This window comes from Lytechinus pictus, chromosome 8, assembly GCF_037042905.1.
Source record: "Lytechinus pictus isolate F3 Inbred chromosome 8, Lp3.0, whole genome shotgun sequence".
NCBI classification, from domain to species: domain Eukaryota; kingdom Metazoa; phylum Echinodermata; class Echinoidea; order Temnopleuroida; family Toxopneustidae; genus Lytechinus; species Lytechinus pictus.
In genome coordinates, this window is record NC_087252.1 from 32,292,458 (window position 1) to 32,436,636 (window position 144,179).

At 35.5% G+C, this 144,179-nt stretch overlaps 5 protein-coding genes across 7 annotated transcripts in view; 2 read left to right on the forward strand and 3 right to left on the reverse strand.

Annotated features, from left to right (window-relative positions):
• Positions 1-1,395, reverse strand: part of LOC135155279 (toll-like receptor 2) — a 1,517-nt gene extending 122 nt beyond the window's left edge. Inside the window, exons 1-3 of the mRNA XM_064104215.1 lie at positions 946-1,395; positions 175-179; positions 1-74 (exon numbers count right to left, since the gene is read on the reverse strand). The exon at positions 1-74 is cut by the window's left edge and continues 122 nt beyond it. Of these exons, the coding sequence (XP_063960285.1) occupies positions 1-74; positions 175-179; positions 946-1,395 (529 nt within the window). The remainder of the gene's footprint in view (positions 75-174; positions 180-945) is intronic.
• Positions 1,396-10,889: 9,494 nt separating this feature from the next.
• On the reverse strand, positions 10,890-17,656 carry LOC129266128 (radial spoke head 1 homolog). The gene is made up of 6 exons (XM_064103941.1): positions 17,496-17,656; positions 15,178-15,291; positions 14,516-14,621; positions 13,695-13,921; positions 12,693-12,987; positions 10,890-11,805 (listed from the first exon to the last, which is right to left on the reverse strand). The coding sequence occupies exons 1-6, from the start codon at positions 17,547-17,549 to the stop codon at positions 11,636-11,638; spliced, it is 966 nt and encodes a 321-aa protein (XP_063960011.1). The 5' UTR covers positions 17,550-17,656; the 3' UTR covers positions 10,890-11,635.
• A 3,715-nt stretch (positions 17,657-21,371) lies between these two features.
• LOC129266127 (uncharacterized) lies at positions 21,372-36,935 on the forward strand. Its single transcript, XM_064103942.1, has 11 exons — positions 21,372-21,840; positions 23,983-24,140; positions 25,529-25,601; positions 26,253-26,435; positions 26,857-27,111; positions 28,119-28,416; positions 29,018-29,113; positions 31,439-31,641; positions 33,075-33,172; positions 34,958-35,193; positions 35,805-36,935. Exons 1-11 carry the CDS (start codon positions 21,445-21,447, stop codon positions 36,071-36,073), a joined length of 2,265 nt encoding a protein of 754 aa, XP_063960012.1. The 5' UTR covers positions 21,372-21,444; the 3' UTR covers positions 36,074-36,935.
• A 1,611-nt stretch (positions 36,936-38,546) lies between these two features.
• On the reverse strand, positions 38,547-57,760 carry LOC129266520 (porphobilinogen deaminase-like). 2 transcript variants are annotated; one of them, XM_064103944.1, is made up of 9 exons: positions 57,284-57,760; positions 53,798-53,870; positions 52,385-52,568; positions 51,260-51,337; positions 49,444-49,519; positions 48,503-48,616; positions 44,635-44,847; positions 43,290-43,382; positions 38,547-42,392 (listed from the first exon to the last, which is right to left on the reverse strand). In XM_064103944.1, the coding sequence occupies exons 1-9, from the start codon at positions 57,329-57,331 to the stop codon at positions 42,204-42,206; spliced, it is 1,068 nt and encodes a 355-aa protein (XP_063960014.1). In that variant the 5' UTR covers positions 57,332-57,760; the 3' UTR covers positions 38,547-42,203. The 2 variants fall into 2 exon arrangements, with proteins under 2 accessions (XP_063960014.1, XP_063960015.1); XM_064103945.1 differs by lacking the exon at positions 53,798-53,870 and having other exon boundaries at positions 57,284-57,480.
• Positions 57,747-86,581, forward strand: LOC129266122 (coatomer subunit delta-like). 2 transcript variants are annotated; one of them, XR_010294495.1, is made up of 11 exons: positions 57,747-57,859; positions 65,041-65,304; positions 71,505-71,684; positions 72,054-72,256; positions 74,063-74,230; positions 75,353-75,518; positions 79,012-79,159; positions 80,344-80,455; positions 81,747-81,951; positions 84,238-85,153; positions 85,448-86,581. XR_010294495.1 is itself a non-coding variant. In XM_054903970.2 (10 exons), the coding sequence occupies exons 1-10, from the start codon at positions 57,857-57,859 to the stop codon at positions 84,325-84,327; spliced, it is 1,539 nt and encodes a 512-aa protein (XP_054759945.2). In that variant the 5' UTR covers positions 57,747-57,856; the 3' UTR covers positions 84,328-86,581. The 2 variants fall into 2 exon arrangements, 1 of the variants encoding a protein (XP_054759945.2); XM_054903970.2 differs by having other exon boundaries at positions 84,238-86,581.
• Positions 86,582-144,179: the final 57,598 nt, after the last annotated feature.

Genomic DNA, 144,179 nt, shown 5'->3' on the forward strand with positions numbered 1-144,179 from the left:
GGAACAACCTGACCAGGTATGGGAGATCGTCATCGTCGATATACTCAAGGAAAAACAGTATGACCTTGTCCAGTCTGCTGTCAATAGGCGGTGCTGCACCATCCCGAGTTTGCTCAATCTCGAGATTTTAGCCCGATCAGCCCTCTTCGCGATTAATCTCGAGATTCGAGAAACCCCGTCTGCACCATCCCACGAGGAGCTATATCTGCTCGAGCGAGGCAACAAGCCCGATATTCCGGGCATGCGCACTTTCGGATCTTGGAGTTTCAACGGCCCGCGCTTTTGAATAACTTCCCGCGATATGCAAGCAATGAACTCCTTTCACTAGTACTTTCGCCGAATTCAACCGGTGTTATGCAACAATCCTTTCAGCTCAGCGAGTGAAGATATGATGGCGGAGTAGGAGGCAACGACAGAGAGAGGGAGAAGGAGGAAAGAAATGCTATTTGCTCACATTTTGCGAAGAATTAAGACAACATGCTGTCAGTGTTGTTATTGAATATGACCATCGTCGATGCGATGAGCGCCTCCCCCTTCGGTCTGGTCTCTCCCGGGGTCTCTCCCAAAATCCATTCACTGGTGGGGACACCATCGTTGCTTATGAACGCTATTCGCATGTATAAAGTTGACTTTCGCACGTGTTTGTTTTGACCAAGGCGGAAGTGGAACGCGAATTGCATTATGGACTGACGTCATGAATAAATTACCCCGAGTCCAATCTCGAGTGTGTCTGCACCGACGAATTAGCGGGATAATTCGCAAAATAGCGCGCTATTTTGCAAATAAACCCGAGTTGACTTGGGATTGCAATCTCGAGATTAATCCTACGAACTAGCGCGATAATAGCGTCTGCACCGCCAACTATCTCGAGATTTTTCAGATCGGGTTAGTTTGCCGGATCAGAAATAGCGCGCTAATTTGAAACTTCGGGATGGTGCAGACGGCCCTATTGAGTTCCTCTAGGGCGATACGTACCTTGGTAATAAACCAGGCTTCACGCACAGAATTCTTGCTTAGCAGAATGACTGTCTTGAAACTGTTCTCAACGGCATAATGGAGAGCATTGATGTAGAACATCCCGAGGTGGAGGTCGTTGTCACCAAATGCCACTCTCTCAAGATGTGGAAACCTTTCCTGTAGAACTGGCTTCATGATGTCATCCACCCATTCCTGGTCTTCCTCTTGGTACATCAGGTTGAGCTGAAACTCATATTCCTGGTCCTCAAAGTCCTGGATCATTTCCTTGTAGCCACAGATGGCAAGTCTAAGAAGGAACACCTTGTAGTTGAACCACCATCGCTTCCAGTATGCTAACAAGGAAAAGGCTGCAACCAAAAGAGCTGCGAAAGACACACTTGTGATAAGAAGGATGTTAATGCCACAGTATTTATCCATATTGAATGACAGGATTTGTGATTTTACCATGTCTTTGAAGGAAGATTGTGAGCAATTTGTATCATTTGGATGGATGACTTCAACGTTGCTAGAGCTTAGCCACTTCAGAAACCAGCGCAAGTCACAAGTGCAAACAAAGGGGTTTCCTGATGCATCTATTGTGAAATTTTTAGGAAACATTGTTCCTCGTTTTATCGTAGTTATTTGGTTTTGTTGAATGTAAAGACTTTGCAAATGTGGATTTGTATTGAATAGTGTTTCGGGTATAAGATTAACATTGTTATTGCTCAGGTTCAATAGACTAAGCTGAGATTGTATCGGAAATATATCACCAATAAATGATGAGATATAATTTTCACTGAGATCCAATGTTTTAAGAGAGATCAGACCTTCAAAAACACCAGAAAGCAACACTTTAATAGATGACTGAGAAAGGAGCAATATTTCAAGTTTTTTAAGGGGGTTGAAAGTTCCTGGCGCTAACATATCCAGGTCATTCTCTCTCAAATCCAGTGTCAACAATGTTTCAAGACTTATAAACTGTGATTGAGAAGTCAAAGTATTAAACAAATGTCTGTTCTGTAAGTTGTTTTTACATAAAAACAATCTCTTAAGAGATGTAAAATTTGTTAACAGCCAGGCGTCAAAAGTCTTGTACTGCATTGCAGATGACAAGTCCAATATGTGAAGATTATGCATGTTTTGGAAAGCAGTGGAAAATACTTTCATATTAAATTGTTCATTGGTGAGGTAGAGCTCTTTTAGGTTGGATAGAATTGAGAAGACCTGAGGACTTATCCAAAACATATCATTGTAAGACATGTCTAGCAATGTGAGATTAGAATAACTTTGTAGAAAAAAGGCGTGCACCTGTTCAAATCTGTTAAAAGAAAGATCTATATATTCCAAAGAGGTAAGTTTTGGGGTAGTGCTCTCAATATCTTGTATCTTGTTATGTGATAGATCTAAGTGATTCAAGGAGCATAGATTAGAAACTGTACTGTCAGACCAGCTTTCTATCAGATTTTGATTAAGTCTCAACTTTTGAAACAGTTTATTACAGAAGAACATGTCTTGAGGTAAGTATCTTATAATATTATGTGATAAATCTAATTCAGTCAACTGGTCTAGACCACAAAATGTACAGTTAGATAGAGTAGAGATCTTATTATGGTCCAGTCTGAGGACACTTGTTTGATTTAATCCCCAAAACGCAAAATCTGGAAAGGAGATCAGGTCATTCCAATAGAGTCCTATCTGATGTATTTTGAGAGAACCATGAGGACTGTGAAAAGATTGGTTAAGTGGAATTATACTCTTTATATTGCAGGATGATAAGCGTAGATCATTTATTTCATTGATTCCTACAAGGGAAGAGATGTGAAATTCCTCCATGTTATAATTGTAGTCAAGATTTAAATATTGAATGCTCTTTAAAGCTGAAAAGGTTTTGGTTGGAAGATTAATTAAGTTACAAAAACTTATGTTAAGTGTTATCAGTGAGCAATTCTGAAGAGGTGCAAAGTCAAGAGATTTTATGGATGATATATTGGGATTGTGAGTCAGATCAAGTGTTTTCATATGGTTAGACAATGGAAGAGCTTCTTTAGGGAATGAACTCAATTGGTTGTACAAAACTTTGAAAACCGAGAGAAGTTTATTTGAATGAAATAAACCTGCTGGTAGAGACTCAATGTGATTACTCTTCAGGTTCAATTCTGTGAGATTACCCAGAGGCTTAAATGTACCATCTTCTATCACAGTGATGTCATTGAAGGACAGGTCAAGTTTGATTATGTCTGGAAGATAGGAGAAAGATTTGTTGTAGAGGGTTTCAATTACGTTCCTAGAAAGATCAAGCACTACTGTGTTGTATGGAAGGCCTTTAGGAACGAAATGAAGACTAAGTTTTTTACAGAGGGCTTTAATACCACGGCTGGTATGAGTAAGTTGGCACCCACCAGTAGAGACCGAGCTCCAGTTTGGCGATCCATTTCTTCCTGATACGTCATAATTCAAAGTGGACAATCCTCCAGAAAGAAAGAATAGTACCCAGGTGATCCCGAAACAGAGAAGGGTATACAAGGGTGTACTGGTCATCTTGAAATTGATTGTTGCGATCAGATAGGTGATCAGGGTAATTTTATTTGAGTCTTACAATTGATGTGAGTGCAATACCTTCTTTGCTTTATTTACAGCAATCAAAATTTCCTGTCAGCTATGACCTTTAGTGGACTAGTTTTCTTTGTGAATAAGTTATTTGCATAAGACCATTAAAAGATCATAACTGTTTGAAAATTCCTGCCTAAAAGATCCTGAACCAAGAGAATTGAAAGATCCCTCCTTCATCACATGGCTCCTTCAGTCTGTCACTTGATAAAAACCTAGGGTATTCCTTGCTAGTGATGTCAAGATTTTAGTCTCGGGGATTTAAAGTCAGATGACGTTTGGAGAAGAACTATTCTTGAAGATTGAGGAAGTCTTTTTCATACTCCAATATGCTTTTTTAAGTGTTCGTGTTTTGGTCTCTCAATCTCATGATTATCACAAAACCTCCATCAATGTACACAAAATTAACTTGATATCTCCGAAGTCTTATAACTGTATAAGCTCTTAAGAAAGAGTGTCCGTGCGAAATATCATCCAATCCCTTCTGAACATTCTGAGGTTAACACTGTCAGGGCAGTAGACTGAAAATCGCCAGCGTGCTGCTCTCGTCTGGGTCAGAGTGCTTATCTGAAACTCTCTACTGTCATATAATTTTTATCAGGATCCAATGAATTCCAAGCTCTGATTGTTACTGGAAAGATGGTTGTTCTTGGAAAGAATGTATTTCTGCAAGATTTAATTCAGACACAATGTACTTCTATGCGTGAACCATGACCATTCCTTGCCTTCCTTGCTGAAATTAAGTTCATGTATTCCTTTTTTTATATCAACAATATTACTCTGGATCTTAAACATCCAGATGGAAAGCAAAAGATTACACACTCCAACATTTTGAAATCATGTGAGACAAATGCCCATGTTCCAGTCTGATAATCGTTTAGTATCTGAAAAGAGACATGCCACAACTAAATGGCTCTTTTTATCTTACTATGAGCTATGCATTCAATCAGATATGCTAGTCTTGGGGTTCATTTCATAAAAACAGGAACTTTGTCATTGTTGGAACACTCATAGAAACCTTGATTGTGATTCGCTGAGGAGCCCTGTTACAATGGCAGTTGCCACAATGTCAATAGTTTTAACTTTTTATGAAACAGACCCGAAGCTAAGATGGAAACCAAATTACCACCAGGAAAAAACATGCTAAAGATCTTATTTCTGTACCTAGCGTATACAGTTTCTTGTTGGATGGAAGTTGAGTTTATTTAAAGGAAGAATAATTTTCTTAAGATAACAATAAAACCAGACCTTCTTTGTTCTTTTTATGTGATTTTTGAAAGATTAAAGGGAGTTGAATTTGACCTTTAATGCAGATGTTGGTTCAAATATTCTTCGACATCAAGGAACACACACAAGAGTTACCAGTTACGGAAATAATAGTTTTCTCTGCAGAGTCGTCTTCGTTGGATGAGTACTTTGATGTATGGTAAGGTCCCCTGGGCCACGTTTTACAATTAAGAGTTACGATTGATCCAATCAATCGTAACTCTATTGAAATCCATCAGTGTCATAGTTTTTTCTCTAGGAAATTTTCAAAATGTCCTTTGTAAACAAAGGAGAACACATAAAATTGTCAGGAAATCAATAAACTTAAGGATATACATTCATATCTAGAATTTTTTTGAACAAACATACATTTTGCATGTTGACTTTGCTGGCTTTCCATAGTTGCGAATGATCGGATCAATCGCAACTCTTTGTAAGACGGGCCTCAGGTCTGCGCACACTCGTATCTGCGCGATTCTAGTAAAATTTCAATTTCAATTTATTTCATTTTCAACAGAACAAAGTAAAGTGGTCGATATAATTACAATGAACTTATACAATATAAATTGAGGCATGTACAATATATGATATTTATCTAAAAGTATACAAGCAACATATCATAAAAGAAGATACGCAACGACCAAAAATCCGACTAAAAATTTGGAAAAAATGACGGCCTCAAAATACAGCCTTTCTAATCAAAATCCCTGAATCGTGTGTAAAGTCAATGCGTGCGCATACATGGGGCACCATCTGTTTGTTCAGTCTCAAAATGACTGGCCGAGGTTGTGTTTTTTTTTTTTGAAAAAAAGAAAATAATATATTTCTTTCAATTTCTATGAGCTTTTTGATAGACTGATTATGAACTGAAAATGTGTGAGAAATAAAAAAGAAATTCATGTTTAATCTTAAGTTAAATAGGTGCGCAGACATGGACCCCCCTTTTAATTATGACTTTGTGTTACAACCATCGAGATTAGCAGCTTTCCCGCAGTGAAAATCCACAGACATATAGGTGACATAACCAGATTAATTCTGGCTTGATGAATAGAACCATCTCATTGACCTCCATGTCAATCATATAATTCAATTCAATTATTTTTATTTGTGTGTTATGTTTATGGAGAAAGTAATTTCTTGTTTTGTGTTATGTTTAAGTTGAAGGTCATTGCTTCATTTTATGTTGATCATAAAGAGGGGAGAATTTTACCAGATCAATTTCCATTTGAAAAAGAGGAAATCATTGCTTTGAGAAATATTTCTCTGATATATTTCTTCTGGTTCAGCATATCTGATCATCCCTGTCAAATTTAAACAGAAGGAACCAACCTCCGAATTCATTTTCTTTTGATACTATATCTGATTCAAGTTTTGATCTTGTAAATAAAACATGTTATCCTAGACAAAGAGGAAAAACGCATTCATTTTTAATAGTCACCTTTCGCAATCCTCACGGACGCTAATATTAGGGTCCCCTAACACAAAAGTTAACGCTTAATCATACACTTGATTTTTAAGATTGATTGTACATTATAGTCAATAGAATCAAACGTAGAAAACTACTCTACAATCAATGCTAAGCTTGTGTTACAGGGGGGTTACAGGCCCTAGAGATCTGCTTTTCGTGTGCAAAATTCTTTCCCGCGACACCCGCACCATACATGCATGTATTACGACTGATGGCTGGAGATATTCGAAATGCAGGACCTACAATAAGATTATGACATGGCCTAAGAAAGTGGTTTTTCAAACAAATCGAGTACATATTGAGTGAGGAAAAGGTTACTGAATTAAGGCTTAGATATAGATCATTATACAGTCCATCGAATCGATATTGCATTTAATGTGGATTATTGGTGGATCTCTGGCAATTGATTCCATGGGTCAAATCACCTCTCCAGCCGAAACCATTTCGCATGCGTGAATTATGTACACAGCATGTATACGTCTGAACACGTTTCTTTTGTTTACTCCTACACAAACGATATGCCTCTAGCACACAATGTAATGGGCATTATGTTTTACTTTCCCCAGAAATGGGGGATTAGATTCGAATTCCCGGGGGACCACTTCCATTGATGAGTGGATACCAGGTTTCGAAAAAGCACCCTAAACAAGGGAAGGAAGGCTTTTCCAGATTATGAAAATGCATCTCTTAACAAGTATTTAGCTTGTGAAACCCTACAAGTATTGAAAACATATCCTCCTTTTCAGTATTTTAAACATCGTTTTTGGCACCCTTGTAACGTTACATAGGCCTATACGTAACGTACTTGCCCACTCTTTCCCTTTTTACGCGTGGTCGCGCCTGGTATCCACTCTTCAATGGAAGTGGGCCCCCCGGGCGGCCTCTCGAGCTCTGGGAGGAACCAAATGTGGCTTTGGAAAGTCGTCCTAAATCGGATATATCGCTGTTACCATAGAAGCAACCAGAATTTTGCACACGAAACGCAAATTGAATGTTTCCGTTCCAGATGCGGAACGAAAAAAATCTCATGTCACACAATTTGCATTGCAGGACAGAGTTTTACGACCATGACGACGGGCCCAAAAGTCTCTTCCAAAATCAACTACCGTCGCAAATAAGCGTTCGCGTTCTCCAACGAAAGGTCGGGAATGTCAATCAAGCACGCGCATTCCCATTAAAAGAATGAATCATTTAACTATGGCTCATTTTTAGTTGAACGACTGGTGAACCTTTCTTACGCACTGAATAATCATCAATGAACATTTAATGGCAAATATCATTTACCACAAGAAAGGATCACCAGTCATACTTAAAGTCACTCTTAACATACAAACAGCTTTATGAAACACCCCCAAATGTAATTTGCAATTATGATTGAACTTAATGAAAATATGACATTCGAATGTATTTAGGTAATTCTCAATCTTTTTAATTTGATTCATTTCAAACAAATATTTTCTTCCAAATAATTTTTTTTTCAAATCTGAACTCATCAAACTTAATCTTTGTGCAGATTAAAATGGATGTCATGGTAGATAACATTTAGTATAATAGATCCAGCAATCTATATATGACAGGATAAAGAATCATTTTACTCAATATTTTAAGATTTTTCATTTTTCAGCTCCATTATAATGATTATTGCTAATGTTTTGGGATGAATTTATTAGGTTTTGATTAATATGTAATATTTTTCTATACTCTATTCATCAAACAAATACCAAAAGGGGATTTATTCCAAGAATTGAAGATATGAGGAAAACTTCAATGTAGTATATACAGTATTATGGTAATTGTACATGTCTGTCGTGTATATGACGGCAAAGTTCACAAATGCATATTAAGCTATAGAGTCAAATAAAATATGAATGAATGCAAAGTTTTTCTATGCTTTGCCTGGTGAAATATGTTACTTCAGATATATTTTTGAATACCATTATTAAATGTTTATTTTCCATTTTCCATTCTTTGTTATTTTCTTTCTAAGCAGAAGGCCTCTATGTGGATTATTGTATTTCTCATGATTTATTACTCTTTTAGATGTAAGATCTGTGAAAATGTTATGCCTCTTCCCACTATGTGGGATTGCAGAAAACTGACATTGGGGTGCAGAGGGAATGGATAGATGACTGTGTGGGTTAGAGGAATGGACTCGTATTCCGGTGACCTGGGTTCGATTCCCACTTGGTGCGCTAGTGCCCTTTGGTAAGGCATTAATCCTCAGTACCAGGTCCTTCGGAGAGGACCTTAAGCCGTCGGTCCTCTGGTTGCTTGCTTACAAGCATTCATGCTTTCTTAGCAATCAGTACCACCAATACCAATACCAAGTATGTGGGATTTAAGAAAAGCAACATGAGGTTGCATATTATTTATGTATAGTGTTTGGGTTAGAGGGTGAACGTGAGATTGAAGGAAGGCAACATGGTGCAAATTGTATTGAGAAATGAGTGTGTGGCGGGTAGAAGGCCCAATTGGGTGTGGGGATGAAGGAAAACAACATTAGGGTACACAAAAATATGGAGAGTTGAGTTTTGTACGAGAGTACGTTTTGGATGATGGGTAAGGGTGAGGGTGCATGCAGGTATACAGTGGGTTGGAAGAAAAAAAAAGTAAGATATTTTTGAATGAGCAGAGAGCTACCTCCTATTTGTCTCCCCTCCCCATCTCTGTACCTCCCCCTTGCTATATCTGTACCTCCCCCTTGCTATCTCTGTATCTCTCCCTTCCTATCTCTGTACCTCCCCCTTCCTATCTCTGTACCGCCCTCTCTCCCCTCCCTATCTCTGTACCTCCCCTCCCCATCTCTGTACCTCCCCTCCCTATATCTGTACCTCCCCATTCCTATCTCTGTACCGCCCTCTCTCCCCTCCCTATGATATGTGTACCTCCCCCTTCCTATCTCTGTACCGCCCTCTCTCCCCTCCCTATCTCTGTACCACCCTCTCTACCATCGCTACCCCTCTCTCTCCCCCTCTCTTTATCTTCTTATCCCCTCCCTATCACTCTGTCGGCCCCCTCCGTATCTTTGTACCTCCCCCCTCTCCCTATCTCTGTACCCCTCTCCCCTCCCCATCTCGGTATCTCCCCCTCTCTCTTTATCTCCCCTATCCATCTTTGCACTTTCCTGGCTCTCTCTCTCCATCTCCCCTCCATATCTTTGTACCTCCCCCTCTTTCTCTCCCCTCCTTATCTCTGTACTGCCCCTCTCCCCTCAAAATCTCTGTATCTCCCCCACCATTCTTTGTACTTTCCTAGCTCTCTCTCCCTCTCCCCTCCATATCTTTGTACCTCCCCCTCCCTATCTCTGTACCGCGCACCCCTCTCCCCTCCCTATCTCTGTATCTTTCTCTCTCTCTTTATCTCCCCTACCCATCTTTGTACTTTTCTAGCTCTCTCTCCCTCTCTATATCTTTGTATCTCTGTATCGCCCCCCTCTCTTAATCTCCCTTACCCATCTTTGTACCTCCCTAGCTCTCTCTCCCTCTTTTTCTTTCCATCTCCCCTCCCTATCTCTGCACCCCCCCCTCTCTCTCTCCCCTCCCAATCTCTGTAGCTCTCCACCCCCCCCCATCTCTCTCTCACTCAATCTACCCAAATTTCAAAGTATTTCTTCTCTTAATTTCAGAGTATTTCTAACTATCATGCACTGCATAGTTCTCTCCATCCTCATCAACAACAAAAATCAAAAGAAATTGGATAAAGTTATTGAATTAAAATGTAACTGTTATTTACAGAATTTACACCAAATAATGTTATAGTGAAATATACAAGGGAATACTATGCCATTTTTTCTGAATTCCAAGGAGTACACATATCTACATACTTATGCAAGTATGAACACAATGGATGTAAGCAGTGGGATTTGAAAATCTTATTGTGGATTACATCTCAATCTGAATGCTCTTTTCAACTTGTTCCGAATGCCTACCACTTCATAAAAACATGGATAACACTATTTTTACATTGTATAAAAGAGATAGACTTCTATCTTAAGCACAATCCAAATATGATGAATACATTGTTCTTGCTTCTTGACATGGTTTAAAGTGAAATCTATGCCCTGGTTTTTTAATAGGAATGTAATTATCCAATCAATCTCAAATATGGATAGCCAACAAGGCCATAATTCTAAATCTACAGTCATACTGTATGCACTTTGTAAACAAGGGATGTGTTGATGGATTAAGTAACGACCGTTCATGTTGGCTGCATCCGGCATGGGGGATTAAATTGGATTACCCCATGCCCCCTGCAGGCTTCACGCTATAATATTTTTGCTCTCTTCCCTAAAATAATGACAATGCATGGGTATTTGTCATATTTAGAGGACATGATTAAAAGAGCATTTTAGATGATGGTGGTACTGGCTTTCCATAGTTGAGGATTGATCATGTTTGTTTGTGAGACAAGGCACAGGGGAGAGTTTCATGAAAGGCACTGTTGAACGTTTTATCTGACAAAGTCTGTTTTATCGGACAGTCATCATAGTAACACTGCTTAATTCTCAGGCAATATCAATATCAACTTGACGGACAAAAATGTTGATGAAACACTCACACGGAGCACTTCATCAACATTAATCGTATGACAAGTTGAAACGTCTTCTTTGCTGGAACAAAATGTTGGAATGACTTACAGTAACATAAAATATATGCCCACTCTATTGTCTTTTACACATAATTATGAATTGTACCATTTTTTCTAGATATCAATACAATGTTCTTATAAATATTGGATTATTTGGGTGTGGGGGGGGGGGGTCTTTTTCTTCTTTGTTTTATATATATATATATATATATATATATTCAAACTTAATCATTTTACTGCAATTATTTCAGGGACAAGCCTGCGATAGGCCTTTGCTAGTTCCCTCATAATCTAATTTTTTATGATCATTCATTGTTGTGTGTAAATATTGAATATTTATATTTCTATACATGCTTAGTAAATTTCCTCTGTATTTGATATTTTCAATCGTGAGTTGAGACTGCAAATAAATAATGAATTGAATTGATGAATTGACAAAAATTATTTTGAAGAAAAGGGAACAAGTTGAAAGGAGGGAGGAGGCACAGTAATGGTAAAACAATTTTTTTGCTGGTAATCATGACATCCTGTAACAAAAATACACAAAGCAGTTGGGCATGGCACATTTCCAAGCAGGTTTGAAATCCATGAAAAAGAACGATGGTCAGCTATAATGACAAGTCACCGTGGCAACCACTTTCACTGAAGGTGAGACGCACTCACTGGTTTAATGCTCCGGAGTCAATGTTCCAGGGTTCAAAAACAGTGTTCATAAAATGTTTTATCGAGATCTCGTGAGCAGGAATGATTCTATTCAGCTTCTTCTGTTTCCTCGGCAACGGGTGATACAGGCGCTTGCTCATCCCCGCCCTCCGCTGGCTCCTCCTGCTGCTCCTGTGTCTCTCCGTCTCCCTCTGCAGCAGGAGCGGCATCTCCTTCTCCTTCTGTCGCTGCTGCTCCATCCCCTTCTGCTGCTTGCTCTGTGCAAACGGAACAAGTCAAGACTTGTTTAATAATTTTCCACATGACAAAGTGATGCTAACCTTGTAAAATTGGTTTAATAGACAGTATTTTCAATTTTCTGTGATACACGCTGGCCCGTACTCTTTTTAAAGGTTTCAATCAATTGTAAATTTTTCAATGCATATTTATGATCGATGAATTAATTTTCACTCCATTAAATTAATTCAAACTTTATTTCAAAAAGCCGACCTGCAGATCGAGTGCAAAATTTTATTTAATTGCATGACTTAAGACTGATTTTGGGACCCCAAATTTACTTGAATCTCATTGCAAGTTTCTTTTAAGATCAAAGCAATAAGTTTTCTGAGGATCTGCTCAAACTGCATGGGATTTAAAGTGGAACTTCACCCTGATATTTGGTATTAATAAAAGCAGAAAAAGAAAAGAGTATGATTCAGGCTTAATGTAAATCCATCAAAGAATATGAGAGGTATGATTTTTTAAAGAATTTTTTTTTAAATTTGTGCCTTCATATGTGAGCTGCTCCCCATATATCATGTCAGATAATGGAATGAAGCAGGTCCCCATATATCAAGTCAGATAAATTTCAAGTTCTTGATGGAATATGATGAATGAAAATATTTTTCTTATAGGCGGGAGTATGGAATGAAGTGTCTGATGATACATCCCCTGCTCAAATAAAGTCACTTCCATTTTTCTAATTAAATTTTGGGGATTTACATATCTCACACAACATACAGATGAGCTGTTTGTCTGTGACAGATTTTTCTCAAACCTATCACCATTATCTTTCTTTATTTTTTTCTGCCACATGACAGCCAACTTCTCGTCAGGGTGAACTTCCCCTTCAATCAACGCAATCAAGGAGACGCCAAGAACCTACCTCCTTCTCCCCCTTCTGCAGCCTGCTCTCCTCCCTCTCCGGCTCCTTCCCCGTCACCCCCTTCTCCTTCCTCTCCCTCTGCCTGTTCCCCTTCTTCCGCCTGCTGGGCAGCGATGGCTTCCTCGGCGGGGTTGTACTGGCTGACCGCCTGGATAGGCCCCGCCCTCCATTTGGGTACGGTGACGGTCTGGGCTTCCTCCTCTTCCTGGTCTCCACCCAGTGGTTGCTCCACGGGGACGTACTGGCCGTGCTGCTCGCAACCAATGTCAAAGACGTACTTGCCCTTGCCTTGTGGCTAAATACAGGTCAAAATGCACAATTAGAATTTATTTAGAAATGTTGCCATATTACATATTATATCAAATCTTGTTTTACTGCTTTTATTTTCAGGGGATATTAATGACAAATAAAACTGGTTGCCCCAAAGCATGCATTTTTGTAGAATATTAGGGGAGATCTGGGCTGTCATGTGGGCGAAACCGCCCATCACCCTCATGTATTTCCTTAGACCAAAAGCTTCGGTCTCTGTTATGTTGGTTGTTCAGCTGAACTCCGTTGGCTTCACTCACCAAATACAGAGACCGAAGTTCTAGCGCGATCTGTACAGGGAGTCAATGGCCATATGTTTATGTGTATTAAGTTCGGATAAAACAGGGCAGTGAAGTTGCGCGACAGCCGAGGTAAGTCACTGTTTTTGTTCCTTTTAACTTGATTTTCCCCTTTTTTGGGCAATTAATGCCAAGAGAGAATATTAATTTGCATTTTGGTCGCGTTAATTTTCAAAAGTCTGATTCATTAAAGAGAAAAATTGAAGAGCCCCGACGGGGGGATTTTGCATTGTAAGTCCCCTAATGGTGGCTGCACGATAGCGAGCCGTCTGTGTATGAGGAGAAATTTAAAAAATAAAAAAATGTTAAAAAACTCCTTGAAACAGACGGCTGCCAGCTGTCTAGTATTTCCTATGCTGTTAATCGACAATATACCACCAAGGAGATGACTTACCTGATCAGCGACCCACATGCCTTGGTATCTGTGGTTAGCATGGATGAGTTCACCAGCCCCTTCCCTCTTCCCGCTGATCCATGATCCTACGTACTTGGATCCAGTGTCTTTGTAGGTGTAAACACCCTGGCCGTGCCTTAGGTGGCTCTGCCATTCACCTTCGTACATGTCACCGTTAGGGTACGTGTACACACCGTACCCATGTCTCTGATCATCCACCCAGCTCCCTGCAAAATAAAAAGGAAATAAAAAATTAATGCCTTGTGATCAATGGGTTAGACTACTATGATTAGGGGGCAGCGTAGGTAGCTACAGGCTATGATTTTCATGGTCACAAGATTTCATCTGTCTGGAAATGTAAACGGCCAATGACAAAGCCACACAGAGGCGGTACTGAGATTCAGTGGCGTAAAAAGCCAAACAAAATTTAGGGGGCCACATATGACTTATTGGGCAAAACTGTTAAAAAGATGGAAAAAAATTCGACATTTTTTATGACAAAACTCCAATTTTGTGATAGATTTTTGACATAATATTCAGAAAAAAGTATCAAATTTCACCCTTCTCTCTTTCCTTTACTCTTTTTTTTCTTGGTTGTGAAATTTTTTTTAGGGGGGATACCTGCACCCCCCCACTACCCCTCCCATCTGTACGCCACTGCAGAGATTGTTCTATCAAAATCAAGATGAAATGAAATGTCATTCGGGAATTTCCACTTTGCATTCACTACTAAAACATTTTCTTTACCTCACTAGTATAGCAACTTATGTAAGTTTAAAGAAATTCTTTGTAAGACAGGGCGTACATCTTGCGTTTCTTACCCTCATATATTGAACCATCTGGATAAATGAACTTCCCCGATCCATGCTTCTTATTTTGTTTGTAGTCTCCTATATACCTTGCTCCGTTCTTGAATTTATACACACCCTATAACAAGAGGTGGAGAAAAGACAAGTTAAATATTAGTTGAATAATAATTCATAGAAGATGACAGCTGTAAAGACTGGTGTATTCTGTATTATTTATTTGCATAATTTGCTTAAGAATGACAGAAGAAATTAAAGAAGTGACAGAAGAAGAAAATACATATTGTATAGAACCCAGTACAAATTTTATACAACAACCTCAGGGAATAATTTTGCTTTACAAATTTGAATAGCATTTTTGGTCATAAGTGACAAGCTCTCAACTAAGTAATGTACAGTCCTATGTAAAATATGCTATACAAAAGACTTAATGTATATCAGTCTTTCAAGAATGTGGAGCAAATTGCGATGCGATACCAGGAAAATTATTCCCTGAACCTAATAATAGCTATGCTGCTTTCTGTAAATGTAATGTTCAATTATACAAGATGAAATGTTATCCAAATTCTGAATATTTACTCATTCTAAACACGGAAGAGGCGTTTCCGTAGTTTTATAAATGTCTAGAAATCTACACCCAGAAAAGTACTGAAATGTCATTAAGGCATGAAGCTTACCCCTCCATGGCGTTTCCCATGCTCATACATGCCCTCGTACATGTCTCCATTGGGCAGTGTTGCTTTTCCTTTACCATGACGCTCTTCCTTGGCATTCCTTTCTCCTTCATATTCCTGCAACATAAATGAAAAAGTTACATTATAGTTCTATTAACACTGAATGATTTCAATTGTCTGGCTGTGGAATCTACTTCTTCTTCCTCTGATGACTGGTGGAGATCAACAGCTGTCAATAAGGAATTGCATATCAGGGTTGAAAAAAGACGAGAGCGAAGAGCGATTCCGCCCTCGTGTGCTTCGGAATCGCTCTCGCAACTGCCTAAAACTGCCTAGTACCGAGCGACTCCCAACATGAAAATCGCTCCCGTCCGCACCGGTCCAGTTTCCCATTTATGACTGCATAGTAGTCAGACAGCCAGGCCAGCTCAGCTGCAGTTTTTACTTCCATGCATCGTCGCGTTCTGACGTGTACCTGAGTTGATTTTTAAGAATCACGGGCACGGCGCTTCAGAGAAAACGCGTATCGAGTTTCAAACTCTCAATATTCCGGGTACTATTTTCAAAACGCGGTGCACAATTCACAAATATTCATGAGTGGGACTATAGATCAAGATCTTTCGCATTTGTATCAGATCTTGATCTATAGTTCCACTCATGAATATTTACGAGTTGAGCTGCGATTTCCGCGCATGCGCAATGTTTTGGAATCGGCAGTGAATAATACATGCGAGGAAACTATTACTGGCTCTAAATCACCATTTTTTTTAGACTAACCGGAGGATGGATATGGAGTGAAATTAGAATGAAAAGTAAGAAGATAAAGTTTTTTTATTCTTTCTAAGGTCATGTTTTTGCATAGGTTTTATATTCCCCCCCCCCATAAAATCCCACCTTTGTCACTCGAAGTACCAGAGCGAGTTCACCACCTTGATGTTTGGGTAGGTGTAGCGGTACTATAGTGAAGTGGAGTGGAGCCTACACGAACATCACTTGAGGTAACAAAATATCTGCACTCTGTGTATGGTCATGTGTTTCAGTAACCCAGAGAGCTCCCGTCCGCGCAGCGGGCGGGAGCCCAGAAGCTCACAGTGTATTCTACCATTGCCACCGGACAAGGGTGATTTATGGTCTAAATATTTCTCCAAATGAATTGTGAAAACAAAAAGTGTACAATTACCACGATTATATGGATGAAGGTCTAGCGAGTGGCAGATTCCTGACATCTGAGCACAGTCTGGAACCTCAAAAAAACGAAAAGTTCTCTGCTTCTACCCCGTCTCGATCGGCCATTTTTGTTAAAAATCGTAACAAAACGGCCGATCGAGACTGGGTAGAAGGAGAGAACTTTTGGTTTTTTTGAGGTTCCAGACTGTGCTCAGATGTCAGGAATCTGCCACTCGCTAGACCTTCATCCATATAATCGTGGTAATTGTACACTTTTTGTTTTCACAATTCATTTGGAGAAATATTTAGACCATAAATCACCCTTGTTCGGTGGCAATGGTAGAATACACTGTGAGCTTCTGGGCTCCCGCCCGCTGCGCGGGCGGGAGCTCTCTGGGTTAGTGTTTCAGCTGTGTGTGTGTTGTGACAAAGTAAAAAATACTACAGAGCCTATTGGGAGTATTTGGCTGAATTTCATTCGAAATTCATTTGATTATTAGAAAGCGTGCGTCGCGTAACGTTGGGGAAGTACAATAGGAAACAAGATGGCGGCGTAAACATCGGGCAAGTCTCTTCCGTCTTTTCACAATATTTTTTTAATGAATTCTGTTTAAAAATAAAACCGAGAGCGTAGCCGTAGCCGTAGAAATGAAGTTTTAACTTTTATCCCATGTAGGGCCTAGGCCTACATGATTTATGGCTAGATGTTTTAGAAGGAAAGTAGAAATCTCGGGGGCGAAAGTTTCAGGTTTTTTGGCAGTACACGCAGATGAATAGGAAGAAATCCCTGGCTTCATTGAGAGTAAGCAAACGTTAGTAAATAATTTTTACTCTCAAGAAGCCGCCTGGCTAGTCGGAGAGGAAAACTTTTCCACCTCTTTTCTTGATTAAAAGTAAAATGAGCTTATGAGGAAATTCATTTCATTTAGTTTTTTTCATCCTCTTGTAAAGCAAGTCTCGAATCGATCTATGGGAGATTGTCTTCCATATTTTGTAGAAATTCTCCCACAATTTATATTGGCTGCGCATCGCATCTGAGATGAGCAAACATGAAAGTCTTAGTGTGGGACTGTACAAAAAAAAACCGATGGACAAGATTACAACAAATGACATCGAAATATCGACAACCAACTAAAATACTGAAAGTCACTTACTCCTAAATATGGCCCTTGCTCTTCTTCATCATAATCTGAGCCTAAATCAGACATTTTGAGAGTTTTTAAGTAGTAGCCTTAACTAGAACTTAGAGATAATCACTGAATCGTTCTTCCCTGCAGCAGAAGTTGTTGCTAGGCAAACCTTATTTTGCTGTTGTGAAGGATTTTTCTATTGAAAATTGGGTTAAAAAAAAAAAAAAAACGATTTCACTGTATTAAAAAACAATACAAAATTATCAACCAGATGTGATTTGTTGTTTTAATATTAATAATTTTTGTACTCATATGTTAACAAAATGTTATAATATTGAACAATTATGAAATTTCAATAAATTATAGGACTTCACACCCCTACATAGTGTGGAATAATCCAACATCAAAACTACGTGTACGTTTTACCGCACCAAGAGGGCGCTATTAGACAATGCAAGATCGAAATCATAGAATGAATAGATCTCTAAATGGAAAAAAAAGAAAGAGAATATTTGCATTGGTATCCATCATCATCATCTGCTGTAATATTCAAAGGGCTCTGTGCAGCCTATCTAGAAGATGAAATTAGACTTGGCAGGGAGGAGTGAGGGGTATTTTCAGGGAGATTTTTCAGGAGCTAGGAGCTATTTGATTTATGCGGTCGCAAATTATGGAATAGTTTACCAATAATCATCTTCGATCATGTACTTCTGTCGGATCAACGAAAGTTTAAGAAAAAATTGAATAAAGAGTTAGAAAGTTATGAGCATTTGGGCGATTCCATCCCGGGGGGGCCACTTCCATTCACGAGTGGATACCATGCGCGACCATGGGGTCTCGAAAAGCACCCTAAACACGTAATTTCCATATTCTGAAAATGCGCCCCTTAACAAGTATTGGCGTGTGAAACCCTACCCTTAACAAGTATTGGTAACAAAACGATACTCTTCGCAAATATTCCCTGAAATGAACCCCTAAACAAGTACAAGAATGATTTATTGTTACGGGTCCTTCGGTCGTCGGCTTTACCTTATTTGGTTTAGTACGACCCCACCTTCTACACCTCGCGCAAATCGGACTCTAAACACGAAGTGTTGGGGCAAAAAGGACATCCTTTATAAAACATTTTAATTTTGTTTTATCATCCCCGCGAATTCGACCCTAAACACGTAATTTTCCTAGCGAAATAGATACCCTTTTTCATTATTTTTTGTGTTTTTGACACCCTTATCACGTTACGTACGTAACGTGCCCTATCGTGAAAAAGACATCCTTTTTACGTGTTTTTTTGGTCGCGCATGGTATCCACTCGTCAATGTAAGTGGCCCCCCCGGGGATTCCATACGTGTCGTACGGGACATTTTGACAACAATTTATTTCTAGTTACCTAGCCGAATGCTTGGGCAATAAAATATTCTTTTTTTGTCAATGATAAAGCTATAGTGGGTATATAGTCATGTGAAAAACTAATAACCAACACAAAAAATTGATTATGGGTAAATAATAGGTGAAAATGTTGTGCGTCGTACGGGACGCACAACTTTCTCATTATAATTGTCCGATTTTCCCCAAACTTTCATTGATCTTATTCTTTGAGTTTCTATTTTTACACAAGCCCACTTGTTCCAAAGGTTTCACTCCCCTTTAAACTAAAAAAAAAATCAAAGTCAAATTATAATTTTTTTCAACAGAAATTAAATTTTATAGAAATTAATTACATACACGTATAATTAATTCATTCACATACATGATAATCAATAATTATATACAAAGAAATTTACAAAATGGAATATTTTTATGACAATGTTAACCCATTTTTATGACAATGTTAACCCATTGAACCTTTGCCATTTTTACCTCTGCCATTACCTCTGCCATTTTTACCCCTGCCATTTTTACCTCTGCCATTTTTACCTCTGCCATTTTTACCTTTGCCATTTTTACCTCTGCCATTTTTACCTCTGCCATTATTACCTCTGCCATTTGTACCTCTGCCATTTTTACCTCTGCCATTTTTACCCGGCACCAATATAAAGCAGGGCGAGTCATGGCCGAAAAGAAGTGTTAATAATAAAGACTTGTTGCTAATGCCAGCGCTCAGAGAAATAATCTTACAGGTATAGGCCCACTATGTATATTACGGTAATTTGATTGAATCTTGGAGAAGGGCTGGAGGAAAAAATCTTAAACAGAAAAATGGGAACGGAAAATTTAATGGAAAAAAAAACAGTCTGGGAAAATCTTAAAAAAAACATTCTTCATCGTCGTTTCAAATTGCTTGCAAAGTTAAGTAAAGAAAAATGAATGTGAAAATTTTGCTAGGGTCAACTTCCCCTTTAAATGTCCGATGTCACATAATTATTTTCAAGCCCCCACTGAAGTTTAATTCCAAAAGTTGAGTTAAAGTTAACTCATAGGGATGTATTGTATTTAGTACATCTCTGTGATTTTTTACTCCTTTTTTATTTGAAATAAATCCAAATCGGCTGTGGATATAGTTACCAGCCGAATGTTGGATTTATTTTAAATTTTTAGGATTAACTTTCAAATCTCAAAATATTCAAAGTCAAATCTTTTAGATTTATATTTAAATCTACAAGGTTTAAAACTAAATCTAATATTCGGCTGGTCACTATTCGCGATCAAAGCCGATCTTGATCTATTTTAAATCCTTCAAATTTAGAGTGTAGTGAGGAAAAATAAAATTGAGGGGGCTAAATGGACTAAACATAGAATATATGGGGAAAATTTCTAAAGAAAAAGTTGGAAAAGAAGCAAGTGCATGAGCAAAAATAATAACATTTGGCCGGGATTTTAAATCTTGTTACATCCTAACTCATCAAGGGCCGATTGCACGAAAGAGTCTTTCCAAGGACCGTCTTTCGTGTCGCCCATCTTTTATGATACGCCATGTGAAACGCATTTCAAATAAATTATCTGCAAATATATTTTATTTGTCCGTTAAAATAAACAAAATATTTGTTTATAAAATGATATGATATCTCATGAAATTGTATAAAATTTGATTTAAAAGCAAGCCTACGAATTTTATTTGTTTATCATAAATTTCAGAAACACCCTGCTTATAGCGCATCATAAAAGATGGGCGACACGAAAGACGGTCCTTGGAAAGACCCTTTCGTGCAATCGGCCCCAAGTTACTTCTCAATTCTCCTCTTTCTGTTATCCCCCCTTTTCTTGATCGTGGAACTTTTTTTGTTTTGTTTTTTGGTGGGGTCTTCGTAGTTTTCTTTTATAGTCAGTTTCAATTTCAGTGATTTTTACAATGTGAGTCCAGCGATCGGATTTTCCAAATTGGGTCCACTTTTGTTCAGAAAAAAAAAACGACAAGCAAGCAAACAATCAACAAAGGGTGGACAGGGGGACGCATCCCCCTACCCAAATAGTGGGGGAGGGGGGGGGGACACAATATCAAATGCCCCCTACTATTTTTGGTCTTTTATGACTGTATGATGGACAGAAATACATCATTCAAAATCGAAATAAAACATGTATTTTGGACGAGATGACCTTACTTTCATAACCCCCTTTTTTTGCTTGTCAAATTCATTTTTGTCGATTTTCCAGCCCCTGGTCCCCCTACCTTTGGGGAGAGTGGGCGAAGCGAGCGGACAAAAATTTCGACATTTTTATTACAAAAATACAAGTTTGTGATAGATTTTGTTATAAAATTCAGAAAAGAATATCATATTTCACCCTTATCCCTTTCCTCTTTTTTTTCTTGGGGGTGAAGTTTTTATTTTTTTTGTACGTACGCCATGCAGTGCCCTTTTGCTTCCATCATTTTTAAATATCATGTTACTTTAACATTTTCTCTCACTATCTTCACCCCACCTCACGCGTTTCATAACAACTAAATTTAATAGCGGCCGTCCAGCGGCATACCATATTCCTTTTGTTGTGTGGTGGGGAACTTTTTTCTCGCAGAATTACACCCAAAATTGCAGAGAAAATGCAACAACAGCCGGTATCAATATCATCCAACTTGGACCATCAGATAATAACAACTAATCATGATCTTAGCCAACTTGTGCCGTCATTTCTAGGACAATCCATCCAGGCTCAGCAGTCAGCGTCGACCCAAGGAAATGCGGCTCAAAATGTCGCAGCGAGTACGGTTCTTGTCAGTGCGTACAGCATGTCCCCGATGATGAGCGCCGCCGGAACTCCACGCATGAGTTTTGCTGGGAGTATGGTGTCACCGAATACGTCAGCTCCTCCTTCGGCGGCTGCAGCAGCAGCAGCAGCGGCGGCGGTGGGAGGTGGTGGTATTCCTTTGCCCCTGATGTCTCCGGTCGGGATGCATGGTTTGCCGGCTGGTCCACGAACGCCTGATGGACAACCTCTGGTAAATTCTTTACTGAGAAAACTTGGTCAATTTAATTAGACTATTGAGTTGACTATCTATGTCAGTAGAGGCGCACGGCCAATATTGGAGACTGTCTCCAAGGCAATGGCAATGTGGGAGATTATCTCCAATATCAGACTCAGAGACAGAGACTTTTGTAAAGAATTTGGGTATCCAATTTCAGAGACAGTCCAGTTTTGGAGTCCAATTTCCTTTGTTTACATTTGCTGCAAAAGGATTATCTTGGCGGCAAATAAAAATGTGATAAGCAGATTCCTCATGAAATATTACCCCTTTTCACCGTCTACTTTATAAATTCACCGTCTAGGGCTAGGCGTCTACTTTTATTTTGATAAGGAATTTTGTTGTCAATTCTTCAAAATCTGATGACAACTTAAGTTACCAGATTTACAGTTTAGCAGACATAAGTGCAGAAATACAGTTGTATTTTTCTATTAAATCTATTAAATTGAACGTAAAAGAAAAATATTTTGTAATAAAAACAGTGATATGCACGATGTCATGAATATTTAGCAGATGGGCTGATGATGATGTCATATCCCCACTTTTCCTTTTCTTATGTTACATGAAAATGATATTTTCACATTTCATTTTTTTTTTTTACTTGTGGACAAAATTTGAATAAATCTAGACCTTGTTGGATATTCATGAAGACATGCATACATGTAGAAGTGTTTCACCAAAAATGATGCAAAACAGATTCCCTATCCGATTTTGATTGAAATTTTCACTGTTCTGTTTATCTGACTTTACTCTTTCTGTTAAAGTCATATTTAACCTAGAGTACCCTGTTAAACCATTTGTAATAACACAAGAGTTTGCACTTACACTAGTTACAGTGCTAGTTTCATTGATTCTTTTATTTCTTTACTTGCAAAATTTGACCATTTATCAGCAAGTTCTTTTCAAGCTTGCTTACTAAGTTTTATTGGCTATTTTGGTTATAAGAGAAAAGCTCTCAATTAAGTTCTATACAGTACGGTACTCTGTATAAATAATAAATCTGCTACACAAGGGGTGACTTCAAGTTCAGTGTTGATCTTTTGGTGTTGGTATAAGATAAACTTTTACACAATTATAACACCAAACATAAAATGAAGATGGTCCCGAAATGTCACTATTTGATTTGTTGAGATGTCAATAATGTGATCTGGATCAGTTTTACAAACTCTGAATAAGTTTTGGAGCTAGGGGGAGCAATCAAAATTTTAACACCAACATCAACACCAAGGCCATCACCGGACTTGAAATCACCCAATGCAGTCTTTAAAAAATGTGGAGGGTTTGACGTTCCGGTAGGTTGAATGCTGATTTTTCTTCTTTTAAAATTCTACTCATTGTAAAAGAGGAGAATGAAATTGGACCAAGTGCCCTAACCACCCTTATCTAGGTCAAAATATAACAGTGCACCCGTATGTTTCTGAAGCTTTTAAATTAAATGATGATGAAAGTGGAGAGTTTGCATGTGCAGTGATATAAAATGCTCAAATCCTCAAAGGATTAAATGATAAGGCTAGTCAGCATGCATCAGGATGGATAGAAAACGTTGTGACAGAACAGGGAATAATTTTTCTGGTATCGCATCGCAATTTGCTCCACATTTTTGAAAGACTGCTATGCATAAAGTCTTTTGTATAGCAATTTTTACATATGACTACATTACTTTATAGTTGAGAGCTTTTCTCTTATGACCGAAAAAATGCTATTCAAATTTGTAAAGCAAAAATATTCCCTGCAGAAAATCTTTCAATAATATTTGTAAATGACTTACAATTGTATGATCTAGTATTCTAGTTAAGCCCTCATAAATCAAAGGGGCCCTGTTTCATAAAACATGCAAAGTAGATTTGACTGCTATTTAAAAAAAAGCCCTGTTAATAATATGATATTATAATGGCAAAGCTACCATCAGTGTAAGTATTCATGAAACAGGTCTATGCACTTCTGAAAGAATACTCTACCTCCCAACCTTCCACTTTCTCGCCTCTACATTTCACCTCTACATGCACTTCTATCCTTTTTCTAGTCCATCTCGGACTCACCACATGGTGTACCGCTAACATCTTCTGCGAAATTCTGACTGTTGACATTATATGCTATAATTTTTCACTTCCTTGGCAGCTTTCCCCGATGGGTGCATTTCCTGGCTACCCCTACCAAGCCGTCATGCCACCCCTGGAGTCTCCTACCAGCCTTCTTCAGGCCAGGCTACAACACTCCCCAGGATTCCCCTTCCCTCAGCAAGCAACCATGCATCCACAACAAGTCTTCTTTCCCGGGTAAGTAATTATGTTATATGTACAGTGCGTCCCAGAAAAAGGAAACTAGGATTCTCACGTCTTTTTCCTTCAAAGGCAAATTGATTATGATGTTTCATTTACATCATCATCATTCCTCTACGTTTTGATGCCTAATATGTGACAAACACTTCACGCATTAATGAGCAAGTCGAGAAAAAATTTGAGAAGTTTGGTTCGTCATATGACAACTGTGCATCCACAACAAGTCTTCTTTCCTGGGTAAGTAATTATGATATATGTACAGTGCGTCCCAGAAAAAAAGGAAACTAGGATTTTCACATCTTTTTTTCTTCAAAGGCAAATTAATTATGAAGTTTCATTTACATCGTCATGCAGTTCTATTATTCCTCTACATTTGAATACCTAATATGTGATGAACACTTCACACATTAATGAGCAAGACGAGTTTGAAAATGTAAAAATCAGGTTGCACAGAAAAATTGGACAAGATTGGTTCGTCATACGACAACGGTGCTTATTCAATGATTGGCTCATTAGCATTTCTTTTGCATTCTTTGTCAAGTTTCTCTCTCTGATCCCTGAAATGGCAGTGGATTCAGATGACACGTGGGTTTCTGCCCAAATCGTTTGTGATAGGCCTTGATATCTTTCGTTTGTAATCTGCCATGTGTGAATGATTTGCTACGCTGCTGATCTCAAATTAAAGATGAGATACGTATATGATAATTGTGAAATCTATCCCTGAAAATGGGTTTCCTTTTTTGTGAGGCACTGATTATCTAGTTGCCTATTCAATGGCAAACTATATATTACCCTGCCTGCAGCTCCAGTTGCTAATGGAGCTTGGTGCTTTCAAGGAATTATTACTGCTGGGTTTCCCTTCACCTCACCTTGGTTGAGTGCAGCACAATGCGGGTTAACTTCTTGCTGAAGGAAACACGCCATGGCTAGGATTCGAACCCACGTCCTTCTGATTGAAGATGAGAGTTGTAACCACTAGACCACAAAGAATTTAAATTGTTAGGTTGGGGCGTCGTGATCTAGTGGTTATGACATTCGTCTTTCAATCTGAGGGACGTTTGATTCCTAGCCATGGCGTGTTTTCCTTCAGCAAGAACTTTACCCACATTGTGCTGCACTCAACCCCGGTGAGGTGAATGGGTACCCGGTAGGAAAAATTCCTTGAATGCTTGAGCGCCTATAGATAGCCGAGCTAAAGCCGGGGTAATAGTAATAGCAGGGCCTGCTCGGAGAACTTTAGAACTGAAGTGGCTTGCCTGCGTAAATATACTGTTATTATTATTAAAACAAAAGTTAGAGTGTTTGAAAATGAAAACGGACAGTATCTTCTGATAAGAATTTCCAACACACCTTTCTTTTCTCTCATCCTTTGACCATACATGTAGGCCCTACGATGACCAGGGGACTGGCCAAAGGGTTCCCACTATTGACAAGATGTCTTGGCTGGATGCTGCAGAGGTAACTAAGTTATTTATACTCCCATCATTTTAGGTATTAGAATGACATAACCAAGAATGGTTCAGTGAATGAATGACAATAGACAGTATCTATCATTAAAAACAAGCGATGCATTGTAATTATCTTTGCTACTCTTTATCCATGCCTTCGATTTTTATATTTATTGGGCAAGGCCTAGTCTATAATTCAGGCGGAGGCTGCAGCTCTTTTATTAGCTTTCCAACCCTGATGCTATTATGTGAAATTTCAGAAATATGTCTGATGCCAAAGACTAGGCACAGTGACTACAAAACAGTCACCGCCTGTACACTCTGGTCTTGCGTTACTTGTTTTCTTTTTACAACAAATCCAGTGGCAGTTTTTCGTTCAGAAATCCTGATAATATCCTAATCCTAGAATGTAGGCCAGGCAAGGTCACAAATTTAGAGGGCACATTTCTATATTTTACAACAAAAATTGGAAAAGAAGAGATAAAAAAGGGTATAAATATATTCAAGGCTTATGACAGGGGCATTGAGGTCAACTTGTAGGGTATGTAATGCCATGTCTTTATTGGCATTGTATTAATTTTCGCAGCTGTGAATACACAACATTCAGAAAACTAAAACAGTCTTTAAAAATATTATCAAGCTTATTCTGCTTACTTTTCAGATTATTTTGGAGGAAGCCCAACAGCCCCTTCATCTCAAAGACATTAAGCAAAGGATCGTAGAACAGGGACTGGTTGGTCCTAATGCAAGGTCCAGTCTAGAGACCCTCATGTACAGGGACGCACAGAAAGGCAGCAAACGATTTGTTAAGTTGGATGAACTTCTTGGAGTCTTCAGGCTTATGGTGGGTTTTAAGTTTGAAAATACGTTTGTGCTGCTTCTTTTAGCAGAGATCCCACCATAAGGGTGCCGTGTGTCTTTCCATTGCAGCTTTCCTACGTTCCCCTTTCCATTGTCTACATGTATGTTGATATGTGAGGATTGCTTGGAAAATACCCAACATTTGACATAATATAAATCCCACACTTATTTTGTTAATTTCTCAGCAATTACACAATTCCTTCCATAACCCTTTAGAATATCTGTATTGTTTCTTTATGTAAACAGGCAACTGGATATTAATTTTATATTGTTCTAACTCAGTTTGAAATTGTTAACACAACTGGCACTTATCTTTAAAGTCGTGTGTAAAGTTGTGCTTGCTGTCATGTTAAGTTGTGTGTAACCTATGAAAACGCCCCCTGATATCATTTGATCTTACCTAGACACCTGAGGAGAAAAAGGCTGCCAGGAAAACCAACAAAAGAGCCCCCAAGCAAGCGACCCCAAAGGCAACCTCCCTGAAAACGACCGTCGCAACCACGGTCACAACCACTACAACAGCGCCAACAATATCACCAACAGCCACAACTGAACCAACAACAGTGACTAGTCCGACTGCTGCAGCGCAAGCCGAGAGGAACGCCAAATTCAAGAGGAAGAGCCAGAACCTAAGACGTCTTATCAAGGCCATGGTCTTTGTAAGTTGAACAGTTTTTGTCTATTTCATCTGTCTCATTCTCTTCTCTTCTTTCATCTACATGCCTTTTTTTCTTCTCTTAGTTCTTGTCACCATTTTCATTCTTTATTTTATTTATTTTTTAATCCCTGTCAGTTTTTCATTCTTTTTATCACCTTTTTTGCTCTCCAAACTCTTCTTTTTCTCCTTAGAGTTTGCTCGACCCCATAGAGGTCTCTGTTACAGGCTTGTCCATGCTTTTCACAAAGTATTGTGTCAGTATACAAATAGCAAATATTTGTGTTGTACAACGCCTCGGAAGTTAGCAAAAATACGAACGATTGTCAATATTTTTTCCTACGTTAATAATCTATAAATTTAAGAAAGAAAATTTTAAAAGCGAAAGGAAAATGCCTCAAACGCGCATCTGATCTGAAGCAGCAATGCGCATTCAGCCAGTAAGCCCTACGCGCATTGCACCTGCATAACTAAGCGCATCCAATGCGTTGAATCATATTTTGACAGTGAGGTCACTATTTCCTGACCCGTGAAAGGGTACATATATGGACGGTATGTGTGCAACGGTACAAATGTATTCAGCCTCCCATTTGCTTGTGTACAACAAGCTAAGTAGGTGTTGTACAACAAATAATAATCCACTCACCATGAAAACTGACTCCCATCTGACTTTAGATTAATTGTGAGAAGTACTTTTCAGCGATGCCAGTTTTCACAAAGAGTTGCGTTTACACGCAACTCAAGAAATCAGGCATAAGTTTCCAATACGCATGTTTCGTTAGTTAGTAAGCAAGTTGCATTTCGCTTTCTGGGTTGCGTTTCGTAGTGACTTTTTCTGGAATGGGCCAATTGTCATACAAATATTGATTGATCAAGATCAAACACCACATGAGGTTGATCTCAAATTCATCTCTTCAACTTTGAAGTTGTGATTGACATTAATCAGTCATAACTCTCTGTAAGACTTGCTCTACCAGACTGGGCTAGTTTGCTTTGCACTATCATGAACAGGAGAATGCTGCCCTCTGTGATGAAGTGGCGCGAACCGAAGCCAAGCTGCCGAGAGCGAGAGCGGAACGGCGGTTCCTCCTTCTGCGACTTCTCCACTACCAAGCCTTGACCGGGAAACCCCTCCTGGACAATGACCAGCAGCCAGCTGTCAAGAAGGAGACGAACACAAAGGAGAAGGAGGCAGAAAAGACAAATAGGAAAGAGAAGACAGAGAAGGTAGCAAGGAAAGATAAGGATAGGGAGAGAAAGAAGGACAAGAACAGGCATAAGCACAAGAAGAACAAGAAAGGATCTAAAGGTATGTATACATTGCATTTATTGACAAAAAAATGCTCATGAATGATTGAGGGAGAAGAGGAAGAGAAATGAAGAAGGAGTAGAAGGAGAGGAGGAAGAAAGAAGAAGAGGAGGAGGGGGATAAGGAGAAGTAGGAGGAGGAGGAGGAGGAGGAGAAGTAGGAGGAGGAGGAGGAGAAGAAGAGGAAGAAGGAGGGGGAGGAGGAGGATAATAAAGAAAGAGGAGGGGGGAGGAGGGGGAGGAAGAGAAGAAGGAGAAGGAGAGGAAAGAAGAGGAGGGGGAGGAAAGAGGAGGAGCTTGAGAAGGAGGAGAAGAGAAAGAAGGAGGAAGAGGGACATGAGGAAGAGGGAAGAAGATGAAAGGAGGAGGAGGAGAATAACGAAAGAGGAGGGGGAGGAAGAGAAGGAGGAGGAAAGAAAGAGTAATGCAATGGAGAATAAAAGAGAAAGAAGGAAAGGAAGAATAGGAAGACAAAGGAAAAGAAGATGGAACAAAGAGATAATCAGTGCAAGACATAGAACAAACCATCCTAAAGCAGAACAAATTGATTAGAAGCGGGAGAGTGAATAAAGTCAATTTCTTATTGTTCATTTTATCTGCAGATGGCGATAAGAAATTAGAAGCAAATCAACTCAAGAAGAAAAAGCCAAGTAGCAGCCTGAAAAGACACATCTTGCCCATACCTATGAATGAAGAAGGTAGGTTTCTTCAAAATATATACCTTTTTACAGTCGTCACCTGCGCCAGTATTCAATTTGATACTTGAGTCAGAATTTTAAGTATTTTACTAAGTATTTTGCTACAGTAAAATACTAAACCATCTTTGGTATTCAGTTGCACGATGGAGCGTTGTGGCCCAGTGGTTTAGTCTTCTGACTTTGAAACAGAGGGCAGTGGGTTCGAATCCCAGCCATGGTGTTTTTTCCTTCAGCAGGAAATTTATCCACATTGTGCTGCACTCAACCCAGGTGAGGTGAAAGGGTACCTGGCAGGAAGAAATTCCTTGAATGCTTGAGCACCTAGGCAGCCCAGCTAAAGCCGGGGTAATAATAGCAGGGCCTGCTGGGAGAACAGTTTTCAGAACTGAATAATAATATTCCGCATTTATATAGCGCTTAACATATCGAAATGACGTCTCTAAGCGCTTTACAGGTATATTATTACCCCGGTCATCGGATCCTTGCATGCTCGCATACAATTTATGCACCTTCTCCACTCCCTGGGGAGCATTCCAACAAGAGTTCCAAGACTCAATTGCTAGGCATACTACATAGGCTTTCGCATCCTACTGGGTACCCATTTAACACCTGGGTGGAGAGTGGCAAATTGTGGATTGACGCCTTGCCAAAGGACGCTAGGCCATGGTGGGATTCGAACATACGACCCTCTGATTACAAGGCGAGAGTCAGAACCGCTACACCACGGCACTTCCACAAAGTGGCTTCCCTGGATAAATATACCTATATTATTATTTTTTTTTTGGCTAAGTCAGCCACCTACCTGGCTTAAGTTTAAAAACGTACATGCGCACAGGTGGATACATCAATTAAGCATTATTTGGCTTAAGCCCTACGATGTCACAATGGTAATTAATAAGCATTTTGCTTATAGTTGGCTCATTAAAGCAAAATACTCAGATGTGATCTGAATAAGATTGTAAGCATTTTGCTGTGCCAAGTAAAATGCTTACAAAATCCATACTTTCAATTGAATACCGGTCCAGATCAATCGGTCCAGTTCTCCACAATATTAAATATCCCTTCACATTGATGCCGATAGGTGTCTGTAAGAAAGTACATCCCTTTCGCGAGACTGTATTAAGTGTAAAGACAATAAACAGCTTGATCATAGAATATTTCACAGCGATATAGTCATTGAAAATATTGCCCCCCGTCCATTTTAAGGATAAAATGCTATAACTATCCTATTTTACATCCAATTTTGATTCAATTTTCAGTGTTATGCTTTTAATTTTGTCTTCTTATATAAATTCAATTGTTGTTAGGATAGACTTCACATCTAATCAGAGCATTATGAACATGTGGGTCCTGTTAAAGGACAAGTCCACCCTAACAAAAATTCAATTTGAATAAAAAGAGAAAAATCAAAGAGGCACAACACTGAAAATTTCATCAAAATCGGATGTAAAATAAGAAAGTTATGACATTTTTAAGTTTTGCTTAATTTCACACGATAGTTATATGTACATCCCGGTCGGTATGCAAATGAGGGAACTGATGACATCACTCACTCACTCACTATTTCCTTTGTATTTTATTATATGAAATATGAAATATTCTAATTTTCTCCCCATTGTCCTGTGAAACTAAGTTTTATGTGGAATTACCATTGTTTAACATTTTATGGATCAGTCAAGTTGGTCCTTATTGTCAAATCTGTAAAAATTGAAATATTGTATAATTCATCCAATAAAAAACAAAAGAAATAGTGAGTGAGTGACATCATCGATTCTCTCATTTGCATGTGTAAATTGTGCATATACATTGTAACTATTTTGTGTAAAATAGGTAAATTTTTAAAATGTCATAACTCTCTACATCCGATTTTGATGAAATTTTCAGCATTGTTCTTGCCTGATTTTTCTCTATTGATTCAAACCAACATTTTTCTAAGGTGGACTTGTCATAAGCACATTCACTATTGACCAATCAAATTGAAAGATTTTAATACCTTTAATAATGGCAAGGCGTTAATCCACACTTTGCCACTCTCGACCCAGGTGCTAAATGGGTACCCGGTAGGATGCGAAAGATATTGTTTGACTTTGCAAGCGCCATAATGAGGCTGCGATGAATGCTCCTCAGGGAGTGGAAATTGTGCACTTTTCGTGCGGGATTGAAATGAATCCAATGACCGGGGTAATAATATGCTGTAACGCGCTTTGAGCCATTCTGGGAAAAGCGCTTTATAAGAATTGGCTAAATTATTATGTTTATTTCAAATTGATTTGTTATCATAACAAGTTTTTACGAAACAGGCCCCTTCTCTAATGTCCATTACAGGTCAGCCAATCTTCCCCATCGCCCAGGGAAGCCTGACCGTCCACTCCCTGGGGAAGGTCATCCCAGACAAAGTCACCTTCCACTCGGACCGATTCATCTACCCTGCTGGTTTCCATAGCACCCGTATCTATGGCAACATGGATGACCCAAAGAAGAAGTGCGTTTACACCTGCAAGATTATTGACAATGGAGGGGAAGCCAAGGTACGTCGTCAACATGTGGAGTGTTGCAAGAAACTTGCGATCAATTGCATGTCAATTTGAGGTCCCCAAACCAATTATGAATTTCTGACTGAAGTTATTATTTATTAATACTATTATTATTATCATTATTAAATTGTTATTGCTGTTGTTCAGTCCTCTCTCGAATCCTGTTTTTGTTACTTGATTTTATTGTCTATTTGTGTTACCTTGTATTGTCATACTATTTTTATTATTATTGTTATTATTATCATTATCAAATTATTATTCCTATTGTTATTGTTGTCTTCAATACCAGTCCACTCTCAAATCTGGGGGTTCTTTTAACATGATTTTATTGTCATTTTCTTTACTTTGTAAATATTGTCATTCCTTTTTGCCAAATGATATCAGTTTTATCTGCATGTATGTTATTTTTATCGAGTGAATTAAATGAATGTAATTGAATCATTATTATTGTAACTTATGTCAAATGTTAAGGGGAAATCTTTTGTTCTTCTCAGCTTGTTTAAAGTCCCCCCCTAACGATTTGGTTCCTCTTTGCAATTGATCGCTGGTCTGCTTCTTGTATCAACAATTCTACATTGATGTGCTCCAGTTAGAATTAACCATACAGATTACATTACACACTACTATTACAGACCTGCCAACCAGTACGTTTTAGCCGTATTTAGTACGTTTTTGCAACCAAAATACGGCAGTACGTTTTTTTAATTTTTTTTACAAAATCGTAATTTATTGAGAAAAATCTTCTCTATATGTCTCTATTTCATAAAATGTACACAAATATGGTTATTAGATCAATGTTATTTCAGGTAACTTGTTTTTTTTTTCAATCATTTTGTAAAAACCAGGGTGAGATATACACAAGTTTCAATGTTTTTTTTTTTCATCTGGAAGAGCAGTGCGCATTTTAGCTTGCATGCAGCTTGAGCGCCGTGATGGGCGAGTGCACCAAGCATTTTATTATGAAATACACTTTTTTGGGGAAAAATACAAAATATTTATCTCACACGGTAAAAATACTGATTTTGGGGGGATAAGAATACTGAAAATGCAAAATACAACTTGGCAGCTCTGCTATTATGTCAATTTTCATGGAGCTCATGCAATTGGCTGCTAAAATCTGAAGGGGGGTTGATTTGGTTCCATGACATTTGCTCCGGTGACAACTGCTCTGCCCTAAATTCCACGCAGAAATTGAATGACCAACTTCAACCCTGGGTTTAACACTATACCCTACCCTAAACCTAACATAACACCCTATTGCAACACTTGACGAAATTAAGCTCGGATCAATTGTCGCAGGAGAAAATGTCGTGCCACTGTCAATTCAACGCCCCCCCCCCCCTTCCGGCCAGCTAACTCCCCCAAAAGACTGGCCTGGCTAGGTTGTATTTTTATTTCTAATCAATTCTATTTCTATGACATTGCAGTTTGAGATTTGTGATGACCAAACACCACCTACCATCCTGAGTGCGAACACAGCTACAAAGTGCCATCGAAAACTGCTTCAGGCCATCAATAAAGCTTTGTGAGTATGGATATTACATTAAAAACAATGTTAAAGCAGCGCGCGACACTGGCACCGGTTCAACGGTCCCAGACCAGTAGAAATTGCTGTTGCCAGTTGGGTTGGTAACTTTTCAGAAATAGCCAGATTTACTGGTCCGACATGACCAGTAAAAAAAAAAACTGATACAAAACATAATAAATGGCTTTCCAAAATTGAGAAATGGCTCTTATGTTGTGTGTGTACTGTATGTTTTTTTTTTCTTGGGGCAATAAAAGCAATACAAGACAGCAAAATAAACTCAAGTATTTTTTATTATTATTTTTTTATTTTTGGGACCAGTAAATTTCAGGTTCGGACCAGTAAAAAATTGAAAAACTGGGTATCTACTGGTCCAACATGAACAGGTTGGACCAGTAGAAAAAAAGGGGTTAGTGTGGAGCCCTGGATAAAGAGTAGACCGTGGCGTTGGGTGACCTCGGATTTAGCCATTGAAAGTTTATAGCCATGTCTGGTGAGTTGCGAGTGATCGCCCGCCACTTACCTGCAACAAACTTCAGAGCATGTTAAAAACTTTTATGCATGTAAATCGGACTTGCGTGAGCTCTTGCGGGCAACTGCGTGCGAGATACGGTCAATTCGGGCAACCTGCGGGTAGCCCCAAAAAAGTTACATGCAAGTCACACGCAAGGCTTGCATGGAACATTGTGACAGGGCCTTTAGGGTTGGCCCTGAATTATCAATTTTATTTTTAATCATTGCCGGTAATTGATTTCCCCAGTAGAAAGAACTTAACTTTTTAGTCCATAATAAAACTTTAGCCTGAGGAAATTTGAAATTTATTTTTCAGTCTAGGTGCTTGGGTTCTCTTTTTTGCTCAAACGATTGGGTTATAAAGCCCATTGAATATTATCAATACATGATAATGTATATATGGACACACCAAGGAAAAATAAAATTTTTAGGTGCCACTTTTCACATCCTACTGTCTAAATCTGCAAAATTGAATGAGCTTTGACATTGCAATGAATGGGGATTTCCAGGGTTCTTTTCTTAATTTCTAGGGCTCTTTTGAACGTTCAGGGGTCTAATTGCACACATTTGCACCAAGCTAGCTCACCACTTTGCTGTGACAGAATTAAAACTTTGAAGCAATAAATACTTTAAACAAATCTGATGTATTACAATAGCCTGTTGGCTGGAGTGACTTTTCAAAAAGGGCACAACCTTTTCGGCTGTGAACTGATCTTTTTTTTTGGGGGGGGGGGGACATCGTAGCCAGTCATAAGGACAGTGAGGGCCTGGCAATCGATGATCGTCAATTATTTATGCTCAGGAGAGCGTTTCATCAACACTTCTTATCTGACTAGTTGTTAGATCTGACAACTTTGCTTGGTTTTGATTGGTTGGAAACAGAAATGTTGGATAAAATAGATTTTGTTGCATAAAACACCTGACAAGTGCTTTCAAGAAATTCCCCTCTGAATACTCTGAAATTTTGTTAGTGTTGCTTTACATGTAATGAAAAGTTTAAAGACAGGGGCGTCATGGTCTAGTGGTTAAGACTCTCGTCTTTCAATCTGAGAGACGTGGGTTTGATTCCCAGCCATGGTGTGTTTTCCTTCAGCAAGAAATTTACCCACATTGTACTGCACTCAACACAGGTGAGGTAAATGGGCAGGAAGTAATTCCTCAAAATGCTGTGAGCACAGGAATCGATAGACTAGCTTAAGCACCTAACAAAGTAGATATGTGTGCTATACAAATCCTGTTTTATTATTATTGTTATACTGCATTTCTTCTCAGTGGTGAGGACATTGTCAACGAGTCCCGGGACCGGTCCCAAGAATTCTTTGGCTTCTCCCACCCCACCATCCAGAACCTGATCCAGGGCTTAGCCGGAGCGACCCAGTGCATGGCCTACCGCTGGCTACGGTTTGAGGAATGCAAGCCTGAGGAGAGAGAAAAAATCGCTCACTGGTATGAGAGCGACCCAACCGTCTGCTACGAGGCTCTTTGTAACGCATACAAGAAAAAGATGGGTAAGTCCTTTTGAGGCCTTAAAGTAAAACTATAGGTCACACATATGGTGGTATTGTAATAGCCATGGTTTAGTTACACCTGGGTTGACTTAGACCACACTTTTATTATATGGAGTGCTAGTTGTCAACTCATTCTCCAATTAAAAAAATTATTCTTAATTCTACTGCAAAAAGTTGTCAAAAAATTGAGTCTCGAAATTGGAAGAGTGGGAAAATTGAAAAATATTATGAATTTTGATTAATTTTTGGGGTACATTATGATTGCCACGAATATGGAAGAAATATTATGAAGCCTAGCATTCCATAGAAGAGTGGCTTAAAATTCTAGTTTAGACTAGGGTTAAAACTCTTATCCCATTGGTCATTTGTTTTTCTTTTACTTAGTTTTAATTATGTAATCGGCTGCCTAATGTTTTGTAAATGCTGTTACATAGTGAACTACCAAGAGCTTACTAAATGCTGGTTATCGTTATTACTGTGAAACATGGAGTATTAGGTTAATTAGATTGTATTCATGAGCTACATTTCAATAATAAGCTGTGCCAAAATTTTTTCAAATTGCGACGCTTTGTATTGATTTTTCCCTTGATATTTTATTACCTCATCTCCAGATGACAAACAAGCTGCAGCTATAGCTTCCACAACTACCTCCGCGCCACCAACGTCATCAGCATCAGCGACCTTCCCAACGTCAATGTCTTCGACTGGCTCGATGTCACCAAGCGCTTCAATGTCATCGGCCACCATGCCTGTTACACCTGTAGCGTCACCGTCAGAAAGTCATAATCTAAGATCATTGCTTACCTCGGCTCCCATAGTTAGCCTGCAGCCTTCGATATCAGCAAGACTGGACAGTTTCTCGGGAAATGAAGGGAAGTGATGGCACTCGCACTGGTGTATATTTACCTGGTCTCCAAGCAGTTGGACTTCTGTTCAAATAGTCTAATACCACTTGGGCTGAATACAAGGTTTATTTTCACTTGCTCTACTTGTCAGATGGTCTATTACTACATGGAGTAAACTGAAGGTTTATATTCATTTGATCTACAAGCATGTGGGCTACTTTTCAGATGACCTAAGTACCACATGGGCCAGATCCAACTCTTATTTATATTTACTGGGTCTGCAAGCCATTGGTACCTTTCTCAGAAAGTCTAATATACCACTTGTGCTTAACCCATTTAGACTTCTATCAATTTGTTATAATGTACTTTCGGTGTACAAATACAATTGATATACTAGTAATTTCCACGTAGTCTAGTGATAAATTCTGTCATTACTTGATCAATATAATTTCCACTTCTTGTTGTTTACTACTTACAAATGAAAATTTGGGTCACTAATGGTTCATCTAACCAAGTAACCATACAGACTCAGTGAAGTTAGACCAAATGGATATTAGACAAAATGGGTATAACCCAAATGGGAATTAGATGAAACAGTTGAGAAACAGATGAGACTGAGTGGCAATCAGATGAAAAGACTATTGCCAAACTGGCTATAGACTAAATGGGATAAGACCATATGGGATGCGACCAAACGGGCAGAAGACAGTGGTTTTAACAATTTACCACATTAGTTACAAACTCTGTGATACGCCTGTAATTTAAGAAGATTCCCCATTGCTCCTAACTTGAAATTCTTTAAACAACAGTTTCATTCATGTATATATATATTTTTTTAAACATGTGCACATTTGTACAGTTTTCTAAATTTTCTGAAAAATACATGGTAATTAATCATACTGATCAAGCGTGTTTCATTGCGAGTCAAGTACATGTAGCTTGTATTGTACTTTGTGTATTTTGACTGTTCTACTTTGGGAAATGTGATTTAATAAAGAAGAGGAATGGAAGAGAGAAAGAGAGAGACACAGACAAGAAGAGAAATAAAGACAAAAAGAGACAGTGGGAGGAGGGGGAGAGAGAGAGAGAAAAAAGGGAGAGTGGGAGAGAGAGAGAGAGATGGGTAGGGAAACAGATGGAGAGAGAGAGAAAGAAAGATATCAATGGTGGGAAAGTGAGGGGAGAGAGGAAAAAGGAGAGTGCAAGTGGAAGAGAGAGAGAGAGAGACAGAGGGGGATAGAAAGCAAGACAGATGGACATTAACACCTCAGACGTCTTCCTTTCTATCAACTTCACAAAACACATTGCTGCCATCGTTACTCTCTCATGCAACAGCCATACTGACGAAACCGAATCCACTCCGTGAAATTAACATTGCACTCTTCAATTCGTCTCTCAAAACTCTGGTAAAAACTGAAAACTAAGGTTAGTCTGATTTCTGCCATTGACTTTATCACAGGGCAAAAACTCCAGTAAAAATAACCAGAGTTTTCTCAGGTAAAAAGTTTTATGCAACGGGCCCCAGATGTGTAGTAATTAGCTTAATTGGATGAGCCTGCGCCTATTTCTTCATTCCCACTGAAATACCATCACTCTGTTTGGAGTAAGTTTTGTTGTTGTGACTGTAGAATCACGCTTCATACATCAGGGTCCCATTTCATAAAGACCCGTTATAACAAATGCAAATTTCTATAACAAAATTATAATAATATAATAACGCAGTTCTTGTATAGCGCATATCACATTATGTCATAACGTCCCCATGCGCTTCCAAAGGACTTGGATATTATTACCCTGGCTTTAGCCCCGCAGCCTTATACAGCGCGGTGGCATTTCAAGGAATACATTCCTGCCAGGTACCTATTCATCTCACCTGGGTTTGAGTGCAGCACAACGAGGATGAATTCCTTGCTGAAGGAAATTACGCCATGGCTCAGGCTGGGATTACTATTAGCAAATCAGATTGAAAGATTTCAGTAGCTTTTAACTGTTATTGCAAATTTATTATTATAACAAGTTTGATGAAACGGGCCCCTTGGGCCTATGTCACAAAGGACTTACAATTGTAACTTTGCCATAATGGTAACTACCATGATGGTAACGGGGCTCGGCAGTCGATCACAATCGGGGTTTCCATGGTAGTTGCAATATGGCAAAGTTACAACATTGCAAAACCTTTATGAGACGGGGCCCCAGTACAACATCTCTTGAAGTGCTTCAAAGATTACCCTGACTTTGGGAGTATCCAATGTATGGACTTGCTTCACTCCCCGGGGAACACTCCAGCAAAATCTTCCAAGCTCAAATGGCAAGCATCCTACTTGGTTCCAATTTAATACCCTGGGTGGAGAGAAACTAAGTGTGGATTGACAGCTCTGGAATAGGATATTAAACATAAAGTAAAAAAAAAAGGAAAGAGAGACATGAGCAAAACACCAACTTCTATAGATGGGGTTCAGAATGGAGATCTGAAAGACAACAAGAAATACACAAGCAAAACAGTGAAAATTGGAATGTTGTATAAACCAGTACATTTTTATTCATTTTTCATACTTTGGTAAATACTAAAATAATATCCTTTTAAATCAAGGATAGAGGTTGCTTATCTTTACACAATATTGATCCCATTGATTCCCGAGGATAAAATGAAATAAAAGTACATTACATGATGAATAATAAGTACATACACTCTTTCATATTGCATTAAAGTAATTCCTAACGGTGAAGGTGATTAGCTAGACAATCCCTTGTGATGCAATCTGATTGTTGACTTTCATATTTCTGAAAGTCCCTTTTATTGCCCTGAAACCATGTGTTGATTATTTGCTTTATATTCAAGATCTGGTACCATCTATTAAAGTATAAAAAAGAAGAAAGTATATACTAATCAAGAATACAGCAGTGACATATTTAGAAATGAATTAACAAACTTTCAGCCAATTGGGGAATACGTTATTATCCATAATGTATATTATGGATAAGTTAGTGATCAGTGCAACAAACTTTATCTAAGATAATCCACAGTTCAGTGCACTAATGAATACTCCACATGTATTGTACATGTAACTCTGTGATCGAACCTATGGATTAAACAAGATCACCAAACAGTAAAACACCAGAATCAAACTATTGTTTTTGTTTGACAGGTAAAAATATGATTTTCACATGATAAACTATCAATATATTAATATTATCATTATAATAATATGAACCATTTATATAGAGCATTAACTCTTTGTATCATATTATTACCCCGGCTGTAGCTGAGCTGCCACATAGGCGCTTAAACATTCGAGGAAAATCTTCCTACCGGGTACCCATTCACCTCACCTGGGTTGAGAGCAGGTTATCACAAATGAACATGGTAAATTTATGACAATCACAAGATACACCTATAATTACCACTTGACAAACTTACGGTTACTAGGCTTAGTAATCATAAGTTTGTCAAATGATGATTATGGGTTTTTCTTGTGATAGTCATAAACTCTGGATTGCCACATGATTGTTCATAATAATCTTGATATATAATGAAGACAAAATTTAGTCAATAACAAAATGAGAAATAAACCATTGCTTTCTTTCTACTTAGCCTTGTGGTGTGCGCCTGTAATCAGAGCTACATGGGGAAAAGTTAGAAATTGATGCTAATGTTTGAGCCCTGGTCGCGTCTTTCGGAAGGTGACGTCGGTCCAAGATATAATGCTCCTATTATAGTCATTTATCAGCTGATCATACACCAGTACAATGTCACATACATTCAAAGAACTATTGCACAGAATGGTATGAAATAAGGCACTAATGGTCCAAGAATTAATCTCAAACTGGCTGACTAAACTGGCATGATTTGCATTAATGAAAATGAAACGTCCAATGTAATGACATGGGTTTATCATTTTAGAAATGGGTAGGAGGTTAATAGACAATACTTGATTATGGGCAGTGTTTTTAACAAGCAAAGAGAGGTTATAAAAAGTTAATACAGTGTATGCAGTGTTTATCAACTTTTACACTTATGTAGTAGATAAAAACAGTTACCCCTATTCATGCCACCTTGATTTCCAAAATTTGTAATAGTCTCTAAGCACATTGCATATTTAATATTATAAGAGGCCAACTTTATTTTTTAACTGGAGTTTCCATAACATATTTGCCTGTGTACAGAATTAAAAGCTTGATGAGACACTTGAATTTTAAGTCATCTGCTTGGTATAAAATTATCAAATAACACTATTCTAAAAATGAATGATTTTGTGCTAAGACTTTCTTAATCTTAATGTTTGATAGGTTATTCATACGTAGAAGGCATAAGTCACAATAATCTTTCCTGAAAAAAAAAAACTGATATCGAAAGACAAAACCTGGATATAATCCAAAATGTACTAAATGTCCAAAATGTTTTTGTTTGAAAAAGTACAAAACAAACTCTAGCCCTTTCTCTCAGCCTACATGTATATAACTTGAAAGAAAAGAAAGAAAAAAAACTTAATTTTCCATGCATAGCACAGAATGCAGTTTTGTTTCTTGATGTTCTTTTCCTGCAAAATGCAATACACCGGTAAGTCCTACACATGAAATCCAATGTGTAATAGAACAAACTACTAAGGAAAATCCCAGAAATAGGAACATTCTCCAATTCCTATTCAATACTACGCAGCTTTGTTCGTAGAAACAGGAACACGGGGGTTACATTCCCCAGCGCGCGACACTGGCACTGGTCCGACGGTCCCATACCGGTACAAATTAATATCAGGCCAGTAACTTTTCAGAAAAAGACAGATTTACTGGTCCGACATGACCAGTATAAAAATATATCAAACTGATACAAATTATACTTCATTCTTTTTTGTTGATCATAAAAATGGTACTGTAGTCTAAAAAAATGGCTCTCATGAATTATGTTGTAGTGTATTTTTTTTTTTGGGGGGGGGGTTAAAAATAAACAATAAAAGACAGCAAAATAAACTAGTCTCTTCTGTTTTTCTTTATTTTGGGGACCAGTAAATTTTAGGTTCGGACCAGTAGAAAAAAAGGGTTAGTGTGGAGCCCTGCATTGCCCCATATAGCAACAACCATATTTCATAAAATCATTTGGCAAGTACACGTAAGACAATTGAGTCATTACTCCACCATATTTCTTTGATTGATTAACAAAGCTCCATTACAATGATGGTCCATTTAAATGTATATCAATAACATCAATATTGATTCATTTTGCAGTTATCAATCCTATCATATAAGGCAGGAAAAAAAAAGAAGACATGATGGAGTCATTACTAATTGATATTCCATCAAAATTAATAATTTTCCATTCCAATGATATTCCATTAAAATATCTAACAATTATATCATTATTAATTGATGTCAGCATTTCATAACCCTGTAATGTAAGGCATATGGATTGTGTGTCATAAAGCTGTGTGACTGTTACTTAATATTTCTTACAATCAACATGCTTTGTGAAAAACTTGATACAATTACTAATGATTTTACTTTTTGAATTGTGTATAAAGAGCATAGCATTTAAGAAGAAAAGAAATGAAAAGCTGTGAAAAACATTTCTAAATATGAAGGAGATATTTGTCAATATTGATAGATGCTCTATCTCACAACACCAAAAAGACAATCTTTTGTTAAACGATTGAGCAAAGACTCACCTTTTAGTCTGCATTGGATCTCATTTTTGTTGTTGCTAATTAACCTTCAATGTATACTGAAATACACAGGTAGACATCAACTATGCACCTTTGGGGCATGTTTTGAAACTGAAAGCAATGTTTATATGATTAGGCTAAGCAGAACATAATTTGATGTAGACATTTGTAATCTTCGACCTCAGGGCCCTCGGCCTCATGGGAAGACTCCAATATGTGCAAAATAAAATCAGAAGTCTGAATTGCACAGCATGTCGTTTCTCATATTCGAGTCAACAGCAAAGTCATACACAGGTTTTAATGAAAGACCATCTCAATCCTGTTTCATGAAATAACAAAAGCAGGAATTCTATGGCAAATGTCCCCTTGGCCAATCACATTGCACTATACCGGTAGCCTGTAACAGGAGCTTTTCTTTTGTCATTGATTGCAACTTTCGTGAAACAGGGCCTTGAATAGCTAGACTATTACAGCAGTATACAGTCTGTAGAGTGAAAGAATGACTTCGATCTCACTTTCTCCTTTCCGCTATCTCTGCTTTAGCTGCTTCTAAAATGGGCCCAGCTCCTTTCTCAAATAGACCCTTCGCAACGCTTACGCCGAGAGCCTCGGCTTCCTGCATGGCATTCTGGGATATCCAAGGGGCGATGACGCTGGAAAAGAGCTGTATCTCAGCACCGGTTTCTGTATCGATGGAGTGCTACACATGGGAAGAAAAAAGAATTCATATACAAAAAAGGCTATTTCATAGTATTAATGAAAATTCTACACAATGTGAAACATACTTGATAACTGGCAAAAAAAAAATCACATAAGTCAATGAAATCATGTACTATTAATTAGACAGCTGAAATTCAGCCTCTAACCCCCCCTCTGAAAATTAGTTTATTTCCAGGGACTTCTTTTAACAACATATTATCTAAATTTAAAACAAAATTTGAAGCAAAATCATCCGAGCCCCCATGTATTTTTCCCTGACCTTCTCCCCATTAAGTTATGTGTGGTTGACAATAACCATCAATAAAATAATAACAAATACATGAACAACAATAACTAAGTTGTATATAAACAAAATGCAAAATAATAAAAATTGTAATAAACATATGAACAAATATATTAATACATCAATAAATCAAGGAATAAATAAATTAGAGAATTCCTTCTGTAAGTGGTACATGGGCTTAAAGAAATGAATAATAATATCCTTGTTTCTAGTGTTGCTGTAGCTTGTCTGTGGTCTATATTATGGTTGTTCCACTTTATATGTTTGTCATTTTGCCTCCGGCGAAGATTCTGCTAGGATCGAAAGCTTAGGCCCCTTTTGACTTTCTAGTTTACTCCATTGGCTCTCTTGTATTAGATAAGCAGTTTTCAGCAGCTTCTTTTTGCCAATAATAATAATAATAATGTACATTTATATAGCGCTTATTACAGTAGTTTCTAAGCGCTTAATATTTATACCTTAACGTAATACATGTATAAGGATTATGAAGAGCATAATAAATTATATTACATTACGTTGCATAATATTACATTAAATTACATTATATTACATTACATTGCAAGACATATATTATATAATGAATAATATAATCACCTCTTGTGTTAACTGCTGAGGTAGGGTAATTGAGTTCTCTTCTTCTCTTAATTCTGTTCCATCCAGACTCAGTACTGATGCATCGAGTGTTAACTGCAATGAATACAACACATGTATAAAATCAGCTAAAGGTGAAGAACAATTATTACTGCTATATACATTAAATCATATCCAATATATAAATTTATATAACTAAGTGTGGAGCGTTGTGGCCCTTAGTCTTCTGACTTTGAAACAGGGTCGTGGGTTCGAATCCCAGCCATGGCGTAATTTCCTTCGGCAAGAAATTTATCCACAGCGTGCTGCACTCAACCCAGGTGAGGTGAATGGGTACCCGGCAGGATTAATTTCTTGAATGCATGAGTGCTGAAAGGCAGCTCGAGATAAAGCCGGGGTAATAATAATGATAACAACGCACTTGGAATAGAATATTTCTAGATAGATGGCGCTATATAAATGCCTATTATTATTAAGTATCGGAGAAGATGATTGCTATAATTTTGCCTGTAATTTTGCTGGATGGATTATTTCATACATTTCATGTCATGAATTGAATTTTGTGTATATTTATCATATGCTTGTATGCTATTGTCTTTTATTTTTAAGAAGCGAATAAAGAAGTCATCATTATAATAAGACCTGGTTGAGAGTTGGGGAAGCTGCCTGCATGGGTATACATGTAGATAAGGTTAACTATATCACCATAACCCACAGGTCTTCCTCCTAAAACCCTTCCAAACTCTGCCCATTCCAGATAAGAAATGTGAAATGAAAATATTAGATTAAAAGTGGCAGTTCATTATCTTTGGTCATACAAATATTATACAAAAAACGAAACCGAGAGTTAGTGATGATTAATAATCACTAAAATCTCGGTAAACTTAATCACAAATACAATAGACAAATGACCTACCATTGTAAAGCTTAGAATCTCCTCTTTCATCTGAAATTACTAAGATTATTCCTCATTCACGCAATGAGTGAGCAAAAGCAATTTGAAGAAAGGATACCAAAATCTCAAAGGTATCTGAATTTCAAAAAGAAAATTCCATGCCTAAAAAGTTCAATACCTGCTCTTTTATTTAATACCTTAATCACAGAAAATTCTAAGATTCCAAGCTTTAAAATGTCTATTGTATTTGTGATTAAGTTATGATAAATCATTGAAAAATTTTGGTTTTGTTTTTTGTTGGACAGAATGTATAACACACATACATATAAAGCCAACATGTCAATTATCTTCAACAAAGCGACTGCATGGGAGATAAAAAGGAAGAGGAATAAATAAGATGTCAATCGTAACTTGTTTGAAATATTAATTCTAAATGATAAAAATCACACATACCTTATTATCTTCTAATTCTGAGAAAACGGCGACGGGCGCACTGCATCCGCCCTCTAGAGTCTTCAACAGCGCCCTCTCTGATATACATCGGATCAGTGTTGGTACATGATTGAGTTGTTTGAGTAGTGCATGCATCCGCTGATTGTTTGATTTGATTTCAATGCCAAGAGCCCCCTGGCTGACTGAGTACTTGCAGGTGTCTGGCTTTAGAATCTTAGAAAAAGGGGTAGAAATTGCAAAAAGGTAAAAAGTAAAATTATATAGAGGACATCATATTCATGGAAATATGAAAGATAGAGTGTGTTTTAAACGTGAATTTTAGCAGATAGTTGAAAAAAGCAGATTTTACTACTTAAAGCATGAAAGTACTTAGCTAGAAATTCAAATGCAGTCATTTCAGCTAAAGGTCAATTCCATTGTGACTTATGGGACATTTGATACTTTTTTCCACATAACTGAAGTGCATATCTGGAATAGTAGCTGCACAAACATGGATTTACTTTATTAAACTATAAGAAGAATGTTGAAACTTACTATATACAAAAATGTATGCTTTCAGCTTGGTTGCATAGGGTGCTAGATCTTCAGAAATGTCACTGTGACTTATGGGACGTCGATGGACCACACAAATTGAGCTCTTTTGTTCAAAGTGCCATAACTATCTCAGTTTTATGACAATGTTTTTAGATTTGGGCTTGGAGATTAACCAGTGATAGGGCTATTTAACAGTACTTGAATTGGACTTGATTCATTTCATTTGTTTCAGTAGTTGTGTACAATCGTGTGTGACTTATGGGACAAGTGAATGTGACTGATGGGACCCTATCTCATTTCATGGAATTTACATTTCCTCTCAATGACTTTTTAAGTCAAACTTAATTTCAGCATAAAAAAATATTCCCTAATTAGATGACACCTTTAATAATTCATGCCATTGTGTCAGAAATAAATTCAACAAAGGGCAGAAACATCTTTTCATGCACTTCATGTATATAAAGGGAACATTAACCCCCCCCCCAAAAAAAAGAAGCTTCTTAACTTGTCAGCAGGCTTTAAAAACTGTAATCAAATAAGTACAAAATAATCAATAAACAATTACAATCATAAATATTTAGCAAAGAGATGAACAATGAACAATTAGAATAAGAATGTACACACTTTCCGTTGTGACTGATGGGACATAATGATAGGACATATTTGTTACAGATGGGACAAATAAATGTTGCTTTTCTCTATCCGTCTCGTACAGTATGGTAAGAAAGTTACCTTTTCAGTGTGTTACATATAAGCAAATTAACACATTAATACTGCCATGAAGTATATCAATATTCTCGTTAACATATTCTCTTTCGTGTCGAATGCTGATATTTTTCATTAATTGTTGATGTTTATGATAAAACAGATATCAGTGCACATGCAAATTTTTGACAAAAAACATGAAAATGTTGGCATAAATTCTTACTTTAAAAAAAAATTATTAACTGGACTGTCTAGAAAACGATTGCAATCGATTTCTACTATCTATACTTGTATAGTAAAAAGCGTATTCATTTACATGGAAGATTTTACCATTGTCTGTGCAAAAAATATGAAAATTGATTGATTTTCATGAAAATCCAAGATGGCCGCCAAAAATTGCCAATTTGGAACCCCATGGAACACGGTTTGGCAAAGGGAACAAGATTCATTAACTATACACTTCAGGCAATACAAAAAAAATGGTTAAAAATATGTCATGGGGTGCATGTGAACCCTATCACAAATTCTTTTTTGCGAGCTGCTTGGGTTGATATGTCATCTCTTTCATAGAAATTCAGAATGCCTGTAAGGACATCATCATTTATAGAGTACCGAAGCAATGACGTCAGTTGCCATGGTGTCATGGCGGCCTGGTTCTAAAAGAACCTGGGGGCCGTTTCATAAATCTGTTCGTAAGTTAGGAGCAACTTTAAGAACGACTGGTGATCCTTTCTTTATACACGCTAAAACATTGCCAATTTATGATAACATTCACCACAAGGATCACCAGTCGTTCTTAAAGTCGCTCTTAAGTTATGAATAGCTTTATGAAATGGTGCCCTGTTACGACTCTCAGAATGATGGTAACAACCAGGGACAACACACATCACCATTTTTGCAAATACAGATGTGTATTGACGATTGTGCAGCTGCGACTCAGTTTAGAACCGGCCGATTCGATGTCATGAAATCGTGATGTCACCATGTCACACTTCGGTACTCTATATGCGCATGTTCCTTACTATTGACAGGCGGCAGGAATGATTCTGAGAAAACTTGATGGCAAGCTTCTGAACAACTTTTTGGCATTTACAGGGGCTGGTAGGGAGTGCTGTATGTGCCTTTTTAACAGCTCTGTTCATGGTAGCCTTATGCATCTGAAGACTGGTGCTTTTATTTTGACAGGATCCAGAGGGTCCCTCAACTACAAAATTTGTGACTGATGGGACATTGCAATAGGTCGAGTTTCCATGGGACTATATACCAAGTTCACATCATATGTAAAACAGTGGATGCATACTTCAAGGGACAAGAAAACCAAGAGAGTGATCTGGACCTAAAAAATGAATAAAAGCTAGGGTGAAACAAACCCAATTCACCTGTATTCAGCTTTGCATTTTAGCGAGATATCTCATATTCAGTTTTCTCCTTCTTTCTGGGCTGTGCACACATTGCAAGTTTTTTTTGTTCCCATGCACTGCCTATGATATTCTGACTGTTTTTTCTGACAGTCAGCAGACTACCCTCCAGCTTTTAAGCATTCTTGTCTCTCTCTTTGCTGTCATGGACAGCTTTAAGGTGGCATGGTTTATGAACTGTATATGTGACTTATGGGACTTGTGACTTATGGGACTTAAATGTATGTCCCCCCAGTAGAGCTATTTCAAGTCCAATGCAGATGCAGCTTGATTTGTTGATGCATGCATGTACTGTAGTAGATAAAAAAGTCCAATGCTTGTCTGCAGGAGTCAATGGCAGCATATGAGGTAAACTTAATGCTCAAAACTGTGACTTATGGGACATCGAACATTCACACATTGCAATGTATTTTGTGCCTCGCCGTTTCACTGCAGCATGTAAAACAATACAGGTAATGGTAAATTACTGCTTGGAGGTCACATGGACAGTGGAATTTTTCATCAGCACCATTTGCATGCCAGGAGCCAGAGATGGGTGAAAGTTGTACACTTTCTATGAAATCTTAGTACCAAAGTGCAACAGAGTGCACATTGTGTATTTTATGAATGAATCAGGGTATAGTAAATATAAATGTGCTTTTGTAAACCTTAAACTGTATACTTATAAACAGTATAAACAAAATTGCTCAGAAAAGAAACTTTAAAAAATGGAAAAATGCAACTTTTGGCTGGAATTGACCTAAAGTATGATACTTTCAATAAATCAGATACTTCATTGTAACTCCATCAAACCATCTATCCATTCATCCATCGACCCATCTTTCCATCCATTCATCTATCCATCCATCTTTCCGTCCATCCATCTGTCTATCCATCCATCCGTCCGTCCGTCCCTCCCTCCCTCCACCCATCCTTCCATCAATTCTTCCATCCGTCTTTTCACCCATCCATCTTTCATCCATTATCTTTCACTCCCTCCATCCACCCTTCTATCTATTAATTCATCCATTCATACACCCATCTATCCATTCATCTACCGGTCCATCTGTCTATCCATCCATCCCTCCATCCATTCTTCTATCACTCTCTCCATCCATCCTTCTATCTAACCATCCATCCATCTATCTTTCCATCCATTTTTCCATCCATCCATCCATCTCTCCATCTTTCCATCCATTTTTCCATCCATCTATCTGTCCATCCATCTGTACCTGGCTTATTCTGTGTTCCCATCCCATTCTCATGAGGCCAGCTACAGCGAGCACCAATCCATCGTAATCCTTGGCTTCATCTAATTTCCTCAGCCTCGTATTCAAATTTCCTCTCTGATCAATGTTGGTTAAAGAACTTTATCAAATAATTACCAAATAAAATTTTCTCTCTGATCAACCTTAATTAAAGAATTTTATCCAATCATAACCTATCTAATTTACCCCGCTGATTAATTTCTGTTAAAAATCTTCATTAAATCATAATCTATTTAAATTTCCTCTCTGATCAATGTTAATTAAAGATCTTAATAATCAAATCATAATCTATTCAAATTACCCGTCTGATCAATGATAGTTAAAGATCTTGGCCCCGACTTACAAAGAGTTACGATTTATCCAATCACTTGTAACTCTATGGAAATCCATCAGTGTCACAATTTTTCTATAGGAAATTTGCAAAATGTCCTTTGTAAACAAAGGAAAACACACCAAATTGTCAAAAAATCAATGAATTTATGGATATACATTCATATCTAGATTTTTTTTTTAACAAACATGCATTTCATGTGTTGACTTTGCTGGCTTTCCATAGTTGCGATTGATCGGATCAATCGCAACTCTTTGTAAGACGGGTCCCTGTAGTCAGTCATGATTAAGGTTCCTCTCTGATCAACATACTGTAGGTTAAATGTAACAATTTCTAAGATTTTGAAAATTCAAAACTTCTCTCTTATATGCCTGATTATTGTTAAACTTTCACCTGTCTGCTTCTATGATATTTTCTCTTTTTTAAAATAATTTTGCATTGGGGATGCATTTCCACTGGATTGTAACATTTGGAGGTCTGACTGATAAATGCTTGCTATTCAATTTAATCTTAAAAAGGTCTGGATATTAGGATCATACAGGAAAGGAAAATTAAATCAATCATGCAAGGATACAACATCTTTAAAAACAAGATGTGGAAACTTTCTCTTCAGTTGGGCCACTCTTCGGACTGAGCTCGTGCCTAACACACTGAAAGATAAACAGAAAAAACAGAAACAAGATTATATTCACTTGATATACAAGCAGTTTGTTAACTTGTGTCTACACCCACTTTCAATTTGGTGTAATTGCCATTTGGTCTACACTGCACTTGGTTTAATATCCACGTAGTCTAACTCTCATTTAGTCCAATCCAAAATGGTCTAGATTCCACTTGGTCTAATGCCTTTCACACTTTTTCATGTTAAAAGCAGTTGATCTAATTACATAGACTAATTAGAAATCCAACAAAAAGGAAAATGGGTTGAATTTGCAATTTGACTATTGTACACAAACTAAGTTTAGACCATGCAGGATGAAACCAAGAAGGTACATGTAGACATTCACCATCATCATCACAGTCATCATCAATACTGTTGTCATCATCATTACCACCACCACCATCATCATCAGCATCATCGACCACTATCATCATCATCGTCATCACCATCATCATGATCATAATCATTGTCATCATCGACCACTATCATCATCATCATAATCATTATCATCATCACTACCATCATCATCATCATCATCATCATCACCACCACCACCATCATCATCACTATCACCATCATGATCATAATCATTATCATCACCATCATGATCATAATCATTATCATCACCATCATGATTATAATCATTATCATCATTATCACTATCATCATCATTGTCATCATGATCATGGTCATCACTCATGATCATTATAATCATCACTATCATCATCATCATCATCATCATCATCATCATCATCATCACCACCACCACCACCACCACCACCATCACCATCATCATCATCATCATCATCATCACCACCACCACCACCACCATCATCATCATCATCATCATAATCATCTTCATCCTCATCTCTCTAGAGTCCATTTTCTCCAACTTTTGTCCTCCTCTCCTCTCATGTTATCCATCATGTATCTCAAAAGAGAATCTTTGACAGGAGATATGTTCAATACCGGCGTAAGACCTTGAGGCAGTAATCTGAGGGGATAGGCATATTTCAGGGCCTCCTTGCTTAGGTTTGATACAAGAATAAACAATGCTATATGCAATAATTTCTTGTACAGTCTTTCAAAATTCGTGCAATGTGAAATCAATCAAACAGCCAACCATATGGGAAAATAATAACTCGCATCTTGTTCATACTCTGGGTGATTTATATCCAAATGCACTTTCTATGAACATGGTTATGATATAACCTTGTTCTCTTTTACTACTCCCTGTGTGGTGAAATAAGGTTGGCAATGTTTGGCTGATTTTCTCTTTTTCTTTGGGACAAATGCTTGATTTTTTGACACTGTCAGTTTCCATTACAGCTATTCATCATATAACTTGGCTCTTAGGTAAATTTGATTCTTTAAATTATTTTTTCTTAATTAAAAATAGAGATTGAAAAATGACAATTGTCTTGCCATATTACTTTCCACCAATAGAGGGCGTACACAAAAATATGCCCAAAATTGAAGTTTTTGTGCGCTCTGGTGAATACAAAAAGTACTCCCAAGTTACTAATGAAAAATAAATTGCAACTTATGGAAATTAGTATTTTTGGTCATAAAAGTGATATTTTAATTTTTTAAATTGTGTGCTGTGTACAGCATTGGCATACCATAGTCCTACCTGTAGATTCCCCACAGGCAGGATGGTAATGAACCCTTGAGTGATCCAAACGGTGTCAATTTCCCATAAAAACACAATAATCCTCCCTTCACTCACCTGCCTTCTTTCATTGTGTCGATTGTGATTCCACTTAAATTTTTACGAAGGACCAACGCATCGTGGGGATCTTCTCTCCTAAAATGATATTGACAAAGAAAAATTGATCAGAAGAAGGTTGTTTGAGTTCAGCTTACCATAAGTCATGGTCTTGCTCAACTTTAATATAGGACGTAAAAACTAAAAATTTTATTCATATTTTGTTTATTTACCATTTTCTTTCCCCATACTTTCATGGTGAAGAAAGATATTTGGTATCACTCCCAGCCAGCCGTGAAAAGAATTCAGCAACAGATGTGTGACAATTTGAACATCTACTGTTAAAACAATTTATGTCAAAACTGGCTATCCATAGTAAAGCCACAACTCAAGACCAGGGTTTGATTTCAACCAAGGTTCAGAATACAGGTCTAAGAATTCATTAAGAAATCAAATTTCAAGGAAATGTTTAAAGTCTTATGGTGTATCTAAATGTATCTCACAAACTTTAATCCAAATGCATTCATAAATCTAAGGCAAAAATATTAACCTCAATTTTTCCCCAAAATCCTTGAAAATTCTTCAAGGTAGTGACCGTCATGACCTCTCCAAGAAGACAGAAGGGTTCAGGCAAAAATTTCTAGGTTAATAATTTCACCTTGCTTATGCATTTAAATCAATAACAAGCCTTTTAGGAGTCCTAAATAGCGCAGTAGAATATATACTTCATGGAATATTTTCTGCGCTCTATAAATATATATATTATCATTAAATTAAAAGTATTTTGGGGCTACATGCATTCTATATCATTATTGATATATACAACAGATGACAATTGAGTCATAACAAAACAAACTAAAAGTACAGAAATATCTTCAAAGGCCATGGATGTGGATGCCCTGTTGACTGGCATTGGACTCTTGGAGATTTGTTGTGCCGTTTTGTATTTTGCCAATTTGTGATAAAATAAAAATGTGCCCTCTAGAAAAGTGACATTGCCCTAAAGATTATCACTAGTATTACCCCAACCCCAATTAGTGTAAATTGGCCTATTTCAAACCATGCTCCAAGATCTAGTATCATTTAAATGCAAATGAAAATTATGCTGTGATGTCATTGCTTGAACGCTCTATACTGCTCTCTTACTCGCAAATGGCTCCAATGGCCATATCAGAGGGCAACTTTGACGGCATATCCTTAAGAGAATGGACGATCATCTCAACTTCATCTAGCGCTAGAGCTTTCTCAAGTTCTTTGGTGAAGAGGTTGGATTCTCCGATGGATGCGAGTGGCTTGTCTTGAATGTGGTCCCCGATGGTTTCCATGGTTACTGAGACAACAAAAAAAGACCAGGAATGAAATAAATTATTAGAAGAGTGTACATCACATGGCTGAACTTAAAACTTTTTTATGGAGGGGGGAAACAAGACACCTAAAATTTTTGAAAGGAGCTCAAAAGCATTGTAAGCGTAAATTGACAAAGCTCATTATGGCACATTTGAAGTATTTCATGCAAATTTTTTGTGAATTTTGCAAAAATTTTCAGTAAAAATTTTAAGTTATCAAAATTTCTGGTTGAAGGGGGAACTGCATCCCCCCTCCTTGCCCTTCACTGCCTACAGCCACAAAATGTTACTTTGATCACTCCCTTAACTGTTTTGCAAACAATAAGCAGAATTTCTATCATAACTTTCATATTACATTGTAAGTCTTAGTAAACTGAATTACATGTAGGATATGATTTGACCTGTACAAAAAAACATCTGTTTTTCTTTTCAGAAGAAGACCCTACACTAGAAATCCTGGATCCACCAATGATGTAAATGCATTTAAATCATCAAACTGCTTTTCTGCATTCATAGATATTCAAAGCCCCTTCTCAATGCTAAATTGGTTTTCTGGTGTACCCTTGTCATCTCGCTCAATCACCATCATCATTATCCTCCTCCTCCCCCTCCTCATATTATATGTTTAGAATGGCAGCTTTGGCAATATTTCTTTTTGGGTTGTAGTAGCTACATTGTAGCTCTTCAACATTTGAAGAAAAAAAATCCAGAGCTTCTCATGAAAATAGCGTTAACTTAAATCCAAATTCTGTGACAATGCCAGGTTCATCATCATCAGTTAGTTCTTATTTATTCATAAAAATCTAATTGAAATCATCACTATAATGAGAGGAAGAGAAAAAAAAACTGATCAAAATCATTTCAAACAATTATATGGATTATTCACCATTGATAGTAATGTTAAATGTAAATAACAATTATTTAGTGACTTCATTTTAACAAAAAATAAGTATTTATTCGTCATTGAAAGAAATAATAATGGGTTGCAATTCACAAGTTGGGTTTTTGTTTTTTCTAATGCAAAAAGGGTGGCGAATGAACAATTTTCAATTGTAGAACAATTGTAGCAACATCACAGCCCCATGGCCAAATTTGTTGCATACAGTCTCATTTTTCAACTCAATATCAATAATAATATGGTCATGAAAAACTTGGATTGTCTTGGCATTAACCCCTCAAAATCTGAGGAAAAAACACAATTTTTTTTATTTACCAATCTTGAATTCCACATCTGGATGAACTTTCTGCAACAGTTCCACAACATGATTGGTTTGTATCATGGCCAACTGAAAAAAAAGTAATAGATAAGAAATGAACCCCTTATCACTCATCAGTTTCTTCTCAGCTTTTTGATTTAGAATAATTTTGCAATGGGAACTTAGGATGCAATTTTGGAACCATGTGATTGAACTCAAATTATTTTTTAATAAAATTAAGTAAAAGTGATTTCAAGAAAAACAATACGTGACTATATAATATATAGTCACGTAATGTTTTTCTTGAAGGGTATGCGGCAATTGCGATGCAAAGAAAAATGGTTGGTTAATATAAAATAATTTTATGATATTCATAATTTCCACAATATTTTGGAATAGCACGTGCGAATTTTTCCAGAATGTATTTCCTCTAACAAGTTAGTTGTCATTTTTGAATTAAAGCACAGTGAAATAAAGATGTCCGGCAATGTCAATGATAATTGATATATAATAAAAAAAAATATATCATCACAAAACTACGCTGTGTCTAGATCCAGGTCCAGGCCAGGGCCAGGCTTACCAGGCCCAGGGGTGCCGGTGTACCGGCGGATCCTGCGCCTGGCAGATACTGTTCTAGGCACCAAATCCGCCGGCGGATATGGTTCTCCTCCGGCGGATTCAGTACCAAAAAAGGCCACTCCCTTCAGAAGATTCGGAAGATATCGTTCTTGCGCTATCGCGATATCCTTCATTCATCACGTTCACACGTCATGCATGCACGCGCACCGCGCGTGAATAACGTTGCGAAATGAAGTTCGAAGAAGAGGTGGGTTAGCCTTAGTCTAATTGAGAGCCAGCTACCTTTCGGATTCTAGTTACATTAGGCCTTGAAGAGGAAAGCCTCAACATTTTGCCTTTATTCTGATGATTAGGGACAGAGTCAGACTCAGACTGACGTTAATCAGAGATTAAGTTTGCACAAAGAAGAATCTAACTTTGAGCTATTTTTTGGCATTATATTCAGTAAATAAAATCATATTCTACACTTTTCCTTTGCTTTTCTTTCCTCCTTTCTTTTTGTTCTTGTTTGTAGAACTTTTTGGGACCATAGCCCAACCCTTCCATACGCAGTGCTGTGCGGTTGGGGTCCGGAATTTCTTGATATCAAAGCCATTTAAACCTCGCAGATTGCCGCTATTTTAATCAAATCGCGGGCATGTACAGGATATAGCTTTTACACAACACATTTATTCAACCCAGTTGCGTAATGAACCAAATATTTTGAGGGGCAAAACATAGTAATGTGGGAAAAATCTGTAAAAAGTCGCAAAGCGATCGAGCTGGAAAAAAAAGCCTTTTGAAATTAAATTCTAATTATATAATTGATTTTTCCATTAGATTCAGCAACTAACAAATTTCATTGTTTCCATTCATTTCATTATACCTTGTCTCCTTTAATTTATTTTATTTCTCTTGGGTGTGGAACCAAGACCCCCCCCCCCCCCCCCCGGCGCATGTGCAGTAATTGAACGTGATTGTGAACGGGAAGCGTTATAGAGCAATTTGAGGTTCAGTATAAATGAAGAGCCCCTACTGTGTGGGGTCTGGGGCAAAGCCCCGGTAGCTTATTTACATAAAATTTGGCTAGCTTATAGCACAATGTTATATGCAGTCCATCTTTCTTCCCGCTCTTTAATTTCAATCATCGGAAGCCCGGTCGTGTTATTTTTTTTTTCTTGTCCCTTTTCTTTGTTTTCCAAAAATTAGCTTTTGACTAATTGCATTTTACCTTCGTTTCGCGCTATTGTTTGCCATTTTGTCATCTTTTAATTTATTTCCCATCGTGCTATTGCATTACATATGCCTGTTTTGGAATGATTTGTTCTTTCTCAAATGTTCATTTTCCCGATTTCCTTCCTTTTCCATTAAAAAGGGTTTTTTTCTTCGTTTTCTTTTCACTTTTTCCTTTCCTTTTCCCCTCATTCCCCTTTCCCTTTCTTTCTCCCTCCTTTTTTTTCCTTTCCCGTTTTTCTTTTATTCCTGGTTAAATCCGACAGGGGGCAACTCCCCCCCCCCCCCCGCCTGTTACGTCATGAATATCCATTAGGTGGACTGATGATGTCACATCTCCACTTGTTCTTTTGTAATTTATTATATGAAATTAGGTTTATTCAAATTTTTTCCTCCAAGAACTAGAAAATTTGGATTGACAACTGATTTAGTGCATTAGATATTTATTGCTGCAACTTATTTCATTATAAGGGAGACATATTATTCACACAAGTATGAAATAAATGAAAAAAATATGGTTTTGTGTGATAACATAAGAAAACGGAAAATGGGGATGTGACATCATCAGCCCAACTAATGAATATTCATGATGACTGTTTTCACAAAATATTGCTTAACTTTAAACTTCAATAACTTTATTATTTGTTATCCGATCTTGATGAAATTTTCTGCATTTTGCTCAGTGAATTCTACTCTATGTATTAAGATATAAATATTTTCAGCCCGGACCATCCCTTTAATTCAGATTCCTTAACAAAAATATTGAAAAAAAAGGAATAAAAAAAAAACAAATTAAAAATAGGCCTACAATAAACTACATAAGATATTAATCATGTTTTGAAATTCTTTTTTTTTAAATGTTTTCACAAAAAATCAGCACTCTACAAGCAATAATATGAGTTAACAGCAATATATATTCATAAACTAATTTGCCTCATTTATTTTGAAATTATGAAGTTTTAACTCGTTGAAAATCTGTAGTTTTATAAAAACTATAGGCCTATATGGGGGTACAAATTTTCGCCAGTCTGGCAAACTTACACTAATCATGGTGTGAAAAAGCACAGTTAAAGATTTCGATGCATACTGCGGACTTAAAGTAGTATAAATTTTCACGTAGGGCCTACAAAACAAAATGATGAAAATTTCATCAAAATCTGATAATAATAAATAGCAAAGTTTTGGCGCATGTGCCAGGTCTATGTATACATGATATATCGAGTCATTGTTTCTCCTATTCCCTCACCCCCATCGAGCCCTTCGTCAAAAGCTTTATGGATCCGGCCCTGAATAAAAATTCACTAAAAGTCTAAAGGCGGACGAAAATCCCCTCCCCCCATTGGTAACGACATTGCCAGAGCCGCGCATGCGCGCGCTGCCGAGGTTGGACGTCTGTCCAAATAAATATTACACGTATCGTCAATAGAACCAAATCTGCAAACTTCAAGCCGCGTCAAACCCGGCGGATATGGTTCCGATTAAAAACGATATCGGCCATTAAGAACGATATCTGCCGGCGGATACGGTATCCGCCGGTGGAACCGAATCCGCCGCTACACCGGCCAGGAGTGGGCGTGTCACCTCATCGGCGCGGCATCGCTGAGCTGCGCTGTCAATTGTCAAGACAAGAGGAAGAAATTCGATAAACACAATACACAACCAAACACGTATGGGACCGAACAAAAATCCTTCGGTTCCCCAGAGGCATTTACCTCGCTCTTTCTCGAGCCTATGCGAATAACTTCCACTTGACTAGCCATACTTTCGAAAAGACGACGATGCTTATTATCACTATGAGAAACTCCCAATCTCCGTGAACCGAAGTCTTCTAGTAAAATTAAAACTACGTTTTCGGACCGTCTGCGTCACTGCTCTGTACTGCTAGCTGCTCGCGAAAGACTTTAACTACACGTGAAATGCAAATGACCTTCAACCCGGAAGTTGAGCCCATTATATGTGTACAATTTTAGAGCAAAAATATAGTGCTGTGTATTGGTTGAAATTATATTTTGTACAATTGAAACACATGAAAACCTTCATTCAAATAAATTTTACAAGATTTAGGGATAATTCAATCAGTGAAAGTGATTACTGTTCTCTTGAATGAGAAAGAAAAGTCCACAATTAAAAAATATTCTTCCGCCACGGGCGTTATCCGTCTCAAACTCCACATCACACGGACGTGGCCCGTCTTAATCTTACGACTGTGTAGCGAAAATCCTGAGAAAATCCCACAGAAGACAGTGAAATTGCCGTTTTATTCGAAGAGCATACTGAATAAGAAGATGGTATGATATTGTTAGCTATAATTTCATTAGTAGTAAATAAATGGTGTTTATCGTTTATTGAAATGTCTCTTACAAGCTAAATAATCAAGCCTTGATAACTTTTTTAAATTAAAAATCTTGCTGACAAAAAAAGTGACAGACACAGTGTGAGTGCAGTGCAGTGAATAAGTGATCAGTGGTGTTGTTGGGGGAAATAATAAGATGGCAAATATAGCGATCTTCAACGCTTATATATAAGCGTCGAAATTTGTAGCCATCTCCTTGTATTAGTCTATAATATACGACGTGTCAAATTGTAGCGAACTAGTTCGCCATTTCCAGATCTCCTCTATATATATATATACGAGGGGGAATTGTAGCGAACTAGTTCGCTATTTTCCAGATCTCCTCTATATACAAACGACGGGAAATTGTAGCGAACTAGTTCGCTATTTTTCGGATCTCCTCGATATATACACAAGGGGAATTGTAGCGAACTAGTTCGCTATTTTCCAGATCTCCTCTATATATACACCAGGGATTTGTAGCGAACTAGTTCGCTATTTTTCGGATCTCCTCGATATGTACACGAGGGGGAATTGTAGCGAACTAGTTCGCTATTTTTTTATTTTTCCAGATCTCCTCTATATACATACGACGGGATTTGTAGCGAACTATATACGAGGGGGCATTGTAGCGAACTAGTTCGCTATTTTTTTTGATCTCCTCTATATATACACCAGGGGGGGAATTGTAGCAAACTAGTTCGCTATTTTTCGGATCTCCTCTACATGTATACGACAGGAAATTGTTGCAAACTAGTTCGCCATTTCTCATCTCCTCTCTAAAATATAAACATGGCAAACTGTAGCGAACTAGTTGGCAATTTTTCTGATCTCTTCATATACACGAGGGGGAAATTGTAGCGAACTAGTTGTCATTTTTTTCCAAAGCTTACATTATTGTGAAGGCTTCAAAGTGAAAATCTGCAGGTTTTGGCTGTATATATTGATGCCATATTGTCAAATTGTAGCAGACTAGTTCGCTATTTTCCAGATCTCCTCTATATATATATACGAGGGGGAATTGTAGCGAACCAGTTCGCTATTTTCCAGATCTCCTCTATATCCATACGACGGGATTTGTAGCTAACTAGTTCGCTACTTTTCGGATCTCCTCTATAAAATTATATACACGAGGGGGAATTGTAGCGAACTAGTTCGCTACAATTCCGTCTCTTGTATATATAAAGATTAGAAAAATAGCGAACTAGTTCACTAATTCCTCCTCGTGTATAAAATTTTATAGAGGAGATCCGAAAAATAGCGAACTAGTTCGCTACAATTCCCCCTCGTGTATATATCGAGGAGATCCGAAAAATAGCGAACTAGTTCGCTACAATTTTCTGTCGTATATAGAGGAGATCCGAAAAATAGCGAACTAGTTCGCTACAAAAGAAGAGATCCGAAAAATAGCGAACTAGTTCGCTACAATTTCCCGTCGTATATATATATAGAGGAGATCTGGAAAATAGCGAACTAGTTCGCTACAATTTCCCGTCGTATATATATATATAGAGGAAATCCGAAAAATAGCGAACTAGTTCGCTACAAATCCCGTAGTATGTATCTAGAGGAGATCTGGAAAATAGCGAACTAGTTCGCTACAATTCCCCCTCGTGTATATATATCGAGGAGATCCGAAAAATAGCGAACTAGTTCGCTACAATTTCCCGTCGTTTGTATATAGAGGAGATCTAGAAAATAGCGAACTAGTTCGCTACAATTTCCCGTCGTTTGTATATAGAGGAGATCTGGAAAATAGCGAACTAGTTTGCTACAATTCCCCCTCGTGTATATATCGAGGAGATCCGAAAAATAGCGAACTAGTTCGCTACAATTTTCTGTCGTATATAGAGGAGATCCGAAAAATAGCGAACTAGTTCGCTACAAAAGAAGAGATCCGAAAAATAGCGAACTAGTTCGCTACAATTTCCCGTCGTATATATATATAGAGGAGATCTGGAAAATAGCGAACTAGTTCGCTACAATTTCCCGTCGTATATATATATATAGAGGAAATCCGAAAAATAGCGAACTAGTTCGCTACAAATCCCGTAGTATGTATCTAGAGGAGATCTGGAAAATAGCGAACTAGTTCGCTACAATTCCCCCTCGTGTATATATATCGAGGAGATCCGAAAAATAGCGAACTAGTTCGCTACAATTTCCCGTCGTTTGTATATAGAGGAGATCTAGAAAATAGCGAACTAGTTCGCTACAATTCCCCCTCGTATATATATATATAGAGGAGATCTGGAAAATAGCGAACTAGTTCGCTACAATTCCCCCTCGTATATATATATATAGAGGAGATCTGGAAATAGCGAACTAGTTCGCTACAATTTGACACGTCGTATATTATAGACTAATACAAGGAGATGGCTACAAATTTCGACGCTTATATATAAGCGTTGAAGATCGCTATATTTGCCATCTATAAAATACCGTGTTGTTGGGGCACCTATTGTTTTGCCTTGACGGTGTTTACGTGTTAATGTGTTAGGAGCCTTAGTTATAGGAGGTAAGTTTTTACATGAGCACAACAGATTAACACCAAATGATGCCCACCAAACATGTTGAAGTTGATAAGTCCCGAAATGTCACTCGGTTATGTCGGTGTTGAGGCCACTTGAGTTGTCAATATTTTTTCTAACGTTGTCGTTGTTTTAACTCGGTCATGATCGACTCATGTCATTGTCCGTCAAAATAGGTTTTGGACATGTTGGTAGTACTAGTAGGATAGGATTCAGATATGATCTAGTTTGTGCTTCCAAGTTCCAGGCTAAACACCAGATCACTTGAACAGCAGAGCCAGAGGCGCTGTGCTGGTCAGAAAGACAGAAAATTAGGATCGTCCCAGTTAATTACATGATACAGGGACTGTCTCAGAGACTCAGTTTTCAATTATTTCTCCCTGCAACAAATCTAGGAAAGTTCATTCACCTGTCAAGTGCAGACACCACTCAAGTTAGACAGCTGGCAGCCGTCTGTTTCGAGGAGTTTTTAAACATTTTTTATTTTTTTTATTTCTCGTATACAGATGCAGACGGCTGGTAAAAGTGCAGCCGCCATTAGGGGGTTTGCAATACAACCCCCCCTGGCAGGAATTTTAGCTAATAATAAAACATTTAGACAAGTACTGCACCTATAGCAAGATTATCATTCCGTTTTAGCCTAAAATGCACCAAACGGGGAAAAAAAACTTTAAAGAACAAAAACAGTGACTTTGGCTGTTGCACAACTCCCACTTCCCTGATTTATCCGAACTTAATACATAAACATATGGCCATTGAGTCCCCGTACAGATCAAGTTAGACCTTTGGTCCTTGTAATTGGCGAGTGGAGCTAACAGAGTTCAGTGGAACAATCAATATAACAGAGACCGAAGTTTTTGGTCTACAATCAAAGTGTGCTAGTCAATGTAAAGATCATATACATACATGTAGGTAGGACAAGAACGAAACAGCATTTCACTATTTAAAAAGCATTACATTTATATATTTTTTATTAGCAGTTTTATCACAGACATTGCTCAAAACTTACCTCAAAATTTCCTAAATAGTGAAAAATAAGGCTTAAATACTCCATAAAATGTGCTGGAAAAAGCATGTAGGATATTGGTCCATCCCTATATGCTATGCTGTGTGGACTAGTGGCTAAAAAAAGGAATGCAATTCAAAGTCATGCTGACCTAGACTGTGTGAGCCTCTGAGAGGAGCCGTGGAAACATGTCACATCAATAGACAATCAACTTGGCTGTCAGAAAATGTGAAGATGTCCCTACGTTGGTCTACATTGTTCACTCAAAATACATGTATAGAAAGAAAATTTGAGGCCAACTCACATGTCTACAACCCAAATCTAGTGCCATAGCCAAGCCGAACATGTCAGGTTTCATAACAAGATTATTGCAAGAAAGCAAGTTGTGTAAAATAACCGGTGAACTGGGGGAATTGAGGTCACTGAATCTATTTTTAGCATGCTATATGTAGATCTATAACCCTGTAATTGCCGTGTACGGTCTGTGTCCCGCAGGGGTAAGTGAAATTTTCGGACCAGCGCCTCTACTGTTGAAATCACTAATTGCACTCAGTCACTGTCTGCAGTGCCAAAATACCTGGGATTAACAGGGCTGGGCTGAAGCCTGAGCTGAGGTAGTGAAAACTGCTTAAGTTACTATTTTTATACTAACACTATACCGTGATCTGCACTAATGAAGGGGGGGGGGGTGGTTGTTAGTCTGGAGACGTACAATTAATTGCTAACATGAGGCTACTCTCAAAGCGTCTGGCATCACAATCACATTCACATTCTGTTCACACTCACAGACGGAGCAAGGATGTAGTCTGAACTTGAAAATTGGAATTGTCAAAGAATAGAAAACAAGAATCCTAAATCATACTAATTTCAAGGAAATATGGGAAATAGACATAAACAATTCTGGGATATATGAAATGTGAAATTTCACCAACATTTGGGAAAGTTGCTATTTTTATTTTAATAGTCCATTCAAGGGCAGGTCCAAGCTATTGTCCCCTCTGAAGCCAATATATAATGTTTGCCTAAATCTAACATATTGTATATCATTTTAAAGCTTATACTCTAAAGTTTTTTGCCCTATATTTTTTTTCTTCTGAAAACGTAAAGTTAATGAATGCCAAGGTCACGATTCCAAAAAATCATTAATTAGCGTGACGTACGGGACATCACGTTTTTTGATCTGCAGATAATGCAAATTATATATTTGAAAATATTTCTGTGGGGACTTGTTGTGCTAAGTTCATGCATACATTTGAGAAAAAAATGATTTTGAAAATTAATTAGTTAAGTTAATTATGTGGTGTCCAACAGGCAGTGTCCCGTACGTCACAATTTAGCATATGTTTTTTTAGATCCTAATTAAGAAAAAGTTGAACAGTTGTCTTCACACTTTGGAGAGTTTTAATTTATATTACTATACATCCAAAAATTAAATTGAATTTACTGAATTAATTTCATGTTTAATTATATCAGCTAATTAAGCTTTGTGACGTACGGGACAAATGTGTGACGTACGGGGCACACCATAGGATTTCTATGTAATTTTAATTAGGGTTATTTTTCAATAAGGAGCAAAGATATTGTAAATTGGGATAAATAATATAATATTGGTAAAAGGCTGATAATAAAGTTATGATTTGTAATAAATAACATTAATTATTATTAATTAATTAAGTTTTTAATTAAATCTTTCATAATTATAAGGTCATAATGTTTTTTAATGTTTTGTTTAATCATATACTATAATAGAAATATATATCTATCATAATAATCCATGTAAAATTTACTTACTTTGGTTTACATCCAGTTAATTATAAATTTTGAAGAAATTTCATTTTCCCCATTCGTTTAACACATGGAATTATTTGCTAGATATCTTTCATAATATTTAGAAGGTCGTAAAGTGTTTGCTATGTTTTGTTTCAGTGTATGCTATAAAAGAAATATATATCAGTCATGATAATCCATGTAAAACTGAACTTACTTTGGTTTACATCAAGTTAATTATAAATTTGGATGAAATTTCACTTTCCCCATTCGTTTTACACATGGACAGATGTCCCGTACGTCACAGCGCGGATGTTTATATTTTGAGCTATTACATAATAACATCAATGAGTTTTATCATTTCATTCATGGCTAATGAAACTTGATAACATACAAGATGAAAACATGAAAATGAGAGATTTCCAGCTTATTCCAATTCACAGAGCTTTAATGACAAACTTTTTTTTATAAAAAATCAGCTTTTGTCTGGTCCCATACACCTGTACGTTGCAGCGCATATTGATTAAAATATTACATCGTTAATGGAATTGTAGATCACTAATTTTTTTAATGATTAAAGAGGGCACAACTGGCATTCCAAAATCCATAAAAGATTCTCTGTTATGCATTCATTTTTTATGTTACACAACATTAAAGTCTCTAAATGTCCCGTACGTCACAAGTCAAATAGCTTGGACCTGCCCTCAGACAGTTGTCAAAATAGGAAATGTTATTATTCAAAGCCCCCCAAATCAAATGCAGCTCAAGAAAAATCATATCTTGATTAATTGGAATTGTCCTTGTTTATGAGGACAGTTTTTTCCGCCCCCTCCCCCCTGCGAGACAAAGATGGCAATTAACGAAATTGATAGTGCTAAAAATAGATTCTGTGACCTCAATTACTCCCAGTTCATTGTTTACTCTTTTGTGACTTCCCGTCTTCCTACAGTACATGTACAGAAACCTGATATGTTGACTACATGTAGCACTCTTGATTGGTGTCGGCCAGGTGTCAGCACTTGACAAATGAATTAACACTCCTACATTTCTTATGTGGAGAAATCTTTATTTACATGTATGTACGTTCCTTGTAAACCGAGACAATCCTCATTTTCAGATTAGCTCCTCTACTGATAACTACAAGTTCAAAACAAAAGGGGTTTGAAAACCATTTTCGCTGGCAGATGATGAATACATGTTTTGACAAAATGATTATAAAAATCTTACCTTTCTTTGTGAAATGAAATGCTAGACTACATGTATGTTAAAAAAATGTACTGATGTTTATGCCATCATCTTGGCTTTTGTCATGGAAAGCAGTTGCGTAATTGTTGAGCTCATTGGCACATTGGGCAATGTGCAAATGCTTTCTCCAGGGTTACGTAACACAAAGGTTAGCAATTAATCGCACACTTGATTTTCACGATTGATTGTACATTGTAGTCAATGCAATCAATCGTTAAAGAAATATTCTACCATGATTACTAAGCTTTGTGTTATGAGCCCCAGATGTATTTTAACTGGGAAATACATGTACATGTACTTGATGTAGTTAAAAATGCAGGGATATACATGTACATGTACTACACAATATACTTCTGGACTATTTTCAGGTATTGCCCAGGTGTTTCTCAAGCATATACTGTAGCATTTCCCTGTACCTCACCGAACATTTTAAGTACTTCCCTGCATTTACAAGTGTTTCCTTGTACTTCCCACCTGGGCGGGTAATAACTAAATTTCCCAGGAAATTCCCAATCGTGCTTTGTCTCCATTGCATTTTCTCCCCTATTTTAAAAAATGCCCTTTCCATCTGTTTTTCCATACATGTAGGTGCTGTTAGCAGCTGCCATTTGCACCAAGAGCGGGAAGGCTCTTGTTTCCCGCCAGTTCGTTGAGATGACCAGATCTCGTATCGAGGGGCTCTTGGCAGCGTTTCCAAAGCTGATGAACACGGGCAAGCAGCACACGTTTGTGGAGACCGAAAGCGTGAGATACGTCTACCAGCCTCTGGAGAAGCTCTACATGCTTCTCATAACTACGAAGACCAGTAACATCCTTGAAGACTTGGAAACTCTTAGGTTATTTTCCCGTGTGGTAAGTACAAAGAGTTGATAATGATGTAGAGTCGAATTTCAATGTCCAGTCGCATGCCGAATAAAAGGCATTGCCGCAATGGTCAAATCAGAAGAGGACGCACTCTACTGCGTATTAATCAAATTGCGAATTACATATTGTGTGCATCAGTACTAATCATGAATTTTAGTCACACTTAACTCTTTGTGAAACACCCCCTGGTGGGTGTTTCATAAAGCTGTTCGTAAGATAAGAGCGACTTTAAGAATGACTGGTGATCCTTTCTTATGCGCTAAACCATCCCCAATGAATCTATCATTTACCACAAGGAAGGATCACCAGTCGTTCTTAAAGTCGCTCTTAACTTACGAGCAGCTTTATGAAACACCAACCAGGTCTGTAAACTATGAATAATGGCAGAAAATCTTTGGTCCTTATTCACAAAAGTACTAAGATAAGATTTGATTTATAGTCCAGTCAATCTAGCCAGAATAGGGGGGTAACCCACCACTAATTGCAACACAAGATATTCCACTGAAATGCTTTCCAGGAAGGTCCCCTAAACAACATACTAAAAGTCCCAAGAAATCCAAGCAGTGGAAATTTATGAAATTTGCATATTATGCAAATTAGCCATGAAAAATTAGAAAAAGAAGGGAAATAATCCAAAGATTACAAATTAAATGTCCAAAACAATTTTATTTGAATGGAAATTCATGATAAATAACTGAATTCAATGTTTTTAATCAAAAGTGCAAAAATTTCTACCTCATTTGCATATTATGCAAATATGCATCCTTATATGAAAAAAATGTCAAGATATTGTGAATTTTCTCATATAGACTGCTTGAAAAATTTTCATTAATGTTGACATTAATATGCTACTATATCACTAAGCATGAGAATTCATCCCAATGCCTGAAAATTAATTTGCATATTATGCAAATTAGCCATAAAAAATAGAAAATGAGGAAATTAATCCAAAGATTACAAATTGAATGTCAACAGCAAGTAATTAAAACTTCATGATGAATAAAAAAGTTCAATGTCTTTATTTAAAAAGTTAGCAAATGTGCCTCATTTGCATATTATGCAAATAAGTATCCTTATATGGAAAATGTAAAGAAATTTTGATTTTTTTTATCACATTGACTGCAGTGAAAACATTTCAGTTTTTCAAATTAATATGCTGCTATCACTAAGCATTCAAATCTATCCTAATATGATTTATATTCAAGGAAAAATACTGGAAATATGTTCTTCGCTTCCTAAGCGTTAGTCTGACAAGATGATGGGATTGGCAAGAACAAAGCACAGTATTTGATTGGTGTGTAGTTTGTTAGAGTTGACAACCATTTCTTATGTGGATGGGAACGACTTAGACTTTCTTGAAATTTCACCGCATAAACATGATAAAGTGAGGCCAGGAAAAGCAAACTTATGGCAGGTAAGATCTGATGAGTAGTCTCATTAAGAAGTGCAGCAGAGATTCCGTCTGGCCTAGTAGCTTCATGCAGGTTGTTTTCTTTAACATTTTCTTCAGTAGTCTGGCTACACCTGCTTGACTAAACAATATGTTATCTGGCCATATCTGGGTCAGGACTGGGTCCCAGGACTTCAGCGTCATCATCATGATCAGTGGTGAATACTAAGACTAAAAATATTTGCCTTCCTTTAATAATGATATTCCAATGTAGTCATAGGTATTGATATTAAGGGCTTCCAACATGCTAATTGTTACAGCCTGGATCATTGTCAATCCGGTCAACAAATTATAGGCTTGTCTATAAACCCTCTTATGGTCCTCTTTAGTGCATTGTAGCAATTCTAAGCTTTACCTTACTGATGCTTTTGGAGCATTAAAATGTGCAAGCCTTCCTAGCCTTTCTCTAAAACTCTTGACATCTTCCGACACAACTTATGTTCATTGTCTCATTGAGGCAACTTGTGTCGGAAGAAGACATGGTTAACGGTGTGTTCCTGTTAAAGTCCTCTTGATTGGCATTCAGTCTCCTACGTCGACTTGTCGGATTTCAGTACAGAGAGTTGTATGATTGTCCAAAGTACATCTGCATGACACTATTAAAGTCAGCATTCCTCCAGAAGAACATCCTTAGTTGTACCATAAAATGTTTATTCCTCTGGACAACCTCACAGTATACCCATGAGTAGCACATTGTGGCAAATAAATCCTGGAAGTAGTACACACTGTCTAATCAATGTTTGATGGTATTTGATGGTGATGTTAAGGGTGTTCCATTATGTTGTGTCCTCTTGTTGGAAAGGCAATAATCTGGCTTAGTCCTCCATCTGGTTTGTTCATTGTCTCACTGAGGAATTTCTGTTTACCATAAATATCAGGAAATTAATATTATTATTTGCATACGACTTACTTAGAAACTATAGCTTTAATATTTGGAGATGGTTGCCATAGGAGATTTATCAAAGAGGAAAGAACAGAAAATGGATGCTTCATCATGAAGCAGCAATATCAGCAAGACCGTCTAATCACGATTCCTGTATCTGAGAAAGATGCCTATAATGCACTTTAAGCCTTCATCATGAATTTATGAATGGCTTTCATGTCGCTCGTATAGGCAAATGCCCATTGTTACCCTTATTAAGCATGCCCAGAGATCTTGTGATCCAAGCAAGTACTCACCACCAAGACAAGTGATGATGATGGTGATGATGATGATGATGATGGGTTCTTGTAAAGCGCCGGTATCCGCCTCAGCTGGGCGCTCATGGCGCTTGCTCAAAAATAGGAAATATCTCACAAATGTCAATGTCTTCAAACAGTGATTAGGATCATCATTCAGTTCAAGTACTGTCCTAGTAATGCTACAATTGAGTTATTCTTGTCTTGGGATAATGTTGGAGTGGGGAACAGAAAGGTCTTCAGGTAAGACTCAAAAGTTGATTGGGTCTCTTCTCTCCTGATAAATTGGGGAAGGCTATTCCACAGCTTTGGTCCAGAGATGTAGAAGGCTCTGTCACCCCAGGTTGTTTGAGATTCCCTCAGCAATGCTTGAGCTGCTGATCTGAGACTGCGTGTTGGTCTATGCTGAGATAAGAGCTCTGAGATGTAGGGTGGAGATTTATCGTTAAGCGCTTTGAATACAAGGACCCCAAGTTTATAAGCTAATTGGTGTGCTACAAGGACCAAATATTCGAAGCTAATGGGCTTTTATTTGTACGGGTGTGACATCTTGTGCGGATCACTTGGCAATCCAGGAGTTGCTAGCGTGGACTATACTCGCAAGAAACGCAAAGTCTCTACAAAGTCAAGATGAGAGCAAGACTTGGATGGAAATAATGAAGCATTCAAGCAGTGGGATCCATGAAGAATGGACCCATCATTGTACAATATGAGTGGGGTAACTGCTCGTGACAAAAGTCAATATCAACCAAGCAAGAAGTGTAGGGAAGGTCATCATGGTTAATACACATAATCTACATGAAATTTTAGAGGAAAGTATCACTTTTGTCAAGGCTCCACATTAACTTTTTTTGGTGGTGGCCCGTTCGGGCCACCAAAACCATCAAATAATTTTTTTTGGTGGCCCGATATTAAAGTTTGGTGGCCCGAAAAATATAAAGAAAAACATTAAAAATGAATAAAACAAACTTCTGAAATATTAATTCTGCAGCCACTACCACTAAGTTCCTTTCACTTTATACATCTTAGTGTAGTAGGTTTCACGGTACACCATGTATCTTTCTTGGGCATATGTTGGTCCTGAAAAGGACCACCCAATCTCGACGTTTCGACAAGTGTGTTCTTGTCGTCCTCCTGAGGAGGAAGAAGCCATTACATATATTTTCAACAGCTGTGGCAACAGTCTATTCTGACTGGAATATAATTAAAAGCCAAGCATATAATTTTCACTTACCTTTTGGGAATGGCACATTTCTATTTTTATATCCTTTAGTTTGTATTATTTTATTTTCAGTAGAAACATATTTTTTAATCAGGCATATTCAATGGGAAGGGGTATAAATGGTTTAACCACTGTCAAAAAAAAATGAAAGAAAAAAAAAGAATAACGGAAAAAACTATATTGGAAAAAAAGTGTGAGAAAAGTCCTTCCCTATATTTGCCAAAATGTTGGAAAAAAAATCACATTTCATATCAATGAAATGCCTTCCTAAAGTATTTACTTTCTCAAGAGTGGTTTAAGAAGTCATTTATAAACAATAAAGAAAGAAACTGTCTGTTTGTTTAAGGCTAGAAAATACACAGCTTCGAAAGAAACCAAGTATCAACATACATACAAATGCACACGTGGGACTGTGATGTACTTGCCTATGTGTTTTTATGTGTATTAATTCATGTGGAAATCGGTCTTTTTGAGTCAAAAGAGAGGTCATAATTCCTCTTCTTAATACTTGCAAATAATCAGGGTACACCAGATTTTCGTAATATAGACTGTAGAATTTCATTTCATTGGTGTAAAAGGTGACTTTGACTTAGATTTTCAAAGTTCTGTGGAAGATTTCTCAGCAGCAACATTTTCTATCGCAGCTCCCTGAGTCTGAATAGGCTGAGCTAGATCTAGAGCACAGCTGTATGCAGTGGCTTCATGCAAAGCTCACGCCAGCCGGCCGGCGCGGCTGGCTGGATAATAGCTACTGTATGCTATAGCTGTAGGCCTAATATGCAAACTGTGTGTGTGTGTATTTGTGTGTAGATCAACAAAAAAGGCGCATGACGAACTGGCTTGCAATTTGAGCTGTAGAAAGTTGATAAATGCGTGCAGAATTGGGAGAAAAATTGCGCTACTTTGAAAATTATTGGTTGCCCGATTCGGGCCACCAAAACTTAACATTTTATCAATAATGGTTGCCCGAGGTGAATTTTTGGTGGCCCCGGGCCACCGGGCCACCGCTAATGTCGAGCCTTGCTTTTGTGTTTCCTTGAATATTTATAACATGTCGGATGCTTATTTGCATAATATGTAAATTACACTTCAGATATTAAGCTGATTATTAATGTATTAGCCATTCTTAGTGCTCACATCATATTGATCTAGATTGAAATGTTTTCATAACTGTTTTTGTGAGAAAAATCAAAATTTCTTGATTTTTTCCATATAAAGATGCTCATAATATGCAAATGAGATAGAGTTATTCACGATTTTTTATTTAAAAATAAATAAATTTGTAAAACTTATAATGGGCTTCAGTTCAATTCGTATTGATTTCTGCACTTGATTTCCAATATTTGGATTATTTTCCTTATTTGTAATTTATTATGGCTAATTTGCATAATATGCAAATTTTGTGATTTTCCATATGCTTGTATATTTAAGGACTTTTAATATGGTGTTTGGGAAACCTTCCTGTAAGGTATTGCCATATTCCAATTTCAATAGATAATCTACTTGCAATTTTTGAGGGATGTATCACCAGTGTGTTTTCTTGAATATTTATAACATGTTAGATACTTTTATTTGCATAATATGCAAATTACACTACAGACACTAAGCTAGATACATTTAGCTGAATACAAATGTATTCAAAGTCCTTAGTGATTGCAGCATGTAAATTCCAACATTAATGAAATTTTCAAGCAGATAATGAGAGAAAAATCACAATACCTTGACATTTTTCAATATAAGGATGCTTATTTGCATATTATGCAAATGAGGTAGATTTTTTTGCACTTTTGACAAAAAACATTGAATACAGTTATTTATCATGAATTTTCGCTCAAATTGAATTGTTTTGGACACTTAATTTGTAATCTCTGGGCTATTTTCCTTATTTTTCTAACTGTTTATGGCTAATTTGCATAATATGCAAATTTCTTAAATTTCCACCACTTGGATTTCTTGGGACTTTTAGTATGTTGTTTAGGGTACCTTCCTTGAAATCATTGCAGTGGAATATCTCGTGTTGCAATTAGTGGTGGGTCAAACCCTATATTGACTGGACTATTAACACTTGTTCGGTTGTAGGCAAATGGGTATTTTTTGTATCACTTTGCATCATATTTGTTATACTTCAAATTTTGGGCAATGTGCATCTGTTCTATATACATGTACATGCATATATATTACCTCTTCTAAGAAATTTATGATACTGCATGGCTCATGAAATTATAACTTTTATCTCAGAATTATGACTTTTGAGCTTTTGGATTACTACTTTGTACTTTCAAAGGTTGGCAGCTCTGATTATATTTTAAAAAAGTTTTATCTCTATCCCCTTTCCAGATTCCTGAGTACTGCAGAGCGATGGAAGAAAGTGAAATCCTCGACCATTCATTTGAACTTATATTTGCCTTTGATGAAATCGTTGCCCTTGGTTATCGGGAGAGCGTGAACCTAGCTCAGATCCGTACATTCACTGAGATGGACTCGCATGAAGAAAAGGTCTATCAAGCTGTCAGAGAGGTGGGTTTTTCTTCTTTTATTTCTCTTCTCTTTTTTGGAAGGGGGGGGGGGTATCATGGTCCCCCAGTCCTTTTACAGTTAACCCTTGGCACACTTATGTTAAAGTTTTGCACATTCGTACAATTAAATTAAAAAATCGCAATATGTAGTTTTCCTGCTTATGTTAATGAGACTAGAGAAGCAAATTAATGTGTATAGTTCTTGACTAACATGTAATACAATAATTAGCAGTATTAATGGTACAATTTTGAAATCTATAGTAAAAGATCTAAATACAGTTGACATTATTATCCCCCAGAATTAATTCAGCATGCAAATTGGAATTGAATTGAATTAAATTGTTTCATAATCATGATAATTGTTTTGCAGTCTCAAGAGAAAGAGGCTAAGCAGAAGATGCAGCAACGAGCGAGGGAGCTCGCCAAACAGAGGCAGGAGGCCATGAGGTCAGGCAAGAGAGGCTATGGCAGCGGGGGTTATGGGTCATCAAGCTCATCAGGGATGTCATCGATGTCCAGCTCAATGACAATCGTCACGCCAGAGAAACCTATCGAACCATCAAAGCCTATCAAGTGAGTGCAGTTAATTACAGGAAACCCAAGAAGAGAAGTAATCTTATTGGAAAGAGTCAAATGAGAGGAACAATTAAAAAAAAGTTTCATCAAAATCGGTTATGATATAAGCAAGTTATGGACGTTTATAAAGTCTGGTACTTTCTATGGGGATCCTCAAATTGGCAAACGTGTTCAAAATGGCTGATTTTGTGGATAACTCTTCATTTGTTTTGTACACAAATTTTCCGATTTCCCCCTGTATTTTACATATTTCACATTATCTCCTCCTGACCTTGACATATGTGGTGTGAATTATATTTTCCTGTTACATATGTTGTGCTCAGAAGGAGGCAAGATGCAATTTGAAAGATAATGAGGAAAATCTGAAAAATTGTGTACAAAACAAATGGAGAGTTGTCCACAAAATCAGCCATTTTGAAGCACGTTTGCCAATTTGAGGATCCCCATAGAAAGTGCAAGAGTTATTTCATAACCGATTTTGATGAAACTTTTTTTAAATTGTTCCTCTCATTTTACTCTTTCCGATAAGATTGCTTCTTTTCTTAGGTTTTGGTTTCTTTTAACACAGATAATGTAGATGTTACAGATTGTAATCTGCATGCTAAGAATCTTACTATAGGATTGGCCAGAAGTACATCACATGATTAAGGGTAGTTTCCCCATCAATCATCACTCACACTGATGGAACTTTTGTGTTTCGCTGATCTTTTAAGCGCGAGGGTTATAACGTACAATAAGTACAATCAGTTTGTGTACGTGCAAAATTAATAGGTCATTGCTACTCATTTTTTTTGGCTCCATCATTCTCTATCACGATGCAGTGATGATAGCACAAGTTCTAGATGCGCTAGCTGTTAAACATTGCGCAAAAGAAATGTGCATTGCCACTCGATTCTTTTGTTGTGACGGTAAAATTCTTTTGTTTGGTCAAAATGAATCTTGCTTGAGCAAGATGTAGGTGCTTGCACACAGTTACATCCACGTTAACATTAAAAGTAGCATAATCATGCGACTTAATCAAATTTTTTTTTCAAAGGAAACCTTGATATTTGAAATAAAACTTGTCTCTCGTATAATATAGATTTCTTCGTTCATAGGGGTTCCCGCTGTGGAATATAAAGCATATGATCACCTCTTAATTTCAAGTGGTGAGGAAAATTATAAATTCCTCGGCAAGCTGGATGTACTCGCTTTCTTTCCTCAGCTTCGCTTAATAGAGATAGCTACATCCAGGTTGCTTTGGAAGTGATAGTTTTCCCATCACCTTCACCAACAATGATTATTTGCTTAAAATCAATAAATGTAAGCCCCCCCCCCCTTCCCCACAGACACCAAAAATCAGTTAAATATCTCCACTTACACTACTGTGCAAGATGATTAATAGAGGATTAGATCTCATTAGCATTTTCCTAGAAGGGGTCATCAAATTAGCTCCAAAGTTGTTGCAAATCCTCTTCATGATTATAGAGAAGTCTTAGTACAAGAGCTTGTCCTGTATTTGATTTATTCGAATTCAAAATTAGAAAGTCAAAAGGGGCCTTAGCTTTCGATCCTTGCAGAATCTTTGTCGTCGCCTCCGACGAAGATTCTGCTAGGATCAAAAGCTTAGGCCCCTTTTGACTTTCTAATTTACTCCATTGGCTCTCTTTTATTAGATAAGCAGTTTTCAGCAGCTTCTTTTTGCCATTGAATTCAAAATTAGGCTAGCACTTGATACCATTTACAATGGGCATATTCACAAAATTACCTATTCACAAAATTATACTGATAATTTTATTGTTATGGCATTTTTTTCCCTCACAGACCATCGGGTACGGGCAAGGCCATGAAGCTTGGCAAGTCTACGAAGAGTACAGACATCTTTGTTGATAAACTCAGATTAGAAGGGGAAGAGGTCACATCAAATGCCCCCAAGAGCAGACAATCCTCAAACGTCGCCAAAACCATCACACCTGCCAGTAAAACAGAAGGGTATGTATATTGCAATCATTTCAACTCAGATTGGCAATTACCAGCAAAAGCTGTCCTGTCGAATTCCTACGGGAGTTACCATGAACAGAAAAAGAAACAGAACAGAATTTAAGCCCTGACTTACTATTAAACAATGTCTCCTGTAGTATTCTAGTAGTTTATTGTCCATTCTCTTGTTTGTCTGGGACGGATCAAAGGTTTCGTTGAGTTTACAGGCATGCATGAAATATGGCATTGCATCTTGATACCTACAATGACAAAAAATTGAGGGAAATATAAAAAGCATATAATGTGATAAAATCTCAAAGTCAAGATGAAATACATATGCAGATAGCGTGATTACTCAAAAACACTAAGAGGCATTGACTTAAAAATGATGATTGTAATGATAATAATAATAATAATAATATAGGTTATTTATATTGCGCTCATATCCACCTTGTTAGGTGCTCAAGGCGCTCCTATATTACCCGGCTAAGCTAGGCGTTCATAGCGCACACAGCTTTTTAAGGAATTACTTCCTACCGGTACCCATTTACCTCACCTGGGTTGAGTGCAGCACACTGTGGATCAGTTTCTTGCTGAAGGACATTACGCCATGGCTGGGATTCGAACCCACGACCCTCTGTTTCAAAGTCCGAAGACTAATCCAATGGGCCACAACGCTCCACAATCATTTTAGCAATCATTTTAGGGGTACTCTGTGTCAAAAATGTCTAGTCCTAATCTTACATATTTGCCAATATTCATGAAGCTTTTTGTCAATTGATGATGTAGAGTTTATGAATCAATTTTGTATGTATTTCAGTGTTTATATTTAGAGAGCATCCAAAATAAATGTGCGCTTTTATCACAGTTGCAAATTTGACATTAATTACTGAGGTTACAGCATTAATGAGCCCACTGTTAAAGTTGATTAATTTACAACATTGACAGTAGTTAATAACAGTAATAAGAAAATTGGTAGTTTTCTCTCATACTAGCTGAATTAAACATTATTAATGCATGAAATCTACATAAACCATGGTTGCAAAACACATATTCAAAACCACATGTGTGAAATAGTGACATTAAGGTCAATCATTACAACAAGCTTCTCTTTATTCTTTGATCCTCATTTAGAATTCACATAAGAGTGGAAGAGAAGATGACCGTCTCGACAGGTAGAGATGGAGGTCTCCAGACCTTCGATGTACACGGTATGATCACACTTCGTATCTCAGATCAGAAATATGGAAAGATCAAGATCGGAGTAGCAAACAATGATGACAAAGGAGCTCAATTACAGGTATAATCTTTGTTTAACCCTTATTAAGCTGGGGGGACCCCCCCCCCCTCGACGCTTTGCGTGATTTATAAGATGAAAGCACCCCAAAATTTGATGACTCTTTTTTCTTATATTATTATTATTATTATTAATGAGTCTTCGTTATCAAAATAGGATGTCTTGTATTTTAAATATTTTTAGTACTCTCTTCATGTTTCTCTCTTTCTATTCAGTTCTCTCTTTCCCACTCTGTTTTTCACCCCTTACCCTATCTCTCTTGCTCTTCTTTTAACTCTTATTTGATGTTCGCATCATTGAATGTATTCTCTTAGCAAATGTATAATTTATGTATCATGTGTATGTAGTTTTTTCTTGGAACATTGTTCGCTAGCTCATAGACCTTATGATGCTCCAATCATGTATATATATATATATAATATGAATGATTATACTAATATGAATATTATGTAATGTTGAAAATGATGTATATATGTATAATCAATCAATCAATCAATCAATTATTATTATTATTATCTTTTCTTCGACTTTGTGATGTTTAAAAAGTGGGATGGACATCATGGTAGCATTGGATTAATTGACATCTTGGAAATGTAACAGCTAAGGAAGTTCCATGATATGTCATCTCAGATCATTGCGTAATAATAGTCAGTATGATGGGGGACCTAGAGCTCTGTACTTTAATTAAAACCTGTGACAATTTTAATATATAAACAGATTTATACTCTAATTCGTGGTAGATATTCTAAAGATCGTTTACCAGGAAGAAAATGTAACAAAACTCACTAAAATGAAAATCCCACCATGTTTTCTGAACACCTCTTTATATCGCCTCCCAATGTCGAATGTGCCCTAATGCTACACACTGGACGAATTACCCGTGCCTTAATTTCTGAAATATGTCCATATTCTCCTAGGAATATAAGAAATTGAAGTGAAAATACCTTCCAAATTCCAAACAGTTGTTCGGTTTTCGTGCATTTTGTACCGGTACCGGTGTGTTGGATCAGTTGGTAGAGCGTCCGTCTCACAACCGGGAGGTTGAGGGTTCAAACCCCGGCCGCGTCAGACCAAAAGACGTTAAAAGATGGGAGTTGCTGCTACCCTGTTTGGCGTTCAACGATTAGAGGGATAGAGCCCGTCGATCTGGCGCTGCACAGTGGCTGCTGGGCCCATGATCAATTGGGCAAAAAAAAAATTTCGGAGTATTTAATTTCTGATGTTTATTTCGAACAATAAAATATGGATTGGATGGATTTTGTGATTTATTGTAGCCTCTGCTGACGGTCTAAATAGGAATTGTCTTTAGCACTGCGGGCACAGTTTCGCACAGAGAGTGTGCATGTTGCAATTAAAGGAGAATGAAACTCTTGGAGCAAGTTAGCTTTTGTGAAAGCAGAAAAATCAAAGAATAAGATCAACAAAAGTTTGAGTAAAATAGGACTAGTAATAGAAGAGTTATGAGCATTTGAATGTCGAGATCACTAATGCTATGGAGATCCTCCCATTGGCAATGCGACCAAGATCTATGATGTCACAGATAAACAACTCTCCCCTTTTGGACACTGAAAATATACCCCAAAACATCTCTTTTTGCTCATTCAAATCATATGACAAACGATTCATCAATGATATAATGTTTTCCTCTCATAAAGAGAACATCTCACCTTGTGATAGACTATAAAAGTTAGAGAATATAAGTGAAATAAGTACTAAAGTAATGAGGGAGTTGTACGTGTGTGACATCACAGATCTTGGTCGCATTGCCAATTGGAGGAACTACATGGCATTAGTGATCTCAATATTCAAATGCTCATAACTTTCTTATTATTCATTCAATCTTCCTCAAACTTTCAACAATATGTTTCTTTGATTTTTCTCTTTGATATGGATTCAGCTGGTTTCAAGGGTTTCATTCTCCTTTAATATTTGTGCGCAATGTTTGGTGCGTAGCTTTAGGACCCTGGCCATGGTGCCCTCTCAACTCTTATCTACTTTAGGCTGTCAGGGGCCCGTTTCATATAGAACTTGCAACTGTTGGGACTTTGTCATTAAGGCAACTACCATTGTAACCTTGATTTTGATTGGCTGCTGAGCCCTGTTGCCATGGTAGTTCAGACCTTCACGTTTATAATTTCGTGGAGCTCAATAAATCGCTCTCCTTATTTTTTTGAGGAGCTCAATTGAGCTCCTCAGAATCGCTCTCCGTGAGGAGCTCAAATCAATTCATTACAATACATGTATGATAAATTGTAGATTTTTCTTAACATTGTATATATATGCAATAGCTGTGTTAGCTATTAATTAATCTGTTGTGAAACTAGGCCTGGGTCACGTCAATACGTTTACAAGAGGTCGTATGCACTACTGCAAAAAAAAAAAAAAAAAAAAAAAAAAAAAAAAATTGAAAAAAAAAAAAAATTGAAAAATTTTTACATTTTACATCTTTAAATCCATGAAATGGTCTTCTTTTTTCCATAATACCTTGAAATTACTTTGATTTAGTTGAAAACTATCAGAAAAATGAAGAATATTCACCTCTTTCCCGACTCTGATTTGAACTTACCTCGGTAAATATTGTAGTCCCACATGTAGACTTCCATGGTGCTGCCATGAAAATCTACATATGGGACTACATGGGACTGCAAATATTTACCGAGTTTAAATTAAAATCAGAGTCGGGAAAGAGATGAATATTCTTCATTTTTCTGATAGTTTTCAACTAAATCAAAGTAATTTCAAGGAATCATGGAAAAAAGAAGACCATTTCAAGGATTTAAAGATGTGAAATGTGAAATTTTAACAATTTTTTTTTTCATTTTTTTTTTTTTTTTTAGGAGCGCGATTTTTTGCTCTCCTTATTTTTTTTAAGGAGCGCGGTAGGAGCGCCGGCGCGATCGCGCTCCTCAAAAATGAAGGTCTGGTAGTTGCCATTATGGCCAAGTTACAACAGTTGTAAGTCCTTTATGAAACGGGCCCAAGATCTACCCACACTTGCAGCAGTCGCCTTTGCCCCACCATGTCCATTTGATTGCACCACCTACCTTCATCCCAATGGCCCCATTATTTTCTACTGACTTTCGTCATGTCATTCCTAACAGACAACTGTATTTTGTCATATTTACTGAGGGGTGTGAACAAAATACTCTTTTCATTGGGGGTACTGCAAAAGTTATACATGTATACGTAATCTTGTAATGTAGAGAAAAATATTTCTAGAAGACTGCCACATACAGGGTTTGACATGCATGTTTTATGGAATTGTCCAACTAGTTTGAAAAAAAAAAGATATTTATGTTGCATTGTACATAATCTCTTCATAATATAGAGACAAATAATTTCAGAAGATTGCCACATATACAGGGTTAGACATGCTTTTTTTATGGAATTGTCCATCTGGATATTTATGTTCCAATGTTCTTGCGGGTTCTGAGACTTCTAATATGTAATAGTAGGTGCCAAATAATAGACAGTGTATTCATTCACCTTCTTGCAGACGCATCCCAACGTGGACAAGAAATTATTTGCATCTCAATCGTACATCGGCATGAAGATACCTGACAGACCGTTCCCAGTTAATAACGACGTCGGCGTTCTCAAGTGGAGACTTCAATCATCAGATGAGACATTGATCCCCTTATTAAGTGAGTATCCTTTGTTTATGATGAATTAGAAATAGATCTGGAATTTGATCTTGTGGATCAGGATTCCCACATTCATGGAAAATCCTTGAAAAATTTGTGGTCATGGAAAGTCAAGGAATTTGGAAAATTTGTGGAAAGTCATGGAATTGAAAATTTATATTTTAAACAAATATCTAAATGACAATTCATCGGCTCCCTAGACAAGTGTTCCCCTTAACTATTGTCAGTCCACCTCCCTTTTTTTTTCTTCTTTTTGTCTCCTTCTTTCTCTCGTTTTTTTTTTTTTTTTTACATATTGATATTAAAACAAGTTGACAATTACTTATATTTAATTAATAGGGAAACTATAAATTACAAGCTCTGCTTTTTAAATAGTTTGCCCTTCATATTCTCATCTTATTGATATATCTGTCTCCAATCCAAACGTTCAATTGTATAACATTTGTCTGATTTATTATGAATTATGGTGATGTATTGTATTATTTTATTATCAATGATTTACTGTCTTTCGATGGACGTTACATTGTACAGTGTATTTGATATTTTATGAGATATGAAAATAAACCAAACTGAAACTGAACTGAATTGCATTTACCTCTTAACTATGGCAGCTTTCCAGTTTGTCGTGTCTCGCAACTCTCATACTCTGTGATCCTACTCTACTAGTACAATTCGTGTTCATGATTTCCATTTGCTCAGTTTTGTGACATCCCAACTCCCGGGACGTCACAGGAAATCATGGAAAAGTCATTGAAAAGTCATGGAATTCTGTTTTCAAATTTCTGTGGGAACCCCGTTGATGTACAAATGTGTGGTCTGGCTATTCTGTACAATTTAGGCAGAAATGCTTCGAGTCAGAAACACAAATCAATGTAAACATTCCCAATGAATGGAAGGTTGATCCTGTTGCTTATATCAAGCCCAACACAGTCCAAGATCCTATCATGACCTGGGTCATGTAAGATTAATTTGGAGCATATTGACTGCTCATTTCTGGATTACTCCTCAGGGAGTGGAGATGTGCACACATCAGATGCAGGCAAGCTAGAATCAATTGACTGGGTAATATACATGTATGTATCTTTAAAGCCCCTAGAAATGTCATTCCGATGTGATAAGTGCTATATAAATGAAACTTATTATTCTTATTGTCGATGTATTTTTTACCATCTTGTCTTTTACAGTTAACTGCTGGCCATCACCTAACAATGAGGGCGGTTGTGATGTCAATATAGAATATGAGCTCTTACAAGAAGAGATGGAACTTCAAGATGTGGTCATCAACATACCTGTGCCGTAAGTTGACAATATCTGGACATATTCTTCTTGGATTTAAATTTCAATACTTTTAGGGTAATGTAACTTTTCTATAGGGCTCATATTGTTCTACACAAAGAGAAAAAAAAATAAATGGTTACACCCATTTTCAAAGACTGGTAAAAATCACTGTCGGACCAGTAACTTGTTGCATGAAAGGAACAAGTAAATTCTTGCGTACGAGGACATGTTTAAAAGGGTGAATTATCAAGTTTTCAAGTAGAGTCATTTTACATGTTTTTTCATCGATCTCACTACAACAACCTGGCGATTGTTCTGTTGAGACAAATTTTTAAAAATTCTCTTTTTTTGTCAAAAAATACTTTTTTTTCCTTCTAAGAATACATTTTGTTTTTGTAGAAGGTTGGCAGGTCTGAACCTAGGTTTTATCCTAGTCTAAACTAGAATTTTAAGCCACATTTCTATTTCATGGAAATTATTATGTACCAATTCATTAAAATTTATTATATTCTTGTTTTATACATATCCTTCCAATTTCACAACTCACTTCATTTTTTGACAACATTTTGCAGCAGCATTAGAATAATGGTCAGTTGGTGAATAAGTTGACATCTGGCACTCCATAAAAATTTGGTCTAAGTTAAAGGACAAGTCCACCCCAACAAAAAGTTGATTTGAATAAAAAGAGAAAAATCCAACAAGCATAACACTGAAAATTTCATCAAAATCGGATGAAAAATAAGAAAGTTATGACATTTGAAGTTTTGCGTAATTTCACAAAACAGTTCCTGGTCGGTATGCAAATGAGCAGACTGATGACATCATCCACTCACTATTTCTTTTGTATTTTATTATATGAAATATTTAAATTTTCTCCTCGTTGTCAAGTGAAACAACGTTTAATTCCTCCCTGAACATGTAGAATTAGCATTGTTTGATACTATATGGCTCAGTCAAGTTGGTCCTTATTGTAAAATCTGCAAAAAAATGAAATATTGTTTAATTCAAACAATAAAAAACAAAAGAAATAGTGAGTGATCGACATCATCAAGTGTCTCATTTGCATGTCACTGAGTTGTGCATATCACTGTTTTGTGAAAAATAAGCGAAACTTTAAAATGTCATAACATTCTTATTTTACATCCGATTTTGATGAAATTTTCAACACTATGCTAGTTTGATTTTTCTCTATTTATTCAAGTCAACATTTTCCTGGGGTGGATCTGACCTTTAAAACAGATAGAATGAGTAAATTGAATCTACTAAGATGAGAATATAACAATATATTTTTGCTCCCTTATCACAACAGATCTGGTGTTGGCGCCCCCAAGGTCAGTGAGGTAGATGGTAACTACAAGCACGATTCAAGACATAACATGCTAGAGTGGAGCTTGCCCGTCATTGAAACCAGCAACAAGACCGGTAGTATGGAGTTTGCCATTGCTGGTCAACCCGATGATTTCTTCCCCATTACTGTCAGTTTTATCTCCAGGAAATCATACTGTGATATTCAGGTTAGTTCTCGGCCGCTTTATTTTTATACGGTCAGGCTCGTTCGTTTGCCTTGAATGTTATGATACGTGTGTGAGATAATCACGTATCTTGTCAAGACTCGCTGAGAAATTCAATGTTATTAAAATGACACTGTAATCTAGCCATTGGTTTTGACCTAAATGTTTCTGTTAACTATTAATCCTTCAGGGTTCCAGCTCATCAGGGAAATCAGGGGAAATAATTTTACTTTTTTCCAGTTAGGGAAAAATCTGTGAATTCGATAAAAAATACCTCAAATCAGGGAAAAAGGCCTCAAATGAGGGAAAAATCAGAGAATTTTGATCAGCTCAAAAGTCGAAAGCAAAGTAGTCAGTCAGACTCTGTTATATTTTGTTGCATATCAAAACAACATCCACTGAATGACTGGTTATGGTGGTACTAATTAGTTTTACATTATTGTTTTTATACTGAAAATACATGTAATTCACTGCAACAACTTAGAAAACATGCAAAATTGGGAATGGGTTTGAATAATTATCAGGGAATTTTCAAACTTCATCAGGGAAAAATCAGGGAATTTCGCTTTCTTGAAAAGCTGGGAACCCTATCCTTCCTTTGTATGAAATATGCATGTCAGTGGCAAATTCAGGCAGGGATGTATGGGACTCTTCCCCCCTCCCCTTATGTTTTGAGAATGATCCATTGTACATACTATTCACTATTACTAAATCTAAGAAAAGAGTCATCTGAAAACTTTAATTTATAATTTGCCCCTCGTGCTCATCTGTTTTGAAATCATCTGTCACTGTATATGTTATCGCTCCATGGTACTGGAGAGACAACATTTTTTTTTTTTTTTTACACGTGAATGTGAAGAAAGCCTGGTTCATTGAGCATGGAAAGTAATGATAGGCCTAACCTATTTTTGCTTCGCGTGTCATCTTGATGAGGGAGGAATTCACAGAACCTTAGATAGGTCCTTTCTTGTTACAGTGTCTAAAAAGCAAACAATTTGTTCATTAAAGGGGAATGAAACCATTGGAATAAGTAGGCATTTGTCGAAACAGAAAAATCAAAGAATGAGAACAAAGAAAGTTTGAGAAAAATCAGACAAATAATGAGAAAGTTATGAGCATTTGAATATTGCAATCACTAATGCTATGGAGATCCAATTGGCAATGCGACAAGGATGTGTGATGTCACATGTGAACAACTTTCCCTTTGATAGACTATAAAATACCCTCAAAATGTATCTTTTTGCTTTTTCTTATTGTGATACAAACTCTTTGTCCATGATGTATTCTTTAAAACTCTGTATTACATACCCTCCTCTAGAAAGAACACATGATCTACTGATAGATGTGATAAAAGAGGTAATTTAAGTGAAATATATACTAAAGTAATGGGGTGAGTTGTTCACAAGTGACATCACACATCTTTGTGGCATTGCCAATTTGAGGATCTCCATAGCGTTAGTGATCGCAATATTCAAATGCTCATAACTTTCTCATTATTTGTCCGATTTTTCTCAAACTTTCGTTGATCTGTTTCTTTGATTTTTCTGTTTTCACACAAGCTATCTTGTTCCAAAGGTTTCATTCTCCTTTAACTCAAAGGTCTTACCAAAACTGTAGTTTTGCTTACACTGACAGTACAGTACATTGTGATGGCTTTGTGTGTGTGTGAGTGGGGGGGGGGGGGGTGGAGCACACAGGAGTGTTTCATGAATCATCTTGTCAGTGATTTCACTGACATACTTTGTTCTGAGCCAATCAGATGCAAGGATTTCAGTAGCTTATGACACTTATCAGTGAAAGTAAGTGGCTATTTGTTTTATGAAATAAACTTAGGTTAGTCATGACTATAACAACTTCATATTGTGTCATTCCATCTTTCTGCTAATTGTTCTTTAATTGAAAGTGAGTTTATGCTCTTTTCCGTTTGTCCATGTTGTTCTCTTCATACATTCTTTTTAACTATCTGCCTGTTGTCTCTTATTGTCTGTTGTTCGCTGTGATTGTCTCCCTGTTTCTGACTCCTCTGTGTGGCTCTCTCTGTATACCTGTCTGTCACTCTGTTTTGTATCTCTGTCTCTCTTTCTCTGTACTCCCTCCTACTCTGTCTCTCTTTGTCTTTGTCTCTTATCCTCTCTCATTCCTCCCTGCCTCTGTCTCTCTGTCTACCTGTCTCTCTCTTTCTTCCCCCTCTCTATCTGTCTGTCTCTCTCTCTCGCCCATACAAACACACACACTGCTTCTGTATATCTTACCATCTTTTATTTTTATCTCTACTTTCTTACCGTTCAGGTTGAGGATGTTTTATCAGTGGAAAGTGACCAGCCAGTCAAGTTTTCATCGGACATTGCCCTTCTTGTGGACAAGTATGAAGTTGTATAAAACCAGACACTCCACATATCAAAATGTAATATTGCCCATCATATATTGTACAGGAGTCACTTTTCTTGTACCATGTAACCCAAACAATCAGGAATTTACAGTCGCCGCTACTGAATGCCAGTGGGTTAGTAGCAAAAACTATTGCCTATCATTAGGACCATAGACTCGTCTTTTTTGCTGTTTTTCATATGGGTCATCGTCAGAATTCTTTGAAGGGTTGTCAGGGCACTGTCATTAACCCTCATTTTGGACGGTCTTGACCCTGGTCCTGAGTTATAAATACTACATTGAAATAAATAATCTCCTATTCCCATATTTCAAGCCCCAGCGGTTCCTTCCTCTGGTACCCGGCCTTGCTGATGTTGTCTGGCTTCTGTGTCCCACAGAAGAAAAGGTATTGCAATATACGTTTTCTGTATTTGTGTGGTATTGCGATGTACTTTGTTGAAGAGTGGACATTATGTCTCGATTGTCATGTAATTATAATTATTATTATATGCATGGCATGCTTCAAGATATACATGTTTATCGTGTATTCCAGACTGAAGAAGGATGTGATGTGGATGGTATCAGGTATTTTACAGTATTCCGGTTTAAAAAAGAACACTGATTGATTGTAATTAGCAATCAATGTATTCATTGTACATGATTAAATATTTATGCCACTTTACTGAATCCTTATCAAGTAATAGATTGCATCACATTAAAGGAGAATGAAACTCTTGGAGCAAGTTAGCTTTTGTGAAAGCAGAAAAATCAAAGAATAAGATCAACAAAAGTTTGAGTAAAATAGGACTAGCAATAGAAGAGTTATGAGCATTTGATTGTCGAGATCACTAATGCTATGGAGATCGTTCCATTGGCAATGCGACCAAGATCTATGATGACACAGATGAACAACTCTCCCCTTTTGGACACTGAAAATATACCCCAAAACATCTCTTTTTGCTCATTCTAATCATATGACAAACGATTCATCAATGATATAATGTTGTGAAACCTCTGTACTTGTCCTCTCATAAAGAGAACACCTCACCTTGTGATAGACTCTACAAAAGTGAGAATATAAGTGAAATAAGTACTAAAGTAATGAGGGAGTTGTACGTGTGTGACATCACAGATCTTGGTCGCATTGCCAATGGGAGGATCTACATGGCATTAGTGATCTCAATATTCAAATGCTCATAACTTTCTTATTATTCATTCAATCTTCCTCAAACTTTCAACAATATGTTTCTTTGATTTTTTTCTTTGATATGGATTCAGCTGGTTTCAAGGGTTTCTCCTTTAAGTATTTATGCCATTTTACTGAATTCTTATCAAGTAATAGATTGCATCACATTAATGTGTGTCTCTAGTTTTTCTCTTCGATCTTTTTAAAGTCGTATCCAACTCAATGAAGAGCTGTATGAAACATGATTCAGATGTGGGTCCTCTTTCATGAAGCACTGTATACATGGCAAGGAAGAAGCTTCTGTTATAAGCTTCTGAAATCCTGTAATTTCATTGGATGAGAGTAAATCTGACATACTTAAACTAGTTTATGACAAAAGGCCTCCTTTATTTATTCTGATTTTTAGGGTTACATGGTACAGGTACTTCTGTTGTTATTTTTTCTTTTGTGTAAATAAATATTAGAATAATATTATCATAACAATTGTAGAATTGTACTTTACTTCATTCCAAAACTAAAGTAAATGTACTTCATACATTGACCTTTTTCATATTATTTCTTAATTTATTGAGTTCCAGGATGTGAAAGGAAAGATTTATGTTCCAACATGCTGAGTTTCTTAAATATTTTTCTTAAAAGCATGATTTCATGTTTGAAGAAAAGAAGTAAATCTTTGGGTTTTTCCTAGTGGGCACAGTTATGAACCAATACTGTATGTGTAAATAAACTAAATATATGAACACATTAATAGGGACTACTTTGTGTTCTGATGCAGAAATATTAATTATTTGATCGAAAATATTTTCCCATAACATTGCTGTCTCGTTATTTCTCCAGTTTCTTTTGTATTTCTTCTGATTATGTTTGAATTAATTCCGCCATTGTTCCTATTCAACTACTGTAAATGATATATAGAGGAGATAGGAACGTACTTGTCGGTTTGTCTAAATAACCTTTGTATGAAGTGATGTACTTTGCTGATATAGACGTGGATATAGTCCACTCATATTTGTGTCATAATTTCTGTTCAAATTATTCTATCAATGAGAAAATTTGTATTAAAGGTCTACATGTAAAATACCGATGGTCCAAAGTGAATGTGTCCTTATTTGATACTACTCTTAAAGAAGTATTTTATTAAATTATTTATTAATTTTAATTTTATTTCATTTTTGTTATTTTCATTTTATTTTATTTCTTAGTTTTTCCTGTTTTCGTTAATTATAGTTATAGAGATAGATAGATATATATACTGTATATATATATTTTTTTTTGGGGGGGGGCAGTCTTCCCACCCCACAGCAAAATGTGTTTTTTTCCCCTCTCATAATACAGCGATGATCAGCAAGGACTTTCATCTGAAATAATCTTTTTAGAAATTATGGTTGAGAATATTGTTATCCATGTCACTAACAAAACATCACTTTTTACACCACAAGGGTTCCAAAGTTGGGTTGATATCTCTTGCCCATCAAAAATGTCTGTTCATGAATTTCACAGAGGAAACCTCCGTGTATCCGGTGTGGGTGAAAGTGTGTTTGTGTTTTAGGTTGAAATTTTTGTGGGTGTGTATGTGGAAGAGAGATTGCTCTTAATTGCCTCGGGTTTGAGGGTGCATTGTGTGTGTGTATGCATGTAGGTGGGTGTGTTTGTGTGTGATAGAGATGGTGAAATTAGGTGTGGAAGATAATTGTTATGGGTTAGAGGGTGTGGGGGGGGGAGAATTTGCATCGTGTGTGTGTGTGTTTATGCAAGAAAGATGGTGAGATTTATGTGTGTGGAAGTGAGAGCATTTTTCAGGGTTTGAGGGTGTGGGGAGAGGGTACATTGTGTGTGTCGCATGGATAGAGGCAGTCTCTGTGTATTGGGTGTGGGTTACATAGCAGTGTGTATTTTAGGTGCAAAGTTTGTGTGTGTGGACATTGCACTCACTTGCCTAGGAATCGAGGGTGTTGGATTTGAGGGAGCGGGTGCATTGTGTGTGTGTTTGTTTTATATGACGGAGAGTAAAAGTAGGTTGTGGAAGTGAGGGCCATTGTTTTGGAATTGAGGGTGTGGGGGAGAGGATGTGTCATGTGTATCAGAATGTGTGAGGCAGGTGGTGAAAGTGGGTGTGGAAGTGAGACCATTATTTAATGATTTAGGGGAGAGGGTGTGCGTGTTTTTGTGTGTGAGAGTGAGTTGAGGGCAGTCGGAGCATTGGTAAGGGTTTGAGGGTGTGGGGAGACCTATGTATTGTGTATTTATGTGTATCTGTGTTTACGAGAGAGAATCCCGCTGCATACACACACACACCCTCGTCCACTAAACACCCATCATACACCCGCGCACACAGACAAGCTATGTATAAATGACAAGGATGTAAAAGGGTGAACAACTTTCTTTTGCTTATCAATAAATGTTATTAAAGGAGGTTGAAAGGGCTCCATTTTTTTATCGATAATTTCATAAGTGGTATAGGTGTGGTAGGCAGATGTGTCTACAATAAAATTATCAGCAAACTGACAGATTTTCCCATGAGGAGATTTCAAGTTCGGAACTAAGATTGGCTGTGGTCAACAACTGAACTAAAACATATAACAATACAAACTATTGTAGATACTCCCTCCCTACAGCTGCATATCACCTCTATCCAAGGGCAGGATCTATGAGTGTAGGTCTACCAAGGGGGGGGGGTAAATATATAATGATGCCAGCCTTGGGGAACCGCGTCAGCTGTCAGTGGACCATGGGAAATTTCACAAGTTTAACATTAATTTAATTTTTGCAGTGCACTGATGGGAACGATTTGGTCCAGGAAAAACTTTTCAATACCAAATATTGGGCTGATGTTTGAAGGTTTACATGGTGGTATGAGCAATCGTGGAAGAGGCTTACGGTACACCAGTTATAAAGTCCTGGAAGGACTAAGATAAGAAAAGTGGATAGAAATGGTGGTGGGTTGGAAAGGCGAGAAAGTGGAGGTTTGAAAGTAGAGTATTTTTTTCGAGATGAATGTAGTCCTTAAAAGGACTGTAAACCATGCAGAAGAGGCGGTAACCCGAGTAGTCGGCAGGCTTGAGTAGGTGAGAGAAGCCTGGCCTGAGTCGGCAAGTATGGTAGCAGGAGAGTAGACGTTCCGGGCAGGTTGACTGTCCGTCTTCAGGAGACGGACAGTCAACCTGTCCGAAACGTCCTTCCAGGACTTTTCACATGGTGTACCGTAAACCTGTTCCGCAAATATAGGACATTTTGGATACATTTCTACTATTTATCATACCTACCAGATTTACAGGGGGTGCTGCCTATGATGAATAACACATCCAGCACCTCAGTTAAATTATTGGGGGTAGGACCACCTCTTCCCAGGGCCACGAATCTTTGGCATTTAAGATGTTTATGAAAAATTTGAAGTTAACATATATTTGAAATATAAAGTGAAGGTGGAATTAGCCCTCTGTACCGCCCCTAACACCTCCCCCCTCACTCCTCTATCGTTTTCCCTATAGGACACACACAAGTAATTCATCCGGGAACAATGCATTTCGGACAAGCGTAATTATTACGCTTGTCCGAAATGCATTTGTATATCCAAATAAACCCCTCAAAAAAAGTTTGGAAATCTGTTTTTGGCCAATAATTTCTCCCAACTCCCAATTTTACACAATGCATACTTTACATCATTCAAAATATCATTTAATTTTCTTTAGAATGATACCATGTTTGTTATGATCATGCCATCACAACAAGAGCAGGATTCAAAAGATTTGGATGGGGTCTGAATTGAAAAAGCTGCAAAACGAGCATAAAAAGTTTGGAAATCCGAGTTTGGCCATTAATTTCTCCCAACTCCCAATGTTACACAATGCATATTTGATATCATTCAAAAGATCATTTAATTCTCTTTAAGATGATACCATGCTTGTTATGATCATGCCATCATGAAAAGAGCAGGATTCAAAAGTGTTAGATGAGGTCTGAATTGAAAAGCTGCAAAACGAGCAGAAATAGTAATAAAAGGATCAATACAGAACATGATTCTTTGTCTGTGTCAATAGAGATGAAAATCCATTCAAATCAAGCCTCTGCTTCTGTAGTGATGGTTCTGTGAGATAACATGGTTTGAGTCGTGGTTTGAAATACCTATGCAGGTTTGTTTGTTTGTTATGTGTTTTCTTGTGCAGAGGTGTGTTTGATTCCATGTTAATGTTGATGTTAAGGTGCATGAAAACAATTAAAAGAAACCGCTGAGAAACTCTTTCATCACCACTGAAAAAAATACAGTGACTTTCAATATTGTGTCATTTTGCAACTTTTGAATTTTGACCTTGCCACACATTTCAAGGCACTGCACCTCCATGTGAACCATAATCATATCATGTAGGGTATCATTTTAAAGAGAATTAAATGTTCTATTTATCAATATTAATAACACATTGATAATTACTAAAACCGGGGAGGGATTATCGATCAAAGTGACATTTCCGAACTTTTTTTTGAGGAGTTTATAAATGATAACATGAATTTCACGTTCATACTCTTTCACAACTGGACATGTTTTAAAATCGTTTTACGGTAATTACTGTCCGAAATACGTTTCCGGTTTTTCTCCCTGTGCACTGCTCTCAATTTGTTCGATCTGGACAAGTACCTAATTTTATTTGCTGTAAATTCAACTCTATGAATTAAAACGAAATGTATATATACAATGATTTATTTTTACATATTTTTTTGATGAGCTGTGATTCGACACGTGATCGAATGTGAGTCTGAATTACTCGTGTGTTTCCTAAATGTTTTATGCACAATCCCAATAGCCATACTGATAAATATGCAAAATACCCATGCTATTGGTGCCCTTAGTAATTTGTGAGAGGCATTCGTGTCCCCCATTTATTATGATGTGCCGTTTGATGCAAATATTAAAACATATGATTTATTTATGAAAAGGCTCTCTTAGTCTCTTTTGAATTCATATATTTCTTTATGATTTCATGAAATATTACACCATTTTATATGAATAAGTGTTTTGATTTTAAAAGAGCTTTAAAGGTTATTTATTCTTTAAACAAAAGCTAAAACACACATTATATTCAGCGTATCATAATAAATCGGCCACACAATAGACGGTCCTTGCAAATACCCTTTAATACAATCGATTCCAGTCTTTAGCTCGTAGCGAGTTTGGTATACACAAAAAAAAATTAGTTCTTCAGTTAGTTTGTTTTATATTTTATTCATGCAAAATGAGATTCAAATTGACAAAGTGGATAATAAAATCGTAAACATGGTAAAAATAGTCTGGATAAAGCATTGATAACTGTTTCGAAAAGAAAAACCAATGTTTAACGAGTAAGTTAACGAATTTTCGGACGAATTTATAATCATGCACCTTTGGTGTATAAAACATTTACATTATCAGCATGATTATTTAAAAAAATTGAAAACATTTTCACGTACCTCACAAATTATGAAAGGTATTTTGTAGAGAAATTGCGGAGAATATTTTGTGAGGAATATCTGCCTCACATACTCTTTGAAAAAAAAAATATTGTTATTATTTGAGCATAAAGAATTGCAATTATCAGGTCCTACATAATCAAATCAATCCATGGACTAATTCACTGAAAATGAAAGAAAAAGGGGTAAAATATGATATAATTTCCCCAATAATATGAATTGAATAGAATTTATTAGAACGTCACTGGCATTTGCCAACAATTTGTTCAAAACAAGAAGTACAAAATAATACAAAATAAATATATACAATTCAAGGAAAATTCAAGAAAAAGAGAAACAACTTATGAATAGTAAATGCCTTATGACATAAATAATAGAAGAGAGTGATAAGCATGCATATACATACATGCACAAATTACACATGATTATGCATACACACACATATCCATACACATATATATATATACACAATATACATATATAAACGCATTATACAGATATACACAGTCAACATAGGAATCATTCGGATAGATATTTTGACGATGATAATATAAAATATAATAATATGTTAAAATCTCTCACTCTTTACATTTGTTAATTATATAAATGTCAAAATGTTGGCTTTTTAGAAACTCAAGAACTTGATTGAAATTAGATGAAATTGAATTGGGTTTGCATTACCATATAAATGATAGATTTGGATAAATCCATAATTACATGAAACAATGGAAGTATTTAATAGCTACTTTTCACTATTTCTTAACCATATTCGAACATTCAATATCGACAACTAATTCTAATCAAACCCCAATCAAGACAGTACTTGATTACTTTCAAATAGAAAAAAAGTTTTTATGGTATTCTGGCGCCTCAACGTGCATATTCTTCAAGTGAATTAAAGTATTTCCAGTAAACACAGATTTCATGAGAGAGGTTTTAGAACAACTTTGATCGTTATTTTAAATCTAGATCTGGTACAGAATTTACATAAACTGATATATGCAAAATTACAAAATCTAAGCTGAAAAACGATCGTCAACACAGATAAGCTCATGCATGGGTCAGTGTATAATTATTACCATTATTGCTAGAAGGGAGACACAATGTCTGGCTGGAATACCATGCCGGCTTATTTTGTTAATTTCTCAGCATAATTATATGTAATGTCTCCCAGAATCCTTTGGAATATTTTTTAATCATTTATACATTCAGGCACATCGGTGGTCAGGCAATACAAACCCTTAACAAAAAAGTTACCACAGCCGACATTAACTTTGAAAGAAGATAATAACAACATTGCAGTCAATACACCATTTAATTGTACAAATAAAAAGAAAATTAGGACGACGCAAGTCTATTTCTTGCTATCAGCCATATTGAGTTATTTTTTTCTGATATTGTAGTTCATTCATGAGTCAATCTTATTTGTAATTAATGTCCCGGAATTCCATCCAATAAAAGGGAAGGTGAGGCATAACGGTCCCCTGGGGCAAAACCAGTGGCGTACCTAGGATTTTTCACAGGGGGGGGGGCAAAACCGTCCGCCAAAAAATTTGACAAGCAAAAAAAAAAAAAAAAAGGTCTTCAATCACAAATGAAGGATTGCGTACCAAAAAAAAATTTGACAAGCAAAAAAAAAAGAAAAGAAAAAAAAGGAGCTTCAAGCTCGTCAGGGGGGGGGGCAATAAAGGTCTTCAAGCTCGTCGGGGGGGGGGGGCAAAAAAGGTCTTTCAAGCTCGTCAGGGGGAGCAGGGATACATCCTTTGCATGGTTTGTGGCTCGTCAGGGGGGGCAGACTGCCCCCTCTGCCCCCCCCCCCCCCGTAGGTACGCTAGTGGGCAAAACAGAATTTTGACATTTGCATAAGTTGATAAAGTACGCCCTCTTTACAAATTCTTTGAAGCAGACGAGATGGCGGCACAACATCAACCATGAATAACCTTTCATCCAGCAACATCTGAGCACATCCGAGTAACGTATCTTAAAAAAATTGCACCCTCGCGATCTAAGATAAGGGGATGATCTTTAAATTTGTAGTTCCTGTATAAATTTGGAAAAAAATATTATATATATTTTAATCATAAAGATATCAACGTTAGACACACGTTTTGGCATGCCTTCTTTTCCTCACACAGTTAAAATGTTGGGCAACATACTGTCCACTGTGTTGGGTAATATATGTTGGTAAAAGAAATATATATTCTGGGCAATTATTATCCAATAGAGCAAATTTATTAACCAATTATTACTTTTTATTACCCAATCTGGGCAGAATTTAACCTATAGTTAAGTGGACAGTGCAGTGTTTGCCCAACTATTTTAAGAGTGCAGGGATTTTGCATGTTAACCTTTTATACGAAAATACACAATTGGGGCAAAATGGACTATTAACGAAAGGGACCAAATGAAATCATTTTGCTCGAAGTATGTTGCATTTTGCCCCTGTTGAAAATTACATTTTCAACACGCTCTTTAAGATCAATTGCATTGTTTATGGCAGTTGGATAACGTCAATAATAACGTTGAGGTGCAGGTCGTCATGAAGATGTTCAGGAACTAGAAGCGGAAAAGGACAAGACAGACATGGGATGAAGAGGCAATAAGGAGTGCCATAAAAGGGGGCAGTTTCATTTTGCCCCAGCGGTGGGGCAAAAGGGGTTTTTCTTTTGGAAAAAAAAAATAAATTCTAGTTTCTTTTGTAATTTACACCTGGAAATTAATGAATTGTCGTTGATATAAAAAAAGTACAAATGATATTTATCTGAAATTGTCAGTGTCATTGCCTTTATGTCGTTGATGACGTCATAATGTAAGTTTGAAATTAAGTATTCCATTAAATAAATTAATGAGAAACCAAGTGACATACAAAAAATTAATTTTGTTTGTCTTGATCTATTCGAAATGAACTATCATGGACTTGGGTCGTTCTTTTATTTATAGACCCACGTTCTGAACTTAAAGACCCTGACCGGTGTAAAAACAATCATATATCAAAATAAAGGTAATGATTCATACAATACGAATATACCAAAAATATTATATATATCTCCTTCCAATAGTTAAAAATATTAAATAAAAATCAAAGAAACTGCTCCTCCAAAGTACGCTTCGATTGAGCACCCCCACGTCGCCTGGAAATGATGACGTCACGTTGTGTCAGGAGGGTTGTGATTCCATAGGTTTGTGTACAAAAGCATTGGGTATTTTCTTCCATTTCCATGTTATGAATCAAATTTTTTTTTTCGTTTTCAGATGAAAATGGCACTCAAAATTATTCACTGTTCAAATTGTTGTAAACCTACAACTATTCACTACCTTTTTTGTGATTTCTTTGTTTGGCTCTTATTGGGCCTAAATTGCTATGTCAGGAAAATTTGTTATACATAATCTAAATGCAGATAGAATTGAAATCTGCGCCAAATAAGCAGAAAATAAAATATGGCAAAAACTAGTTCAAAACTGCAGATTTCATAAATTCAAGCTTGTGGGTAACAATATATGTGATATCCCTCTGTGATAGAAGTGAAGAGAATGAAATGCGTTATCTGGAAAGCAAAAAAATCACCCAGTTTTTTTGTGTACAAACCTATGGAATCACGACGCTTCTTACACAACGTGACGTCACGGTCTCGAGGCAGGTGAAAAGCACAATAAAGCCTATTTTCTAAGCGGGGTTCGAAACCCGATAATTGGAATATTCTTAAGCAAAATACTCAGCTGGGAAGCGGTGAAAATGCATAAAGCATACCTTGGTGTATTTAGTAGCTTATAAGCTTTCGATTGGTATATAATTTATCAATTTCATTTTCGGGTCCGGTCTGGATCTTTAATTTAATTCGAAAGGTTCGTATTCTGAACTCGGGTTTAAATTTAACCCTGGTTTAAAGTTGTGGTTTTAGTATGGAGAGCCAATTGGGGCACAAATCCCTAACAAGTACACATCCAATTTATTAACTCATTTGACACTCAAATTGTTCATAATTGTCTGGGAATGATAACTGAAGTATTTTGAAGTATTTTACCTCATTATGAAAGCAACAGGAAACAAAATAGTAAACACAAAAGAAACAAAGTGTTTGGCTCCCCGTAATTTCAGCACAAAGTTAAACCGTGGTCTATGTTAAGCTTTTTTTTTCTCATTTGATTACATATATCTGTATTTGTACTTTGTTATTTCTTGTGTTATCTATTTTTTGAGGGGCCCACATTGTACAAGCATTGCTTTTTAGTGGGTCCCTCCATTTCCATCTTAATTTAATTTCTATTGAAAATAGTATACATATTTAAAACCTACAATGTGTTGCCCAAATTGTCTAAGTGTTTTTTTCACAACATATGCATTATTATTATTATTTTTTTAATATTTTTTTTTGCAACGGATACAAATATTTATGTTTATATATGGTATACAATTTGTTTTTGTTTGATGGAAGTGAAATAAATAAATTTGAATTTGAAGCTTGACTTCAGAATACGGGCCAAATACTTTAATTCAAATACTGTTCTAAAGTAAAGATGTGGTCTAATTATGAACAGCCAAGTGAGAATCTTCAGCAGAAGACAAATGATTGATTTGTCAGCTCAGTTGACACAACACTGTAAAAACTGTGGTGTTAAAACTGACACCAGTTGGTGTTAATAGAGGACCACACCCTGAGGTGTTAAAATTACACCCTAGAGATTGAACATAACACCAAAGAGTGTATAAGTAACATACAAAGGTGTTGTAATAACACCTATGGGTGTTAAACTAACACCATCAATTTAACACCGGAGTAAAATAACTGGTGTGGTCCTCTATGTACACCGGTTAACACCACAGTTTTTGCTGTGAAGATTCATTTATAATTGGCTGGGAATGATGAATAAAGTAGGACTATTTCTTTAAATTATTATTCACTATTAACATGATTAAAGCATGAAGGACAGGTAAACATACACTCTAAAAACAGTTTACCCAATACTTGGTAAAATGGGAACACGTGTGCTTGCTGGGTAAAGTTATTATGTATTTGTAATTTTGTTAGATCTTAGTGCCGCTTTTGACACGATTGATTTTGATATTTTTGAAAAAAGACTCACAAAATGTTTTGGAATTTGTGGAAATGTTAAAAGCTGGATTTTATCTTATTTTAAAGACCGTAAAAGTCAAGTTTGTATTGCTGGGCATACGTCATCTGAACATACCTTAGAGTTTGGTGTGCCACAGGGATCTGTGGTTGGCCCAGGAATGTTTACATACTATGCCTATCCACTTGGTGAAATAATCGAGTCACGACCTAAAATATCACATCTATGCAGATGACACTCAGATTTATATTGAATTCGATCCAAAAATACCTGGTGACATTGTCATTGCATTGCAGAAGCTTCAAGTATGTATTAGAGAATTAAAATCATGGATGACTGTCAATAAACTGAAGTTAAATGAGGAAAAAACCGAGTTCTTTATAGCAGCTTCTACCCATAATATGAATTATCTTAATAACATTTCCTTGGATGTTTGTGGTACACAAATAAAGCCATCCAATTCTGTTTGTAATCTTGGTGTCTATTTTGATAATAATATGATTATGTCAAATCATGTTTCGTCTCTTGCACGCTCCTTGAGGCTGCACGGGCCTAATCACTAGTGACAGGCCATAGATATTCATTCGAGCCAACCCATTGCTATTTTTTTTATTTTGATATGGCTGATTGACAAAGTGTATGCATATGATTGTCCATCTAACACTGATTCTATTTTTGGTAATTACTGAACTTCCTTTTCCCAAATTGGGAAGAAATATCAAAAATTTTGGACTATATTTTGACTGGCGGAAGGATTAGGGCTATTTTGCTGTTTGAGGTGATGAATCTGCTCCCCCCGACGATGTCTTCAAACACGCCAATTTATTTTTAAAATGAGCCGGTCGAGGGACCCTTTTCTGGTCAGATATGGATTGCCAGATATATATCCTATCCACTGGTAGTAAACATTCGACCCCCGAATTTCATCCTTATTTTTTATGAATTTTTTAAAGTGCCAATTTAACACACGAGTCTATGGGGAATGAATTAGGCCTGTGATACCTGGAATATTAATATCCACAATATTGGACGCATACCTGCATACGTCGCTATATCGATGAAAATACGTGTAATCGTGCAGTTAGAGCACTTGTTCTCTCACGTCTAGACTACTGTAATTCACTCCTATACGACATTACTGTTAAAGACATGAAAAATTGCATACCATTCAAAATAGATCAGCCAGACTTATTTTTATGGCAAATCGCAAGGAACATACTTCATCATTATTACTACAGTTGCATTGGCTCCCAGTCTCTGAATGCATTGTTTTTAAGATTCTTGCTCTCGTTTTTAAAGCACGTATGGGGGAAGCTCCTGGTAATCTATCAGACATAATCAGTAATCATATTCATATGGGTAATACTAGATTCCTTAGATCACATGCTGACCAATACCTCCTTAAACACAGAAGAAGTTTTAGTTCAGGTGATAAAGCATTTGCTAATTTTGTGTCCAAATTATGAAACTGCCTGTAACACTAAGATCTACTGACAAGTTTAAAACGTTTAAATCTCTGCTTTAAACACATTTATTTGCTCATTGAAACCTTTCCTCCTCATCTGATTTTTGTTGTAACTAGTGGTGTAACTATTCATGTTTAGTTCTTTTTTTCAGTATGGCAAGTTTTCGTAAGTTGGTTTTATGTTCGGGTTTAGCCTAAGCCTGTTGTTTTTAGAGCCCTTGTGAGTTATTAGCCTGCCGGATTGCCTTCTGGGTAAGTTCCTTAAACTGCGGGTGAACATGGCATTAAGTTCAGGCACTTGTCCCCATAGATACATTTCAAGTGCTGTTCAATGTAATTTCATTATTATTATTATTAGTTATTCGTTGTAAAGAGCTTGGATAATATTTTTGGTAAAGCGATATTTAGTAAATTTTACGCAATGTTGCGTTAAAATCTACCCTTTAAATTTGTATTTTCCCAATTTGAGGAAAAAATACAAAACAAACATGCTTGTTCCCTTTCTACCCAATGTTGAGTAAATTTTACTCAATCTTTTTAGAGTGTAAGAAATATATTAAACTTTACAATGTAAACAGCATGTATATACTTTAGGCTTCCCATATAATTTATTTATTTATTTATTGGTTTTATTTATTTTATACTGCAGGGTAGGCCTGTTCAGTTATGTAAAAGTGCTTTCCAAAGGCGCCCTGCAGTTTAACAAATAATTCAACATCATAACAAATCAATGTACTGTGTAAAAACAGAATACATTATATACATATAGAGTGAAATCAACAATTACTCATGGAATCATTACATGGAGTCATTACTTTTACACATATTTAGACTATGGCCAAGATAAACTGGACTTATTATTATTGTTATTATTATTTTATTTGGCATTTCAAATACACATGCAGAGTCACGAACAGGTCAATTAGAAGAACAATTACACAGTAAAAAAAAGTATACAACGCCGTTTACTATATGAACCTTACAGTAATTGTTTAAACAGTTTAAACAAGTGTTTAAATCTTAAGCAACAAAGTTTAATTTTCAATATCTAATCTTCAATAAATTAAACGTGATTGTTTAAACGGTTAAACAAATACTGTAAGGTTCGTATAGTAAACAGCGTTGTATAAAATCTTAAACAGCGTTTTTACTGTGTACAATGTTGCATGATAAAGAAAATAGGACCTGGATGAGAGTTGGAGAGGCTACCTGGGTATGGAAAAGGTTAACCCAATAACCATAAACCACAGGTCTTCCTCCCCAACTCCATCCAGGTCAACATAAGAAAACGAACAGATTTTTAGAGTTAAAGTGTACTGCAAACTGGTAAAACAATTCTCATGCGTGACCTTTCATTTCTTTCATTATGATAGGCAGATTGCAAAGCAAGATATTACGTAAGCTTTTCTTACATAGCAGGAATAGACCAGGTGACTAGAACAGCACATCAATGAAGGTATTTGTTGCATTTCTACTTTGAATGCTTATTAGAGCATGTTGTACAATGTACTTGGCAAACTGTGAAAAATACCAGTCATTCGTGGACGCATTTTTTTTGGATGTAAATGAAAAACACATTTCAAAAGAATATATCAATATTCATGACATCAAAGTTGGTGCTTATCTCATTAAATTTTAAACCACCATGTCACTTTAGTACCAATGACCTTCCTCTGATCATGCGCAGAGTGGAACTACGAACTGGCTGATTGGTCACTTCAAGAATAAAGGCGAAATACGTCATCGCAGATCATACCTTTTTGTATTTTGTCTGTACATATTCTGATAATGTGTTTTTATTAGACAGACAGGTCTGCATTATCAATACAGGACGAGATGTAGTAGGTTAACAGGAAATACTCAACACTTCTCACTCAACAATTATTAACATGATTGAAGTCTAGTTCAGCAAACATTTTGTTTTGCCTTTTTTTTTTTTACATTAAACGTTTATACAGGGTGAAATACAGTCGCAAGATAAGAATGTACCAAGACATAATGTACTTATTAAGTAAGCCTCTACATATGATATAAAGCGATTTAACAGCATTTTGCATGTTTTTTTCCAAATTCAAAGCAACATTAAAATGAAAATTCGGGGGGAAATATTATAATCGCAATAGCAAATTGTTCCAAGATATAGGCCTATACATGTAGGCCCCTATAGAATTTACACATCATTACAGATGGGCGATTTTGACAACATTTTGCATGTTTCTTCTTAAAATTTAACGCCTATTTTTTTTCTTTTTGTAATATACAAATACATGTATATATTTTTTTTCTGTTATTCAGGGTCTCCATATAATTGGGACTATTCTCTTGAGAACAAACTAAATAGATAAATAGATTAATAGATAAATAAATAAATACAGGGTGAAGTTACTAAATTACAGTAACAATACAACAAAAGCGGCACCACATAGGCCTACGCGGGTATATTAATTACTGCAAAGTGCCAGCACCATACAAGTGTGCATAATATTGAGATTAATATTTCATTTCACTTCAATAATTTTGTTATTTAAAAGTAATGCACACTTTGTACATGTAGAAGCGGGGGGTTTGGCTTTTCAAAAGCTGACATAAATCATTCGATCATATTGCAATAGGGGAATGGGTCATTAACACAAATTGAGTGAATTCATTCATTCATTTCATTCATTTATTTATTCCACTTTTAAAACAAATAACATAATATACATAACAAATGTATTTGTAAACATAGTGTATCAATGATCAAAATAAATATCTAACATAAGTATTTAACATAAGGTACACTACAAAATGTAAAATAAGTGAGGAGCCTAAATAAAAAGCAGAGCTTGTAGAAAATTAGGCTCCCATTGGGAGAAAATATAAGTTGTTATTTTCGAAGAAATGTGGAAACGGAATACATATTACATAGATTGGTTTACACAAGATATATCAAAAGGCATCAAATGAAAAAAAAATGTTCAATTTATCAAGTTTAATTTCTATTTATCAAAGATCAAACAAAGTGACAATTTCAAATTAATATCTTATACATACGATACAAAAAATAAAAGAAATATTTTGCATTGTGAGAAAAAAGAAGTGAAATAATAGTGTAGTTTTCTCTTTAAGTAAACGCGATGAAATGAATGGATCCATTAAAAGGCGTAACTTGTTGGGTGTAGACCCTCTATTAAAGCAAATGTACTACAATAGATTAAGTTCTATGAGTAGGTACGAATACCGTGTATAGCTTACATAATTAGAAACATATACACATATATACATATATGTATATGTATTTCTACGGCATTTACTAAACCTTTTGTGATTATATACATATAATATATATATATATATATATATATATATATATATATATATATATATATATATACAATTGTGTTGAAGTAAAATCGTGATTTACTTCAACGACTTAAATTAGCCTTACTTAACTTGTAGTAAACTTTTTCTGTGTATACATATTCCGCAAATTTGTTTGTACATTATGGCCACTTGTTTTTCTCGTACTTCAGATACCTGAAGAAGGCCCAATTATGGCCGAAAGCTTGTGATTAAACCTGATGGACTGAACCCCATATACGTCTCATTGCTTTTTCTAGCTGTATTTATAGCATCCTCTCAAATATATATATACACATATATATATATATATATATAAAGTAAATCAAAAGTATAGAAAAACAGTACATTACGAGTGAAGTATGGTGAATGTGATAAATTAAATCCAGTCATGAAAACCATATCAAGTATATGCATGTAAATAAGGCAAAAGCTTTATGAGTAATCAGTAAAAAATAATGAAGTGTCATAATTTGTTTAAAATTCTAAAAATCCAATTAAAGACAATTGAATCTAAGGAGAGTTACAAGGTCAACAAATTCATATGTCCATTTTATCCAAATTCTTTAAAGTCAAAATGGCGCATTTAATTCTAATAACAAAAATAAACCGTGTAATGTTAATGTCTTTCTGGGGAAATGGAATAATGTTCATGCGTTTTCTTTTTGCAGTAGTGCCTGTATTTTGTTCATAAATCGATAACAAATTAACATCTTCATAGAATAACAACGATTTAAATGAATACCTTTTAACTGTGACAATCGAAGAAATAAATAATTCTGAAAAAGTTGATGATTAAATTACTAAATTACACATAAAGCATGTGAAATAGTAAATTGGGTAAAATACATGGGCCAGCTATTATACACAGTAAAAATGTTGCTTTAAAAAATCATACAACGCTGTTTACTATTTGTGAACCTTACAATAGTTGTTTTTACAGTTCCAAAAATGTATAAAATCCTAAACAACAAAGATTTATTTTTAATACTTAAGTCTCAATACATTAACCATGGTTGTTTAACTGTCAAGAAACTATGAGGTCCGTACAGTAAATAGCGTTTTTAAAGTGCAAGCAGAAAACTGATTGAAGCACTTCTATGTGCACCCAATTGAAATGAACAGAAAGCACTAAAACAATATGACACAAATTGGCATGTTGAGAATTTTACTACATTACGTGATTTATACATTATTATGAGTTTAAGAGAGTAATCATAAAATACATTGTACTTTTACAACTTCACGTTCACATTTAGTTGTTTCCTGGTATTGTATCAAATTTCCTGGCTTTTCTTCATCCAATTATAGCGTACATAATAAAAATGCTTTTTATTTTTTCCCACGTATTTTGTGATATGTAATTATTCAACAGTTTAAATAACCGTGCTTAATCTATGTGAATTCAATAAATTATCAAAAAAAGGAAATTTGTTGTTTAAGCGTTTAAGCACTTGTTTAAACCGTTTTAAACAACTACCGTAAGGCTCATATAGTAAAAAGTGTTGTCATTGTTGTATAAGCAATTAAAACAGCGTTTTTATATACTATGTATGGGTGAAACAATTGCTTAATACAGCACGGACAGATTGATCCAAAATGTACACCTTTTTTATCCTAGAAAGTACATTTGGACAAGAAAGTACATTTATTTCCAACGATAAAAGCATCAATACATTTTAAGAACTTGAACAAAACAATGGAAGTAGCAACTCAAAAAGCACAGCCTGTGATGAGTGCCACTTTTTTGTCTCTATATTATTTGAATATGAATATGCGTTTTCAATTTTTTTTATTAATATTTCGGATGAACTTCAAACAAACTTCACCGAATCTATAAAGCAAATCTAATCCAGAATTACAAGGAATGATTTTGAAATATTGTCCGATAATTTACACACACATCCACACACCCACACAATCCTCCATTCACTCACACAAAGAAATATTTAGTGTATATCAAGGTATTATAGTGTACGTTGTCTGCGATAAAGAATGTATTCCACGTGATATACCTGCGGTATAGAGATACACCTGGAATTTGTATACATTCCATTAAAATGTGCAATGAGCACACCTTTCTCTTTATGTTGGTCTAGAGCCCATTGGCATTTGTCATCAGCACATAGACAGATAAAGAGAATGTGGGTTTATTTTATTTATACCCGTTGCTTTTTAGTATCACGTACCCCCGGTATTTTTCAACGGAACCCTGAGGCCGGTGCATATTCCTCCGCGTGACACGGCGCTCTCTGAGATGGCGATCACTGATTGGTCAGTCTGGACGCATCACGAACTAGGAAATAACGAGAATAATTTTAAAAGTTAGCTTAAAGTAGTTCTCCTTTCCTCATACGAAATAAAGAAAACTTACACGTAAATGCAAATTCTATGGACACGATTTTATTTTTACTCAGTGGTCATTCAAAAATAAACAAAGCTTATTTGAAAAATCAAAGAGGAAATATGACTCAAGTTTTCGTTTATCGAATTTCTTTGTGTCATAGACCTTGTGAGTCATCTCACAACGCCCTTGAAATAAACAATAAGAGACGATCATAGGAGGACAACAATAAAAAATATATTTGCACAAGACTGATTCTCTTCTCGGATGTTGCATTCCAAAGAGAATTTAATGTATTTGATTAATTTGTTTTGGATATTTACAAATAGATATTTATATTAAGATATATGAATGGCTGATTACAAAATATTACAAGAAGTATTGATAATGAAAGATTCACATGACATTTTCTAGGAGCGATCTAAAATCAATGATATAGTTCATGATAAATCACAGTACAAAATACCTGGAAGAAAATTCTAGGGAAATTGAAAAGGAGTTTTTTTATTCGAAGTAGTCAGATTTCAAATGGCATTCATTCACCAGAAGCATTTTTATTTTAGTTATGAAAAAGATTAAAATTCTTCAGTAAGAAAAGTATTTGAGTCTTTCGTTATTCACTTCTATCGATAACAGCATTTAATTACGATATTTTGATTGGAATTTCTGTTAATATGAAATTACAAATATCATCAAATCACTGATGATTATCCAGACTAAATAATGTGAAATAACTGACTTTGTGCTGCCTCTTGATGCATAATAATTTCTTCATTCTATGTATAAGCACGTCCATAAACATTTGCCCCATTTTTTTAATGATTTGCATGAATATGTAATTGATTATGAGGGAAATTAATAAAAACGTGTTTAAAAAAAATACGAAGGGTTTATACTACGTTGTGATTTATGTAAGTGCAGTGTGTGTAGGCCTATTAATGGTTATATCGTTTCTATGCATTTTATAAGTTACGTATTTCTTTTGCACTTATACCAAATTCAATTAAATTTCATCTATTTCCACTTTAAAAACAATTCGGAAATAAATATCTATACACATTTATAGAAATAATGATAATAGCGGGATCACGTGAATCACAAAATAACGGCCTATTAAAAAATGACCACTAACAGTAAACCTGCTGCATTTGATTACATAATGTATACAAAATAATATTACGTAAACTATTACAGCAGAAGCAAAATACTAAAGGCAAGAAAAATGTGAAAAATAGAGAAAACGTTGTATATGCGTTAATCAGGTAAAAAATGTATGTTGTGAACAGTAAAGAAATTAAAATAAATTTTTCGGTTAATATTTTATCATGAACACACCCTCTAAAAATAGTACGAAATTATATTTACGTATGTCCATGACACTAACCACAATAAAAAACATAAGTGTAGTTCATGATATATAAACATGTGTCAAATGCATTCTGATTAATTCATAATTTTCTTCACAGTTCTAATTCAAACTGATATTTTGTTTACCGCAGTTGAAAATATTCAATTTTTCAGTCAGACTCTACTTCGTGTGAATTCAACAATGCCACAAAATTGTATTAAATATAAAAAAAACAGGAGTTGAAGGCTTCACTTCCCAAAAACTTCGGAGAAGTATTACTTTACATTATATCAACTAACATTCACAATGAATATTCATTTTCCAGCAAAACGAAAAACAATATCCTTTTATTCAAAGGAACATTGTATGAAATGATAAAGAAAATCTCTATAGCACCAAAAATATTAAACGAAATATACACTGTACTGCGGTAAATGGTAAATATGTTATTGATACCACTTTGTTGTTACAAAACAGTGCAGAAAAAAGATAATGAAATGATGGCAACGAAATTGTGGAACAACCTCATAATATTAGATCAATAAGAGACTTCAACAGATTCAAATCTGTGTTAAAACATACCTTTTCAAGAAGCACTTGTATTATCCCTATATAAAATTAAAACACATCTTCCATTCACGTACTAATAAAAAACTATTTACATGTACATAGTATTATGCACCTTCTGTACACAATTCAGCATTTTGGCTGCAACGTGCAACAATAATAAAATATTTTGAATTTCAATTTCAAATTTCTTTAAGAACTAATTATTATTATCATTATTATTATTATTATTATCATTTTATTGGCAAGTGAGGATTGTAAAAATAAATAATTTGTTTGTAGATCTATCAAGAAGAAAAGCTAAATACATAGTTATATCAACATATGTGTAAGTAATCAACATACGGCAAATAAAATGAATTAGCAATTTCATTGAGGTTTCATTGCTTTATAAATCTCTTGTCTTGATTTAAAGGAAGCTCCAACCTTTTAACGTTATTTAAAAACCACACAAAAATACATAATGACGATTAAGTTCAAATTACTTACTACCTTCAAGTTATTAATTGCTCAATATCGTGCAAATAATCAACGAAATATTGATTTATATTTCCATGTTTTCAACCAATAGAAATGTTCATCAATGTAATATCTTTTGTACATTACGCTTCAAATTGCAATACATGATGTCATCTATTAAATTATCTTTATAACGATGGCTATTAAGAGTATACAACCCGTGATGCTATGTCAGACAGCATCTGAGCTTGTATTAATTTGTTCCAAGAAAACCCACGTTGCTTTGAAATATATATATATATACATATATATATATATATATATCAAGTCAGTAAGGGGGCCTATTATTCAGACACACGTACACGAAGATCACAACTGTATTGACAATTATATTATATATTGGCAACAAATGCTTGTTCATCGAAAACATCTTAACCGTACAACCATCAAAGTCATTTATACATCAATATAAATTTCTTCCTATTTTTTTGTACGAAACGAGAGTTAACAAATTAAAGGATGGTTAAGCAAAAATGTAGCTGATGATTGGATCATTTGTCGAAGAAAAACTTTCATATGTCCTTGAGTCGCTTTTGCGGTTTGAACATTAATGTTTCTTGAATTCAATAATATAATTCAGCCATAATGCTTGTCAATGTTACCCGTGACCTATGGGATGTGACCGTCGAAACGTGACGCCTCACATTTTAAATTGGCGGGAAAGTGTGGTCGAAAACCCTGTGAACCGTTGGTCATGCCGCCGAAACGTCGGCGGTGGAGTTCCATCACGGTTCCGCTTGTTTGGAAGTGGTGTACTTGATTACGTGAAACTCGCCCTACTAAAATTCGTCTTACTAGATGGCTATGGAAATAAGAGTTAGATTTATTTTCCTAAGATCATAATTGGACTTATAGTTACGGGATTGTATTCATGTGACCATTATCAAAGTTACTATATAATGTCTTTTTCTTTCAACAATGTAACAATTAGCTATGTGGCACTTTGGAATTCGTTAAAAACAAGAACGGTTGTTTATTCAGAAATGTGTAATAATGAGGTAAATTCTCATCATTTTAGAATCGTGTGCATAGATGCATGAGATAGTATATCAAAATAAGTTTGAAAATAAATAAGAATAAGGAGGAAAATATAAATAGGGGAAAAAAGAGGGAGAGGAAAGGATGAAGGTAAATAAGAAGAATGGCCATTTTTGGTCACGTGTGTAAACGAAATAAAGACAAATCTTGTCTTTAATTAGTTTATGAATCTAAACATGTTAGAGATTTAGTAATTCAAAGGTTATGTAACATTAACATGTTTAGTCAGCTACCATTTGGAAATATTTTTTGTTGTCTCCAACGTGCAGGTTCAAGGTCAGAGGTCAAAAGAAGTGGGTCACGTGTGTGACTTCACATAGAAGCATGATTTTGAAAGTTTAATTTCATTTTTCAATTCTTGTGAATTTCAAATAAAATCTTGTCAATTTCAAAGTGAAATAACAATTTCAAAATCATCATAAATAGTTATAAATGTCTACATTCTTTTAGATTTATAAATAACTAAAGTCAAGATTTGTCATAATTTCTGTCACACACGTGACCAAGACTGGCCAGAAGAAGAATGTGTTTTTTTCTTAAGAACCCCCAAAAGTCATTAACACCATATAAAAACAGAGCCAGACATAATATCAACAAAAACTCAACAAACTATACTTTTGGGTATTGAAAATAGACTTATACATTTAAATAATGTTCTTTTTACGAAATGATACAGGCTTGTATTTTATTATTATGGTAATCTGAGAAAGCGTTAAATGTCTCAAATTTGATAAAATATGAAGAAAAATAAATCGACTGATGAAACATATTCTTGAAACTTTTCTCTCTCTCTCCGGCCCTCATTCTCGTTAAATTATTTCAACCGCGAATTAATAATTAAGGAAAAAAAATCCACTTGCTTACTGGTCATACTTAAACTCATTTTTCATCATAATGTGATATGTTGCCCTTAGGTCTGTCATATGACATGAAAGATCTAAATCAAATTCAAATCATATTACCATAATTTCATTAGCTTTTTTTTTCCTTAAAATTGGCTATCAACGGACCTCCCTGATAGCATTTTAAAACATTTTTCACTCCATCTTTTAACCTCATAAAGATTGTATTCCCATTTTTTCCCCTTTTTTTTTCTTAAAATTGGCTATCAACGGACCTCCCTGATAGCATTTTAAAACATTTTTCACTCCATCTTTTAACCTCATAAAGATTGTATTCCCATTAACCATGCATGTTAACATTTTTTTTAAAAGGTGTGATGTTGTCCTGCTATTGATTAAAAAACCACTTGTAAAGTTCAGTTGGGTTACACACCTATAATGTACATTTCATGGTTAAGCATTTTGATGTCAGCATAATGAGCTAAAAATGAGGTGGGGCAGAAACGGCGTATTGGGAAAAAACGATTTTTTTCTTTTTTAATACAAAAACCTTTTTTGTGACAGATTTTGAAAAAAAACCCTCCAAAATAGTATAATATTTCGCCAATTTTTTTCTTTTTTCCCATCCTTGGTCGTGACTTGGTGTTTTTTTTTTTTTTTTTTTTTTTTTTTGGGGGGGGGTCCAGTGCCCCCTTATCCCTTTCATGTTTGATGTAATATGTAAAACACCTTAATTGCAAGTGCAAACGCATTTGACATGAAAAGAAAGAAGATTACTGACAAATTTTCTCATCTGAAATCACATCTGTAACAGATACCTTTAAAAAAATATTACGTATATTTTGTTTTTGCCTCCATACAAATGAGATCTGGTCAAACTCGAGCTTTATTTAAAAAAAATGGAAAAACAATCACATATAAATTTCATATTTTAAGTGTGCTTTAATTGGTGGTTTTGTTTGTTTGTTATTTGTTTCCATGTGATGGAGTAAAAATGTTCCCAAATAGTTTTTAGTTGCTCCTATACGCTCTAAAAAGGGTAATCCATCGATGGGCTAAATTGAAACATGGATATTTGTTGGGTAAAATAATGGATAAGCTGCGTAAACTTAACGCAATGTTGTAGTAGACCGGCCAAAAGTCAAAAAGTGCTCTAGATAAGGATTCGACGGCAAAATTTGTTAATGCTTGGCATCCCAGCTAAAAGTCTTGCAAAAATACCCAAAAGTAGCGTACGGCCGGATGCCAAGCGCAATTTTGCGTGAAAGTGTCATTTTTAGCGTAAAAACTGAAAGAATGTCGAAAATCACGCATTTTGATATTTTGACGGATTATTTTAATATTTTTGATTATCTTTGATATGCAATTATTTTTATTCAGAGTTTCAAATTATAAGTCTCATAAATATGCATTTCAAATTTGAATGTTACACACACACATATGGCACAGGGAAACATAAAACCGCGATTTCCTCAAAATAAAAGTTTGTGAAAACTATCAATAGTTTGAAGTTTTTTTTACGCAGCTTAAATTCTTCGATTTAACTGCGTTTATCCATCAAATGTATAGTAAATGTCCTAATGTCACAAATATCAAAAGAATTTTCAAGTAAGATGGAATTTATCTCACTTTATGTTATCCGAAAAGAGACAATGTGCATTTTACCAGGTGCGCATTTTGAAAGAAAAATTGAAAATACCGTACATTATGTACATATAAGTACATACTAAAGCGAGTTTTTAATTACATGTATAAGTGCATTCTAAAGCGAGTTTTTAATTGGATAGCACAATTTGTCAATTCTTTGCATCCCAGCTAAAAGTCTTGCGGAAATCCTGAGGAATAACGTACGGGCGGATGCCAAGTGCACTTTTGCGTGAAAGTATCATTTTTTTGCGTAAAATTTGAAAGACTGTTGAAAATCACGCATTTTGATATTTTGACGGATTATCATCATATTTTTGGTTATCTTTGATATGGAATTATTTTTATTCAGAGTTTTAAATTATAAGTCTAGTAAATATGCATTTCAATTTGGAATATTACACACACATATATGGCAATATGAAATATAAAATCGTGATTTACTAAAAATAACAGTTTGTGAAAACTATCAATATTATAATGTTTGTGTTCCGCATCTCAATTTCGTCAATTTTAGCGCTAACCGAATAAATACATAATAATTGTCGTCATGGCACATATAGTGAAAACAAATGTTGAAATAAGAAGCAAGATATATCATTTCATGTTAAATATGCGAAAGATAACAATGTACATTTATCGGATGCGCATTTCTGATAAAATACAAACAGCGCACAATATTACATCTATATTGCACATACTAATATTAATCAGTGCGATACTCGTCATGATATTATTTAGGATAATGTTTACTTTTGTAGAGTTCGCTTGCTATTTCCCCGAATTAATTGGTGCTGAACGTAAATCTACCTGTGGCGATATTCATAAATAGGTCTGATATTTGATTTTCCGTTACCATGGTAACATTAATTTTGTAGGAATATCTATATCCAAAATCATAGAAACAGTAGCGTACCTAGGATTTTCCAAAGGGGGGGGGCAAAACCGTCGGCCAAACAAATGGACAAGCCAAAAAAAAAGGTCTTCAAGCTCGTCGGGGGGGGGGCAAAAAAGGTCTTCAAGCTCGTCTGGGGGGGGCATGGATACGTCTTTTGCATGGGTTGGGACTCGTCAGGGGGGGGCAGACTGCCCCCTCTGCCCCCCCCCCCCGTAGGTACGCTAGTGCATAGAAAATATACATGTATGAATAAAACGATCGAATTAGCATTTTTTAAACTACTCTGTCAATCTACATTTTACTTCAATTATTGGATTATCAAAGTCTAAAAAAAATATGGCCGTTGCCACGGCAATACCTATTTTTGTCTCGCCTGCATGCATAGCAGAGCAGGACTAAAGGAGCCACTTTACCGGCGGAGGCGACGGTAGTTTTGACATAACAGTGTCATATCAACCTTAAAATCTTAACCAAGGTTACGTTTTCGAAATCTCGTTATAACTTTGAACGTATAGAAAAACTTAATGACACTTATAACAGTATTCAGGTATTACTGATCGTCTTGCACAAGTTTTAGATCACATGATTAAGGCCAAAGATCATTTAGAGTCACTGAACTTTGGCCATATGGGGGTATTTTTTCTTAATGTCATCATAACTTTTGAATTTTATTGATCCAGTTCATGATTAAACTTGAATATAAGGGTATTAAAGTATCATGGATCATTTTGCACAAATTTCAGTTCACATGATCAAGGTTATACGTCATTTAGGTTCGATGAGCTTATTATTTTATTATCACATGAATGGCGCTTTTGTGAATAATTATTAGTTTCAGTTGTTTCCAATGTTCTGCTGCTATAATTATTATGTGAAAATATGAATAATAAATGTTAATTGGTCTTTTGCATTGCAAGTTATAATTTTCATTCAATTCATTTTGCTTCATTACAGTTTTCGCGTTTGCTATTATCATAGGTCCATGTTGTTATATATCGTAGTCTAAGACGGGGGCCGGACAGCCCGACCCTGGGCAACCCTGGACATACATGTATGTATTGCCAATGCCAATTTGGGAAATGCAATCTATATATTACAATATCTGCGCTGGACGCTGGTCATTAGCCTTTAGATTTGTTTGTCATAATGGTCGTGCGACTGCATTTCCCAACATGGCAATACATGTGATGAAATGAGCTTTAAGAATCAAACATCATTCTCCACAGATGAAAACTCTTAGCTCATGCAAACGGTTATTGACCGATCTATTTTAATTTCTGGTCTAATGAACTGTTCAATTAACTGATCAAAGAGACCGCAGTTGCATGAAACAACGCCTTCTACATTCTAAAATTGGGAAAATGAGCTACGGACACTGACTTAAGCCTTTTAATAGAAGATGCATGGAAGTGAGGGGGAGGGGAAACTTGCTCCCCAAATACAATCAAGAAAAGGCATAAAACAACAGAAGCAAAATAATAGAAAGCTTGTTGGGGAGGGGGTCATTTAGTTATTTATTTATTCATTCTTTTATTTATATATTTATACATATTTATTTATTTATTATAACCTCAATTGAATGTAAATATTGTAATTTTAAACATTTCTTTTTATTAATAAACACAAATTCTTCCCTAAATTAAGGCTTTTGCTTAAAAGACTTGGTCAGTCAGCTCACTCACCAGCAGCGTAGCTAGGATTTTGTCAGCAGAGGAGCACGGGGGCGGGGCTTGGTATTTTGCAGGGGGTACCAAAAATAGATTGATTCATCAAGTATTTATTATTAAGTACATATTAGCTTTATTCTCACAAGCACGATTAAGTATCTGACAAGGCCCATTTGAATAATGCGAGCGCGAAGCGCAAGCATTTTTATAATATGACATGAAATTTAGAGCTGAAAGTTATAAAGTTACACAATTCGTAAGTGTAAACATGAAAATTATTGTAATGTTAAAAATTTAAGAAATTTTTAATATTCTGACGTGAAAACGGAGCATTTAATACATATTTTAAAAAAATGATATATAGGCTATTGATGCGAGCGTGAAACGCAATCTGATTTTTATATTCCAATCCGTAAACTGGACATTTTGATGACGTTTTGAAATAAAGAATGTTATGTATCTGTTTTTAAAAATATCCAGCACAAGCCGAGCTGGCTTTTTTTTTTTTTAATTAGAAACGAAACATTCTAAGGCGCGATAGCTCAATCGGTAGTGAGGGGGTTTCGGATTCCGGTGGCCTGGGTTCGATTCCCACTTGGCGCGCTAGTGCCTAGTAAGGCATTTAAATGGTAGTAAGGCATTTTAATCCTATAGGTCCCTCGGAGAGTACCTTAAGCCATCGGTCATCTGTTTTCTTGCTTAGAAGCATTCACGCTTTCTTAGCAAATGAGGTAAAACAAAAATCGTCAAATCATGAACAATGATCAGTATTTAATTATAGCATTTGATGCGAGCGCGAAGCGTGAACTGAAAATGTCGAATTAAACGAAGGATTTTAAACATGTTTTTAATGTAGAAAAAGATGAATATCTTACTTAACAAAAACGTTAGCGCAAAAGCGCGAGCTAAAATTGGGAGAGACTAAGAGCTAAATATTGGACATACAGTATTCACACTTATTTAATTATGGACTGGATGCGACTGGATTCTGAGAAGTTGACACTTCAAGCAAGGTTTTTTTTCAACAGATAGCAAGTTGTTTATCTCATATATTAATGCCAGCGCGAAGCTCGAGTCGAAAATTTATTTGCCATCTTTTTGTAATCCCGTGTAGGGTGCCTATCTCGCTAAACCACAATAAAATATACACTCGAATCGCGAGCAGAATACGTTGGGTATATTACAGCGGCGTACCCAGGATTTTCCAAAGGGGGGGGGGCAATTTTTTGGGAGGATATTTCGTCCGCGAAAAAAAATTACAAGCAAAAAAAAAAGGTTTTCAACCACAAATAAAGGATTTTGTACCAGAAAAAAAAAATCGTCAGGGGGGGGGGGGCAGGGATACGTCCCCTGCATGAGTTGTGACTCGTCGGGGGGGGGGGGGCAGTCTGCCCCCCCCCCCTTTACGCTAGTGGTATATTATCTTGAAAACGGGATACTTTCAGCTCCATGTAATCCTTTCGGACACCACACATGGCCTTAGGCAGCGGGGGGAGGGGGGGGGGGGGAGGCAGTTGCGGCCAGAAATGTTGTAACTCGGTTTAAGTATGTACTTATTCATGTAATTATGTTAATAATTTACAGTATCTTCAATTTTACATTCAAAATGCCCCCCCCCCCTCCCCGCTAAATTTTGCATGCCTTTCGGAAAATATTTCGTCCATCTTACTTGAAAATTCTTTTAATATTTGTGACATTAGAAACAATCGATATTCAATAGATGAACCAATTTAAATCGAAGAATTTAAAAAACTTAGAACTATTGATAGTGTTCACAAACTTCTATTTTGAGTAAATCACGATTTTTTAACGTCATATTGCCATATGTGTGTGTAATATTCCAAATTGAAATGCATATTTTGTAGACTTATAATTTAAAACTCTGAATAAAAATAATTCCATATCAAAGATAATAAAACATATGATAATCCGTCAAAATATCAAAATGCGTGATTTTCGACAGTCTTTCAGATTTCACGCTAAAAATTATACTTTCACGCTAAAGTGCACTTGGCATCCGCCCGTACGTTATTCCTCAGCATTTCCGCAAGAATTTGAGCTGGGATGCAAAGAATTGACAAATTGTGCTATTCAATTAAAAACTCGCTTTAGTGTGTACTTATACATGTAATTAAAAACTCGCTTTAGTATGTACTTATACATGTAATTATGTACATAATGTACGGTATTTTCAATTTTCTTTCAAAATGCGCACCTAGTAAAATGCACATTGTCTCCTTTCGGATAACATAAAATGAGATATATTCCATCTTACTTGAAAATTCTTTTAATATTTGTGGCATTAGGACATTTACTATACATTCGATTGAGAAACGCATTTAAATCGAAGAATTTAAGTTGCGTTAAAAACTTTAAACTATTGATAGTTTTCACAAACTTTTATTTTGAGGAAATCGCGGTTTTATGTTTCCCTGTGCCATATGTGTGTGTGTAATATTCAAATTTGAAATGCATATTTATGAGACTTATAATTTGAAACTCTGAATAAAAATAATTGCATATCAAAGATAATCAAAAATATTAAAATAATCCGTCAAAATATCAAAATGCGTGATTTTCGACATTCTTTCAGATTTTACGCTAAAAATGACACTTTCACGCAAAATTGCGCTTGGCATCCGGCCGTACGCTATTCCTGGGTATTTTTGCAAGACTATTAGCTCGGATGCCAAGCATTAGCAAGCATTAACAAATTTTGCCGTCCAAAGTATAAAAAATCGTTTTGGCCGGTCTACTATTGTGTAAAAAACAATCTAACCAGGTTTTTTACACGAAGACTATATGATTCGAGTTATCAGCAACTTTTCAAAGATCATTTTTTCGATTTCTTTCGCCATGATATTTCTAAAGCTTTGGGAATATTACGCGCATTTTTATTTGTATATGTAATAAGGTCTGTTAAGACCTTTACTTTCCAGAATTTTACTATGCGTCCCCCATTTTTGTAAATAGTTTTAACTGCCATACTTGTATTGCTTAATCAAGAATTGTTAATTCGTTCCAAGTTCTTATGACTTGATTGACCATCCTTTATGACGCAATTACAATTGCAATGAATTTGGATTATAAATAATACTTGCCAAACATATCAAATATACTATTATATTATACAATATTCAAAAGTTTACTTTTCACGACAATTGAACTGCTTTCTATTTTATTGCGAAATTTCAAAATGCTTTCTCTGACCAGATCTTCCAAAGAATATTTATAAATAATATTTTTTCTTAACAATTTCATTTACATTTCCATTCCTACATCTACCAGCCTATCCCTAATTTTCACTTTTTAATATTTCTTCTTTTTCTCTATATTATATACGTACGTTATTCATTCACACTAAACTAAAGAATAATTCTCCATCATCATGATCATGTTACCGAAGATTGTATATATGTACTTTATCTCTAAATGAAAAAGAGCTAATCTGGTTAGTAATCACACATCTCTCAGAGAGAGATGAGGGACCGGTTCTGATAGAGTGAGATTTTGGTCTTTCAAGAGTGATTTTCACCTCTTTTGGAGTGAAAGAAAAAAAAAATACACACTTTCACTCCAAAAAGGGTAAAAATTCAATCTTGAAAGATTAAAATCTCACTCCATCAGGACCGGTCCCTCATCTCACTCTGAGAGGGCTGTGATCTAACCGAGACGTAATCAATCTTTTCACTCATGCAGAATCACCCTTTTTTTTCATTTTTTTAAATATAATTATATTTCTTTAGATACATTTACGTATTTTCGTCCCAGTTTTTTGTCATTTATTTCGTGGTTTGTTTTGCATAACATGGATGAATTACCATTTTAACAATTCAACAACTGTTTTATCGTTCAGTGTGGTACCCATTATATGCATTAAAAAAATATATTCTAATCATTTTTTTATCTTTACATCAATACATATTTTTCTTTCTTGATAAATCCCAAAGCTTTATCAACATATTACGATAGAAATATCGTCATCTTTTCCATGATATATTTTGTTATACATATTTATGGCAAATGTTTACGGCAAAGTGAATGGCATATTTTCCAATCAGCTTAATTTCTATTATGCTGTAAATTGAATAATCTTTGAAGATTTGACTATTATCTTATTAAGAAACATCTATTAAGCAATCTAAGGGCACCACATAATCATCCAACTTTTATATATTTCATCTTGTCATATCATCATACATGCCTGCCCCCCAAAAAAAAATTACTTGAATTTGTATTGTTATGTTTAAAATTGTAAGATGAATTACATGTATATTAATTTATTTAGTTATTCTTTTTTCTCTACGGAAGTTCATTGTATAATAAAAAAAAAAATATTCCAGAATTTCAATTAAGCTTTGCTATGTACACGCATATTAAATTTTAATGAGGTATTTTAATATCAGGTATTTCTGTAACTTACAATAGACTGCCAACAGGGGAAAAGGACAATAAGATGAGCTATGTTGTTTATATTGTTAATTTCACTGAGGTCATTCAAGAGTCTTATAGAATTAGGATTGCTCTAGAAAGAATGAGAATTTTCTTTTTAAAGACAATACTACAGTGCGTCCCAAAAAAAACTATACACTTTTGAAATGGCTGCCAAATAAAAAAATATGGCACTTTGGGGAAAAAGACTTATAGATATGGAAAGCCAATAAAGTCAACTTTCAAATGACACCAAAAAGTTGGAAAACTATTCATGCTTGAGCGAGCACTGCCCACTGAAACAAAGGGTATGAAAATTAGGGTGGGCTGGAATTAGCCATCCAATTTATGTCAGTTTTTGAGAGGCGAATCCCTTCGAACTTGCAAAGTTAAGGGCGTTGTGATGAATTAATGATCAACCGTGACCAGTTTTGGTTCCTTAGCAAATTTTATGAATTATTAAATTGAACTTTAATGCATGAGTGAACACAAATTACACTTTTTTGGCAGCATTTCAACTTTATCATTTGGATCTCTTTTGGGGCAGCATTTCAACTTTATCATGTGGATCTCAGCAATGTGTTCATGAGAGTCGGGAGAATAGGGAGTGAGATAGGACTTAAGTGGGAGAAGTAGGTTGATGGAATAAGGGTCAACAGAACATTCAGCCCCCGCCCCCTCCCTCTTTCACACCCTCCCCTCCTGTTGAGAGACTGATAGCTATTGTCATGTACGCAAAGTCCAGAGCAGAATGTTGATTTAATGATTAATTCTGAATTGGGGCATCACCTTTTTCCTATCATTTAATCAACAATTTATCAGTAAATCAACTCATTCAATGTGCAATGTGATCATTCAAACATTCAGTTTTTTTCAATAAATTATTTCATTAATCATCATAATCATTAAATTTCTTGGTAATTATTCAATAAAAAAACTGACCATCAGCCACCGGTCACTTGGCAGTTAAGTGTTGAATAGGCTAAAATCCAGGAAGTGAGACAGAGAGAGGGGGAGGCGGGGGGGGGGCTGGGAAATGGAGGTGGAGAGGGGAGGGTACATATGACTTTTAATTTGTAAAAGGACAAAAAGAAGAGGAACGCCCCTTTAACCAAGTCTTAGCATATCTCGCCCTCTTGCTTGTAACATGTACCATCACATTACTCTGACTCTCACGAACACACTTCCGAGGTCCACAAGATGAATATGCTACACTAAAATTCCAAGTCCTGTTCACTCATGCATTAAATTTCAATTTAATAACTCATGAATTTGCCTAGGAAACAAAACTTATCTCACTCATTAATTTAGCTTAGCAAGTTCCAAAGGACTAACCACTAAAAAAACCCTGTAAGGCTAATTCCTGCCCAGCCTAGCCGAGCTTAGTCTCTCAGGAGAAGAGAAGCGGGGGGGGGGGGGGGGGTTGAGATGGAGAGAGGGGTTGCTAGGTTGCTAAATGTTCTGTTGACATTTATCCCATCAACGTACTTCACCTACCTAAGTCATATTACCCCCTCTTCTCCTGACTGTCATGAACACATTGTTGAGATCCACATGATAAAGAAAAGATGCTGCACTAAAAATTGCAATTCATGATCACTCATGCATTAAATTTCAATTTAATAACGCATTAAATTTTCACAAACAACAAACTGATCACAACTGATCTTTAATTCACCAAATAACCCTCAACTTTGCAAGTACCAAACAAACAAACCTGAAAGAAATTGGAAGGCTAATTCCGGCCCACCCTAATTTTCATACCCTTTGTTTCAGTGGGCAGTGCTCGCTCAAGCATGAATAGTTTTCCAACTTTTTGGTGTCATTTGAAAGTTGACTTTATTGGCTTTCCATATCTATAAGTCTTTTCCCCCAAAGTGCTACATTTTTTATTTGGCAGCCATTTCAAAAGTGTATAGTTTTTTTTGGGACGCACTGTAGAAGCTTCAAGAATTGTTGAAATATATATATATATATATATATATATATAAGCTGGCAGTTTCTTCAAGGACATCATCATTATATCAGATCAGAACTCAAGAGTTTCACGCCAGTCTTCAACTCAGAGCATTGTTCACTTTTATGTGAAATACAACATTAACTACTGTGGAATTATTTGCACACCATCAATGAACTGTCTGCAGTTATTGGGAGCGTATGGAGCGTTGTGGCCCAGTGGATTAGTCTTCGGACTTTGAAACAGAGGGTCGTGGGTTCGAATCCCAGCCATGGCGTAATTTCCTTCAGCAAGAAACTAGTCCACAATGTGCTGCACTCAACCCAGGGGTACCGGTAGGAAATAATTCCTTAAAAAGCTGTGTGCGCTATGAACGCCTAGCTTAGCCGGGTAATATAGGAGCGCCTTGAGCACCTGACAAGGTGGATATGTGCGCAATATAAATACCCTATATTATTATTATTATTATTTTGAGAGAGGAATTCTCAGTTCTTATCAAGATCTTCAACCTGTTCGAGAGAACTTTTTTTTTTCAACCCATGGATTGCTGAAATCGACAGTTTATCATCACCAACTTCGCCTTTACGGTCAATTAAACTAGTTAAAGTGACTCTAATCATCCATCGCATTTCAACATCAATTTCATAATCGCCAGCATTTTGGATTTCAATCAAAGAAATCTTTGTCAGCCAACTTGGATATATATATTATTAGGATTACTCAGAACTGACTCTTCAAGATATGTAAGACAAATAATTATTATATTATTCTCTTTTATTACCTTGTGATCTATTTCCTGTAATAGAAAAGGAATCAAATTTAGAATTAATCTAACTTGTTATTTGTTGTAGTATCGTAACAGTATGTTTATCAAAAACATTTTACTGTATCATGTTCCAGTTCAATTTCAGATGAGTGATTACTGCAATAATCATAGTCATGATAATAACCATTAATCCATCTTGTCCTTTTGTTACTCAGTATAATATATGTCTCATGTGTATATGTTTATTATAATTATGTCATTTTTGTTAGGGTGATATATCTTGTTGCTGCTGTTCTCTGTAAGGGAGCACCCCGCTCGACAAGCGTAAGCTTCCTGGGTGTGTGTGTGTGTGTGTGTATTTGAGTTTTGTCAGACGTGTATCAATCAGATATGATTATTTACGTCTGGGACCGACCTTTAACGTCACCATCCGAAAGACGTGACCAGGGCTCGAACCTCGAACCTCTGCATCAATTTGTAACTTCCCCACAGCTTGGATTACAGGCGCACGCCACAACGCCCAGTTACCCGTTTTTTAGCCTTTATACATTTTACATTGTAATATCTGAAAATAAATAAATGAATTGAATTGTTCTCTGCAGGTATTTTCCATTCCAGAATGTGCATATGTGTATGTGAACATTTTGTTTGTAATGCAAATTAATGATGTTATAATAATCTATTCAGAATTGGTTTTAAAATGCCCGTCTGTGTGACTTTTTTTGTCTAGATCTCCTCAGTCATGTAAGCGATCTTCTAGTTCTTTTGTACAATTTTTATGCATTACTTTTTAGTCAAATTTTCATTCAAATAAACAGTTATTTCTTCCATTTTTCACAAAATATAATTTTTCATCTAAATTATACAAAATCCTGTGCTATAGAAGAGTATAAATATATAACATATTTGTCAACAGAACAGCATAAGAAGGCGTAATTCCCTAATAAAAACAAAATCATGTGGCGGGATACGCCTGATTTCAAATACAAAATAATGCAGATATCTACATTATATTTTACTTGTATTTATTTGTACCACATCACATAACTGTTTCAATTATCATGATTATGTTACGTGAGATCAGCTCCTGTAGAATTGAAAAAATATTTTGTTACTTAATCATTGTTTCTTTTTTTTGTACAAATATCTTTGGAATCTTCATCAAGATACAAACAAATTTTCGTAGAAAAATTGTATTTCCTCTCTAAAAGTATATAGAAAATGGGCTATATTAAAAATCAATTATGATATACGTCTTTTACACACAGTAAAACGCTGTTTAAGATTTTATGCAAAGATGTTTATTATATGAAACTTACAGTAGTTGATTAATAGTTTAAACAAACATGCTTAATTTATTGGGAATCAAATATAACAAAACAAACTTTGTTGTTTAAGATTTTAAATATGTGTTTAAACCGTTTAAACAAATACTATGAGGTTCATGGGAAACAGCGTTGTATAAACTTCTTGTTTGTTTGTCTGATCATTTATTTCAAATTCATATAAAAAAACAGGTCATTACAATATTGTATAATGACTGCAATTATATACAAATTGATACAAATTAAAAAAAATACATCTAAAGATATTATTGTCATTACAAAGCCTTTCATTCAAAAAGAAAGAGTAAAACTACAAAATTTAGTAGTTGAAAATGAAAAAAAGGGAAACTAAAATAAGGCCAAATGGCCCTGTAAAATAAATTCCCTTATACGCACTATACAATGAAGTATCAAATTATAGATAGACAATGAGTTACCGGTACTGAAAAACATAGAATATTAAAAAAAAAAAAAAAAAAGCTGCTAAAGAAATATCAGTCAGAGGAACATTGAAAATGGAGGGGTGGGAGAGGGGGATCTGGTAATACTACAGTAAATGTGCGGTACATGTGAGTCAGTATTATTACAAAAATAATGTTTTCAGATGTTTCTTAAATGTTTTTTGGTTATTAGAAAGAATAAAATGATTTGGTAATGAATTCCAAAAATTATTGGTAAACTAAAATTCTATACACCGTTTTTACTGTGCAGTTAGATCTTACTGCTGAATCTCCTTCCTAAGATTTAATGTCTTGAGAGTTCAAATTTAACACAAATTTTAACCTTGACAGTTTAAAGTGATTGGTTAACATTGGTTTGACTTTTAAAAAATCTGAGCTAGAAGGTCACACTTGTCACCTGTGTCTGTGATATGTTACAAAAAGGAAGCCCAGAAAAAATTGCGTTCGAAAATAATTATTTAGTGCTTCAAAAATTGAAATATGAAGTGACCGAAAACACCATCTTAATTTCATCCCATACACTTATGTGTACTATTTAGGCGTCTATAAGACGCCTATTTACAAAATCGGGGTTTGCCTTGTAGTTTTAGCTTTTCATTCTCAATAATGGTTGTTTTCAGGGTTTATTAGTTCTAATACATGCACTTGTACACATGTTTCATCTTGGTTTGAGAATTTTTTAAATCGTCTGCTCACAAAGTTAAACAATACCTTTAAAAGAGAACTTTATGGCATTTTTTTCGGTGCATCTCATACACTCTAAAAATGAAATGTTAAATCAACATTTAAAAGGTTGAAGGAGTGACAGCCTGTTCTAAATCTTGTATAAACCATTTTAAATTATTCGACCCAACACTTAATAACTTGGATTCAGCTTCACGCAAGGTTAGATATAACACTTGACATGTTTGGAAAAGGTTTTGTTACTCCTCCAAGCTTTCAAATGTTGATTTAACATTTCATTTTTTTAGAGTGTATTGTTTATCAACGATGTTTTCAATGTATTTTATTGTTCTTAAATCTACATACTTGTGACGTGTTTTTAGAGTAAAATGGAAAATCAACATTGTTTTTCATTATTCTATCCTGATGAAAATGAATAAATAACTAATCAATCTTCACAAAATAACCTTAAACCTGGCATGTGCTTGTATCTTTTTTTTTAGATTAAAATTTATCCACTCTCGATGTTTTGTTGTTAGTAGATTACGATATTACCTTATTTTGTACATTAATGTTGATGCTTGGTTTAACTGCTGGGTGACTTTGTAAAATACTTTTTCAAAATTGATCAGGCCAACCCTACAGTATAACATAAATAAAACACAGTAAATAAATAAATTTCGTTTGCATCAATTATTGTACGAAAAGCATAAATTAACAGTGTAAAATAACAAGACATACATTTTATACATTGTAGAAGATATAACAACAGAGAGCCCGGACATGGTCACACTATTGACGCAATCAGGGCAGATCGAACATAATATTGTAAAAGTTACATTAAGTACTAAAATAGTTACCATAATGAAAATATATTCTTAATAAACGAAAGTAAATCATGAAATATTCGGTGAAAATATTCGATTTATCATCAAGTAGATTTGTAATTTTAAAGCAATTAATTGGGTAAAATATTTCAGGTAAGAAAACAATTCAGAGAAGAAAACTTGCTAGTATCTTTAAAAACATGACATATTCGGACCCACATTGTACACTCTAAATTGTATGGATCTAAAATATAAACTTTTAAAAAATCGCATAAAATTTATCAATATCTCACAGCAAATTTCTGCTACACTCTGAAAAAATATTGGGTAAAAGTGCACCATGGGGGTAATTATGTGTCCAATCAACATTGGGCATTTCTTTTGGGCATTCTTTAAAATCCAATTTGATGAAAATTTTGCCCATTCTGAAGTAATTGCTGCTTTTTTTACTGGACAATATGCTTCCCACAGTGGGTAAAATATTGCCACAAATTGGTTGGACACATACTTACCCTCGTGCTGGTTAAAATTTTACCCAATAATTCTACAGTGTACTATGGATCGTGCATCAGATACTGAATAGATTTTAATTGAAATAAACATCATGGGCCCGTAACACCATGGACCTATAGGTCCATGGTAACACAAAGGTTAGCAATTAATCGTACGCTTGATTTTTCACGATTGAATGTATATTGTAGTCAATGTAATCAATCGTAGAAAAATGCTCTACGATCATTATTAAGCTTCACAATGCGTGCCCCAGATCAGATAGCACACTATCCTCAATTAGCAGTATGAATCTTCAAGTTGCAATAATTATCGAGATTAGATCTTTATTCTTAAAACATAAAAGCTTAAAACATAAAAACATAAAGCTTTTTTTCCTCAAAAAGCTGTGTGCACCTAAATCGGTAGCCTAGCTTAGCCGGGTAATAATACTAACAGGGCCCACTGGGAGAACAGTTTTCGGAACTGAAGTGGCTACCTGGGTAAAAATACCTTTATTATTATTATTATTATTATGAGTATCAGAATATTTATGATCGATATTTAATTTTTTTTCTAATTCATTTGGAAGGTCGACAGTTCGGACAAAAACAATGAAGTATGCCGTATACAGCTTGGTGTAATTATAACTATATTTTTGCTGAGGGTTTTCTGATCACGATGGAATGCTGAAATGAAAAATCTGTTAAAGTTAACTGTGGAATTTATAGAATTCGAATAATACATATCATATTTTTCAAGATAAATCATAATTAGCATGGTGAGTTCTTTTTGATAGCAAGTCATAACATGGACGAGAAATTTATCATGAGTAAATAGTATAATATTACGTATAGAAATACGAGACTGATAAACTATTAAGGCGATTGAATGAAGATGAAATACTTCCTAAAAAAGGCGTGTTGTTTTAAGTTTTACCACTAATAAAGACAACCTTAATCCGGGCAAAATGTATAGGATTTCAACTATTTCTAACGTCAAAAATTGATTCAAGATTTAAGATTTATTAATATAATATGATAGCAGCTTGAACAGCTGAATTTATTGTTATACAAAACAGAATAGAAATACACATGAAATCAACAAATATACAACATTACAAAATAATCAAGAAATAAAAAAAAATAATTACACAAATAAATTTCAAATATAAAGGTGTAATAATGCAAATGTGATATCATTTTTGGAAAACTTTGGGAAGATCTATATGTTCTGGGGAAAAAAATCATTCACTCCTAAACTTTACTAGAATAAGTAAGTTTGAAAGGTACTTCAATTTGAAATAATGATGACGTTGTATTCATTTTGACAAACAATGAAATAAAAAGAAAGTTGTTGTAATGATGTTAAGTGACAGAGAATTCATAATCTAAGAGATTCCCCTAGATTCTCAAATGTAGGTCCTACGCCCGAAATAAAATATTAGGCTAATGGAAGTGTTTCATTCATTTAAGAAATGGAGCAGAAATAAAAATCAAGATAACGATCTTTATACTCATATAAACAATGCTATGTAGGAGAGATTAAGCATTAATGACATTCATGAGATTAAGCAGTGTATTATTTTAGGACATTATGTCATAAATCTAATAAAAAAAGAGCAGAATTTGTTTAGAAATGATAAATGTGTTGAAATGAACAACTGATAATGTTAAAATTCTCATGCATGTTGCATGATAAAAAAATGGAGAAATTGATAAATGAATAATAACTGATGTAAGTTCTTCTCATTCATCCAGTGGTGATCAATATAACAACATCGACAAAATGATAATGATGATGATGATAATAATAATAATAATAATAAGAAGAATAATGATAATAACAATAATAACAATGATAACAAAAATAATAATGATAATAATAATAACAATAATAATAATAAATGTGTGGACATATTTTTCTCATCAAGAGAAGTAAGAAGAAGAAGAAGGAAATGTTTTATCATAATTATGCATATTGTCTATATTCAATTATGACACTAAAAATAAAAAAGAAGGGAAGAATAGAGATAGAGGAAGAAAAAGAAGAAGAAGAAGAGGAGAAGTATACAAAGAAGAAGAATCGGAAAAAGAAGAACAAGAAGAAGAAAAAGAAAAAAGGAGGAGGAGAAAAGGAACAGCTCGGGCACCATACTGTTATCATCATTATGTTTATCTCAGTACTATTTATTTCGCCAACAGGTTTAGTGAGAAAATACTTGTACAATTCTTATGAGTTCCAATAAACATGGTAAATGTATTTTTTATGTATCAAAACGAATTGAAAAAATATCCTCTAAATAAAATGTAGGTTTCTAAAGTTAAAATTGCACTCTACCTCTGTCTGGAAAAAAAATACGCGTTATCAGTGTATTTATAAAATAACACTAAAGGAATGAGAGCAGAAGCAAAAGGTTCAGGAATAGTTTACGGTTCATATAAACACAAGCTATCATCCGTAATAATGAAACTTGATAGAAATATTTCATGTGAGGAAGGATTTGTGTAAGCCTCTTTTGTAATTCAAATAATCAACGTGATGACATTTATGTCGTTTAGAATTCTAGAACATAATAAATCCATATTTGAACTGTTAGTTAACCAAGGGCGCATACTGCTTTTTCGCTAATTAATGTCAAGAAAATTTACTTGTATAAAGCGCACACGAAAAGAGGAAATAAGAAAAAGGAAGGGGAAACTATTTTTTCACCGATCAGCAGCAATACACCGTCTGATTTTTTTTCTCGAATACTGCATTACCTTCAGGTTGACATTGGACCCAAAAAATACAGAAAATAATCAAAAATAGAAAAGAGCTAAAGTCATATTCAGAGAAAGAGCATCAAAATATGCTGCCCATCCGCGATGACACAGTTTTATCATAGGTTTTAATATTATTCAAGGTGCAATCCATCCCAGTTTGAAAGCCAAGTACAGAACGAAAATCATGTTATAGGTTGCTTGGTATCTGATACTGAATGATTTTGTGAGCTTGACTCTCTTTAGGTCACAAAATTCAGATTAAAAAAAAAATTTAATAGAGAGTATTAAAGAATGATATTCAGATGAAATAATGGGCCCAACCAACTAACCAAAAACATATGTAATATAATTCATCATGTTATCTAGCTATGGTCTTGGCGTTATAAATTGACTCCATACACAAAAACACACGCGCGCGCGCACGCACACCCACACACACGCACGTACGACGAAATAAAAATGAATAAAGCGATTAATGAATGTTTTCATTGATAACGGATTGATAAGAGCAACAATGAAGAAAACAACCAATTAATTAGCCGGTAAAATGTGAAGAATCATTTCTTTTTTTATTGGGGGGGGGGGGTGGGGGGCCATTTTTATAAGCGTTTAATATGCAACTTACACCTCAGCACATACATGTACCATGCATCAGTTTCTAAACCAAATAATCAGGAATGCCCCCTGTATTCCGTGAAGAAAGTGCGCCATCTGCGACAGTAAGAAGCTCTGACGTTCCATTTCCAATATCCTTCCAAGCAATTCAAAAATTTCCAAGAGATTTCATACACAATGTAGCAGAGAATACGTGTGTAGAGGGAGTGAGGTATCCAGGGGGACAGAGGGCCTTGCCAGACCTGTTTTCACCCATTTTTATCAGAATAATTTGTTCTCGAGAGGTGATAACCTACTTTTCGTATAGTTTGTTCTTGCTGAAAAAGCCCCCCCCCCCCCTTAGTAAATCCTGGGGCCGTTTCATAAAGCTGTTCGTAAGTTAAGAGCGACTTTAAGCACGACTGCCGATCCTTTATTGTGGTAAATGGTATATTCATTGGCAATGGTTACGCGCGTAAGAGTGGTTCACCAGTCGTTCTTAAAGTCGCTCTTAACTTACGAACAGCTTTATGAAACACCCACCAGGAATCTCCCGTTTGGTCATCCCATATCCATTCCAACGGGTAAGAGGGATGAATCAAAGAAAACAGGCTATAATTGATTAGACTTTAATATTGCCCCCTAAAAAAAGATTTCATCTGGAGGCGAGGCTAGCCCAGACAGTCGACCTTTGCCCGCTTGCAATCGTGAACTTCAGTGTATCATGTATGCAACGCTTTTGGCATTCTCGTGTACTTAATTTCACAAACCAAAGAATGGGAGTCTGGGGCCTAGATTTTCAGGTTTAACCAATGCGGAGAAGAAATGAGAATGTAATAGAAAACATCATAATCCGATCTGGTTTCCTTTAAAATTTTATAATAACACTCAAATTTCTAATCATAATTCGGAATTAAGATGGCTGTAATATGCATGTATAAGCTATAATCGGGTAATTGTTAAGCAGAGAAACTGCTTCGAGCAGCTTGGTATTTGTGTTATGTCTGTCGGTTGTGTCGGCTCCCTTCCCTCACGGAATATTTAGTTTTTCTTCAAAATGAGAAGGGAGAAGTGAAGATCTAAGACACTGAAACCACATTTTCCTCTTTAACTTTAACAAGTTTTACAAGTTTAAAACTTTTCAAATGGCTCATTTTATATTGTTGCAAATTTGAATAATATACCATTTTGAATGCCAATGGGGCAACAATATTAAACAAGAGTTAACAGTGATATGAACACACCCACCCACACACACTCGCCCCACCCTCATATACGCACCCATCCCTCACTTTACACGGTAAATAGTTTTATATTATGAGTTTTGTTAAAATTTCAATAAAAGATTTAGACAAAAAAAATTAATTTAAAATATCATTCGTCATTATAGATTGAAAACTGTTGTTCAATTGTTAAAACATTTGTTTAAACTCTCTTTTTGCTTTAAGTTCATATAGTAGACCAGGTGGTATATGAAAATATACATTATTTTTGTTTAACTTTATTATTTTTTAAACTGTTTTAGCCTTTGAAGGCTTATGACAGTGTACTACTACTATACTACTACCACACAACTTTTATTGCTGCAGTTGCTGCAACTTGTACTACTACTACTACTACTACTAATAATAATAATACTACTACTACTACTACTGCTGCTGCTACTACTACTAGTAGTACTACTACTACTTTAATACTACTATTACTATAATACCTACTTAAAACACTACTGTTGTAGCCTATAAAGGCATATGACAATGTACTACTACTTATACCACCACAACTGCTACTTCTATTGCTGCAGCTGCTGCAACTTGTAATACTACTACTACTACTACTACTACTACTACTACTACTACGATTACTATAATACCTACTTAAAACACTACTGCTTTAGCCTATAAAGGCATATGACAGTGTATTACTACTACCACAAAACTGCTACCTCTATTGCTGCAGCTGCTGCAACTTGTACTATGACTACTATTATTACTACTACTACTACTACTACTACTACTACTACTACTACTACTACTACTACTACTATTACTATAATACCTACTTTAAACACTACTGCTTTAGCCTATAAAGGCATATGCCAGTGTATTACTACTACCACAACTGCTACTTCTATTGCTGCAGCTGCTGCAACTTGTACTATGACTACTATTACTACTGCTACTACTATACTACTACTACTACTACTACTACTACTACTACTACTACTACTACTACTACTACTACTACTGCTACTACTATACTACTACTACTACTACTACGATTACTATAATACCTACTTAAAACACTACTGATTTAGCCTATAAAGGCATATGACAGTGTATTACTACTACCACAACTGCTACCTCTATTGCTGCAGCTGCTGCAACTTGTACTACTACTACTACTACTACTAATAATAATAATAATACTACTACTACTACTACTACTGCTGCTGCTACTACTACTAGTAGTACTACTACTACTTTAATACTACTATTACTATAATACCTACTTAAAACACTACTGTTGTAGCCTATAAAGGCATATGACAATGTACTCCTACTTATACCACCACAACTGCTACTTCTATTGCTGCAGCTGCTGCAACTTGTAATACTACTACTACTACTACTACTACTACTACTACTACTACTACTACTACTACGATTACTATAATACCTACTTAAAACACTAATGCTTTAGCCTATAAAGGCATATGACAGTGTATTACTACTACCACAAAACTGCTACCTCTATTGCTGCAGCTGCTGCAACTTGTACTATGACTACTATTATTACTACTACTACTACTACTACTACTACTACTACTACTATTACTATAATACCTACTTAAAACACTACTGTTGTAGCCTATAAAGGCATATGACAATGTACTACTACTTATACCACCACAACTGCTACTTCTATTGCTGCAGCTGCTGCAACTTGTACTATGACTACTATTATTACTACTACTACTACTACTACTACTACTACTACTACTACTACTACTACTACTACTACTACTACTACTACTACTACTGCTGCTGCTACTTCTACTATAATACTTACTTAAATCACTTCTACTATTGCTGCTGCCACCAGCATCGGCACTGTTACTATGAAGCAGATATTCAATATAAAACAAAGGGAGGTAGCATACTATGATGTTCAGGTTACTCGTTTGTTTTTTAGAAGAAGAATAGGACTAACAATAAAAAAAGAATTACAGATACACCATATAACAATCAAATTTAGATAAAACGATTATACATTAGTGATTGCAGAAAAGAACTGAAATGGAGAGAGCACAGAGGGAAGATAGAAACAATAAACTTGAAGAGATATAGGAGGAGATAGTAGAAAATCTAAGCAATTGGAAAAAAAAGGGGGAAAATGAAAAGAAACATGATAATAAGAAAGAGGACTATAGGAAAAACAAAGTAGACAAGAAAAGCGCCAATGATTAATATGGTAATATTGAAGATAACACCAAAATGAAATATAATTATCATTATCGATTTGCCTAGAAGGGGGTCAGATCTTAAATCACTTTTCAAAGAAAAATCAATAATTTATTGATATCTCTGACTATAAATATTTTACAGCGTAGCTTAATCATTTAGGAATAATTTGCAATGATATAAAGAATATTAACGCTTTAAATCAAGCAGTCAAAAGCCGTCGTGATACAGACTCGTATCATGCAACCAGCTACTTCTTGGTACAATTATTTTATTTTTTATCAGGAGCGACACTATAGAACACCAAAGGTTGACCTATTTCTTACACTCCATTTCTAAATCCATTAATGAATTGGCAGAGCTTTTTTTCCAAATAAGTTTTCTGTCTCTCCCAGGAGGGCTCAGCATGTTAGGCCATCATCATAATTGCTTCCTCATATGTAGTGAGGTAGGAAGATCAATCGGTTTATTGCCAATTGGTCTTCCACCACTTGGTCTACTGCCCGTCATGTTCGTAGGTCTCATCCCAGATGGTCTAATCCAAGTTCGTCTATATAACCTTTGGTCTAATTTCCACGTATTACCATTTGCCCTAATATTCATGAAACAATCAATACCCATTTGTCAATTTCCACTTGGTTAAAGACCACTTAGTCTATATGTTCAGCTGAACTGTTTATGAACCAATTTTTTTCAAGTAAAAAAGGTAATAAGTAGAAGAATTATAGAAAATAAGCAAAGAAGGCTTTATACGACTTGATTGTTAGACCAAGTGGGTACCAGACCTAGTGTATTGTAGACCCCCGTGTAGACCGAACGGCAATCATTCCGAATGGAAAGTTGACCAACTTTTTAGGCCCACGTGGAACTGGACTCATTAGTAGACCAACTGATAGTAGACCAAGTTAGGATGAAGCGATTTAACCATCCAGTTCCGTACCAGGAAAATGACCCACTTTTCTCCGGAGCACCCTGGGTGGCGTCGTGATCGTTGGTCGGTGCAAACCTCAGCTCTGTTGCATGCAAATCTGATCAGTCTATTTGATTACTCATAAATGGGTCAGTAGACTTTCTCTTATTAACAAAATCCCAAAATTTAATGTGTGTTGTATTCGATTATAAAAATACACAGGAAGACAGAAAATCAAATTCTTGTGCAGACATTCCAGTTTTTTAATGTGTAATTTTCAATGGCATAATTTTGTTTGCCAGAGTTTTCTTTATGGCAAAAGTTTTATGCAACGGGCCCCTGGGGAGTCAAATTTTAACATATGCAATCAATTCAATAAAATTGAGATGGTGTTTCCGGTCACCTTATATTTAATATGTTTCACTCTTTTGAAGCAAGAAAATGTTTTTTAGGAGCAGTTTTTAGGGCTCCATTTGTATAACATACCACAAAACAGGTTACAAATGTGACCTTGCATATCAGATTTTGTAAAAGTCGAATCAATGATAGCCGATGCATTTAAAGTGCTTTATAGTATAAACTCTAAAAATATTTTGGGTAAAAATACTCCATGAGTGTAATTATGTGTCCTGAAAACATTGGGCATTTCTTTTGGGCATTTTTATTTATCCAGTGTGATGAAAATTTTGCCCATTTTAAAGTAATTACTGGTTACTTGTTAACCTTACTAGACACTATGCTTCCCGCATTAGGTAAAATACTGCCCCAAATTGGTTGGACACATACCCAACAATTTTTACAGTGTAGATATCAAAGAATCTGAACGTGATAGTTAATCAAAATGTAATCTTAGTATAATTATAATGACAATGTCGTCAACGTGGTTTAATAGTCATTCTGAAAAAATAAAAAATCATAAAATAATCATCGTGTGTTTGTGATCAGAATAAGACAAGACTTCAAAGGGATCGAAAATTTCCCAGATTTTTCTCCTCGGAGACTGTCATGGGTATGGTACGAGGAAGGATGTATGTATTTAGATCGTAGCATATTCTCTCTTATTTCTGGCAGAAAATCTGGGGCAAGCATAATGAAAAACCGCATAAATGATACATCATCTCGATGATATGAAATTAAATGAGATTCATAGCATTAGAGTAGGCCATATTTTGTTTCATGACTTAAACTACTGTTCGTGTAAAGCAGACGCTTTTTAAAATTGGATCAGTGTTCTCTAAAAAATATGAAAAGCTCGAGACACATGCAAAATTCACTAAAAGTAAAGGTAGCAATACAAGAACAACTATGCCCACGTATGAGACAATACGTTGGCAGCATTTCGAGTGTAAAAAGTTGGTCTATTGTCGCCCACAATTGTAATTGTTAATGTGCAATGGATTAACAAACGTGTGGGATCAAGACCCACATATTGGTGCACACTGGCGGATCCAGGGAGGGGGGGGGGGGCACAGCTGGCTCGTGCCCCCCACCCCTTTGAGAGGCACAATTAAAATTTGTAAAGTAAATTATGCCGTTAAAACAGAAGTGTGCCCCCCCCCCTTTGATCCTTTTTTTTTGCTTGTCAAATTTATTCGTGGACGAAATGTCTTTATTTTTTGGTGAAAAATGTCCCCCCCCCTTTTCTTTCTTTTTGCTTGTCAAATTTTAAAATGTGCCCTCCCTTTTGGAAAATCGTTGATTAGCCCCTGTTGTTGTACACCCACAAACGCTGTTTAATATTTTTATACATCGCTCTTTACAATATGAACTTTTTTATACAAAGTCGCTGTTTAAGATTTTATACAGCGCTATTTACTACATGAACCTTGCGGTGGTCATTAAACAGTTTAAACAACCATGGTTAAATCATTGAGAATCAGGCATAACTTTGTTGTTTAAGATTTTAAACACTAACTTGTTTAAACCGTACAAACAACTACTGCAAGGTTCATGTAGTAAACAGCCATGTATAAAAATTAAATAGCGTTTTTACTGTGCACAGTGGTTTTTCTTACAGTTTAAACAAGTATTTAAAACCTTAAACAACTATGTTAATTTCAATAAATCAAAACATGGTTGGTAAAACTATTCAACAAGTACTGTAAATTTCATAAAGTAAACAGTGTTCAATAATTTACAAACACCACAATATAAAATACAACTTCACTACTCTTGCTAATAATAATCTAGATATATAAAGCGAAGAACCTATTCAACAAAGTAAACAATATGTTAGACCCCTTGATGTGCTTGTTATTATTAAAGGGGTTCTACGGGCTGAAAATAATCATAAAAATAATACAAATCAAATAAATGGAGTAAAATTCACCGAGCAAAATGCTGAAAATGTCATAAAAATCTGATAACAAATAACGAAGTTATTGAAATGTAAAACATCTTACCTTTTTCGGTTTTTCGAACTTAAATTCAAAATTGAATTTTTCTATTTTTTTCAATTAAGGGTGAAAATGGAAATAACATAAATTCTGAATGTGAATTTTTTGAAAAATATAATTTGATGTTTTGTTCCATCCCTACTATTTTGTTGTATAGAGTTTATTAGGTTTCTTTATCATAAAATTGAAACGAATTCATGAACATCTTTTTTTTCTTCAAAAGATTCATGATTCAAAATATATTTATTCTAAAGCAAGGTATTCGTCATGAATACTGAATTATCTTTTAAAATGCACATACCAGAAGGATGATACACAAATTTCAAGTACACTAACAATAGGCCTATACTAATTTCAATTTGCAGTATAGGTTCAAACCAACCATTCCAATTCCAGTTCACAATAATAAATTCAGTTAATGTTACAATTCACAATAACAAGGTAAAATACACAGTAGAAAAAATAGCACATTGTTTAAGCCTGACTCTCGAACAACAAGTTGTTTAAACTTTTGTGTAATCGTTTGAACTTTTTAAACAGCTAGTTTAAAAAAGTTTAAACAGTTGTTTAAACAATAGCTGTTAGATTGACGAGCTTGTACATAAAACACCAGAGTAAAAAAAACTTAAGGTGTTGTTATAACACCCATGGGTGGTGAACTGACATCACTAATTTATTTCATTATGATTTTTTAATAAACATGTAATATGCCAAAATTGTAAGATTGAATTGCAGATTACATTCGTCAAGAAGGCAGGCTATAGGGTAAGGAGTAGAAAAATATTTAAAAATGTAAAAAAAAATAAAAAAAACCTGATAATTATATCGTCGGATTTTCATTGAAAATTATATACGGTTTCTATGAGGAGTAAGTTTCCATTCCATTATTAAAACAAATTACCAGAATTTCCGACACGATAAGCTAAACATCTCAATCACTTAGAATGCTTAAATGGTTTATAAGTCAACGGTATGATATCAATAATAATGGGGAAAATGTCCATCTTCTCATCATATATCAAGTAAAGAATGGAAATGGACCGAAATGGTTGGAAAAATATCAATTCAAATTTAACCTTGAATGCATATTTGAATAAGGAGTAATCATGAATACTTGAAAAAAATATTACTATTTGAAAATAATTGGTTCCACGAAAACAATTTAAAAAAGAAAGATGTAGGCTAAAGACTGACAGCCAGTAGAGCAGTAATACTATAATGAAGAAAATAGATTGATTTTTTACCTTTCTTTTTTTTTGTTCCAAGATTTTGTGATGAAATCATGTTAATCGTTTGAAATTAGTGTGATTTGATTCGATAAAAACTTAAATTAAAAAGAAAAAGAAAAGAAGGAAAAAAAGCTTAGGAACTAATAAGTTTAAAATTCATGTAAATTTTTAAGATACAATTTTGATAAATGAAGACTATCTAGACAATGCACTTTTCAAGTTGAAATAGCTTGCAGTGAATCGTTCTTGTTTTCTTGTTTAATCAAAACAAGAAAAGTAAGTATTCTTGCTTTCCACACGTTTTCATGCAGGTATCCATACAAGTGCCCAAATGCATCAACCCTTACCGGGGAGGCACGGGGCACATGAGGTTCACCGTTTGGGTGAACGTTCTTTTGGCCAGACTTCCCGATTAGTAATACTCTGAGAAGGCTCGTTGGCAGGTGCTTCTGTCCCGGGAATTACGGGTGGGTCGCGAGGTTGCATCCCGCTCCATCGCAAGGGCATAACCCCATTGTCATGATTGTTGGCGATATAAAATGTCAATACTAGAAATTCACAATTTCTCTGAATAAAACGATTTCATGATACACCAATAAATGACCGATGAGAATCAACATATATAAACATATATTGCTTCATTGTTAATAATAATATGGCATTCTATCGCAATGTTGAATGTGTTAACCCTCTATAGAGGCCTAATCTTTTATGAAATCATTTCCACAGAAAAGATAGAAAACCTCTAATTTCCTCTTTTGCATCCTTTCTCGTCTTTCCATTTCAATTTTTTTTTTGCCTGTATTTCCTTTCCCTTCTTCATATTACACATGGTGATCCGTAAACCTTCTCCACGTTATAGACTCCACCATGCAACCCTTCAAAGATCATCAGATACACTTTTGTTCAAAGTACTATACCCAATAAACCTAACACGATCATTTATAATCTCTGGGATAGGGCATTTTCTCATACAAAATCAACAATAGCTTATAGTTACATTTAGTCATGTGACATACACGAAATACGATATATTGCTGTAGTAGTTTTTTTTAATCGGACTGGCGTGTGATATTTTTTTTTGTGTTGGTGTGGGTGTGCATGTGTGTGTATATAAATATTAATATCAATTATTCATTTGACCAAATCATAAAAAAACCTATAGTACGAATAATTGAATATTACATGCATGACTTACACAAAAATAGCAATATCTGTTCATGCTGGTTAAGGTTGATAAATAGTAAATGGTCGGAAACATAATCACCCTCACGCATATAGAACTGCATACGAATGTCAAAGAAATGTATAATATATAAATGTATTTTCATATTCAATTTTTTGTAGGCTACAGAGCAAACCTATTGCCCTTCCTACTTAAAAAAAATAACTTAATGTTTTTTGAAAAACAAATTGAACAATTTATGAATATCAATTTGGGTATATACCTTCCTTTCTATTCTTGTTTTATCTTCTTTCTATGTGATTATTGTATATACATGCATATACCCTTTCACCAACTTTCAGTGTAAAATACTGGTTTTACAATGACTCAAGCTTCAATCTTATGTTGCAAGACTATTGTGTTTTCTACACTGTAAAATTGTGGTGTTAAAACTGACACCAGTTTGTGTTAATGGAGGACCACACTCTGATGTGTACATCTTAGAGATTGAACAAAATACAAGAGTGTAAATGTAACAACCAAATATGTTGTAATAACACCTATAGGTGTTAAAATAACACTGTCAATATAACATCGGTGTTAAGTAACTGGTATGGTCCTCTATGTACTCTCTCATCGTACGTGACTGTGAATTATGTGAATAAAGCCTACATGAATTATTAATTAACATATGAAAAATAAATCCACATTCAATGAAACCATAATGTCTGGTTATACATTTAGCCATTTGCAATAACAATAAAATCTATCTAAAAGTGAATTTTCACTCTCTATTCTCCCCCTTCAATTGACTTCAAGGGTCACTCCATTTTGAGTGAATTTCGAGTGAACACGATTAGAACGAATCTTTTACAGAAATTTCACTTGTTAAAAGTGTGAAATTCACTCAACAAGAAGTGAAAGTCACTCTAAATCAGGTAAATTAAATTCATTCCATCCAAGTGAGTGAATCATTCACTCAAATTTTTTTTTTTTTTAGTTAGTAAAACTGGAGGTTGAATGAATATAGAAATGCAGATTTAAGGCCAAATTCATGTATGTTTTCTGGGTACATTTCTTCAAAGAAATGCACCCATTACTTTTCGTATAGTCCATAAAGATCTCAATATAGATAATTCAAATTTCATAAATTTTTCTAAACTGTCTATATTCGGATTCAATCGCTGCCTGCAAAAATAATACAAACAATTTTATAGCATTTACACTCATTGCGATAGCATTACTAGTAACTGAGAATAAAAAATTGTACCCAAGATAAATTGTTATTTACATTTATCGACAAAAAATGAAATACACGATATATAATGAAATACAAAATATACAATATTATAATACAAACAAGGTACATGCAAATGTCTGTGGAAATTTCTTCGTAAAATATAAATAAACCTTTTGGGCTCTGTCGGTTCTAAATTGAACATGAATTCATAACTTTCATGAATTTTACCCGAGAATCCTACTATAACAATTCGCCCTATATTTACAAGTTTTCGGCGTACCGTATTATTATAACCCTAGCTGGATAGGCTGATGAAATATTTGGTGTATATTTTTTAATATTTCCTATTTCCTCACAATTTATAAGGGAATTAAAAAAATAAAGGTATAAAATATAAAAGAGTAAATCTCCAACCCGCAGCACCATGAACCTAATATCTTGAATGACATGATATTCCAGTTTAAAAAAAAAAATGTTATCTTAATAAATATCTATTTCAATCTTCATACTTTCGGCAATAAGTTTGCATGACTCATTATTCCCTTTTTAAAGTCAATTAGAACTTTAAAAAGTCGATAGGTTGACGTAGTCTCACCCAACCAACGGCGAACGCCATTCCACCCAGCTCGTTCCCGCGCGAACAATAGGCGTGGAACCCCCCATCCGTAGTACAAAGTGCGACGCAATGCGTGCACTTTCTTGTCGACTATACACGAAACCGGTCGCGGATTTCCAGCGGAGCGTGGTGTCGAAAACAGCCGAATCCTTGGCCGTGTAGCTTCCCTGTAAGGGTCGGTGACATGGTATTTGGCCTGCGATGGCATGCATCACCTTATTATGCATGTACTCAACCGAACGGGAATTTCACGATAAAGGTCGCCGGGGCTCCGGCTGTGAAACGTGTCATACACCCATACCCCGCGTGCGTTGCACTCGCACTCGTTAAGGCCTACTACCTGTATATTTCACTGGAAAAGTTCATCGTTTTATTTAGGGTCTCTGTCGTACCAATGGTATTGTTTTATTAGATAAACGGGGAATTTTCCGTCAGTATAATAGTTAATACAAAGAATTTACTATTTTCATAGCCCCAAATGTGAGGTTATATTGATCGGTCTATGTTGAATTGCACGCGACAGTCAAATAATTTGCGGGCGATATTTCTTTATATACCATGGGTCTAGGCATAATCTCATTTTCATAAAATCATATTATGTTTGTCGTAACCACATCCTAACCATTTTTAAATGTTTTCACATTTTAGTTAATTCTTTCTCGAGGTATAGAAAGGACACAACGAAAGAAAAAAAAACATGATTGGCATCTAAACACCAACCGCAACGTCAATGGTTTAGAGTTTAGCCACCATTATAATGTTCGGAGGCACATGAAAACATCTGCAAAAAGATGATTATCCCTACTAAGATAAACCGTTCGCACGATACATTAAGCATATAGTTTCATTTCCTATTAAGTCTACATTATACTCGTGGCACATGTCCCGATGTCTTCATGGTTTTAACCAACTACTGCATGGTTACATATTTTTACGAAAGTCTTTCTTAGGCCTATTTTCTTTATTCAATTTCTCTTTTTTTCCACAGAATAAGACGGAACAGTCAAATACAGCCATGGCAGTTAATGCTTTGTGTGTGTTTGTGTGTAAATTGGGGCAATACAAACATTGAAAATAATATCAATAATAATAATAGCCAATTTTTATAGAGCGCTTTTCCCAGAATGGCTCAGAGCGCGTTATAGCATATTATTACCCCGGTCATTGGATCCATTTCAATCCCGCACGAAAAGTGCACAATTTCCACTCCCTGGGGAGCATTCCTTGCATTCATCGCAGCCTATATTGTCAATTAATATTATTATCATAATTATTACACATTTTTCGATAGCTCGGGAGCGCGTATTTTTATTGGCTTATTAATGTCATATGTGAATACGACTCAAACAAGTATAATTCTTCCCTTCGTAGACATCGAGTGATTGAGTAAAATCTCCATTCAAACTTTCATGGAGAGAAGAGCTTAAATATTATGTGTAAACCAAATTTTATCTTTCCAATGAAAAATATACAGGAAAAAGAGCAAAAATCTTCAAGAGATTTTACAGAATCCCTGGCATTACTTTTTATCTGGAAACATCTTAAAATCTGTCCTCCATTATTCAAGTGCAAAACATATGTTTGTCGCATGTCACCGTACGGTAATAGAGGAACCGGCAATCCATTGACTCTACCTCGGCCTACGTAGCCTCGGCTATGTACCTCGATGATAATGCAATACGCAATATCATGTATCTAATTATAAAATTCACTTTCTTTCCTTTTTTAAATATACCTTTAACTTGATTTATGCTCAAGTGATTTTCCTGTTACACTTGTGTTATGGGGGGTTGTACTACATTTATTTATAAGAATATATTAATAGGAGGCTGCACTCTACAAGCTTCGCCTTTCTCAGCTTCCTCCATTCACAACCTGTTTATATGATTATCTTGATTATAATCTACATATAATTTTTGTTTTGTTTCATTGCTATATTTATATATATATATGAAACGAAATTAGATGAAATAAAATGAACAATGTCGTAATCATGAACGGAATTAAGCTCTAATCGTGACGTTAAAAACAGATAATGTTAACTATTCAATTCAATTCTTTCATTTTCATATTTCATCATTTCATGTTATTAAACTTTTTTTTACAGATTTACAACATGATATAAATTTAAACATTAGCCCGGAATTCGCCGGATAAACATGGTCAAGATGAAACAGAACTTAGTCTTGAAAATGACGTAAACCATATATTCTGCCAACCCAAAATAATAACAGATTATAGTAAATAAAACGATTATGAATAAAATGAAAAATAATGAAAAAATATAACAATAATAACAAAACATAAAGATTGATAATTTCGGAATGTACGTACTTGAATGTTTAAAATAAAATATTTTGTTTTTACAGCCATCTTTATCCCTGGACTAACATAATCTCGGAATTTAGCCTTGACGTCAGTCTTATTAAGTCATGTCCATTAACATCGTTAATGTAATTGCTTATGGATAAATATATTTCTTATTTTTATGTAAACCTAAATATACACTTTCTAAAGGGGGAAATACAACATAACCTTTTTGCACACTTTAAGAAATATTGGCTAAAATTTTAACCAGCACGAGGGTAGTTATGTGTCCAACCAATTTGGGGCAGTATTTTACCCAATGCCGGAAGCATATTGTCCAGTAAGGTTAAAAGATAAGCAGCAATTACTTTAGAATGGGCAAAATTTTCATCACACTGGATAAATAAAAAAATGTCCAATGTTGGCTAGATCATAATTACCCTCATAGAGCATTTTTACCCAATATTTTTTTAGAGTGTATATTGTACCACACGGTTTCGCATGAGAAACCTTTGGATCTATACATCTACATTGTATATTCCAAGGATTTAATTTTTGATTCATTTTTAATCTTTTGGATTAACTTTTAGATCTCAAATCTTTTCGCTTTATGTTTAAATCCTAATAGTTTAAATCTTAATCTAATATTCGGCTGGTCACTATTCACAGCCGATCTAGATTTATTTCAAATCCTTGGAATTTAGAGTGTAATATTTGATATAAAACATTTAAAAGCAAGAAGATTTGCTGTTTGTTTTTCCACTCCAGAATAAGCATGTCAGTTGCGGATATTCTTGCCCCAAAATATGATATCATTTTATTACATTTTCGAGATTTACATGCACCAACAATATTTTCCAAACTAATGTACGACTATAAGCCAACATAATATGATAGACTGATATCGATTTTTAAAGAGATTTCATAGGATTTTCGTACCTGGGTTTTTTTTTCTTTTTGAGAACGACGAAAATGTCGGTAGTATATAAAGCACATCCCTCCAAAACAACAAAATTACAAAATAATGATTACAAATACTTTCGAATATCCAATAATTCACCGAAATTACAGTGATAAATTTACGTAATTGTATCTTATCCTGGTAATTTGGAGTAAAATTGCATCCATTAACGTGTGAATCTCGACCAATCAACGTGACCAAGGCCGTGTGTCTAGTATACGTCTACCATTAATGAATATCAATAATATACACGTGCAATAATCAGATTACAATGAAAATGGACGGATTACATACTGTTTTCTACTTACAGGGCTATTTTTGTTTTATTATTAAAGGTCAAGTCCACCTCATAAAAATGTTGATTTGAATCAAAAGAGAAAAATCAGACAAGCATAATGCTGAAATTTCACCAAAATCGGATGTAAAATAAGAAAGTTATGACATTGTAAACTTTTGCTTATTTTTCACAAAATAGTTATATGCACAATTTAGTCACATGCAAATGAGAGAATCGATGATGTCCTTCACTCACTATTTCTTTTGTTTTTTATTGTTTGAATTATACAATAAATTTGTGACGATAAGGACCTACTTGACTGAACCATATGGTATTAAACAATGGTAATTCTACATGTTCAGTGAGAAATCAAACTTTGTTTTACAGGACAATGAGGAGAAAGTTAGAATATTTCATATTTCTTATAATAAAATACAAATGAAAAAGTGAGTGAGTGATGTCATCAGTTCCCTCATTTGCATACTGACCGCGATGTGCATATAACTATTATGTGAAATTAAGCAAAACTTTAAAATATCATAACTTTCTTATTTCACATCCGATTTTGATGACATTTTCAGTGTTATGCTCGTTGGATTTTTCTCTTTTTATTCAAATCAACGTTTTGTTGGGGTGGACTTGTCCTTTAATGTACATGCCACTTTTAATTAATTCAATTTTAATTCTGACATGCCACTTTAATGGATGGATGTATTGTTACAGTTATTAAAAAAAATAGGTACTGTATTTTATCTATTTCTACATATTTCGGAAAATATTAGTGATAAAGTATTTCTATTAGGACACTTTTCTGAAAAATTGTATGGAAAATAGGGCGATAGCATATTTAGACTATAGGTTTTTTTTTAAATACATGCACGGTTTTGCCTGAACGTGCTTCCATGCTATGAGCTCGCACGCGTTTTGTGGTCAGACACATAAATACGTGACATTCACCATACGGTAAATGTGCTACATTCATGTCTGTCGGCGTTTAAAGGCCTTGAACTCAAGCTTCAATTTTTGTTCCCACCAATGGCCGTGTTCGCTTTTCTAAAATGTGAAATATAGATAAGCTATATAATTGAAGTTTGCTCTTGATTTTGCAGTTTCCTTGAGTGACGAAAGTTATAACCCACTTTGTATATATGTAACGTTGGAAAATGAAATAGCCCCACAAAAACCAGCCAACCGGAATTAACAATACACTTGAACAGAAACATTTGATCAGCGTGGCAGTTTTATTGTAGAATTTGATTTCAATTCTTGGATACATGTGTCGTTTTAATGATCACAATGACTCGATATATGAACAGAAGTGAAATTTATTGCTTGTATACAAGATGAGGGTTAAAATATATAGAAATAAGTTTCAGGTTAGTCAAAGTACAGGGTCAAGAATGAAAAGACTGTGAAATTGATGTCTTTGATATGAAATGAGGATTATAGAATGAGAAGCAGTTTAATTCAGTGCTCATCATGGTCATAAATTACGTAGGTTAAATAAGAGTTAGAGTGATTTATCATCTTAAATTAAAGAAGAATTTTATTTCAAATTTTTGTATAAAGAAATCACGGTAAATTAGATTAAGTATGAATTAATGTGGAATTTATGGCTTTAATCGGCCTTATAAATGATGGCTTCAAGAGATGTTTTTCTTCCAATGTTATCAAAACCAGGGTAAATTGGGTCAAGTTCTTTGTCTTTAACAAAATAATAATCCCTATTTCTTGAATTCCGAAATAATCCGAGCAACCTTAAACCTTGTGCGAAAAAGATGTATTTAACTAATCATGACTGATTTATAATGGGTTTGGGCCGGACCAATCATCTCCTTACGTACTTAATTGAAATATTCATTTATTTATCATTTTCAAAAATTCATTTGTAGTACATGTATTTCAATTTGATGGTTTATTGCTCCCTCAGCCGATCTCAATTTAGGCAATTTGATTTCATATTAACTCTTGAAAATACCTAGTCAATATAACTACATGTAGATATACTTGCAATAGGCCTATCTACGTGATCCTAATGAGGGATCTTTCTCAGTTCTAGTAATTTCGAACCGAAACTAGATTTGTCAAAACTACTTGAAAATTTGTCAATTTCGGACAAAATTATCAGAATATGGTCAAAATGACAGGAATCTAGTCACAAAAATGTAACCCGAAAATCAAGCCCAAATCTGACTTGGTATTTTTATGAGTAAATATAAATAGCTACAACTACACTGTTAAAACTAATTTAAACAACGCTGTGTACTGTGTAAATTGCAGAGTAGTTGTTTAAACATTTTAAACAAGTGTTTAAATTCTTAAACAACAACGTTTAAATTCAAATATCTAATCATCAATAATTCAAGCATGGTTGTTTAAGATAATAAAAAAAACTTGTTTAAACTGTTAACACAACTACTGTGTGATTCACATAGTAAGCAGCGTTGTTTAAATTATTTTTAACAGTGTACGGTCTATCGTACTTTAAGACAACGGAAATCGACTTCAAACTTGTAAGATCGTTACAAATGACGTCAGACACAAATCACGTGACTTATTCCTCATGATGAATGGTGGAGTCAAATTTGTAACAATGGAATGGTTTTTGCGGGTGACAGAATTGTTTTCCATCCTTTTGCAGACCGATAATGTGCTGATCGTCTGCGCACATGCTGCGGTCGCGGGAGCATCGAAAACAATGATTGCTCAAGACATTCAAATAAAATAATACGCCATCAATCATGTGATCGACAGGGCTTCACATTCCCAGGTCACGTGGTGCTGCTTGGTTAACATGGTTAACACACAGTAAAAACGCTGTTTAAGATTTTATACAACGCTGTTTACTATATGAATCTTACAGTATTTGTTTAACCGTTTAAACAATCATGTTTAGTTCATTGAAGATTAGATATTGAAAATTAAACTTTGTTGCTTAAGATTTAAACACTTGTTTAAACTGTTTAAACAATTTCTGTAAGGTTCATATAGTAAACAGCGTTGTATAATTTTTTTTACTGTGCAGTCTCGCGCGTCTTCATGTTCCTCGTCAGGTAAAGCGTGTCCCAAGAAAATGACTCTCTAATAAATCATAATAAATAGCAAATTCAAAAATATATAATTTTTGAATGTTCACGAAACATCTTTATGCCGACAATAATAAAGAAAATTGTATTTCTTATCTTGAAATTGACGACAAAATTACATAAGTGTTGTCCTCTCAAAAAGGAGGACTGCTTTACAGTCGTTAGTATTAAAACGTTTAAACAAAACATCATTTTCAATATTTAATCTTCAATAAATTAAGCATTCTTGTTTAAACTTTCAAACAACAAATGTAAATTTCATGTAGTAAAAAGCGATGTGTATTTTTTTTTTCAAAGCTTTCTCTGTGCATGAACGCTTCCTTTAGATTAAAAAAACCTATCTGGTTTGGCAAATGTAGGCCTATATCGCGAGACCAATGGTCACCCCTCCAATAGTATGTGTATATATGCATAGGTTTGTAAAAGTGTTTTATTTTAGTAATCACATAATTTTGAGAAAAAAAAGTTTGGCAACAATAAAGTGGTACAACTGTAGTCATATGGTTTATACGTGCTGATGTGTTCAAAACGTTAAAAGGCACTGGGAAAAATTGGAATAGTGAGTAGGC

What these genes read in the sequence shown, in the direction of transcription:
- LOC129266520 (XM_064103944.1), bottom strand. Translation starts at nt 57,331, where the DNA reads ATGGCTAGTCAAGTGGAAGTTATTCGCATAGGCTCGAGAAAGAGCGAG. An exon ending in GGGAACACAGAATAAGCCAG is followed by an intron (nt 44,848 to 48,502) that starts GTACAGATGGAT and finishes CCTTTTTCTAAG; the next exon opens with ATTCTAAAGCCAGACACCTG. An exon ending in CAGAATTAGAAGATAATAAG is followed by an intron (nt 43,383 to 44,634) that starts GTATGTGTGATT and finishes TATTCATTGCAG; the next exon opens with TTAACACTCGATGCATCAGT.
- LOC129266128 (XM_064103941.1), bottom strand. Translation starts at nt 17,549, where the DNA reads ATGTCTGATTTAGGCTCAGATTATGATGAAGAAGAGCAAGGGCCATAT. An exon ending in ATGGGAAACGCCATGGAGGG is followed by an intron (nt 14,622 to 15,177) that starts GTAAGCTTCATG and finishes CTCTTGTTATAG; the next exon opens with GGTGTGTATAAATTCAAGAA. An exon ending in AGATGGTTCAATATATGAGG is followed by an intron (nt 13,922 to 14,515) that starts GTAAGAAACGCA and finishes TTTATTTTGCAG; the next exon opens with GGAGCTGGGTGGATGATCAG.
- LOC129266122 (XM_054903970.2), top strand. An exon ending in GAACCATCAAAGCCTATCAA is followed by an intron (nt 72,257 to 74,062) that starts GTGAGTGCAGTT and finishes TTTCCCTCACAG; the next exon opens with ACCATCGGGTACGGGCAAGG. An exon ending in AATCATACTGTGATATTCAG is followed by an intron (nt 81,952 to 84,237) that starts GTTAGTTCTCGG and finishes CTTACCGTTCAG; the next exon opens with GTTGAGGATGTTTTATCAGT.
- LOC129266127 (XM_064103942.1), top strand. Translation starts at nt 21,445, where the DNA reads ATGCAACAACAGCCGGTATCAATATCATCCAACTTGGACCATCAGATA. An exon ending in CAACAAGTCTTCTTTCCCGG is followed by an intron (nt 24,141 to 25,528) that starts GTAAGTAATTAT and finishes CCATACATGTAG; the next exon opens with GCCCTACGATGACCAGGGGA. An exon ending in GAACAAGAAAGGATCTAAAG is followed by an intron (nt 28,417 to 29,017) that starts GTATGTATACAT and finishes TTTTATCTGCAG; the next exon opens with ATGGCGATAAGAAATTAGAA.